The following is a 109977-nucleotide window of genomic DNA, read 5'->3' as shown; positions in this document are numbered from 1 at the left end:
TCTGGCCGGAACTACCAGAAATCACGGCAGAGCCCATCCAAAATATCTTTAATATTTTTGTGTGAAATAAAATTTACATGCAAGAAAGGAAAAAGGAAAAGACATAAAAGACATGAGGTTAGCAATTTAGCAAAACAACTTTGTTTAGGTTTCATAAAGGTATGTAGCTAAGCTACTTAAGGTGAAGCAACCAAAAAGGTATTAATTATACTGTACAGCAATAATACGACCAGACAAAGGAAAGCTAGAGATTGCTTAAATAGCCAGTAGGTGACTACTTCTGATTGATGCTACATATGTGCTGCTGAAAGTTTTCATCTATGTAAACTACAACAGATAAACCATCATAACAACTTCAGAATAGAGCGTGCAGCACACTGTGAGAAATAGTCCCAATTTATTGATATTCCATGTTCTGACCTTTGAGAGTAGCTTGCAGTCTGGTTGCTCTTTTCCACTGCATGAACTTTGAGGAAATGTTTTTCCAGAAACACGTTTCCATGAGATATTGGTAAAACCTTCAACTATAGTGTTGAAAAGGGCCAATTTAATTGCAGGCCGTTTCATGTGGCCATCAAAGATGGAAAAATGAAGGATTTCACAGTGGAATATAACAAATAATAAGCAACAAAGGTTGAAAAATATAGTTGGATATCATTCATTAAAAATTTATTCCCCAAAAAACTAATTTAGACTGTGTGGGTGGGCATTGATATTTAATGTGGCCGAATAATTGCTCCAACTTTGGCAAGATTCCATAAATTTAATAGGCTACCAACAATTTTAGGAACTCTTCTTAGAGGTGAAAATGTTCTTGTCAAATTGAAAAAGTGAAAGATAATTCATAATATGCATGTGAGAACTTGAGAGATTGAACAGTTCTTGTCTGTGAATTCATGAATTTTATATTAATATATGAAGATTGCCAACCTGTCAGGGTCGCTGTAGCCGTCCATCCATGGGACCCACTAACCTGCTTTTTCCCGCCACACAGTGTATTGCTGTCTGTCTCCTGAAATGAATAACGTTTCCTGATAAACAACAAAGACTGCCAGCATGCAGGATGGAAATATCCTGCTAGTGCATATCAACAGGGGTGAGAGGTGAGATTGATAAATAGCTGTGGCACGTTCAACCACTTCTTGGTGACCCTGCAGGTCAGGAGGGCGAGACTCTATTTAACGCTGACTGTATTTGGAAATATAACACTGTGGTGTGCCCTCCCCTTGGAATGAAATGGATAGCGAGGGCTGATTGAAATGGGAATATAGATTAGATACTTAAACAAAAAACCCTGGAAACTGGCAAAATCTGAATACTACATTGTATTAATGCTCATGTGGGAGCAGCAATTTCCAGTTTCCAGTCCTGTTGTAGTCAACATCCAAGACACAATTATGAACAGTTTTTCTCCACAAGCAGTGCTAAGTAGTAATTAAAGATACCCTGTGGACTTTTTAAACCACAAGTAGACCATGAGGACAGGGCTGGAGGGACAAGAGTGGGTCACAGTTTTCACTATGTACAAATAATACTGTATGTAGTCATGCCTCCACTGATTGATATTTGGCGTGCGTTTCTTCCATGCAAAAGGCAGAACAGAGCCACAACGTGGGCGTGACTTTTTACATAGGATACGCTGAACAGAGGTTTGTTTACGATAGGGATATTTCCATGATGCTGCTTCCTGATTTATCATTAGTTAAAGGCAGTGCACCTGTTAGTGTTGCCCTGTTCACCAGTGTGGAATGGCATGCTAGCATGTAACTTACAGCCTGCAGCATGGTTTCTAATGCATGCACCCTTCTTCTCACCCTTCCCATCTGGAAACTGCTTTTTGATCATTGCCGGTCCTGTTGGTGGTCTTCTCTTCTCTACCTCTTCCAACAAGACTGAACAATGCATGCTCTTATTTTGGTTTCACACAGACTTAAATACAGCTTTGCTTTGTCTCCTGGAATGAATTGAATTTCCTTGGGGAAACAGTTGAACAGCTGACAGACAGATGATGATGATGATGATGATGATGCTACTACTGGGGATTTGGTGCTTTAGTGTCTCCTCCGAGGACACCCTGACATGTGTCTAGGAGGAACTAGGAGTCACATTGGAGTTCATCAGTAACTGCTCTGTGATTACAAGTCAAAAACATTAAAATTTCCTTTTTCTATTCTATATTAAATCTATTATAATTTTGAAATTGTTGAAAATCTGCCTCCTTAAACTATTCTCCTTTGTGCAGTATGATGTTACTTCGGAGAAAAACTATATATAATGGCCACTGATGTGGAAATACAGTATATTGTCATCCATCTATATTTCATGATAGTTTCTGAAGTTAAAATGTGAAATTAACTGAGAGAGTATGATTCATTTAATGCAGCTTCGACTACTGACAGACTTGAATTAGTCACAGTATGAGAGCTGAGAGCTGACATCATGAGCTGACTCATCATTTTGGACCCTACAGTATTGGTTTCACTCTTGTATATTGACTGGTTGACAGTGTACTGTTACTAATTCAAATAAAAGCAGCAAATAAAAGCCATGTTGCAGTAAATTACCTCACTGCAGCATCCACCCATGTTGCTGGAATCCCGATAATGAAGTCATGGCTTAGATCAGCTTTAAAAAGAGTAACAGTATAACATGAAACCTTACATTGTCAATTAAACCGTATACATAAATATTTTCCATATACTAAATGAGTTTGACTTGCTGCTTGGCATATACTGTAGAGCACACATAAAAGCAAAAGTTGACTTGTTTTATGTAATAAACTGAATTCTAATAAGGACTTCCAACATGAAAACAGCATTTAAAAGCCTTAAAAGCTGTAAATACAACAGCTGGGACAATTTATATATGTTATTTCAGTACAGCTTAATTAAGGCAATTTCATAAACTCATTATGAAATCCTTTCCCATGCGTGAACTTCACACAAGCCGTTTTATTTGTGAACCACAATGACATGATGATAAATAAAAGACCACGCTGCCGTCCATTGCATGTGAACAACACACACACAAAAAATAAATAAATAAATAAATAAATGATGGGATATTCTTGTCCTTTCTGAGAACAAATGACATTAGAGGTTTCAGGAACTAATAGAAAAGCAGAATTAAATAGATAAATCTCTCATGTATGGGGAAACTGATCACAGGAGATACTGTGTAGTGTGCAGGTCAATAATTGAACTACTGCCCTGATACCACCGCTCTGTAGTTATTTTTGTCTCAGATAATCACAGTTGCAAGTTTTCTGAAAATTGCTGTGGTATTTATGAATGCATACTTTAATTTGTTTAACCTCCCTCTAAACCTCCATATTTGTAACATAATGCATAAGCTCTGTTTTCTTTCTCTGGAGCAATTATAATCTTAAAAAACACACACTACCCAACACATTTAGATTTTCTCTCCCGCTCTGGTTGTCCTCGTAGCTACAGTTCAGACATGTGGGTGGTTATTGTTGGAGCTAATTTGAATATGTGGCCGCTGTGCTTTTGGATTTATGCAATTTCTCCAAACAATAACTGGGACATTTGTTTGTGTCTGAGCCAGAATGACTTTGAGCAATACTGACAGGAGACTGTTTTTGTTTTATTTTGTGTCGCAGCAGATAATGAACATTCAAGCTGACAACAACAAAACCTGATTTAATGAATACTTGCTAATTATGTGCTTTGCCGTTCTTTTGTGTGGCATTTGAGGGATTGTTGAAGCACTGGACATTGTGGGTGTAACAGTAGATCTGCACTGTGCCATCCTGATTTACCACATATCAGAGGTTTAAAACCATTTGTTTATTCATACTCCATTAAACAATGCAATGACCTACTTTTTGAAGTTTTATTGTAAAGTGTTCCTTTTCTTTTGGACTCATACTCTCTCTGCTAGTGGAACAGGTAAGGTAAAACCTGTATTTTATTATTTGTTAACACCATTAACACCAGAGCATACATAGTGAATTAAAGTGTACATGCTCTTAATCATTAGACCCTAGTAAAAGCTTATCTGCATCTGATATTTAAACTTGATTTTAACTGTACTTTCATTGTACTGTACTGTGCGTTCAATTCTCATTCTGTAATTGTAAAGGGCACCGATTGCACTCATTAAAATGTGTTCACAGGTTCTGGGGAGTAGCACTGCATGTGTGGCCTTTTGCTCTAGAAGAAGCTGCATAAAATCTGATAATGTCTTCAAGTGATGTCACATGAGGTTGTGTTGACTGAGGTGAAACAGGGTTCATTCAGTTCTATTTAAGATTTTAAATCCGGATGATCAGTACTAAAATTATTATACTACATTTTTATTGCTTTTGTATGTCCAGAATGATGAAATGAATCCTTAGGGACATACATTTCATTATATCATTGAACAATTAATTGCTATTTCATGTTCAATCAACAATTATTTTAAGGCCACCAAAACAAAACCTAATTTAGATGAGTAATTATTCTAATCTTTTTTCAAGCAAACATGTAAAAATATTAATATTTTTAGTCATTTGTGAAGTGACAACATTAAATAGCTTTGGACTAATAGGTTTAACAAGAAAAAGAACATCTTAAGGTGAGAGAAAATATTTACGACTGAATCATGTTATATGATATATAGCTATATAAACTCTGGTGGGACTGACTGTGTTGCATTGTGGGTAACTCGTGCATCAGGTTTGGTCAAGAACAAAAAGGTTGCATTTCTGTCTTAGCTGTAGGATTTCAGAGTTTTCTGTAACAGCATTACAGGAGCTTTACGTGAAACTTCACAGATCTGCACAGTGCAGTGGTGTTATTCAGGCGAAATCTTGCTTCCTGTGTATTGACTCCTGACCTAAGACGTGTATTAGTGTGGCTCTGAAAACGGCCTGTGTATTGTAAAGATTGTTTTGATGCTGCTATTGTTCGTGTGCGGTGTGGATTTGTGTTTCATTTCAACAACACACAAAGACATCTGGTTGCCTGTATCAGTGTTTCTGTGTGTCAGCACTGTGTGCTAATTTGCTCATAGGTATGCAGCTGCAGTCACATGTGCCAGCCATGAAAAGGCTAAATGAGTGAAGGGTGCCTTTGAGAGCAGGCCAGCATGCATTTTTCCTGATTTTTAACCTGTGGCATATATTTATCACCTACATTACAAAGCTAATGAGGTGTCTGATAAGTGTTGCACAGAATAGGCATCACAGTGAATCCTGAAAATAATAACACTTCATATTATTTCTGATTATTTTCTATCACACACTGAAGGTTAGCCAAGGACCAGAAGCTATATGATGCTGTGCAGTAATTTTTTTTTTCAGGCTGGATACAAACACGTTGTCATGGAACAACGTGATAAACTTATGTTCATGTCACTGTGTTGACAGAGCTCAACAAATTAAATAAATTTATCTCTAAAAATCAGGCATCATCATATATATCTGTGGAGAGAATCTTTAGGTATGGACATGGGAACAGTGCCACTAAACTTTTGAAAAATACTATTCTACTAACTATTCCTCAAAGGCTAATAGAAAAATATATAAAATATACATACAATAGCACAAAAGAAAATTGATTTGTGTTGAGAATTATTTTAAAATCACCAGCAAGAGAAGCAGCTTTGACAGGCAGACAGCCCAAAATGTTTTTTAAATGGGCAGTGTTTAAGACCTTCCACATGTTTCCCCTTCAGCAGTTTCAGAAAAGATCATGTTTTTTCCTTCATAAATCCTCAATAAAAACAATAACTGTAGCAGAGAGACCATTTGTGCAGATTCCAGGCATCTTTGGTCAATGAATGTTGAAAGAAAAACAAATAAATAAAATAAAATATCATGTTAGAATAACACAGAATTCTAGCAACGGATCCGACATGTCTCTAATTAAGACAAAACTACAGCAGATGGAAAACAACAGGAAATGTGGTTTGAAAAAAAATAAAGAAGAAAAGAATGGTCTTTTCAATGTGAGTGCATGTGTGACAGCTCTAACCCCCAGCGCTGGAGGGGAAGGTCTACAGGACTAAATTGGCTGTCAAAGCTGTCACAAACGACCCTTCACACAAGCGGCACTCTCATATTTCTCTTGTAATATGAAATGGGGATGAGAAGGAGGGGAGGACAAGACTGCCATTACCACTCCCTTTTCGTGTGTCATCTCTGTCATGCATGAAGGAAAAACTGAGCAGCTCTTGTTAGAATCGTTCCCCTAAAACTCATTTTCCATATCCGCAACAGGCGCGGGGTGAGTGGGATCCCATTACCTGAGCAGCAAGATTGTCAAAACAGCTCTGCATTATGTTATTACTCTTTATTCTCCCTCTTTACAGGGCCCTGCAGCCATAGCTTGAATTACATCACGTCCCCTTGTCCATAGGTTTCAAGGGTTTTTGTACTTCCCTCAACAGTAATGCTAATAGTCTTAACCCCAGCTTGAAAGGAATCTAACAAAGCCAAGTCATACTCACCACCTGGCATCCTCATTACAGTAATTAAGTCCAAACAACAAAGAGTGACAGAAAGACATTCTATAGATGCCAAAAGGGCTGCCACGGGCCCCAAATTAGTCTTCATTAAGAGTAATGAGCATTAATTGAGCTATTACAATAAGTTCTATACCCTTTAGTTCATTGTCAGTCCTGAATAACATCTCATTTATTTTTATAAAAGTAAGACTAAAAGCTCCATGAACTAACCAGCACTAACAGTAAATGGATGCTACTAACAGTTATTGTCTGTGTAAAAGCCAGACCTTAACGTCTTCACCCACTGTGTACCCATTTTGATGAACATGGGCACTGTAGTTTATTTTGAGCCACATTCTGCTGCTGTAAATCTATGTACTAGTATTTAGTCCTGTTTTAGTGATTTACACTAAAATAAGTTGGAAATTATTGTGACATATTTTTGGTTTTGGTCTTTCCATGGGCTTTTGTTGACAGAGATGGGAATGCAGGCTTTTCTGCCTCCTGACTGTATTTCTGCCTGCAGCATTGCAGACATTCCCAGGTGCAGGTTCATCAGGCAGCAGCCACCCTTCACTGATATTTTAGTATTTAAGTGGTGGACCATCTCAAGCTGGTTAAGCGGGTGCAAAAATTAATTATCACCTGCGTTATTCATTAAAGAATGATTATGTTTGATTAAAAACCGGGTTAAAAAGTCAAGTTGATTGTGGGTTGTAAAAATTATTTAATGCTTTTTGATCACAACACAGTGATGTGTGTCCTTGCGAGTATACAGGTCATGCCAGAGTAGAACATAAGTCATGACATACATTTATCAAACTAAGCATTTACAAAGACCCCCCAAAAGAAAAAAAATGCACACCTTATTGCTCTAAAACAGGCTTTTACAGTCAAAGCTTCAATTTGAAACTGACAGCTACCCACAATGACAAACTACTGTTTCCACCCTTTGCCTTCCCAGATTTCCTCATTAAATATGTTGCTGCGACACAGCAGAGATGACTAATAGCACCGCACACTAGCTCATGTGCTCCAGACATGAGTTATCATACCCTTCTCTATATCCAAACTCCATAACAACACTTGTGTCTCATTTGTGCACATGCACTGGTTGGTTCGAATCAGGTGTCAGGAGACTTTTTTTGGTGGGTAAACATATTTGGAGAGGGAAAAGCTACAACTAAGAATATTCCCAGACATGACACCACCGTTGTGGTGACTCACTGTTGTGTTACAGAGCTCCATCGGACATTGTGACTCCACTATTGAAAAGACATTTCCACAAGTTCATAGAGAGACAGCTCATTCACAAATTAAATAGGAGTCTTTTTTTCTGGAGCACTTCCTTCCTTCTCCCTCAACACAAGGAGGTGATTCACAAACTCAAGGGGGTGGAATAGGCCCTGCTATCTATGACACATGAACTTATCGCACCATCATTACCCATGATCTATTATCAGCACCCTGTAGTTGCAGTGTTAAATCTTGACTGATGAGTGAGCACCATATGAATCACAATTAAACACTTCACCCCTTTCTCTTGTCACCACCATGGCAGCTATATCACAGTTATCAGTGCTACACAGTCCTGCATGTACATTACACACAGACAGAGACAGGATCCGTCAGTCACCATGTTCAGAGTGAGTGTTTCCATCTGCGTGTCCTCCACTGTGCCATGAAGGCACCGACATGCATCAGCCCATCAACATTTGGAAGGGTTCCCATTTCCCATCTTCTTTCTTCCTTTCCACTGTCTGATTATTATGTTCCTCATGAATAAATTTGTGAGTCACTGTGCTGCACACCCTTGTCCAAAAAAATACCATTAATAGGGAAACACGAATGCAGAATGCAAACACAGAACATGCTTTTCACCACTGGCAAAAAACTGCTGTTTTTCTTAAGCACAAAACATGTAATGTGTGCCAGGTGTGTATGCACACACACCCTCAGAAGCACAACTGCTATTGGGTTGCTTGTTGCATACGTCTTTTGGGTTTAATTAAATGCAGATGCCCTTTTGTGCTCTTTTCTGCTTTGTAGCATGCAATCACGGGATTATCGTGTACTGCACAGTGATTCTGATGCTTAGCTAAGAGGAGCGACAACATATGACAGAAACGTATGTAGTTTTATTATAAGGTGTGAGACAAAAAGCCAATTTTCACATCTCAGAAAAACTTTTTAAAAAACGTTATTCATTGCAATCTTTTCAGCCTCACTTAAATTGAGTTCTTATCTTTCCTTTTTTGGGCCAACTGACCGTTTTAAAAGTTGAACATTTAGCCTGATGTCAGTCACCCACAACCAAGTGGGTGCCCATTTGTTATTAAAAAAGGAGGATCCTTTAGAAAAAACTTTATTAGGCTACAACTTTATTCATCAAAGTTACTTTTATGGCACTTTAAGAGGATCCAGTGAGTGTTAAATGCTATTCCCTCATTAAACGTCACTAAGTTAAGCATATATGTGAATCATGCTGGGTGTTTCCATCATGTGGGAGATTTCAAGCCTTCTCGTGGTAAACACGTATATTTACAGTCTTAGCTCACTGCCATTAAAATTCATTAAAAGTCCTGTTCTTTTACAAGATAAAAGAAAATGAGGGATATTCTTTATTATTCAAACAGAGTCTGATAAAAGTCCTTTCACCTTTGGCACACGGCTCTTTTTGACACAAAAAAGGACTAACAGGATATTATTCTGCAGCTCTTTCTGCAACTAATTGGGATCTTGAAACTGGCACATTGTGGCATTGTGTTTGAATTTGCACTTCTATTCTTGACATATCTGCAATTAAAATTCACACAGGCCTCTGTTATTGGTGGTTTGTGTGGTTTGGTTGGAGTGTGGCTACAGGCATGCATGTGGGGGCTTTTCTCACTATACACCTTTATGCATTTGTGGTGGCAGCAGTGCAGTCACATAGCTTTTAGTTCACTCATGCAGAGTGTTCTTTAGAAAAGATAATAGATAAGCCAGTGTACTATTTCACAGTGTTCTCCACTTTACATCTTTCAGATGCTCAACAAGCTAGAATATAAAATCTGGCAGAACTCTACAGAAGCTGACGGTCCTGACCACAAGTTTGCACTTTTCTGATGTGGAGATTTTTAGTCCAAATGAATAATTATTCAAGATCCCACACTGTAAGCTTGCTCTCTGTCTTTAGGTTTTGTTGTGGCTTTTAACAATGACTAATTTCTCACACCTACTGTAACAGGGACCCTGAGATTTCTCACCATTTTTGGATCATATGAGCACCACTTGCTTCCTGTTATTTGTTCTTCTACTTCTAAAGCCAAAGCTCAGGTTGACTGTTTGTTGACCTACCTGCTGGAAAACAAACCAGCCTTTCTAAATTCTACTTTTTCCTGTTTTCTCTTTCTTTAGTCATTCTCTTCTCTTCTCATTCTTGTTGGCATACCAGTTCTCATAGAGCAGCGTGTGCAGATTCCTCAGTGGTATATGGTGATTTTGTGTTGACCACTTGTCCTCCACTGACTTAATGGCATACCACTTCTGCTCGACTGATTTCTGCCACCTCTTGATGGCTGATGACTTATCATTTTGGCTCAAGCCTGAGGAGAGAGTGGTTTTATGACACATACTGCTGTATATCTTTTTTCTCTTCTTTATTTCTTGTGTAACATGTAGCAGATGTACTTATAAATAAACATACATATGGTTTATATCCCATCTTGTGTTAGAATATGCGCAATGTTTTTGTGACACTGATGATTGTATTATAATGATATTATATATATATATATATATTATATATATATATATATATAATGGATGATGAAATATTATAATAGAACTAAGCTAACATCTTAGCCTAGCCATCATAATCAGACTTTCATTGAAGAGTAAATAAACTGATTACATAAATGACCCAGTTGATATTTCTACCATCTATTAGTCGAGACTGGTCATCATGGCTAGGCTAACATGCTAGCTTAAGTTAGTTTTAATATTTGCTGTGGTTCCATTGCTACAATCATGTAATTATTTTATAACTAGTGCCACACATATTCCCTAACCTAACACACTGGGATGGCATTAACCGTTCATTTTTGCCACGTTACCCTGAGCAAAAAGATAAAAATGTATATTATTAAATTTGATATAGCACTCAAAACCACATTTTCCCTGACTTATGTTGGTCACTATTAAGTTACAGGCATGTGGTGCTGAATGGATGCTATGTTTCTTCCCCCACAGAAACATTTATCAGAACAATAAAGTGAGTTTTATCCTGCAAAACATAATATTCCACCTATTTAAAAAAAAAAAAAAGCTATATTCCTTTAACGCCAAATAAACTTTTGTTATAATAGTACTAAATCATTTCATCCGGTAAGTGTTAATCAGTGTTAAAAAATAACATTAATAAACTATGTAAAGTCACAGAGCTACAAGATCAAGTACCATAATTATAGATATTAAAAAACTATAACTGATGTCAGTGAAATAGCTACAGCTATTTTTATTTTAATAGAATATGTTTGGATTATAGCTTCACAACACACAAACGATCAGTCATAAATAGCAGTATGAAGAACAAACTTCAAGCCTCAGTAATTTAGCTGAGGGGATGGAAATGCTAATACAGAAAGAAGGCTGTGATTTTAAAGCAATTGTTCTGTGATTGAAATGCTCCGATCCCATGCCCCAGGCTATCAAATAAAGTCTGATCCCTTTTCTCCTATATCCACCCAAAATCTTTTAATGAGACCAAATCCTTTCAACTCGTGCCCTAACTGCCAGAGTTATTGATATGACTGTATGTGTTTGTAAGTGTGTGTCTCTCTCAGGATGGAAAAGGAAGAGCAGCAGTTTCCTCTAGAGAAACCACATCAGAGACATCAAAAAGGCTGAAAACGTGGAACATCGATAACAGGCCGAACGTGTATGATTTCACAAGACCAGCCAGAGTTAGCATAACCCAAATATACTGCCTTAGAAATTATTAACACTGGACTGCAGCTCAACTAAATATCCATCTACACACACATAAAAATAATGTGCATGTCCAATAGATTGCACCTGACAGACGTCAAATAGGTGCCTGGGATTGCAAATGTAAAACTAGAGCCACACTGACCAGATTAAGCACCACCAGTGGTGAAAAGTATTCATTTGTTCAGTTAAATATCTCCATTTCTACTACTTCGACTGGAACAAACATTCACAGTTTGAACGATTCATTCCAATTATTTTACTGTAGCACAGTTTCTCATCTTTTGTTCATTGTGAATCTCATTGTGGGATGTTTTGCCATGAACAATGTTACTGACATTCATGTTTCCTATAGGATGAATCATATTGACGCTGGTTATCTCCTGACCTTTTCTCTGGCACCAAGAGGTTGACATTTTTGGTTTTTCAATGAAATATCTGAACAACTGTTTGATGTATTTTCATGACATTTGTTATTGACACACATGGTCTCCGGAGGATTAACAAGAAAAACTTTGCTCACCTGACCTTTCATCTTATGCTGCAATCATATCAAAAACTAACTTTGTCCACTCTGTACTTTTTTTTAAACAAATATTTTATATAATATTACCATATTAATGTGAAACTAAAAAGGTTGAACACAAGCATTTTACCAGCAAATCTACCTGTTTGCATGTAGAAGTTGAAGCTGTGCTGAGTTTTGTACACCATAAACTGATTACAGCATAGGTGTTATCTTCTACATTTGACAATGTGTTATATGTTTAAGCATGCAATGCATTCAAAAAAAACATAAATAGGTTCACACAAGTCAGTAATAGGTGTCTAACCTATTGAATCTGCTATGACCTAAATAAAGGCTGGTATAGGCCATAAAATCAACTCAAAGCTTTGTCACTGATCACAAAGCTGCTCAGCCTGTGACTGACAGCACACAACTGCTGAAAGCCATAATTGTCAGTTTGTTTTTGTGCATGGGTTGACGAAGGTGTGGACTGACCTTGGTTTCACCCATTTTAATGACTGGGTGTTCATCTAGGAAGGCCAGCACGCTATCTGCTCTAACAGTTGTCACCTCCGATGCAGGGAAGGACATTATCAAAGGGAAGCAGAGTGAAAGGCTGACATTAAAGAGCTCTCGGTCCACTGAGTAGAAAGGGCTACTCATTTAGAGAGCGAAGAAACAGTATATGCATTCAGATGAGCCAACTTAAATGATCAGTCCAGCTTAGTGAAACCCTAAGTTTTATTTTTGCAGGTTTAGCCCTCATTCTACTTTGCAATAACAACTATTAGCAACATATACACTGAAGGGAAAAATAAGGCTTACAGACCGACTTCCTGGTTTAACTTTGACCAACCTTATGCTGCACTCATCATAGTTCTACCAATTACAGGTTTAACTTGTCAGATTTGAGGAAAAAAAACATTTACAGTATATGGTTATGAAAGTATTACAACACCAAAAACTGTCTTAAGTTATTATATAAATACCTAAACATAAATATTTGTGTCTCTTTCCAAAACCACAGCTCTTTCTAATCAAGTGACTGAACATTGGTCATCTAAACACCAGTTTTACTTTGAAATATGTAATAATTATTTTTAAACACATAACCAAGTTATGAGTGTTCACATCTAATTGTTCTGTTTGTATGTACAACACATTCTGAGATTATCCAACTTCTATTCACAGTGACTAAACTTATAGCTTTGAATGCTTTCCACCTATCTATTACCTAATGCTTATACTGTCTCTTGCTCACACGCAAGACACATGGACACCTGACAGTCCCTTTTAATTTAGAAGGACAATGAGGAAAATGAGGGTCCTACTGTAGAGCAGAGTTTGAGTTAAGCAAATGACATGAGCCTATTGTTGAGGATTACCCTGCTGTCACGGTGCAAGATCACAGTGAAGAGCTCATAAACACCATTGCATGCATGTCACACACGCACACTCCTTAGAGATGTATCTGCATGCTTTGAAGACTGCCCAGCCCCTAACTGTGCAGAACCACCAAGACAGCAATTAAAGGAGGCATTTAAAAATGGCCACACACTGTCAGCATCACTATTAGAAAAACACTCTCCCTTTGTGGATCTTTCTTGAAAGGGCTGCGAGTTGCAGCAACGTCACAGAAACAACTGATGAGTATGGCACCGTGATGACAGGACGGCAGACAGAGAGTGAGCACACATCAAAACAAAGAACGTGTCTTGAAAAATGATACACCATTCATGGCAGAAACAGGTCCAACAAGTGGCAGGACAGATGCTGCATGTACTTATAGCTAAATAATATCCTCAAATGTATTTCTTCTTATTCACTTGATTCAATACAAAAGAAATAAAAGTAATAATACATAAAATTAATACATAAAAACAAGCATTTTATGGACAATGCCAACAGTATATGATAATATTCAAAGTTGGCAAGCGTCACTGCAGAAATGTAGTATTATCAATGGGCTGTGGCTCTATTTTTATACTGAATTGTGCAGTGGAAGGTGTTTGGAAGATATTTGAAGTCTACTAATGATCAATTCCAATTCTTAACATATCCATATGAACAATATTAATACATAATATTCTAATTTCAGCTGTGTTTATATTAAATTACTTCAGATGTGGCAAGTAAGTGCCTTGTCAATTTTTTAAAGCTAATTAGCCTATTAAAAATAAGGTTTGGTGATGAATGTACAGTACAGGATGAAGTTACTTGCATACATGTGAAAAAGAAGATTGCGATGAAAACACAGAACACAGGAAACCAACTGTGCTTCATGTAGGCTACTAAAACAGCCTTATAACAATGTTGGCAAGTCCATTAATGCTACATTGACGTCATGCGAAAGGAACATAAATATCATTTTCCAGCTTATAAAAATCAGCATCCAATTCATGAGTCTGACCAGCTAGTTTCCCAAAGCCCTGATATATATCCAGCTTGGCTTTACATAATATGGAAATGTCTAAAAAACAAACACAGATGGTTTGTGTCAAATAAAGTTAACCAATGAATCCTGCACATAAAACCTAATTTAAATCTATTTTAAGCTTCTTCTTTTTTTTAAACTTTAGACACAGTTGTGACTATTGCACTGTGGTTTATTGCTGGATAACTATCCATTTATATTTCTGGACTAATTTATCAGCCTCTTGACATTTTAATAGAGCAGCCGGCTTGTATAATTTTAGAGCCAAATGGAATTGCAAATCTGTATTTAACTCATTAATGTTCAAAGGCATAATGCATAACCTTTCTTACTATAATGAATAGAGAAGATATAAACACACTGTGTCTGACCTGTGTGGCATTGCTTTGCCGCTTGGACTTGTGGCTGTGACACTGATACTGTCTAAAGTGCTGTAATTACCATTTATTTTGGGGTAAACAGTAGTGCACTTGACACAAGTGCACTAATGTTCACTGTGGAGATGACTATGACTTTAAAGAGGATGTGATGAGTGAGACAAAATAAAACCAGGTTCAAAAGTAAAGATTACAGGATGTGTCACTTAAAATGTCACTTCAAAAATAACACTGCATTCTTTACAAAGACTGCATAGGCTTTAGAGACATACCATAAGGATTATTATTAGTCCCAGTAATAGAGGGTAAAAAAAAATAAAACCCAGCATTGTCTTGAAAAGGTATTCAAATCTATAATACGTTGTTAAAGTGTCACAGATTTCCTCCTCAAGGCACAGTTGTGTGAAGTCTGTATATAGCTTGTCACTATATTTCACTCAAGGAGAAATCAAATGATCTGTATATGTGCTGTATATTGTTCAGGTTTCTCATAAAGGCATTCCTCACTAGGATAAGCTTTAATGGCTGTTATTTACTGTATATTAGGATGGGCGGTTTATTCTGTGCCCCTACAGAAATCATTACATTTCCCCTTGGGAAAGAATGTAGCAACGCTCGCTTCAGCCTGGCAGATGACTCAGCGATAATATGTTTCCCCCTTATCGGTTTTTCCTTTGGTGTTATTGGTTACCTTCCTCAGAGGTTATTAAAAAACTACTAAGGGAGACAGACAGAGGCAGCTCACAGTACTGGGATTTCTTTCTACTTTGTAATGAGGAAGGAACAACTTTTGATTATTGAATCCACACAGACTGACGCAGAGGGAGTGGAGCACTAGCTGTGAAGTATTTGACACTTTTTCAGTTGAAATGTGCAGTGTGCATGGTTTACTGAAATAAAAGAAAAGTAAATCACTTAAGGATATTTAGGATACCTTTGTAAACATTATTAGAAAATGGGAAAAAAAAGCAGTGACTGTCAGCTGAACTGCTGCGTGTGTAACACCATCTGTCAAACACAAAAGAAACTGGTATTGACACAGTCATGACATGCATACAAAAGTTTGTAGTATAGTAAAAATTTCCTTTTACTGTGTCTTTCCACACCTTTGTACCACCTCACTTTGTCACACGAACATTTCACAAAATTACTTCCTTAGCTGTTCAGTGCTTTTGACTGGCTTCTTTCACCCGTGACTGTAAAAGCTGCAGAAGCACATAAAATACAGGTAGCATTGGAATAATACTACTAACTATATGGTCTATAAAATGATTGGCAAAAACTATTACTCCCTAAAGCATAGACTGATTAGGTGAAGTGTTCCACTAGGGGCTACAACAGAGTTGATGGAGGTGATAAGTATAAGGGATCCTTGAAATGTGGGTGGATCAAGCATTGGATGGATTGAATTGGGTGGATCATTATGAAAAGAAATAAGAATAAGAAATTAAAACTTAAATCATGTGACTATAAAAATAGAATATTAGCTTAAGTAATAAAAGTTATAGTGTGGTTACAGTGCAAAAATACTCCCATATTTAGTAGCAGTAAACAAAAAAAAACACTGATTTAGAAGGTTGCAGTTGGAGAAGTTCCCCTAGAGGTTTGTTCCAGATGTGTGGTGCAGGGAAACTAAAGGCTGCTAGATTATATTTTCTATTTCCAGACTATATGACCACAGAGACCTTGTAAATAAAGGATATGACCCCCTAAGCTGGAAGACTCCAACATATTCCAAGAAACAACATCACAACTCAAGGTCCTGCTGAGATAGGGACCCTCAAATTCCCAGACCAGAGGACCCAAAGGCACAGTTCCCAATTAAATGATGTGCAAGTATGAATACGTTGTAAGTCTACAGGGTCATCATATAGACGCCCCCACACTAAACACAACCCTCTACTATCAGCGGGCACCACAATGCTAACCAACCACAGCCAACCTGTCAAGTTAGATGCCACTGGCCCACTGAGCTAATTAGCCTGTTTATTAGCATGCTAACACAATGCTAAGTTATCAACATACTTCCACTTACTACAAGAAACAACAAGCTAGCTGCATGCCTTGCCAAGCTGCCTGTATTCATCAGATCATGATAATCCTTTAACCAACACCAACAAAGCATTTTCTGCTACGTCATCTTAGCAAGCAACTAGGCCAAACAACATGCTGGATGCTATGCTAGCCACCAAACATTTTCCACCTTGATAACAAATCAACCAATCCCCATCTGCTGCCTCAAGAAAGCAACATATCAGACATTTAAGTTAAAGCTCTGCAAGTTTAGCTCAGTTGAGACTTACCTGTCCCTGCACATCTCTTTTTTTTTCTAATGCACAGGTGGTACCAGGTGGTAGGTAGTCAAGCATCAGCCATGTTTCTTTTCATTGCCTGCTTTATGTTCCACCTTTTTTTTTTATACCCATCTCAGATAACAGGAAAAAAAAAGATTTGCCAGTGAAACCCTACAGCTCTTCTCTACTGGAGGAGCATTTACAGCTTACCAAGCAGGCTCATCTAATATCAAACCTACGCAGCTCTCTATATCTACGCTTTCCCTTCTCCTAAGCTTTGATACACATTAGTAGGATCTGGACACTGTTGGTTGAGGGATTTCCATCACAGAACATGAATATAAATTTACAGAATATGATCAGACTTAACAAAGGTGATGGACATTATGTGGAAAACAACCCAATGAAACAGATCCAAGTTGGATTCCTGCATAATTACGATCACAGATTTAGGGAATTCCATACTTTGGTTCACACAGATAAGTCTCTGTAAATGTGTCCGTAATCACCGCCTTTGGAGTTAATTAGATGAATAAAATCAAATTCATATTTGCTAATTAATGCATGAATTACCAGAGATTTCCCTGCAAATTAAACTTAATAGAGCAAAATTTAATAAGCTGGGGATTGTGGCCAACATGAACAAAGTGGGCGTTGATCTGCAGCACCTTGATGAAATAATAATATGTATATTTGGGGTAGAGCAAAGACCCTGTTGAGCTCAGGCATCTGCTCCTCTCTCTCTCAATAAAAAAAAGGGAAAGTGCAAGCAGGGAGACACAGGTAAAGCATATGAAATACATTACTGCTGTCAGGGAAAGCCTTGGAACACCAATTGAGGAGTCTCTTTCATTTGTAGCCTTAACTTGAGAATCAGGTTTTGTTATGCATCTTCATATCCATAAAATTGTTAATGTTTTCAGAATATTTTTAAAAATATAACACACTGCCAATTTAGTGGCAACCCCGTTTGTTGCTTCACTACTGAGCTCATGCAATACTGATTTTTGTGGTTGGTTTTTGTGACTGAAATATAGAGGCACGGTCAGACAAGAAATCACTGACATTCATGCACCTAGTCTAGCACCTGTCACTCCTGGCAGCTGAATGGACAGTTCACTCACACATCTGTTAGCACCGTTACAGATTCTTCTCATTTAAACGATGGAACCAAGGATCTGAAGTGACATTTGTAACCAAGCTGAACATCATGTTTGTGTTTCTTTGTAAACCCCCTCACAAAGCCAAGTTTTATTGCCTAAAGAAAAACAAAAAACTGTTTTAGTTCAATAAAAGTAATTTTATCAGTATAGCTGTGTCTGAATACATACCACAAAAGCACACAAGAAAACACCTGTTCATTGGTTTAAACAGCACGTAAGCACTTCTATGTACAATACAACCCTTCACCAAGCACTGTAAAACAAAACATTTTTGTACTGTAATAAATAAATAAATGCAGAGATATAAACATGACACCAAAATTACATCAAATACTGCCACTGTCTTATTGTTCCATTAGGAAACTATGACATTAATTAAACCAATTCTTCTTGTAACTTGTCTGTAAAAAAAAAAGAAAAGAAAAAGAAACAACACACAAGAGCATTGGCACAGGGACCTCTTCACATAGAAATGCCCATGAGAAATAGTAGGTAAATATACCATGTGTATATTCAACTGTAATATTCTCATGTTGAGCTCAAAAGTATCAATAAGGCAACTTCAAATTGTTCTGGGTGCTGGCAAATATAATTTCAGGACATCATCCACCTTTTACAGCTTGCATCAAGAAAACATGGAACAAATACTGACTAAAAAGCTATAAATGAAGTCTACAGTCAAACCAGCTGCAATGTGTGTTGTACTAAGCCACAGGTGTGAGTTAAATGCCTACGTGGATTTGTTAATATGCTGAAAATGTCAGTGCTCATATGGTGATGTACAGCAATATGCCAATATGAAGCCATCCAGGACTTGTCAGGGAAGGTTCACTTAAACTGACAAATGCCAAACTCATTGTGGCACAAGAGAAAAAGCCACCAAATCACCACAGTGACTAGAATTAACCCTCAGGGGACCCTTGAATTGGCAATCCATCCAACAATTTTTGAGACATTTCAGTTTGGACCCACTGGCCGAGAGATATGAAAAATCCCTCTAGTTATGCTGCTAGCATTGCTCAAAGTGAAAGCACAAATGAAAGCAAACAAAAATTGCATTCAGTGATTTAAGAGGAGAATTGTTTAAAGAATTACATTATTGCTTAAAACAGCATGAACCAGCATATTTCTTTTATGTTCATCTTCTTGTGCCGTGACTTCTTTTTATTTTTTGTATCAACAGATATGTTCAAAACATGTTTGCCCATGTTTTTGTGGGGAAAACTGACACATTAGCACAGCTGCAACATCTTTCTACTCCACATCTGCACTCACTTGACAAGAAAAAATGTCCTTAATAGATGTGTAAATAACAAGAAGTAGATGATGGCTACAGGCAGCAAGTCTGAAAATGCGGGTATGCTTTTTCTCCCTCTGTGGAAAATTTAATAAATATAGCGCTCGAGGGACGAGACATGTGGGACCTAAGAAAAGAAAGCAGTGAGGGATGGACAGTAGAAAGCATAGAGGGGAAAAGGTGTGTCTACAAGGGCTCAGGCAGCCAATAAAGACCTCACACGCTTAACACCCAATGGTGGCTCAAGCTAAGGTGCATGACATGTGTGAGATTGAATCTCGAACAGCCTCCATTTCTTTATTTCTGTTTCTCCCTTGCTGTCTCCAGTAACTCTCTACAAAAACATACAATAACAGACAAAAAAAGGCGTTTTTACAGAGAAAATGCTTTTTGAAGATGCCCTGATCCAGTCCTGGTCCTGGTCCTGATGCTTTATATATGTCTCTTTCTTGGTCCAAGTGCAGGATGTCTTTTTAAAGTCTAAAATATATCCACATTCAGAGGTACACAATGGTTTCCTCCCTGCCCTCTTCCCCGCCACTGTCAGTCTCCAAGGAAACCGGGGCACTGAGGTCCAGCTGAGAGTCACTGGGATGCGGGAGCACAGGATACGGGTCAGCTCTGCTTGCTGTGGACGACCAGGTCTCTCCAATGTAGCTATGGCTGTTATGATCTGTGTGGGTACATAAAAAACACAGTTACAGCATTCTGTGTTGAAGAACAGTAGCTGAAGACTCTAACGATGCATCGACCGCATTCAAAATAAGGTGGTTTTATCATTCAGTAACCATTGATAAATAATCACCAGAATGGGACATTTAGCCACTTGTTTAATGAGCTCAGTCTAATTGTTGTAATCACTAACGGCACGTGGATCAAACACAGCAGCTGCAGTTCTGCTGCTATCTCCTGCGTGAGACTTAGAATGAAAACAGGAAGATTTTCAAGCTATTCATCAGTTCCCCTTCTACGTAGATATATCACTTTTATCATTTTCTTCTGCCAATATAATCAATCGTCATGGTCGGGATTCAATGACACCTGCTTCTTCACACTTGATAGTTGATAAGATGAGGAAATGAAGAAGCTTTCAACCACATAAACGGACTCAAACACTTAGGTTGGTAAACATACAGTATACTGAAGTGTGTATGAGCAAAATGTTAAATCCTCAGCTTCAGGTATCTTGTTCATTCTCACAGTTGGAGTTATCTTTATGGTTTAATAGCAGTATTATTCAATTAGAGCAGCACTGAAAGACGGTGTGTTTTTGTGGGTAGTATCTAGTTGTTATTGTGCATATGTGTGCTTGCATTCTTACATTTTTGTGCATGGTGGGTGCTGTCTAGCATTAGTGCAGGTGTGCTGTCATGGTACCAGATGGCATGAACTATAAATTGCCTCATTGTGTCCCTGTAGGAAGGTGTCTATTTTTGATTAATTATATAAGAGTCTGTTAGATTAGCTCTGTTAGCCACCATATAGATATAGCTTTCTGACAGATGAATCAGCATGCAGCCTGATGACAAGAACACTCAATCCCTGTCTTAGAGCTTTATCCTTCAGGTAATATGATGTTAGTCTTATTAATATGGAGCCAGGACCTCCAGTATTTCGATAATGTAACTCATGAAAAAACATTTTAGATTAGGTAAGATGTTATTTTAATCTGTGGGATACATTTAATGAAGGTTTACTTCAGGTAAATATATGATTAGCTTCTATGTCACTGGTGTATGATACCTCATTGAAAACCAAGGTATAAAGGAACATATATTTACATACTGATCATCTAAACTCAAATAAATGCCCACCGGACAACATCTCATAAAATCTCTTTTAGCCTCTGTGATCAACATAATGACCAAATGCATTTGACCTGGTTATGTTCTGGTGCGACATATCAAGTTCTATTTCATTCTATACCAGATCTCGGTATTGAGCAAAATAACCATTAGTATCATCTAGCCATTACTGTGCAGCTCGTGTTTTGTTATAGTCACAAAGCACATTTGTGCATCATGCAGTATGTTATGCTAGGTATGAATGACTACACAGTGTGAGGAGCACTGGTTTCATTTGTCTTTTCTTCCTCAGCCAGCTCATGATGTTCTCATCCTTTGTATGAAAAGGTGAGCAACAAAAACCCGATACGATTAATCAGATGAGACGTCTTCATGACATTCCAACCAACTGGTTTCCCAAGAAGCCACTGTACAGGAACAAATTATGGAAGTCTTTTGGATGAAATAGGGTGTGTGTGTGTGTGTGTGTGTGTGTGTGTGTGTGTGTGTGTGTGTGTGTGTGTGTGTGTGTGTGTGTGTGTGCATGAGAAGATTTTTTCACATGCTCAGATGAGAATAAGAGGTGAGGTCATGGTGATTTTCAGCACAATGAAGGATTTACGTTTGATAGACTTTTTTACTTTTCACATGAAAAACATGACACCAAGTTCCTCTATATACCAGGAAGAATGTGATCAAATAAGTAGCTACAAAGGAGCTCTTAAAAATCTGAGACAAGTCCATAAATACATAAATGACTCCTAGTAGAACCCTAAATCTACTGGAAAATAATGATACGAGTATCAAAAATTTTATTCAGTGTAAGATTATTTCATTGGAGGCTCTCATGGGATCCGCTGAGGAATGCACTGTGGAGAGAAGTCAACAGGAACACACCCTGCGTTGTAGGTGGCAGCCAAGTATACGCCCCATGCTTGTTAACAAGTGACTCAGGTTTCACTGGGGCTTGTGTGTGCTCAATAACGAGGAAAGGTTAATAAGCTGATCAATGAGGAAGAGATTTTGCAGCCTGCTACAGCTGGTAAACAAAGTCCAATAGGTGCAGTTAACAATGACCCTATTTTCATAAGGGCTGAGAGACAAGTCATATGTAACCTGTAATTTTCCCCGCCTGGCCTGCATATTTGAATGAGTGTGTGCATGAATGGATTAGGAATGAAGGCTATCAAACGTGAGAATGTAGCCAACACCTCGCGAGTGAAACAGAGATTAATGTGTGTCTGCATATCTCATTCCTCTCATTTCACCTCCCCCTTCGCCTGATGCGATGACAAGTCATGCTGTAATGAGTTTTGTAAAGATTTTTTTAGATCAATGTCCCAATCAGTCAGCCATCGCCTCTGAACTGTGATTCACATGCTGTTGTCTGCCCTACCAGTCAATAGATAGAGAAACCATTGATTTTCTTTTCCTATGTCAGGCGGAGGCCAGGATTGCTGCTGGTGCAGCTGGAGGTGGTGGGGAGGAGAGGGTGGTTTCTTTGTCAGGAGACACTGATTAACCGTGAGGAAGGACAGACGAGGCCTCACCAGGGATACAGCCTTGACAGAGGTGCATCAGTGTGTGTGTGTGTGTGTGTGTGTGTGTGTGTGTGTGTGTGTGTGTGTGTGTGTGTGTGTGTGTGTGTGTGTGTGTGTACAGTATGGTCTCACATACATGGGTGAAACCAGTGCAAGCACAGGGTTTGTTTACATTCTCACAGGTACCAGATTTCTCAATTCTGCTGAGCAGCAGAGACTGTATGATTTTAGCGCACTACTACAAGCACTTCAGCTGTGTAATGTTGTGAAATTTTCTCTAAGACACATAATGAGATACTTTATATCTTCAGTAGCAGATGTTTCCACATCAAATGTATTATCACTAATGGAAACTGACGGCAAAGAAAACAGTTTAATGTAATAGTTTTACTCATTACGATTAAATTTAATGTACACATTTAAAAAAAAAAAAAAAAAAAAAAGGACCAGGGCATGTGTATCACTGTGTTGTATCACCTCCTCTTTAATAACACTTTGTGTTTGAGAACTGTGATGACCAATTAGCTGCCAAGCCAAAAATGTTGGGAGACTTATTTGATTGGGTTTTCGATAGATAGTGGGACAAAACACACTATTCAAAGATGTTTGTTTAGGTTTCAGCATACTGTGACATGCATTTTTCTGATATTTTACAGATGATAAAACATGAACTTGTAGGTATTTCTTACCAGTTGACAAGTGCTGCATTCCCAGCCGTCCTCCAGGGCTGAAGAGACATCCTGTTCCCATCACCCATCCCTGGGAGTGTGGAGCATTAGCTGTGGGGGACTGTCTGCTGTTGGATCTGGCCAGCAGCGTGTTGAGACAGTTGTGTGCACTAGGATCATTTCTTTTATGGTGGATGTGGCGGTTGTTGATGCTGGTGCTGACAAATGCAGCCTCGTTCACAAACACGGAGCCGTTACCCGCATGGTCTCTGGACTCATTCAGTTCAGAATCCTGAGGGAACAAGCAAACATCATGCCGATTAAAGGAGCTGTAAGATGAAAGAATGGGCATTGATGGTTGGATGGTTTCTACATCTGTGAAGTCCCTCAACAACAAACCTTTGCAATGCAGTGATGCATTTGCAAGTAGGTTCACAAATACATATTATACTTTACAGACCACACTTAAGGGCTCTGTGTAAATACCTTGCATTCACTTCTCTTAAGCTGCACAGCTAGATTTAATTTAAGCGGGTGCTCCAGCCTTTAAACAAGGTCTCTAACCCAAACGGCTCAGACTGTGGTTGTACTGCCAAAGCTTCCAGGTGTGAATGTGCCTGTAACAGTGTGAATGTGATCAGGACATTCCTGTAACAGAGAGGCTGCTTCTCAGTTAATCTATCCTAAAAACACGAAAGGACAAATCTATTTTGTATTTTGTCCTGTCTGTCGTTTGGATTTTGAGACATCCATCAGTATGGAATCATTTAATATATAGTGTTCACAGCACTAAAAAATGATTTCTTATTGGTTGTCATAAATTTTAAAGAAACCATTTCTTCTGTCCTCATAAATGTTACAGTGGGTACTGTAGATTACTCTGAGTAATGGACAGACTGCTATAATGCAAAACTAGATAAAACCAGCGGTTACGTGGAGAAATATGTGGTCGTTTGGGAGAACTGACCCTTTATTTTGTGAAAAATATCACATCCTCTCTCATGTTCTCTCCTAACACCTCTCTCTCATGCCACATCTTCACATCAACATCTTATGCTGAGCTGAGGCAGCACAGTTAATTAGAAAAGACCTGATAGCTGGTGTGTGCATGTGTATGTACGTCATTCAATCTGTCTCTGACCCTATGAACTGATGCCTCTGGCTAAAACATTAGCAGGGGAACATTAGGACCTCCACTGCCTCCACAACGCTTTGTCAGACCACTACTGTTAATGCAACCTACGCATGGATTGAAAAGAGAAAAAAAAAAGCCAGGAGAGTCTTATCACGTCTGTCCTGTGAAAGCCTAAGGTGGTGTGTAAATTAATGAGGGAGACAGGGAATATTGTAACACGAGTCTCCTCATTTGTCCGTCCATTCGAGTGCTCGCCGCGTCTTTTGAACAGTCACACCTGCTGAACTGAGCAGCACAAAGCAGAGGCTCACAGCGATGTATGTGCTATATTTGTTTCGCCACTGCTGCTTTTCCATGTGAGGTACACTGGGACTTAAAGGGCACAGTGAGAACAGGGCTCCCTTTATCTTCCATGCCTTCCAGCTGCAGGGGGGATTTTGCTGTAGTGCTTTTCAAACAAAGTGTCAATAATTTAAGCCCTTTTGGAGACTATTGATTGTTTTCTTAGGCTACGTGCCTCTGGTTTTAATTATTTTGTTAGAGCTTTTATTTGCAACGGTTTAATTATCATCAATCATTAAGATGTTTATTGGTGAGTGGAGCTGCTGGAGCACTAAGACAAATGATGCTGAAATTGCTCTCATTATCACAGGTCACATATCAAGAGGGGATTGGGCCCCTCTGTGTAAATGAGTGAACCAGCGTAACTCAGGCTGACAGCTGTCTGAGAAAAGCTTCTCATTAATGACTTTAGCAGAAATACTCCATAAACACAGCATAGCTATAGCACACTTGTGAACAGGACCATTACTGAGCCGCCAGCTTTAGACTTTAAAAATCCACAGACAGAAGAAAGAGGACGTTATCAGTTGTGTGCACGCAGCTACCTGCTGCCCATCTAGAGAGATGACCATGTGAGGAATCCCAGTCGCCAGGCTCTTTTGCTGGCCGTTCCTCCAGCTCTGCAGCACCTTTTGCTGGTTCTTTAGGTGCTCACGCTCCATCTCCACTTTCCTCTGACCCTCCCTCAGCCGCTCCAGGCTCTGCTGGTACTCCTCCAGCTGTTCGTCCAGCTCTTCCCTCTTCCGCCTGAGTCTCTCCGCCTCAAGGTGGCACTGCCTCTCCCGCTCCTCCAACTTGCTCTCCTGTTCCTCCTGTTGGCTCTCCCTGGCCTGGCACTCTTTCTCCCAGCGCTCCTTCTCTTGGTGCAGTCGCTCCTGGAGCTGCTGAGCCAGGTTCCGCTGCTTCTCCTGTTCTTGCAGGGTACTGCCCCGGAAGCTTGAAAGGTGCTGTCGAGGAGCGCTTTGGGAAGGGCGCCCTGTCTCTTGGAGGAGAAGCTTCTGGACCTCATAGCAGCTGTCCTGAATAGTCACAGCAGCCTGGCAGAGGGGTAGAAATGCACACATATAGGGTTCATGGAAATGCAAAGGGTCAACCGCCACTTTAACAACACATGCAGCCTCACAACAGTCAATAAGAGCATGTGATTTGAATGGCAAAATGTGACGGAAAGTATGGTCAGTGTTGGTGGGTCCTCTGACTTTTTATGTGTTGAGATAACAACATCTCTTTATATGGTGAAATGACCCCACCACCTAAGCTACAACAGCGTTTTTCAGATTCATGTGCAAGAAGGGCTGCAGACATTTGAATATGAAAATGATGTGAGAAAATGTGATGAGAACCCTCAAACTGACAAAGAGAAGCAGGAGTGTGTACACATGTGCCCTTATGCAAATACACACACTCACTCTGCTAAAATTTACATTTTACACCAAAGGGGAGTGTGTGCATAGTAAAACAAAAGACCCTTCTATGTCCCTTGGCAGCTAAAAGAGAAGAAGGTTCTTCCTTCCTATAGCTCGCTACCTTTAGCTTTAATCTGGAGTGTGGGTATTCTGTTTACTGGAGTGTGCAGACATACGAAAGTCTTTATCTCAACTGCATAGGACACTAACATAGCCTGTTCATTCTGGAAAGAGAGGAACTTTGTTGACTTGCTGAATAGATGATAATATATAAATGAGGGCTGTGAGGAAGGAAGAAAGTAGCTTGTGGCCATTTGTAAGTAATCCACTGACCTGCAGACTGTAGAGCAACTGGGTCAGGCTTTGGACACTTTGAGCAACCTGTTAATGGAAAAAAAACACACACAGCACATATATTAATGACTCTGTTATGTTTTCATATATACGTTTTTGAGAGTTCATTTTGTGCTTAAATTATACGTTACACTGGGAACTCAAAATATTTGTTGCATTCATGCACCATCTGCACCCCCTGGTGGAGGCATGGTCTCCGACTACATTTTTTAGAGCTGAACCACCACACAGCAGTTGATAGGAAAATTATTTTCTCTATCATAGTCCTTTACCTCACAGGTCACAAAAAGCTGAGTAGCACCACTGTGGCATGGTAATTGGAATAAGTCTCCATATCCATTTTTAATGGTGCAATGCCTTTGGGAACTAAATAGACTTCTTCCTTTATTATGAGCCTATAAATGATTCATCACATTGAGACTGAAATGTAATTCTAATAGACTGTGTTGAATTATTAAAACAACTGTTGGCAATCTTGAGCCACACATCTGTGAAGAAATGGAAAGAGGCGACGATCAGGTGCGGCCAGTAAAAGGCTATAATAACCTACAATACCTCTGTGGCACCACTCTATCACCACCATCACAACAATAGCACTGGGGAAACTATTACATTATATTGCTTTATTAATATTTAGCTAAAAAAAATTACTTAATGTATGATTTCAACTTGTATCATGAGGTTAAGCGAGCACTGCCATAAGCTAAATGCATCTTATATACCAGAATCTGTCCCGTACCTTGCAGTCAATGTCATTTGTGTCAGCTTTTTGTAAGTTAGTTGGGGATTGAAGTGCAAGGTTCTCAGTCCAACTGTTCTCATTGGCATCAGGGATTTCAGGTGAGGCCTCAGAAGAATTTGAGAGGGTATCTACAAGTGGAGCAGGACTGACGGGAAACACAGAGTCCGGAGTGTCGGTTTCCGGGCTGTCACTGGATGGTAAACAGGTCTTAGATGACAGTGTGGCTTTCAGGTTCTCAGCTGGGAAACAAAACAACACAAGAGTGAAATCACTTGCAAATCTGGGGTTAGTTCATGTTCTTATTAAAGTTCTGCACATACGTGGGTTTTCAATTTTGTGTGGTTTTAGATAAAAGAACTAATCGATGGCTGAGCATTTTATTTTTTGTAAGAAATATATTTAAAATCACCCTTTGTTTATTATTATTACTAAAGAACTCTACTGTAGCTGTATTCCAGAGTTTTTGTGTTTGTTCCTATACAGTTTTCATCATCATCATTTTACATCATCTCACCCTCTTGCAGAGCTGCAGCTAGCAACACGGCAGCCTGGGGCAGCTCTTCTGAGTCGGGTTGAACGAGCAGGCGCGGTTCTACCAACGAAGGATCCGTCCTCCCACTCAGACCAGAGAGCTCTGTGTAAATGTGCAGCTTCTCCTCCAGGCTGGAGCAGATCTGCTGATCCTGGCTCATCAGACTCTCTGATACACAAGTTCACATGGTTCAGGGAGTTAGCATGATAAAATGTTAACTCGGGGGTAATAAATATTCAAGAAAAAGATTGCAAATAACACGAATTAACGCTGAATTTTTCTAACACCTTGTAACTTATAAATCTTCTGAACACGAGCTTCAGCAGCACGCTTCTCCTCTTCAGATTCACTTGTATATTCTTCTTCTTCTTCTGGACAGCTAATCAGTGAAAGCAGTAAATGAAGGTTAGTCAAAAAAAATAAAAAGCTAGATGAAATGTCAGCATTTAATTTGAAAATCTTTCTTTTGCTCATTTGCACACCCACATATACAGATAAACCCACACACCTCTCAACTGCCTCTCTAATGAGCCTCATCCAGGTGTTCCTTTCCTCTTTGGATGACGTGTGGACCTCGTACATTTCTGGCCCTGCAGCTGATGCACTGATCAGAAACATTCCTCTCTCTTCATTTGCTACTTGACGCACTATTAACTTCTGCAGTGCGATGACTGGAGGCTTCTGATCCTGAAGTATATCCAAGTGTAAAGTATGTTATTTTACATCAGGTGATAATGGCCCAACATGAAATAATGTATTATCTCTAACAAGTAATAGGTTGTAAGATTGTAGATTACTTTTAAAGTGTGCATACCACTGTTGCAAATGTATACTTCTGGTCTTTTTCTTGTAGGAAGATGAGTGTGTCTGTGAGAAGGAGCGCCATGACATCTGTGGAAGAAAGAAAAAATATTTCCATGTCACCAGTTATTTTTATTTATTTTACTTATTTTTATTTCTGTCATGTTCAAAAGATGCAAAATCAACCCGTCTCACCTTTTAGTCGACCAGTGGCAGTCTTCCAGAGGAGCACGCCCTGGTACTTGAGTATTTGTCCTGGCCCCATCATGTCCTGCTTGCGGAAGGTGTGTCCGTTCTTCAGCTTGGCTGAGCTGCGGTTCTCCATGCGGTTCCACACTTCTTGTAACTTCTGGTGCTGCTCATTTTCACTGACCCTCAAGTCCACAGCTGCTATCACCTCCCGGATCTGAGTCAGTGATTTTGAAAGGTCGGCGTGCTCCTCTGTTTCCTCTAAGAATTCATGGAGGAGAAATACATAAAGACTGTATATTTTAACTGTACTGTATATTTTCATCTGAAATCCTAGATATTGTATTGTTGGCTATACAGCTGTATCACCAGCAGAGGGCAATAGATGACTTACCTTGAGTATATTGCAGGATCCGCTCCAGCAGAACTGGGTATTTTGTAATCCTTTGGGTTACCAGCAAAATGCACTCTGGGATCTCCCGCCGTCTCACCAAAGAATTATTGCCTTGTTGCTTAATGAAGTTCTGAAATCTTTTGTTATGTTGCTGAAGCTCTTTGAAAAAACTGACTGCTTCAGTGTGACGACTGCAAAAATCTCCATATACCTGCTTCATTTTCTCTCCATTCTCATCTGAAAACTTCATAAAAAAAAACACAAACTAAGTGATTTACACCCTCACCGTGTAAGGGTGCAATTACAACTCATAGAGAAAAGGAGTTCTAGAAGATCAGCCAACCTGATGCAGCAGGATGTCTCCTATTCTCTGGATAAGGTAGTTCCTGTGTCCCCGGGGCTCGGCTGAAGTCTGCCGCCGCTCCTTCATGGCAGTGAAGAAGGCGTGGTGGAAGAGAATCAGCTGGTCCAGACAGGGGAAGACCCGCTCCACTACTTCTGTATCAAGCTGCACTTCCTCCCTCATACCTCGCCGGAACACCTCAGCCATGATGTGCAGCGTTTGTAGATGGTGAAGCTCAGTCTGCATCAGCTCTGCATCAGGGATTCAACAAGATGTGTTGAATCAACACCTGATGCGTATTTCATATTAAAACGTGTCAGCACATTCAAATCTTCTTTCACAACTCTGACGTCTGCTTACCATAGATAACATCCTGCCTCTTGATCGTTTGTTTATCCTGCTTCTTGCAGAACTTGTGCTCTACTATGAGACTCCACGACTCAGCCTTGTAATCGTCCTCATCAGCTGAGACATCACTGTGGGTATATGTGTCCACACAGTCTGTGGAGAGAAATGTTCTTATTCGAAAATTGTTTGTCAGTGTTCATAAAACTTTGCTTAACATATAGTGAAAACATTCACTATAGCTTTTTATAATCCCATCTGGACTTGGTATTGGTGACTAATATCTATCTAATCTTGTTTTTGAATCAGATTTTTTGAATATAAAATACCATCAAACACTCCATCTCATACCTTCTCCAAAGGATGATTCAGTGGAGGTGGAGGATGTTGGAGTTGGCAGGAGCTCTTCTGATTGGCTGGTCACCTTCAGGGCATCAGACTCTGTCTCTGAAGTCTCACTGAGCCGACTGCACCGAGGAGAACAAGCAACTCATTATTCCTACCAATGTAAATATACTATATTTTGTAATTTCAAAAAAAGAGAAAGAGATTCTTCACCTGTCACTGTTGGGGAAACTTCGAGAAAGAGATGAGGACTGAGTCACGGCGTCCTTCTTCTCCTTTGGGGTCATGACCGGTAGGGAGGTAGAAATGGGGATCACTCTCTGAGGAGTACTGTCTCTCACTGTGAAATCTATGAACCAAGAACAAACTATTAACCTACACTTACACTAACATTTATACCCAGGCCACCCACAAAATGATATTACTAGCTAGAGATTTCATCCGCATCATGAAGAGTTTTGACAATGCAACAGTTGGTGATCATTGACCCTTGTCTTGTAAACTCACTCTGTGGGAGAGATGCTGTCTTGTTCTTCACCATGGTAACAGAGTATTTATCCTGAAGTTTCTAAGTAATACAAATGAGAGAAGCCAGTCAGAGGGTATAAACATGTACGGCCACAACAGACTCAAGTAGAGACGAGCAGTGAAGACAACACTCACCTTCAAACATGGGGGGATAGAGTCCTTACAGCCTTTATGGACGATGGTCGTACAAACTAGGAAAGAACAATTCTTTTGTTTTGTTTTTTTCACAAACAATATGAATGTAAGATTGTTAAAATAATTCCCTTACTTACCAGAACAATGCAGCAAGTCTTTTCCAGATGCTGGTTTGTCACACACCACACACATGGTGGGGCCTAAACAGGACCCTGTCAAAAATCGATGTCCATGCGGCGGCCTATCCTTGGATTCTCTGTCCTTCCCCTTCCCCTTTGAAAACCATGTCAGAGACATACGAATGAACAAAGAGCCCACATAGACAAGTAAAAAAAAAAAACAAGGAAAAGCGATTGACAACTGCAACTAAGATATCTGACCAAATCAAGAATTCATATTTCTCAGAACCGGGTTAAAGATCTTTGCCAACTTTCTATTTGCAGAGTAAACTAGCCCACGTGTAAGTACATAAATGAGCCTGGAAGGAAACCCCAGCTTTGTCCAAATCGTAAGAAAACCTACTGACGAGGAAATGAAGCGTGGCATAAACAACAGATGCAGGTCGGGGAGGGCTTCCAGTCTCTGTGCTGACTCAACAACAGGGGATTAATCATTAAAAGGAAAGAGGCTGGACACTGTGTTTGGTCTGTCACTCCGACCTTGAGTTATTCCCAGAAACATTTCCTGATTGTGTCTCCCAAAGAACACAAAGACAAAGTCTAGACCTGGGATACTGGCCCATATAAAAGTGTTGTACTACTCAGTACCACAAATACTTTTAATTGTACTTCAATTAATTGTAAAATGTTATAGCCAGCACACATCAGCAGGCACAGACAGTTAATGGTTTAGATTTACCTTGGCCTTGTTGCGCGTACTGGACATCCTGCTCTTGAGAAAACTGAAGGTACGAATGACTTTGTACTTCTCTGACTCCACCTTTGCTGGGATGTTGTAATTATTCAAGTCCTCTTCTTCAATTCTATAATAAAAGTTATGACAGAGATATGTTAGCCTGGGTTTTATAACTTACAGGACTAAAGAGGTGAGTTGTTGGTTTGCTGATGTGTTAGTCACGCCTTCCTGGCGTTCTTCTTGTTGAGACTACGGGAAAACAAAAGCAAGCATGACAGGTTGGGAAGGTGCAGGCAGAGAGTCTGTATCAGTAGGAAATGTACAGCTGCATATTCTTATATGCTTATACTATAAGCATATAACTTATATGACGTTGCTCTCTTTTGCATCTCTGAGCTGTAAAAGTACATTTTAATTAGTAATGTTAACAGCAAAGAACAGTAACAACATGATAAATGACAATGACGAGAGTTTTGGTTTGTTGTTTTACTGTTAGAGAAGATGAGATGCAGTGAAGTGGGAGGAAACAAGCACATAAGATGAAACGTGGAGAGAGGAAACGAGGAGCCAAAAATCAGGAAAGAGGAGAGAAGACCACACACGACAGATATGAAAAGACAGCAAACACAGAGACAAGAGGAAACGAGGTGACAGGAGACGAGAAGACAGGAAACAAGGGGAAGGAAAAGAGAGAAAAACAACGTAAAGAGGGGAAAGATGAGACATGAGGAGCAAACTGAAGAGATGCAAGAAGGAAAGGTTGTGGTCTGTTGTTTTTAGGTTAATGCAGCATAGTGTAAGTAGGGCTGTTCGGATTTTAGGGTTAGTTAGTTTATTTCAGACGATCGGGGAAGTTTAAACAAGCGGACAAAGTTTAACCCCCCACACATACTCTTTAAGGAACTCAGACAAGGTGAGATGTTGGAGGGACTCAGCCAGCTCCATGCTGCCCTCATCGTCAGCAGACTGGGCACGCTTACGGAACCTAATCTCCCTGAAAGAACAGCACACACACGGACACACACACTAATGTTTCTGTGCTGAAGAGGCCATTGAGACAGGCTGCGAGAAATATAAAAAGACGCTAATCCGGTTGTTCCCTTTACAAACGAAAAACAAGCACAAAGTTAAATTAATGGGATTTAACAAGAAATGACCATGAAGCCTTTTACACTTTGTCTGATGCCTGATTCTGTTTTGTATTTTCCACTAGGGGGAGCTACAGAAGTGCGGCACAATTAGAGTATTTAAACATGTTTGTGCAATGGTAGAGGAAATGTCAGCTGGCATTGTTCTTAATGGGACAGAAGACAAACAACGTCCTTGTTTTAAATCAGCGCCACTCCTTTAGGAGCCAACAGACGGCACGGAAAGTTTACATTACAATTTTCATTCATTCAAATCATGGCCCCTTAGCTGAACATACAGGGCGTCTCTTACGCACTGTGACGTGCATTTCATGATTGAGCTGCTCACATCTGAAAATGAACTCACGCAGGAGAGGGACAGTGTAGAGCCTCAGTTAAAAGCACAGAAAATACTTGAAAAAAAACAAAACAAACACTGGAAGGAGCTCAGGGTAACACTGATAACTGTGCATCACTTCTTCTGTAACAAACATAAAACCAGCTCTGCTTCACAAAGACAAAAAGAGCCTCATTAAAGACGACAGAAACTTCACCGAGCAGCCGTTACCAAGCAACCTTGCAGTCATAGTTACCCACATATGTTGCTCCTGGCACTAGAAATGACATATTTCATGAAACTGAAGACAATGAATAAGACTGAGTCATTTAGAATAAGGACAGAGAAAAACTGTAATTTATAAAGATGCATTCATTAAAAATGTATAATTCACTTACAATAGATAAATTCAATTTAAAGCATAAATACCTTTTCTCATGTGATTGCTCTGATATGCTGGAGGCTCTTTGCTCTGTGAACAAATACAAAATATAGAGGAAGTTATTGTTAAAGCAAGAACCTCTTAACACAGGTACAATCTTCACCTAAAGCACACATTGCAGTAATTACCCATGGTATGGCTTAGGGTCAGGTTTCACTGACACGACAGAGCAGCACTTCACCCTCTCAACATGTTTATATGAAAGCGTGTGACTACAACAATGGCTGATATGCAAAAATGACAGAGACGAGAAGGTAGGTGGTCACGAGAGAACGATACAAGTGAAAGCTGAAGCACCAAGGGACACAAAGTGAGATGCATCATATCTCCCACCAGTCTGCAAAGCAATCAGTCGACTTCTCATTTTATCACAGAAAATCAGTTTCCTTCTCGACTCCCACTCTACAGACAATCGTGCAAATACGCCAAGGTTATTACAGTGCCATGATTCTACTTTCACCAACTCAGTTTTAAATGTAGTTTAGCTCTTTTGTTTAGCACTTGAGCTCAGTTTAAGGCAGCAAAACAAGCTGTGGTGCAGCAAAGCTGTTGATTTGTGACATGAAACCAAAACAATGAGCTCCAAGAGGTGAGAGAAGCTGCAGAGTTGGGTGATAATTATCTGTGGGTTCATCCCTCAGTTTCAGTAATAACCTTGAACTCCAACCACACACACACAAGCACTGATGCTGACAGCGACATGCTGACTGTGCAGAGCCTTAGCGCGGTGTGACGGCTGCAGGTGTCCAGTACTTACTACCAGGGTGGAGCAGAGACAGAGATTTAGACAGAGAGAGGGCCTGAAGGAGAGATCGGCTGTGGCTGACACTGTGGAGTGCGGCATCTACAGGGCATATTAGCACAGAGGGCTGCTCACACATCAATTATAGAGGGTGAAACCTATCACCATGTACAGTCAATTCCAGTCTGAGAGCTGTTATTATCTCATGCTGTCCGTGCATGTGATGTCAATACATGGCCAATATCAAGCAAAACTAGAGTCATTTTCTGTTTGTCCCTCAGTTAAAGGAAATGTTCAACATTTTTGGACATGTTGGACTGTGTTTTTGTAGAGAGAGGAATGTGAAGATTGATATCAATTCCATGTCTGCCTTTCCAAAATTAAGCTGGAGTCACAAGCCAGTTATTGCAGCTTAACATAAAGACTTCAAGGTAATACAAGTGGCATAATGTAATGTCTCGAGCTCACCACATAATCATATTTCATCTCATTTATTTGATCCATATTAAAGCCACTGTTTGACAACAATAACTTGTGCTCTCTGGGTGTGATGTGCCAGCTATTTCTTGGCAAATCTATTGTGATTACAAAACTAACAAGTCACTGCTCCTGGCCAAGAAACAATCTCACACATCCCATATAACAGTAACTTGTAGTTTTTGCACTTCTTCAGTTGGATGGATTTTATAAATAAGATAAAATATAGTTATTGGTCAGCTTTAGTGCTGGTTGCACATTCAGACTTAACCAGTGTGGCTGTTAGCAACCTTTATGCAAACAACAGCTAAATGGCTGCTGGCTGCAGCTTCGTATTTACAGTACAGACATGAGAGTAATAGCTTCTTATCTAACTCTCTTCTAGACGCCAAATAAGAGTTTGTTTTATATTAGCAGAATGTGAAAATGAATAGCTAGCTCTTGCACCAACCGATCTTGTGAGTCTGCTTCATTAGTCATGCAAAAAATAAGAGAAGTTAGTTCATGTAAATGTTAGTTATGTGTCAGACTGAAATTCTAACTATGTGAGGGAAAACAAAATACCCGTGTTACTGACCAGGACTGATGTCTGAAGTATGATTGTCTCGGCCAAAGCGAGCAGGACGCAAACTGATTTTTGAGGAAGAGTAGGAATAGGAACGTAGTCGAATACCCTGGTCAGCCAAATCCTAGATAAAAGACAAAAAGATGACCCAAAACAAAATCATAAGACTTCAAACAGCACTTCTGGTACGATAAGAAGTGTGGTAACTGTGGTGGTGTTGTACTTTTGTGGTGGGTTCACATGCTGAGGAGGCAGACTGGCTGCGAGTGCAAGTGAGGTTAGGAGACACATGAAAGGCTTCTCTTATGGCTTCACTTTGCTCGTCTGACGAGAGTGGAGAAAGGGGAGACTTTGGCTCAGCGCCGTCCTCTTCGCTATCCACCTCCAGAGCCACTTGACTGGGACTGAGGTAATAAATGATAAGTTACACATGGAGCTGCAAAAGCAGCCACAGCACCACTTTCTGAAAACTTTGAAACATATATAGTACCTGAGGTCACAGGCGTCCATGGTTGGACTGTGTCTGTGATTGGTCGTTTCAAAGAAGTTGGGACAGTTCAGTCTGGCAAGGGACTGGTCAACAGGTGAGAGAGGGTGAGAGGGTACAGAAGGAAGGCAAAAGACGTCTGAACAGGGTGGAGGAGTGTCAGTTGCTTGTAGGAGATCTTCTGAGTCAACTGTGTCCCATAATCCACTGTCGGTCCCTGTGCTATCCCTCGTCACTCCGCTGATACTGTACTTGATGTCAACATCTTCCAGCTACGGCAAAAAGCACAAGAGAAGAAAATAAAGTACAATGGTAAAGTAACAAAATATCAAATGATAACAGCATATTTGAAGAGAGTGGACGATGCAAAACCTGCTGCGTGACTGTCTGATCACTGCTGCTGATCATGGAGAGCGGAGGATCTGGTGCACACTGGGTGATCGGACTCTGGAGACGTCCAGACTGCATGGGATGCCCATTTACTGTGATAAATATACAGGACAATCTCAGGATGGCTTAGTCTAGTTTATAATGAGTCAAACAGACTCATCTCTCCTCTTGGCTTTTTTAGATCTGTACTGTATTGTATCAAACACATGTCTAACAAGAATTTGTTTTTATCCTCCTGAATGTCACCAAACACAACGATAAGTCATTATTTGGTCGCCATTATTCATCCTGACATGAGCCAGATATATAATGTTCTGTCTGAACACAGAGCTCAGCTCTCAGAAATTTTACCTGAAGAGCAAAAACACATCAACAACCAGCAATTCAACAGGATCACTGTTACCATAATTCATTGATCTTTCATTACCGAAATGTCAAGACTTAGAGTTAAGAATGGAAAATATGACACACTGCATACCTACTCCCTGTTTGACCTTTAAAGGTTAGTTCTCGTAGAAACCTCCACATCTCTTTTTTCTGAAATATGTGAATTATTTACTTACACTGAGACATACTCTCTTTCAAGTTTTACATTCTCTAATGCAATACCTCATGAACAAAGCGAACAGATGTAATTTCCTTCAGCCTCTTTTATATTCTGTTTAGTGTTGAGCAGTAAATTTTAGCTATAAACATCAAGATTGGACACACTGATGGTCTCTATTCATAAATATCACATAGTGTAAGCACAATTAAGTAGAGCTAAATGTAGAACACACTGTGCCTAACAAGTGTTTATGTGAATTAAATGTGTACAGTATGTGTACAGTAGATAATTCATTTGTTCCACTGTGGACAAGCGTGTTTTCAAGAGGGGTGGACGGTTTGTCTGGTGGGAGATGGAAAATTACCACTCTTGATGAGATGCCATTTTCATGGCACACTCCACGTGCACTTTCCAACCCGACTTTGATGTCTAGACAAGCCATGCATGCACTAATGTAAGGGAAATCCTGGGCATCACAGAGGCATTTCCTCTGCTGCTCTCACACAGTGAAGTCATTAGCTTGGAGCTCAGACATACGATAACGTACGAGGTGAGCTTATTTTGTTTTTCTGCATAGATCTCTGTCTGTCAGCTTACATTATATCTGTTCAAACTCATACACACAGACATAAAAATCTGTGCTCTATTTAATCTAAATGGTGACAGACTGCAGCACTGGCCTCAGCTGGTAGAGCAATTGTCCCACTAGCCAGCTCCAACAAAAACTGACACTGATAAGTTATGTCAGGGAAACCAGAGAAACCTCTGCGATCATTTTGACAGATATGGAAAAAACAATAAGTCTGCATGACAACTACTGTGCCACAGTAGCCTTGACGCGCTGTCATAACAACAAAAGTATTCAGCTCAAGAGTGAGTTCGGAGACTTGAGCAATACAGAAGATATCTGCAGTATGTTTAAGTGGAAAACACTGGGATCAATGCCCCACTCATTAGTACTTAAAACAAATACACACACTTCATCTTATGGTCACAAAGTTTACAGGCTACTGTTAGCAGAAGCAGAATCTCTTCAGAGTTCACAACAAACTCTTCACTCTCCTTCAGCTACACACAGGAAATTAGCATCCACAGAAACCATGGCAACGCCACTAACACTGAAGCATCCTCCTCAATGTTTTTACTAGCTAGTGAGTGTTTGCGCTTGTTAAGCTCAAACAATCCGATGTGCACGCGTGTGTTTAAAGAGAATCCAAGGCTATTATCTGTGGCCCACCTAAAATGTCAGCTTTTGTAAGCCCAAGACATTTGAGCTTGTTAACATTACCCCTCTCGCTTCAAGTATAGAGCTCCACTGTCCGACCCAGGAGACCTGGGGGAGGGGATGGCAGGGCAACAAGGCAGATGGAGGCATCGCCCTGCTCAGAAAGACAGAAAGAGTTTGAGTGGGACAGGCCTGACCCCATTCCTGTCTTTGTCCCAATGACAGGGCAGATTCCTGGACCTGGACTGAGTCACTGTCCAGGAGTATAATGCATTTATTTGATCAAAGTAAACTGCATCTCAACCTCAGACAGTGCATCCCTCTGTGTCTGTGAAGCAGTAAGTGTATTGATTTCCTATGATGTGATTCAAAACATAGGTCTGCCTATTGTGCCAGTGTCACAGGAGAAAGGATTTCAGGCAGGGCTTGTCAAGCAGCTTATTATGCATTGTTCCCACACCCAGCTCTTTGGTACAGCCACAAATATGTTGTTGTGTTTTTTTATGGATTACCCATTCATCATTTAAGCCAGATGCCACAGTATTATTGCCATAATATTAAAATGGAAACAGTATTTTGGTCTGGAAAAGTTTCTATTGTGTTGGCCGAGCCAAAATGTTGAGGAGAGGAGAGGAGAGGAGAGGAGAGGAGAGGAGAGGAGAGGAGAGGAGAGGAGAGGAGAGGACGTTACCAGATAATGAAGATGGATAGTCTTCTTCATCGTCATCCAAAGAAAGAACAAGCTGTTCTTCAAAAACCTTTAAACAAACGAGCAAAAGACACAAAAAGGAAGAAGGTTCATGTACTGATAAGTGGAAAACAAGACAAACATGTGCACAGTTGCATGCAAGAACCAGCAATGAACTTGAGAGGCAAATCTATAAACATTTACAGCACACAACACACACTGTTCCACACACACATACTGTATATATAAGCAGCCTGTCTGTATGTATACTCACATTATCCACCAGCACTTGCTCTTCCACTCGCTCCTTGCTACGGCCTGTGAAAAATAAAAATATTTAACTAGAAGTTGATGCATGACACACGAATACTCTCCTCCTTCCAAGAAGAGTCATGTTGACGGCACGGCAGCAGGTTCCCTGGATATGACTCCACTATCCAGGAATGGAAGACTGGCCAGTGAAATGTTGTGCTCACCCAAAGCAGCACGTTCAGAGGAAGAGCACATGCTCCCTACCGCGAGGTTGTTATTTTGAGAAGATTAATGGATGAGGGCTGAAGACGGGACAGGGTCAATACTGAGGTACACTTCCTGCTTGCCTTTATGAGTCGATACCACCATCTGCTATCTCTATGGTTACCAAAAACAGTGGTCACAGGTTATGTGGAGCTACAGAATGTGTGTGTGTGTATATCAGATTGAGTGAGATGGGTTGTGGCTGCAGAGAAGATCTATAAGGACCCTTTTCTCTCTCTGTGTGTGGTTGCATGCCAGTCTGAGCATGTCACTCCAGGGAAGAAAAGTTTCCTCTGTACTCTCAGAGGAAGAACTAACACACATGGAATGGAGAGTGTGCCTTTTATGGTATCTGTTGGAGGTTAGTCTCTTTAGGTTGGAAATGATGGATGTCTGACCATACAAACGTTTGAGCACGTGAATGTGTGGTGGTCTGTTTTCTACCGCTCTTCACAAAAGTCTTCATGCTCACACACACACACACACACACACACACAGATGGAAAATATGGGCTGTTTGTGCAGGCAGAGACCATGTAGTGAGATGGCATTAGTTGTGCTGCAACTAATGGTTAGTTTTTTATTATTGTGTAATCAGTTGGTGGTTAATTTTAATGACTCAAATATAATTTAGTCTCTCCAGTTTCCAGTGTGACAGCTTTAAATTGCATGTTTCCTCTGACAAAGCCGTCCACATATATTCTAGTAGCACTTTCCTTATTGTCAGTTAATTCTCTGTTGTCACTGTGTGTGTGTGTGTGTGTGTGTGTGTGTGTGTGTGTGTGTGTGTGTGTGTGTGGGTGTGTATGTGCGCGCATGTTGACTTTTGTTTTTCGCAGCTCATGTTACACAGCTGTAACAACCATGTGCAGGGTAACATTAGCACATGACATGCTTACTATGTACAGTATGTGTACCATAGGTAGTCACACACATGATTACGACAGATTACAAGTACTTTGTTACAATTAGAGTAATTGTAGTTAATTACTTTATAGTTGGATGATAACACACTGATTCATCTGTGGCAGTATCACATGTGCAGTCAACATATACAGGAAATCTACACTTAATTCTGCTGATAGGTTATTTAAATAAATGACATTACCTTCATTACTGGAACCGACTTCATCTCTTCTCTTGTCACCATCAGAATCAGTTCTCAGCACACTGATCTGAAACAAAAGTGTATCTTGAGTCCACACAGTCATTTTAAAACTTTGTCAAAGAACCTACTAAACAATCAAGAGATCATGAATTTATTATATTATCAGATTATTTGGTCATTCATCCAGAATACTGCCTAAAATAGACCTACACCCAACCAGTCGAGATTGTAAATGCACAACTCTACAGTGTAATCAAACATTTGAAAACAATGACAAAGCATTACCCTGTCCTGTCCTCTGATTTACTGGCAGCAACAGCTAACAAGTTGTGTTTACAGTAACTTGACTAGCTCTTATCATGTCCACTGGCATGTCAAAGAGTGTGAGAGTCAAGGGCTTACTGTTTACACAAGTTCAAACAAAACCTGTGCAAATGTGCTTATCTCCACAACAACACCACATTACCTCGTGCACAGATGTACGGGAATATTTGTTGAACATTTTTGTCCAAAACCACAATAACCGTGTTGTCTGCTCTCACCAGTTTGAGGATGTTGTGGTCTCCCAGTCTGTCTCGAAGGACCATTATGGCGTCCTGAGGGCAGCTGCTGGAACCCTGCCGCACAGTGAGGCTCAGGGAGTCTGTGCAGGAACAAAACCTCAGCATGCAGCAGCTGTCAGACCACACACACCACACACCTGGAACAGGACCGACAACAGGACCTGGAGGACTGATGAGGAGAAAGAAAAAAGGCAAACACACCCTCAAATAAAATAGTAGAAGCTCATAGGAAGTAAACTAACGAGACTTATCTGAATGTCAGCATTAGTCATCATAGGTTCTCAGTGATAAAACAGTTGCATGTTTTCTCCCCATTAAAAAGTTATCAGTACAACTTTATCACTGCAAGTGGAAATGTCAACTATCACCTTAAACACACAATTCATACTGTAATGCCTGTGGCACAAAATGCTTGTGTACATTTTGTGTACATCCCAGTTCTACTGTTTTACATACGACTCTTTTAGCCCCTTAACAAGAGCTGTCAGTTTAAAAAATATCAACTTGCAGCCTAAGTAGATGTCAGATAATAATAATGCTTCAGATAATACAATACAGTGGCAAGAATGTGAATCCTTGGAATAATAACCTCCAAAAAGCCAATTGGAGTCAGGTGTTGGCATACCTGGAAGAAAATTATTTTGAAGGTGTGGACTAGAACTACTTTTGGCTAACAAAAACCACTCAAACATTTAGAGTTTGCGCTGCTCAAGAAGAACACCATGAGCTATGCCACCCCAAATGGGCTTCCAGAGGATCTAGGATCAAGAATTGTTAATTTACATAAAGCTTGAAAGGGTTACAAAGCGATGTCAAAGACTTTAAAGATTCACCAGTTCACAGTTAGGCAAACAATCTACAAATAAAGAAACATTGGGACTGTGGCTACTCTACCAAGAAGTGGGCGGCCAGTCAAAATGACCCCAACAGCACAACAAACACTCATTAATGAGGCGAAGAAAGCAGCTCAAGAGACAGCCAAAGATTTGAAGGCATCAGTGGAACTGGCTAACATCCTGCTTGCTGCTTACTAAAAAGAACATTCCTGCACCCCTGAAGTTTGCCAAAGAGTACATGGACACTACACAGCAGTATTAGTAAAATGTTTTGTGGACTGATGAAATTATATTGTACTATTTGGAAAGAACACACAGCACTACATCTGACATAAAAAGGTCACACTATATGATCATAAAAACATCACTCCAACTTTAAAGTATGGCGGAGGAAACGTCATGGTTTGGGCCTGATGTGGGAACCAGGGCCTGGTTCAGGGCCTGGCCAGCTTGCAGTGACAGGGGGGAAGATTAATGCCCAAGTGTATCAAACAATTATTCAGGAAAATGTGAGAATGTCTTTACGTCAGCTGAAACTCTGTAGAGGTTTAGAGATGCTACAGGACAATGACCCAAAACACCAAAGCAAGTCCACAACAGAATGGCTTCGGAAAAACAAAATCCGGCGTTTGGAGTGGCCAATTCAGAGCCTAGACCTCAACCCACTAGAGATGTTATGAAACAACTTTAAGAGAGCCACACACATGAGACATCCATATGATATGACAGAGCTAAAACAGTTCTGCAGGAAGAATGGGCTAAAATCTTTCCTGAATGATGTGCAAGTCTGATCCACCGCTACAGGAAGCGCCTGGTTAAAATTATTGCTGCCACGGGAGGAAGGAGGTCAACCATTAATTAATTCCAAGAGTTTACATACTTTTTTCCCCACTAGCACTATGAGGTTTCTATGGTTGTTCTCAATAAAGACAATAAAGATCAGAATGTTTTTGTCCTATTATTTTAGGCACATGATATTTGCTAATACTGTTGACTTAGATGAAGGTCAGATCACATTTTATGCACAAAACCATGAAATTTCAATATGTTCACATACTTTTTCTTGCCACTGTAAGTCTAGTGTTTTACTGGTGGAGTGGGCTTTTGTAGTATGTGGATCATTTTACATATGGAAAAAACGCAAATGTCCTTACTGCAGATATAGTGAGTAAATACATCTCAGTCGACAGATGTGTGTGATGTTTGCATGTGTGGTTTTCTAAATAGATGGCGGACTGACCCAGCTCTGACAATAATGTTTGAGTTAAGACTAACAAGGCCTTGGATGATGTACTATTTCTAACAGCTAATTAAGATTAAAGGGTTTAAAGAGCTTGACTTGTGATACAATAAAACGGCTCCAGAAAGCATTTCAACTCCTTAAATAGTTACTGAAACTACTCTGTGACTCAAGTGGTTGTATGAGAAACTGAACATGTCATTGTGTGGGTGTACCTGCATATTAGAGCAAAACTTTCACAAATAAGAGAACATTTTTTAATCACAGAAGAACAACTATTAGTAGTATTTTCAAAGAAAAATTCATAGCCTTACGCTGCCAGCACCCTGAACATGGCGTGCTGTCCGGCCTTCTGAGCCAGCTGGAGGGGTGTATCTCCCTCCTGATTGGGTAAGGTTAAAGCCCTTTGACCTCTTGGCTGGTGAATTAAGAATCGGGAGAGATGCACCAAACCCAAACGTACTGCCAGGTGAAGCAGGGTCTCTTTTGGATGTTGCTCAGCTGCTACAGAGATAGAAAAAATAGGAGTTAGGTTCACAGATGCAAAATGATGCAGTACTACCAAAACCTAATCAAAGTATTTGTTTCTATATGCAGAGCAAGATGTTTGTAAAAGTCAGAATACCAAACCTCAGAGCTGCTTAAAAATAAGTAAAGAAGTTTGTAATAGTCCGAATACCAAACCATTTTTCCCTGAGGTTAACTACGTAAAAGTAAACCTATCCATCAACATTACAGCATGGTGCATACTCTACACAGAGTTCACTCTTCACAGATGTACAGTATTCGATCACCTGCTGCATCCTGAATGTACGGTATGCATGACTATAACACCGTTTGCCAAAAGGGCTTTGCGTTACATAACATCTGGAGTATATGTAACAATAATATTACAACCTAGAAAAACTGGATTTTTCCCCTGCTGTCAAACAGTTTTGCATATTGTCAGGAGTAAGAGACGCCATAAATAATACGTATAGGGGTGTATAAACAATTTCGATGTGTTGTGTATGAATGATGCTTTAGCGTGTACTCGACAGCAGCACAGGGTGGCAACAGCACATTTGCTGTTTGATGCTGACTAATCACCTCTTAGGAAAATCCTCCATATACACACTTCTTGTTTTGTAAGCACAGGATCAAAGCATGTTTCAAAAAGGACTAGAGGTACTCTATCTTTGGGCCCTCACTCTAAGTGTGGGTAACTGGCTGAAAGTTGCCATTGTGCTATCTGTCAAAACTAGAAATAATGTGTGCAAGAATTCTACTTATTTTCTGTTTCCCCTTCAAAGGGCTGGATCCCTAAGATGAACTGAAACGTCCTGTCATTTCCACACTGGTGTCGCTAATTGTGACCCAGTTTTGAGTAACTGCAAAGACCAAATACTGAACATGCTCTTCATATGAAGTTCAACAAACAAGAATGTCATTGTCAAACTGACCAGAAAAATAAAGCACTGAGAGTCGAAGGCTAGACTGCAACTTTGCATTTGCACCACACCCATGTTTTGCATGGATATTTGCGTTTTTCTCAGCAAGTCATATTGAAATGGACTGTTTAGGTAGAGTAGTTGCAGCTGCAACACAGTGCAGGTCAATATGGATCAAGGGGTTTTGTAATTAATAAACATACACTAGTCAGTCACATCAATGGTCAGCTCTGAAAACACTCTTTCTGCTCTGAAACTACTTGGTCAATCATTATAATGCATGGCAACGACAGCTCACAGTATTAGCAGCCAGACGTGAAACTTATTGTCAACAGATGCACAGAATCTAACATCTCCTATCCCACAGAATTCAGGGTCTGATGTGTGCTGTATTTTTTTTTTTACCACCAAAGTAGTGTTTTACAGATCTTCTCTCACCTGTGCATCATGCCATCTACACATACCACACATGTATGCAAAGCAGGCTGTAAAGACTGCACTAGTGCTAAACAGGAGATGTATTTGTTGCAGTCTGCCTCAGGCCTTAGTTTCTTTTTCTTCTCATTGCGAATATTAACAGTTTTGCAGTGAACTATATTTACCCAGCATATGAGCTCCACTGTGTAGGAGAGACTTCATTGGTTTAAAACAGTGAAACACTGATGAAAAATATGAGGCCAGGTGCCAGAAACAACTCTCACACAGCTGTGGTGTAAAGGAGTTGGAGTGAGGTGCAGAGGAGGGTGATTTAATAGACACTGAGGTCTACAGGACCAGTCTAATCTGACTGGATAGGAATAATGGCAGTAATTGCTCCCTCTTTGGAGCACACCACTCTCTCCTTGGCCGGCAAGTCCTGCACATCATGTGAGGACAGATTTGGGTTTTACAATAAGAATCGATGTTGGGTTTAAAATGTACTGAACACCACAAAGAATATTTACCTGAAGGACCTGATTGTTTGTAAAGCTGCAAGAAAGAATTTTATCCATCATAAACCAACTTTACAATGTACATTTTCAATACTGCCATCCATTAATATCCATATACTGTACATACTCACACTGCTACATATACTGTACTTACATGTATATATTTTTTATTTATTACTGTACTGTTTGTACTATCAGGTTTCATAGTCTATTTATCTCGGACTGTGCCAGTTTAGTCTTTCGTCTCCTTTGGTCAGACTATCTTTCTGACAGTGTTTAAGCTGTTGTAAAAATGCAATTTCCCCATTGTGGGACTAATAAAGGTTTTCTTATCGTATCTTATCTTATCTTAAACAAAAAACCACTAATGAATAATATAATGAATGTTGTTAATCTTTAAAAAAAATATTTAAATTGTTTTATTTACACATTAGTTACATAAATAGCAAATTAGTGCGGTCTTCCCTATGGGTTAACCACTGATGTGGATTGTAGAAACATCTCAGGGACATACAAAACTGCAGTAAGAGCAAAACATGTAAAAAAAATTCAATGAATGAACTAAAGAAAAAAAAAAGAGTTGCAGTCTTTTCAGCAACTCATCCAAAAGGTTTCCTCATAATTGCTGGGCACAGCAGAATCCCTGGCATTTGACCTCTGGGGATGATCCAGGAAATACTGCGGAACAAACTAAGACATGCAAGTTAAGACCTGCTGTGGTCCTTTGGAATTAAGGTTTAATGTCCTTCATTCTACTGGGACATTGACATTAATCTGCACAGAAATAGATCTCCTGAATAAGCTTTGTTTGATGTGGACTGCTTTGGGTTTTTGAAGGTGAATTGATTCATGCAACATCTTTGCTTTAGAACAGGCAAGCACTACTGAACTGTCTATACAATTACTATTAGACTACAGCTTGTGACTTACATGCTCATTTCCTTTTTCTTTTTACCTTCTCTTGACTGACTGTCTGTGTTCTTCCACTGCTGAGGGTGATCCATGTTGGCCATGGCCTGCGTAATCTTCTCATCCAGCTGCTTGAGACGAGCTTCACCAGAACTTTGTCCGATACACACATCCTGCTCGATGTGGTTTAGCTCTCCGGCAGACACCTCCTCATCACCTTGTGTCCAAATCGGAAACCTCTTCAGAACTTCTTGGTAGCTCTGGGGGCCAAGCTGGTCCCTGCGTGCACTCATGTACTCTGCTGCTTCCTGAGCAACATCCTTAATGTATTTAAGACATGTTTCACCCTCACATGGCTTGACTTGATCCTCTGCGTAAAAGTAGGGTGTGACACTGACAACTTCTGCAAGGTCATGGCCTACAGGAGATAGAGGAAACCAAGACAGATCTTAGCAGGAAGTAAGGCAATAACAAGGAAAGGGGGAAATCATAATGAAAGACCTACCGGGTACTGTGAAACAAAGGTTGAGCCCATCATCTCCTATTTTAGCTGCAGTCACATGTGTAAGTCTAGTGCCCTGCACAAGAACATAAAACTCAGCGTCTTCTGGAGCAGTGGCTTGTAATCGTACGAGGGCCTCCACCTGTCCCTGAGAGAAGAAAACAAAAATCCATCAACGTAATCTCCTTTACAAGACAACCAAAGTAAATGATTGATTACAAAACTAAGGCATCTTTCAATCATCATCTTTCATTGTCAAAGTAAAAATGATGTCATCCTGTGCTGATTTATGATTTAGGAGATTGAACTACTTTGTCAGTTTCACAAAATTCTCTGTACTTGTAATGAATGGATGGAGGAAAATGGGGCAGCAGGGAAAAAAGAAGAAAAAAGAAAACACCAGCCATTTTCTCACAATGAGAGTCGCTACCCACTGAGCGTCTACTCCATGATCCATCTTCATAATGAGATTCATTATTTCCGTTACATCATTGACCTTGTTTTTTATTGACCTTATGTAAACTCTGATTTTCCTGCATCACCCCAAAGACCCATATCTCTTATGAGAGTCTGTCGGCTACCAAGGACATGAGGGCAAGCCAAGTAGATCATGTTGTGTGCATACAAAGACACGTGAACCCAAATCTAATATGTGGCATTATATAACCACAGATGTAGGATTTAGGTTACCAATACAACATGAGGAGAGAGAGAGTCGTTCCTCTTATTCACTAGCCAAAAAAAACAACAAAAAAAAACAATGTTATTGTGCTCAAAATTAATAGTTATTACCAAACACTGGAAGCCGCTAGATTTAATTATCTGTATTATAAAAGACTGACTTTTACAACAGGGTGAGTGCTATCTGTCAGTTCAACAGGGATTGCATGCTTGAGGTTCCAGGCTTATGCAATATGCCCATGTTTTGTTTTGTTGTGCTCAGCTTGGGGTTGTTTGCACAGGGGGTTTATTTTGCGATTATTCTTGTTGTTATTAATTTAGGAGTAAATGCGTTGTACTTTTAGGGCCTGCAGCAGACACCATGTGTCCTAATTCCTGTAACATTTTAGTAGGACAGACCTGAAACACAGTGACAGAAGCATAAACAGATCACAATTACAGTTTATACTGTATCTGGATTTAATATAATGCAGCTAGTTATCTTTAAAAATCAAAACTATATCCACTCACGCACATACTTGCGCAGCACTTTGGGCTAAATGTTAATAACCACATGTGCACACGTTCAACAGGTATGTTTACCATGTGCACCAGATGGTTTAGTTTGTTCATGCTAACATTTGCAAATCAAAACTAAACATTAAATATTACCAGCGTTGCTGGGAATGTCACTATTTTTCCTGGCATTTTCTTTTGAGCTACTAGCCAGGACAAAAAGAAAGCATGAGGTATGCTACATGCTAGAACATTAGGTTTTACTGAACTACTTTATATTTGGGGCTTCAGTTCCTTCAAAAGTGCAAAGTGAAGCTCAATGATGTTGTTTTCAAAATGCATCTTGTCTATGTAATTATAGGTGAAACCATGAGTCTAACAAAAATAGACCTGGTATAAAGTCTGTAATTAAACTGATATCAGTGCCTCTTTTATTCAATTTGCCACTAAACTCTTGTAGCTTTCAATTGAGTCCAATGCTTCAGAGATAGAAATGTATCTGACCCCTTCGTTTCTGTGGTTGCCACTGAACATACACTTATGATTGTTCGTTGTTTTTCCATATAACAAAAAGATAAGATGTTTGCCTGTGGTTTGTGTGGCCGCCTGATTCCTTACAAGCCCAGCTAGATTCAATCGCTTTAAAAGAAGGTACTGATTCCAGTGGAAGGACCTTCCTCTGCTAAGTATATTCTCACACTCTTCTCATTTAACAACTCATACAATCAAATATTAATATTAAGGATCTTCATTAAGGGTTTTTGCTGTTTTTTGTTTTGTCCTACTCCTCTATAAAAGTCAAAGGAACATATGGGAGCAGTTTTGATTTGCCATGTGATCTGGTTTCCACTCCTCCATTGAGGCACTTGCTTGTCCAAACAATCTGCAGCAGCCTCAGATAATATTGCTTTACACAGGCACAATCTAATAGACAGAATTTGTTTGCTCTCCTTCCTCTGCCTTGGGGAAGAGGAAAAAGGATGGCAGGGCTGTGACCAGACCACTGTGATCTATAGTCTGTTTTTATCCAGGGCGTGATCATCTGATCCAGTAACAATGAAATATTCAACACCTTGTTGCTTTACCTCATGCCTGCCATATGGCCAGTTTTCACTTCATGCATATTGTTTTAATTATGGAACATATACATGAGCAGCTTTATCACATACAGCCTGTAAAAGCAACTAAAAGGCTTTGGTGACTTATAACATTATGTTAATATAGTCTAACATAAAGGCTGGTGGGAATTTTGTGTTACATTTGTTTTCATTAAAATACAAAATACTGTGATACATCAGAGACAGTGGTTAATGTTGTCCAGTCAGTGGGGACAGACATCAGATCTGGTGCCTGTGGTCTCCAGGAAACCAGCAGTCATCAGCTCTAGAGTTCTTTGCCATGATCTCCTGAGTGCAACACATGTGACGTCAGGGGAGCAAGATCACTGGCACTACAACAACAAAAACAGCTCAAGTAACAGTCACTTCTCTTGTTGAAGAGACATCCTGATGTTGTCAAGGACACCATTTTTCATAATGTAACGCAAGACACTGACACAAATGATGTTCTGTCTCCATTAGGAACAAAGTGTACTGGATTACTCATAATACACAACATAAAATATTTTTATTATTAATATTTGAAATATTTCTAAGCACAGTACTGCAGTGGCATGTACGCTGCTCATATAAGACCTAAATGAGCATAAGGTGAAAACCAGCAGTACTATAGATCAGCTGAGATACACACCTCTGATTCCCACCTGCTGTGCAAATGATACTAATTAGCTAGCACATCTCAGGAATGACTGTCTGTAAAAGTGATGCCATTAGTGTTCGAAGGACAGGAACAATGCCAAGTATAAAATCATTGTTATATAATGAAACATATACATGGATTTTCTGCAAAACTAAATTTATATTTTATATGCATTTATGTCAAATTTGTCTTGACTCTGATTGGCTGGCTCATCAATGAAGGACTGACAGAGTGAGGCAAATACAACTGCCACAGCATCACTGAATGGAGAAAACAATCAAAAATCTCATCAACGCTAAGGATAATAAGGACATACAGTCACAAGAAAAAGTAATGGAAATGTTTGCAATAGTGTGGTTTTCTGCATATATGGGTCATTAAACGTGATTTGCAATAGTAAACTCGCATGACTCAAAGTCATCAAGATGCATCCTCTTGAAAAACATGAATATTTGTGTCACATTTTGTGATGCATCGTCACCCTAGGGGAAATACTGCTCGACATGCAGCCGCATTTAAGGCGCCAAGGGTTCAGGATTCAGTATCTTGTCCAGGGACACTTCAACAAGTGGCCAGGAGGAATTGGGATTGAACCACCAATGCTGTGGCTCATGGATGACCGCCCTACCAACTGAGCCACAGTTACTTATTTCATTGAGTAAGTAAATATTTTGACCTGGAGGAAAAGTCAGGGGATCCAGAAACTCAGTAGAATTCATCCTCTAGTAACAATAGAAGCTAGTACAACATTTCATGTCAATTTATCCAATAATCTGGTTTTCAAATAAAAGACCACAAAACCTCATTGTGGTTGTAGGAATCACAAAAATCTCCTTTTGTATTGTTCTTTCTCACTGCAGATTTGGACGTCTCACATTTCAGTTCACCAACATGAGCACAGACTTCTTAAAAAAGGGGATCGGTTTTAGCCACACATACACACCTGGACCAACAAAATGACTTTGACATGAAGTCCTGAACTGGAGTTCAATAAAACCTTCTCAAACGCAGGAACTCCCACACTTGATGCCTGCAATTCAATGCAGCCATTTATCCCTTGACCTGGCCCAATGGTTTCTGCTATGGGTCTGACACTATGTTGTATGTGTGGAGGTGTGCAATAAAACTTTACAAGGCATGTTACAATAACAGCCTTTATATCACAGCACTGTGCCGTGGCTCGCCTACACAAAGCCTGGCATTGAGATCTGGATCTCATTCAGCAGTGAGAGTTGCTCCTGTTGAGCTGTGACCTTAAAGGGTGGAGACGCCACTTCCTCTTAATGGAGAGTGTAAGTGCTGGAGCCTGTAATGACTCTGAGGCCAGGGTTTCAGACGGGTCCTCAATCAGCTTCTATGAGCAAGTGAAGGCAAAATGTTACAGAGCAAGCCCCCTCCCTCCCGTCTGGAACTGGTGACACGGCAAAACAGAAATCTGGCAACGCTTCAGTGGCTGGCCCACCCAGGCTTCCACACAAATGCAGAATAGGGCTGAGAAGGAAGCAGAGCGGGAGACAGAGGGAGATGGTGGATGTATAGGACTGAAGGGGGAAACAGAGACAGATGGAAAAAATGAAAGTGGCAGGCAGAAACAATGTTCTACCATGTCAAAAAAGGTTTTGAAACAACAATTTAAACACGCCTGCACAGCCTGCATTCCATCACGCTTTTCAGCAGGAGGATGTCTATTTATTTAACTCATAAAAGAGGACATGAATCGTTACAATAAAAAGCCAAGAACCAAATATTATTCTCTTGTTCTGGCTCACGTTTACTGTGCTTTCAGAGAGCCTTGTCGTTTGGTGAACAGGCTCTGTAAAACCCGGCTTCCCCAGGGACTGAACCCCTCCTGGCTTGAGTTTCACCTGCAAAACAAGGCTCGCCAGTCACACACTGCATAGACGGAGAGTCAGAGAGGAGAGAGAGAGGAAAGGGATGGGTAGAGGGAAGGATTAAAGTGCTCTAATTCTGGTCAGAAGAAATCTGTGGGAAACTTATCCAGGGGCGCCTTCACAGTTAATGTATTCACCCAACCACTCCCCAGAATACCCGAACAGACCCTACGACAAGACCACAAGCACATCTGAAAATCAAAACATGCAGGCACTTACATATAGAGGCACTTCTCTTCTGTTCACTTCCATTTTCTCCCCATTCACCAGATGCCTGCAGAGGAAATACTCATGTTACCATAATGCCTGGATTAGAATAACCAAAACCTTCTGAATTGTATGTTTATATTTATGACTGTGTCTAGAAAACTAATATCATAGAAGCAAGAGTGGATGCTATAGGCAAATGTTCACGTCGTAATAATATTGACACCTGAGCAGGTGCATGGTTTGTACACTTGTAGGCGTCAAGATCAACCACCGGTATGGAAGACACCACCGTGGCCACGGACAGTGTCACACTCTTCAACAGAGGGAAGAGTAACTGTATCATCTGTACACACCTGATCCTCTGTGACTTCACTCTCAGCTGTGAATAGTGCATGACTTCCAAGCTGGTGTCAGCTCTTTGTCTAGACATTCATCTGCATGAGTTGCTGCTGCGCCACCATGCCAGTGTTTGTGTTTTTGTATATACAAAGCAGATATGTGGAGTAAGCAGTTGTTCATTCAAAATGTGTCTATTTATTTTTTTCTGCTTGACCTTTAATCTAAAACTTAATAAAAGTATTTAATTTACAATCATTTAAAACTCTATTCTAATGGCTGGAGGCACGGTCCTATGAAGATAAGTCAACATTTTCTTCTGTTACCTTCTGAAAACAATCTGTAAGGTGACACAGACAAGAGCAGAATTTAAAAAGTAGAGCATTTACACTGCAGCACATTACCTGATGTCCTTAAGGGTTTATCTAACAATAATATCACTATCGACTTTGTGTTCTGTAATATTTGGTTCAAAGACTTGTTACCGGCTCATATGAATTGAGCTGTTGTAATGTGGAAACAGAGAAGGTTTGTGTGCCATATACTTCAGAATAAACATTTCCTCAGGTTAGCTGGTTGCACCCCATTAGGTCAACAAATGCTTTTGTTCAACTTCGGTTTATGAACATAATCTGAATACAAACAAAGAATGGATCGAGATAAATGTGTTTCCTGAATGTAAAAACTAATTTTGAACCATCCGTCAGCAAAACTAACCGTAATGTGATCAGGTTACCATCATAGGATCCATTGTTTAAGGTGTAGTCTTACTGGTCTGCACTGAATTTGTGTCATTCATTGTCCTCAGCTTGACTTTAGCCTCTGATAAGTTCATTGTGAATACGAAACCTGAGCTGGCCGGTGGCCATGCATTCAGAACAGAGTGTGAGAAAAGAGATTACACATAACAAGAGAAGGCGCGCTGTCAAGAAGAATTTGGGAAACTCATTTTGACATCTATACATGTGATGGAAATATTTGGAGTTGATGCATGATTGAATAATCTAATTCCTTTCACATGACAAACTGCAATCAGTTACCTGGTTGTACAGAAAGCTGCATGTTTTTTTACTTTTAAATGCACTTTAACTTCCTACTCTTATTTGCTACTTGCAAATTAATGTAAGATCATTGTTAAGAAGTACTGTATATGTTCAGTGCAATGATAAAACCAACACATATTCCATAATAAGCACCATATCACATCCACGCCGAGCAGGGAGCATTGTGACTTTGTGTGATTCAGACATAAAGGACATAAATACTGGATAAATGCGCACGTCTGTGGAGCCTGAAAGCAATAACCTACATCATCTTTCCTATGGACTAACCTGAGAATCAGACCTCGCTGCTAAAGCCGCACACAAAGAAGTGAAAACAGGTTTTTTGTGAATTGCTGCACCGCGCTCAAACGTATCCTTTGGGAACAATAAATGACCTCTGCTGCTTTCACCGAGAAGTGAAACCGCTCCATCCAACCGTCAGTGAATGCATCACAGCAAAAACCAGTTCCGAAGCAGTGAGAGTGGAAAAGTTTGGATCAACAACACCGACTCCTTCAGGCTTCACCTGGGCAGCCACCAGCATGTTGGTGGAGTAGAAATGATGGCACAGCAGCCAAAATAAACACTCCTCACCTCAATCCCCTCGTTGCAGTTTCTACCAGCATCTCTGCATGTGAGGAACTTTCCTTTTCTTACCTTTACCTGCTGTCGTCTCTCGGCTTTCAGCTCCAGGTCCGAGCTGTCGGGAACTCAGATGCACATCTATCTACTTAGAAAACCTCCTCCTGTTGCTTCCGCTTCAACTTAAATTTCTTTTCCACACGGTTCTTGTGCGTTTGTGCCCGTTTGGCTGCGCGTCATCCGCGTCCTCGCTCCTGGAGAGAGAGTCTGGGAGTTTGTTTGCAGGTGTCGCCAGAGTTTCTCCTCTGTGCAGCTGATCTCTGGTCCAACCCCCTCATCACCGGGCTGTGCGACTCAGTAGGAGGCATGAAGACAGAAGAAGGCTGATATATGTGTGTATTTTACCTATAACGTCAGATCCCATCTCCTAAAGTCAACTTATAGTTGCGCTTTTTGCACTTACTGTGTCAGTATGTGCCACTTGTAACGCGAGTCAGCTGTAATTTGTAGAAAAGGTTTTATAATAGACAACACAGTTTAATGCATTTTAAGTTAAGTTGTGTATTTCTGCTTCAGAAGACACAGACATATTAATATAGTAGTGTTAGTGTGTTACATACAAAACTGAATCGTGTATCAGGGAGAATTATATCTTTATATCTGCTGTGATTATTATCTTCTGTGTATTTAAGCTGTCGCCGTGAAAAGATTTAGTATCTGGACTGAAAGATAATAAGATTTGCTTGTGTCGTAAATGCTGTGTAATGTAGTAGTGAACAAAAAACAGAAGAGAGACACCGATGTCTACTGTGTTGAGTAGGTCAAGCTCCAAAAATGCTGAATCCTACATTTCCCAGAATGCAACGCTGCACCTCAAAGGTTTTTCATGAAACTTCCTGTTTTCAAACTACCTATTTATTTCTAACTTTGTAATTTTCAAGCTCAAACTATGACGAACAGTATTACTGTTTTTTTATTTATTGCTTTTTGTTGTCGTTGTATTTTTGTAACTTTGGAAATTTCACTTCTCAACTACAGAAGACATCAAACACTTGGCTACTCATCATCATACCCACACTCTACATCATAGATTGCATGTAAAGATATATACAATCTAGTTTATAATCATCCAAATGCCGTTTATCGACTGCAGACTTTTGCGAAGTCCATATTTAAATGTATTATATAACTAACATTAATTAATATTAGCAAATTGTTGCAAACCTTGTGCCCCTGCTTGAGTTGTGTACTGTATGTTTTAGCAATTTAGCATTTACTATTATCCTGCAGACTATATAACTGTTTGACTATTCATTTACTGATGCATCACTATAATATTAATTGACTGCAGCACTATGCAGTGACATTCATCTGTCTCATCTGTCTCAAGTATTTGCATGATTTAATTGCCTAAAATATTTGAAGACTATGAAATTATGGCTTGTTATGGAACCAGAACTGGACAGAAAAAAGTGAAGTGGGGAAAAACAGTGCTGGTTTATACCGCTGCTCACTTTACATGGGATACTTCCTAATGCTCCTACGTTAGATAAAAATCTTCCATGTTTCAGTTGGATTTTCACCATAATGTCCCACAGAAGACACACGTTCACACATACACGTGACATTAACAGGAAACAACAAGAAGACGTTCCCACCCTTCCTGCTCCCATTTTTATCCCACTAACTGATAATGAGTAACAGATTAGACGTCTCAAATGATGACAGACTACAGCCTTTCATATACAGGCTTACTTATAACCCAGGTGACAATCTGAGTTCACTCTACACTTTCCAGACAAGAGTCTTGCTTAATTAGGGAGATGAGAAGATAACAGGTCATTTGGGAAAGAAACAAGGACCAAACAATCACAGCACTTTTATTCATAACATATGAAACTGTGGTGCCATCTGTTGGCAGAACTATGAAGGGAAATGTTTAAGTAAGTGAATTTACAATGGTGCCATCTTATGGAAGGTTTCCAGATAGCAGTCCACATTTATCACGTTAAATCACACATTTGATTTTCTACACAATGTCGTGTAGTAGTGATATAGTAGTGGTGATGCCCACACAAAATTAAGATACAGCATGAGGTGTAATCTTGTATATATTGTCTGTTTATCCTATTTGACTGAATGTGGTCCATGTGTCCTGTAGATGGCGGGAGCAGCACACCGTGGACTCCATCCTGTACACTGCAGTTCACATGCTGTCACAACGAGGCAGCCAAGACTGAGCCCAGAGTTGCGTGTGATCTTTATGTTGACAGAACGAGGCAACTTCCTCAATGCAACTGACCTGGAAGCTTTTTATTCCCAAGACCCCCTGGTGTCATCAGAGCGGCATGGACGAGCCATGGCCCTTGACCTCCTTATTAGAAACAAACAATCAAACAAGTAAACAGCAACAACAACTGCACATAAAGCGCCCTCGGGACAAATACCCTTGTCTCTTTTTTGCGGTGCCTTGTGATGAAGAATCAAACAGCACGAAACAAAACAAGACATGAGGGAAGCACAAAACATTATTGCCCAGAAAACAAAAAGGTCCTTATCCCACAACTGCAAACAAGCTGTTTCAATTGGCCCATTTTCTGAAAAGACATTCCACGTACAGGCCAAGAATAACAGCTTATGAATCACTGTGTGGTGATTTTCACTAGAACAAGCTCAACCTGCAAAGCTCCTCTTGACCTCTCAAACACATAATTAAAAAATCAGTCTTTGAGTTAAGAGATTTGAGTTTTGCTAAACAGACCTTCAGTCAAGTGGGTTTTGTTTCCTAAAATGCTCATGTTGTTATTGTTTACTCGCAAAGTGCACAAAGTTCCTCACAGTGACTTGTGTAAAAATGATAAGAAGTTCATTTCTCAGTTAAACATGATTAAACAATATACATATACTAAACACAAGCAGCGTAGAGCCATCATCATTAGAAAATCTCTACTTTGCTGCTTTCCAGCCTCAGTCAGTCACATCACAAGTATCTTGAAATGGTAAAACAAAAGAGAATTCATAACTCTTTTGTTTGTTTAGTGAAATGTGACCCTCCTAAATCTACGGATATAAATCCAAATTCAGAACAATAGACCAGAAAGACTAATGCCATTTTTATGACTCTCATTGAAGGGATTTGACATTTTTCAAGCAAATATTTGCGGTAACCTCTAAATCAGATTAATACGGTGTAATTGTGACTGCACAATGAAGATAATAAGCACTGTTCTAAAAAATGTGGAACTCTCCTTCAATGAAATGGCAAACTGATCTAAAAGAATATTAAACAAGTTCAAATTCTTTAAGCTTTCTGACAGTTTTCTTACGTAAGCCCTTTACGGAGAACAATGAGTTATTATTTGATTATTATTTGAAACATATGGCCATTAGCACAAGATTCAGGTACAGTCAGTCAATTGTTCACACACACACATATTTAGCTGTAATTAACAATAATAGCACAAAGTTGGCGTGCCAGATAAAGCAGGATCAATAATAAAGTCTGTTAATGACACAAAAGAGACTTTATGAGATACTGACTGTTTCACAGTGTTTTGAAGAATGATGAAGAAACAGGTTCTGTGAACAATGAACACTCAGACATGGCTTGAAAAGTAATAAAGTGAATTGTACTGTATGGCAGTACATACAGTAACATAGCTTTTTTTGGTATGTACATCAGCATGTGATGCTCTCATGCAGCTGGCAGCTCGTCTCTCCTACTACATAACAGAAAGGAAATAGCCACCTTCTTATCTGATAGGGAGCTTGAGCTGGCATCTGCAGTAAAGAAGATATCTGCAGGAAGAAAGATGAAGCAGATCCTTTATCTCACAACATACTGTAAGCCACACAAGTATTGAGGGTGAATATTTGAATCTACACATCATTGTGTAAAGTGGCGCACATGTATAATGTAGATAAACTGAGCAGAGGTAGGGTGCGTGGTGATGTTTAACAATGAAGTAATCTCACATGTTGAATTAATAAGCTTACAATTCTCATATCATAGACCAGAGCATGTTGTCAAGCATCATATCATGAAAGATTTATTAGCTTAACTTGTTTTTCTTCCAAGTACATTCAATTTCTCAGCACTTTTCTTTTAGGGGATATTAATGCCTGAATCTTGTACTATGTGAAATCTCAGGATGGCAGCAACCAGATCATTTATTTTGTATAAAATTAACCAAAGGCCTTTGTACACATTAAAATTTAAAAGGTGGTGTCCTATAGTTGAACCATGTGATTAGCACAGAGACTGAGAACAACAAAGCCTCTCAAACCACATCATATGTCCCCCTGAGGTGCACTGAGACCAGTCATGTGCTGTAGGGAAATAAATACTGAGTGCAGCAAATGGACTTGAAGCAGAAACCTGGTGTACAGATGTACAGATTCTTGTCCTAAATTAAAAAAAAACTGCTGTTCTAGAGGAAGGTTACTTCAAACTACAATAAATGACACTGGTCCTTAAGCAGCTTAGGAAGAATTGCTATTTCATAAGGAATCTTAGGTCTCAGGATAAAATTACATCCACTCTAACAATGAATAATGATACTCATGCTGCTTAGTCTCCCATTCAGTAAAACTTCTATAGATGTGAAAATTATTTTAAAATGATCAAGTATATCCCCTGTAAGAATTTTAATAATCTGGTTCTGAAATCATTGCTTGTTGGTAATAACATTATTTGAAAATGTCTCTAGGTATGTCAACCAAGGGAGACCCAAGAGTAATAGAAAAACTCTGTGGGTCTATGTTGATTGGGAGCTCTGTGCTTATACCTATTTCAGACTCAAGTGCTGAATAATATTTTAATTTTATTTCACCCAACAGCTCCATAGGAGGTTTACCCGACTGTGTCAAGAACCATGCTGACATTATTAGAAAAGAAAAGTGTGTTTTCAGGAATATCAATAGTGGTATCAAAATTATACATGTGGGAATTTGGTTGCAATCATTAAAATAGAATAATGACACTCCTAGAGCTTCTGACCAACAGGACTAAATAAGATAGGCGGCACAACCAAATAGGTGAAATTATTAATAACAACATTCATGATCACCAGTGTTTAGGTGCAAGTAACATAGTTTAATCTGCATTATTTGATTAAACATTTTGTGGATAAAAGGTCAGAAAACTTTGAATATAAATTGTGAATTTATTCAAAAGTAATTGAATAAGTACATCTGTGTAGGGTCAGCATTTATTTAGAGGTCCCGGAACTAAAAACAAAAAAGGGGGAGGATAATAGTTGGTGCACCCCGTTGTGAACGCGACCTACTGCGCATGCACAAATCTATCAAAACACCGCAAGGAGAGCGATGAACATAGAAATTACTGTTCGAGCTAACTCAAGCTAAACAATGACTTAACGAGTAAGAAGTGTTTTTATTAGGATGATTGTGCTTTGGTGCTGATGTATACGTTTATTGTGTTTATATTTTCCGTCTTATTAACCATAGTAATATGCTCTGACTGTCGGAAGGTTACGATAACAATAGTTAGCATGCTAACTGATAGCTGACATTAACAGTGTTTAGCATTATGAACTGTATTTAGCTTAACTCTAGTGTGTGACTAGCTAATACACAGTAAAGGCTAAGTGAAGCTAAGTCTGAGACAAATGTTTTACATGACATATATTCTCGCTGTTCACTCGTTGCAGGTGTGTAGTGGCTTCAGATTAATCTCAGTGTGACAGGTCAGTGAGAGGTCAGAAGATGGACAACGTTACCATGTCCGCCTCGGATGGCACAGCAGAGTGTCCTCTGGTCTCTGAAAACATGAAGGGGATCTGTGTAATGCCAGATTTAAGTGCCATCAAGACTGAGCAGTCTGTAGGCGCAAGCCCCGATGACACCGGTGCCCAAAATGTGGCCATGGGCATCAAGTTCATCCTGCCCAACCGCTTTGACATGAATGTGTGCTCAAGATTTGTCAAGTCTCTCAACGAAGAGGACAGCAAGAACATCCAGGACCAGGTGAACTCTGATCTGGAGGTGGCTTCTGTTTTATTTAAAGGTAAGAACTTTACAGAAGATTACAGCAGCATGATGCCAGTGTTATAAGCAAATGAGGTTATATTGTGATAATATCTGCTGCTGTAACTAATGAACGACTACTTAACACAAATGTTTTACGTCTCTTACAGCTGAGTGCAATATCCAGACCTCACCCTCCCCGGGCATACAAGTGCGTCATGTTTACACACCATCCACCACCAAACATTTCTCCCCTATCAAACAGTCCACCACACTCACTAATAAACACCGTGGCAATGAGGTTTCTTCTACACCTCTTCTGGTGCATTGTAAGTACTGTGGTTATTCCAACCTACATTTTTATAAAACAGAAACTTGGGATGGCAATTTAACAATTGAATATTTTTCCTTTCAGCTTTATCCATTCATCAACTAGCAGCCCAAGGAGAAATGGTGTTTCTGGCCAGCAGGATTGAACAAGGTAGGCTGCCCAGCAAATTATCCCAGAGCCCAAGGTGACACAATCTGAGCAAATGCAGCATTATGTAATTATACAGCTGTTGTTCTGTCTAAATATTTTGAAGACACCCATTAATAAACATTAAGAGAAGTGTCCACTTCATTGTGTGTGGATGATGGATGGCGGATGATGTTTTTATCATTTTATATGTTATTTTAACAGAGACTGTCATCAATCTTCAAGACGAGGAAGGTTTTACCCCCCTGATGTGGGCAGCTGCACATGGACAAATCGCTGTTGTTGAGTTTCTGCTCCAAAATGTATTTAACAAATCCACTTTATTTATTATTCAGTTTTCACTGTTGTATCATATTAGAGCAGCTCTTCTATTTCTCTTCTCATTTAATTACTGGTTGTAATTCTGAATCATTTCTTACTGTAGGGTGCTGACCCCAACCTACTGGCCAAAGGGAGGGAAAGTGCATTGTCCTTGGCCTGCAGTAAGGGATACACAGATATTGTGAAGATGCTCATCGACTGTGGAGTTGATGTTAACGAATATGATTGGGTAAGAGCACTATTTTTTATTTCATGTTTGCTGAAATTCATTAGGTAAAGTTTGATCACAAAGAATGATAGAAGGCATTTGATACCATATGAAGGTTCAGTCTGTGTGGTTTGTGATTTTGCCTCTGTGGGTCTTAGAATGGAGGAGCTCCTCTGCTGTATGCTGTCCATGGGAACCACGTGCGCTGTGTTGAAATCTTGCTAGGTGAGGACTAGGCTTTTACTGAAAGTCCTACTTGTGCATAGATGCTGTATATACTAATGTTTCTTGTGAGATATGCATCCCAATGCTTTGGTGTTTCAGAAATATTATGTGTTGCATTGAACATAAACATGAACAAAAGTCTTTCTTTGGATGTTTTCCAGAGAGTGGTGCTGATCCAACCATAGAGTCAGACTCTGGATTCAATGCAATGGACATGGCTGTGGCTATGGGCCACCGGAATGGTATGTAAAAACTAAGCAGATAGTGTAAATCGACATTTACAGCTAAAGGACATAAAGGTTGAGAAATTTGTGTTTGTTTCATTTGGACAAAGAAAAACAAAGGAAATTACATTTTGACCCTTAAACTAATAGAATTGTTTGTTAGTTGTTGGAAAGCAGAAGTATTCATTTTTCTCTGATTCACTGCTCTATTCAGTAAAATACACCATGTTTCTTGGTTTAGTTCAACAGGTGATGGAGGCACACTTACTGAAGTTACTGATGGGAATCAGAGAATGAACTGTGACACAAATACTTGAGAGACATCACTGGGTTCCGGACAATCATGTAGCACTCACAGGCTGCCAGCCAACACGGACATTTCGTCTCATTTACTTATTTTTTCAACAGCATTATATCATCATTGCATCATATCAACACCTCGGGGGCATGATCCACATGAAGGTTTGTGCTGTGCGAATTTTAACTTTTACCAGTGTTTCAAACTATTTTACTTGTTGAATGTGGAGTTTAAGATTTTATTAGGATACACACATTTAAAAAAAGCAAACTATGGGTTCTTCACTACAGCTCCATGTGCAGAATAGCTTTTTTTAAAGCTCAGTTTTTACTTTTTTCTTGCATTACGTACTGTCATTTCCCATCATTTAAAGTGTGCTTTAAACTAACTTATTAACCATAATAATAAACTGTTTTAAGAGTAAAATAATGTTACTGTAATATGTTGAATTGCTTCATGTTAATGTTGTCAGGTCTTTATAGCGAGCACATTTTGCTCCACTGAAGATGACAGTGGATGGATTAAAAATACATTATTGCAGACTGAAACGCACATGGTACAGACTGTGTGCTTTATTTTGCTGCCAAGTCTTTTGTTGACTGAAAATCTGTTAGTTGTCAGTTTATTTATTTAATTTAGACATTGTTTTGTAAAGTGATTCTATTCTTATATTGTTACTCCGTTTTTGTTTCCATGTGCTAATGTCCAGATGTGCTGTTTGTTTTAAAAACCTGACACCTCATTTTAAATGTCCCGCAAGGTCATTGTGGTGCTGTTTGCCACTGTATGACGATGCTCGTGTTTTATAACCGTCATAAGTGGTGTATCAAGAAAAAAGTCATCATTCTGTACAGATATTTATGATTACAAGTCAAAAAGTTCAAACCACTGTTTATAGTCACTGAAATGAAGCGGTTATTAAATTAAAATATCATTTTAAACTGCATAAAACAGAGTCGGAGTCCTTGAGAGAATTTAAACAGTTCAAACCAGTGCTCACTGCACCCTGAAGAACTTAAATTGTATGCTGAAATAAATTGTTAAAACAGAACATAGAAATGCTATTTTTAAAGTGATTATGAAATGTAAATGTACTTTTCATCAAAATTTACTGCCAAACTGTTTATTTCAAGATGTGTCCAAAGACCAACACCAATCAAATCCTCTTTTTCTTGACTGACAAAAGATTTTGTGTTTGTATTATTACATAGGACACTGGGATGGGTCACTGGGGAAAATAAAACGTTGAAATAAAAGCTACTGAAGTAAAATAAAAATGACCAGCAATAACGTACCAGTCATTTGATTTTTTTTTTTATTAGTAATATATGGCTGGATAGCATCTCCATATGGGAGACAGGTTCAAATCCTGGCTGTGGTCTACCTCCAGTAGGGGTCAAGACCTCCCTATACTTACCCTTGACCTTTTCCTTGCACCTTGTAAGTTGCTTTGGATGAAAGCATCTGCCAAAAGACTAAATGTTTAAATGTAAATGTAATATTAGCATGACATCAAGCAGATTTTGATCTAAGCTTCACTGTCTTATTACATCTCTGCATGCCATCGCAGACATCGCTGCCTGGATGAAAGAGGCATCTTAAGCTTAACCTCGCCAAGATGGAACATCTTGTCTTCCCAGCCGGACCTTCAATAAAACACGACAGCATCAACATAGGGTCCACAGTGATTGTCTGGAAGTCTGGGTGGTCATTGATGATCAACTGAGCTTTACTGACCACATCTCTGTAGACATGCAGATTCGCCCTTTTCAACATTACAAAGATCAGACCCTACCTTTCAGACTATACAACACAACTCACTGTGCAGGCTCTGTTCATATCTTACTTGCATAGCTTACCGACGGGGTTACCAGCATGTGCCATCAAACCCCTCCTGATGAGTCAAAATTTAGCAGCATGTCTCATGTTTGATCAGCCAAAGACACATTACACCACTTTTCAGATCTCTGCCCTGGCTTCATGTAGCTGCCCGCTTCAGGTACAAAGCCCTGACCTTTGCCTACAAAGTGGTCAACTCAACAGCACCTGCCTACAATCCCTCTTGCCCACTGTGCTCCCACTTTTCAGCTCTGTGGTTACCACCTTTGCACGCTCAGCTGCCTCACTCTAAAGTTTCAAAAATCTTGCACTTTAACCCCCAGATACTTTCTAGAGCACTTCACTTTAAAGTTCTTCTCCTTGGTTTAGATATTTTGCTTCTATGTTCACGCCTTAACAGTCTTAAAGAGCCAACATTAGTTAATGTGCCATAAACAAAGTGGCAATAGGAATGTCACCGGTGTTAACATTTGCAAACTCAAGTATTTTAACCCAGATATTTGGAAAATGAATTGTTTGTACAAATTGTCAGTGAAGCCTAACTAATATTCAGACATTTTTGTCTGGACCAAGGTGGCATACATTGTGTCAAATGGCCAATATTGTAAAATTTCACAATCTTCTGGTATTCACCGGATTATTTCATAATATCAAATGTCAACTCTTGTGTTTCAGCTGTAGAAATTACACTTTCAAGGTAAAAATAAGACAGAAATGGTGGCTATTTTTTGACAGTAGCAAAGGTTTATTCCAGATATGATGGTTTTAGCGAGGCCACATAGAATTGCGGTTCAGTAACATGGAGTAAACAGATGTACACAAGCCCTAAACACGTTTTAGACAATCTCTCACTAACTGGACATACAGACCACAGAGCACAACAAACCTTTGAAGAGTCTGGTGACAAAGAAGAGGTGGAATGAGTACTAAAATACCTTATGTTTCAATACCACTACCCCAGTTTTAATACTTACGAGTACTAGTCTAGTAGAAAATTACTCAAAAATAATTCACATAAGAGTATGCAAGTACTTTGTTCAGGTGTTGCACATATTACAGAATGCTCACAGATGAAAGTTGATAGATTATCCATCATCTCATATACTTTGACTATTAAATTTCCACCTCTCAAAATAGACATTAAAACACCTTGTGCACATGGTCCTGTCAAGTTTTGACACTCCAGGGAGTCCCATTTCCTCTAGTTGGCCTCATCCTTGGATGCTTCATCAAAATTCTCCACCAGATCTGAAACAACAAAAGATTCAGTGGTAAATTGTCTAAGTTGGGGAGAAAGGAATGTCCATCTGCCCAAATGACTCTCAGAGGTGCCGAGCACTATTCAGGAAAAGTGTGTTTATCTGAAACATAATACCACATGTAATGCTATCCCAATTCTTTGCTCATCTTTCCCACTTCTATAGTCTACAATGTGCTCAGCATATGAGGCCCTCATAACTACTGAAAGCAGCTGTAAAAATTTATAGCGTAAAGCATCAAAAAGTTGGCTTCAATTATTCTGTGAAATATGAGAAATCTGCCGTTCCAAGTTTTGGCTCAAAGGGTCGAGGGTTAAAATGGAAACAATTCAAAAGGTCTGAGTAAACATGTAGCTTCAGTGGGAGAACAAAAAGGAAACTTAACTCCAATAATAACATGATGGCAATGGCTGTTAACCCTGCGCCATGAGGCTTCAACTACTCCTAGTGCTGAATACATGTGTAATCGTTTGTTACATTAGTGAGAACTTTGGCTAAAAGGGAGATAAGTCCTGGGAAAAGCTGAGATTATTGTAATGACAACCTCATGTGTTTGGTCCATTTTCTTGACAAAGAAAAGCAAACTGAATCTTAAGATCTTATAAACAATGAACACGAGATTCAAACAGAAAACCCTGCATTGCACCATCATGTAAGTAACTGATGAATCCCCTCTGTATGACCCCTTTCACAAGCCTAAAGAAAAACAAACCTGCAATGGTTATTTAACAGAGAAAGTAAGAAACCTGCTGCAATAATAGACAAGTGTGAAGGAACATTTCCAAATAAAAGTACAATGCAGCAGAAGACAACCAGATTTTTACCAGAAACGCTGAAGTAATATTTTTATTTTAATGGTGGAACTTTGCATGGACACCTAATGTGCAATTAGACATCGTAGCACTCACCTGGAACATCATCATCTTCTTCTTCTACTGCTGCAATTGGTGCTTTTCCATCTGCAGCTGTGGAAATGGAAAAGATCTATAAGAAGCTTGAAGTGCAGTTTAAATGGTGAAATGGTGCCAGAAATAATCATGGTCAAGCCCTGAGGGAAACTCTCTCTAAACAATTTGGTTAAACAGAAAATACAACTACAGTGTGATGGATGTATATTCTACATTCAACCTGTTAATCAAGTGTTAGCATTATAGGTTACCGACCCTGTTTGGGCAGAGCCTCAGCAAGTCTCCTGAGGCTCGTCAGGCTGTCGGCTCCCAGCTGGTTCAGGATGCCTGGCAGCATCTCCGTCAGCTGTTTGGTCTCAGCGTGGCCAGTGATGGTGAAGGTGTTCGCTGCGAGAGAGGCCTGAACTTTGGGGTTGTTGAAGTGGATGACTGTTCCTTGATTTGTAAACATGTTAACCTGTAACAGAACAAATTCTAATGCTATTAGCAACAAAACGATAGGTAGTGCCGACACATTTTCGCATTAACTTAACAAACTCAGCTCAGTGGAAGATTTATTTACCTCCTCAATACCAGAAATGTTGTTGACTCCAAGTTTCTTTAAGGAGAACTGGAGCTTCTTGTCATCTGCAGTTGCTGTTCTGTGTACGACCTTCTTCTTTCTGCGAGCACTACCCTATGTGGACATTTGTACAGACATGTTTCTGTGTAAATCTCCACTCTCTTAATGATCTATAATGTCAGCATAAGTTGTTATGGTAAACACAAAACTCCAGACAGTTACCTTTCCGCCGATGCGGACTTGTGCCTGTAGTTTAGCAAGTTTTTCTTGATTCATAATTGCTTCTTTCATCTGAAAATGGAAAACAAAAGAAAAACAAACATTTAATTTATACATCTTCACACTTCCAGCCCAAATTGCTGGTATACATTTTATCATTATCTTTCATACCACTGCAAAACTGTACTTAAAAAAACACTACAAACAACTGATGAAATCAAGTGAAATGCCTGCATGTCAGGACAGCAAGATACTTTCGGTGTAATTTCACGTGATTAACGAAAATACACTACAAAACATGCCTCGACACAAAGCACACCATACAAATAAGGAGGCGAAACTGTCAAGGTTGCAATAAATGGACAATTATCTACTTGTGTTAGTGTATTTAGTGACTGTGGTGTGATCTGGTTCATTCATGTGTTGATTCAGGACTCTGATCCTATTGAGCACAGCTAACACACATGTTTATTTCTTGTCTAGCGGCTGTGTATCTGACCTAACATTAAAGATTGGTTTTTGTTTTTTCAATGAGCCCTTTGAAATGCACTAAATAACACAATTTCAAAAAATAATTTCCACAAGAAATAGGAGAGTATCATTATTTTGTTTTTATACATGTGTGCACACTTAAATATTTAAAGTACAGTATACAAAGGAGTGTTCTGGTTATACCTGCAAGAATCTTTTTTTGCTTTAGTGTATCATTACTACAGTACATGTACACATATTATATTACCATTTTGGTATATTAAGCATTTTGCATTCATTTCATTTCATTTTGCCAAGTTTATCTTGTGAATTTAGAGAGCAAAGAATGAGGATGCACTTGAACACAACTATGCTGTAGACCACAGCTGCTGCATGTTACACAGGAAATTATGAATGACCCTCAATATGTGCACATTACCATGTGACTAGTCAACTTTGTAATATCAGCTCACAAATACTGACATCAAGACTTCCCTATTAGCCTGTAATTTGGATGATACCTCGCATTATGTTGCTGTATGTCTAAGAAACAAGGCAACCTGATCCCACACACCGATTAAACAAATGAGTAGATATTAGGCAAATGCTACTTGAACGACACACATGTAAACACACACACACACACAGGGAGTAAACGCTTTGGTGTGGGTGTGGTAACGTTAGTCAGAGATAAGAACCGTATTCAAAGCGGCAAGCAGACTTTAAAAAGACAGTTTGAGTTGTTTTAATGTCAAATGCAAATGCGTTGAGTTACGTTGATTAGCAACATAAAGCTAATGGTTCCCCCGTACTTGTCTGTATTAGGCTATGTGTGACAAGCTACAACAACCAAATAACAAAAGGCTGAAGAAGGCCAAACTAAACAAGCCAAAAGCACCGCAAGTACCGTCATTGTGGTTTGAGCTAACGTTAGCTGAGTAATTCGGCCGAGACAAGGTGTGGTTTAGCTTTTGTGCGAGAACTTGTAGGCTAACTTTAGCTAGCTGCTAAGCTAACTGGAACACTGTGGAGTGGACGGCCTGTCATTCACAGCCTCTCACACAGCCCCACGCCGTCAGTAACGTTAGCTCCAAACCCCGGCAGATTTCAGCCATCTGGTCAGAAAAGGCTTTCGTTTACCTCTTGCCTTCGAGTCGGGAGAAAACAGTGCAGAGAAGAAGGTATTTAAAGCGCCTGACTGACCTGTAAACTAACAGCAGACACATGCGGGGAGCAAGATGGAAGCGAGAGAGGAGGGAGGAAGTGACGTAGTAGTGACGTAGAAAAGTCCTCTGGAGCTGTGGGTCCTTCCTGCCCCGAGTGAGGCTTTGAAGGCAGAGCTGGGACACCTTCAACCAGCTTCACCAATTAAGTGTAAAAATTAATATTAGTGTTGGAGCAAAAATAGTTTAAAACTTCATTTGGTGCTCTAATTCATTAAATCAAACTGCATGTTATCTTTGTTTGACCTCACACGTACAAAGTCTATTCATGATATCAGTGTTTTATTAGCAAAGGTATTGAAGTTAGTTAGTTACATTTGGCACTTTTATTACATTCAATTCACTATATGATGTTTCTTGATCACCCAATGACTACACAGCAATGACCCTATTACCCAAAGGCTTGACCTGTGCTACAGTTTATTTAACCAGTTCTATGTGAAAGTGTTTGGAGGATGAAACGAAAAATCACCTCTCATCATCTTTCCTCTGCTAATTAAACATTTTACCATTTTCAGATGATGTGTTGTTATTTAGTTGGAGTGCGTAAGCGTCTAACTCAGCCAGCTTTGTTTGGCCTCCAGGTAGTAACTGGATGTCCCTGCATCACTTGCAACAACACACTGATGATGTTTGTGAACTTGTTGCATTGAGGACAAAGATGGGAAAAAGTGTAAAACGTGATCCACAAACACAACCTGCCTCGTGACTGAATTACATTAAGGATGCTAAAACTAGAGCGTCTCAGATTTGTTCCTGGTGTTGAGAACCACAGACACCAGTAGATAGAAAGAAGCATTTCTCTTTGTTTTTGATCAGAAATATCTCTGATGTCTGTTTTTCAGATTTTGTCCTCATAAGGTAACCTCATAAAATCTATGCAAATTTTACTTTACATAGTTAAATACCAATAATTAAAATAACATGCATTTGCTGCACATAAAGTCCTACTTCATTTTCTAAAGGCATTATGTTAAAAATCAATACAATCAATACTTTAAAATCAGTTTTTCTTTCCCTTTTGAAACTCAACAAATAAACTAAATTTACAAGTGAAGCATATTCAGTCATGATAAACCTTTAGAAAAAGATGTGCAACCTCTACAATATATCAGAGAAACATTAACAATTCCTCAATAAAAACTGCATGTAGGATAATAACTGATAACAGAAATAAATAATTCATATATTAGTTTCTTTTTCTATTGTGCACTCCCATGATAATTTTATGCCTTCTCCGTCCTGAACAGGGTTCCTAGGGTGCATAAGGAACTTTTAGATGTAATTAATTAAACATGCAGAGGGCTTAAATGATCATAAAAATACATCCAGGTTGACTAACTAGCTATAATTAATAGAATCCAGCAGAAATTTGAAAACAGCCTAAAAGAAGAATAGCAATAACATGAACGATGGACTCTGGAAGCGATAACAGGCATAAAACGCTTTTAAACATACTTCTCCTACATTTTGGACATATTGAGACCAGACCACCATCAAATAATATGATGCATGGAGACAAGCTGCAACACATGTTGGCGCTTTACTACCGCGGGGAGATGCTTGTTGCAGTAGCAACATATTCCAGAATATGTCGCCTCATTGAGCCAAACGCCGCTTGAATCGGATGTTCCGCGCACCGAGACGCACACTTTTCTTGGTACCCTGTTTCGCCTTTTCCCACTTGTGGTAGACATTGACCACATGTCCCATGTCTGTCTGAGACCTCTCCCTCTCACACAGACCGGTCTGGTGGCAGTCAGAGCCGGCAGCATGCAGCCACGGATGGAAAGCACAGAAGAGGGAATTAGAAACACTTCAGAGGTGGTGTGGAGACGCACATGGCAACGAAAGAAAAAAGAAAGACATATCTTTACAAATGCATAATCACCAAGACATCAGTCCGTTATTTCTGCACTCACAAAGGATAATAACTCACCATGCTGTTAAATAAAAGCGTTTGAATGTCTCTTCAATCAAGGCTGGCGTGTTTGACCTACTACTAAATATCAGTGTGAAAATCAAAGGCTAAAACTGGTCAGAAAAAAACTGTTCCAACAAATTTCCAACACACGTCTTAGCTTTGATGAGGTTTATTAAATAAAAAAAGCTGTAATTTATTTAATTAATTTTAAATAACTGATAAACATAAGGGACTGTGTGTGTGTGTGTGTGTGTGTGTGTGTGTGTGTGGCTTTTAAAAAAATCTAGTTTGTCCATAAATTCAAATGTAATAATCTTTAGGCTAAATCTTTTTTTTTTTTTTTTAATATTTCAATTTGTGATAGAAAATAACAAAAAAAACAAACAAAACAAAACAAACAAACAGAAAAACTTTAATGAATACACACGATCACTAGTGCAACCAGAAAGTGTAAAAGAAATGCTGTTTGTTTTTGTTTTGTTTGTTTGTTTGTTTTTTTGCTTAGAGGACGTCCTAATTAATTTTTCATCTTTATTTGTAAATAGAAATAATTAATTAGGCTTTAAGTTGGAGGCTATGACACACCAAAAACTTTTAGATACCAGTATGATAAATTCAAAACATGATTTGCAATAAAACTCTACATTAAAACGTATAAGTTGAAGAGAAGTTTGTTCTTAATGTGTCAAAGATAAACTTTTATCGTTTACGGGCCAGAAACGTTTGGTTGATTAAGTCCTGTTCACCGCTAGATGGCGCTGGTCCAAAGCGAACCCCTGTTGCCACACAGCTGCTCCAGTTTAAAATAAAGTCACTGTGAGTATAGAAAAAGTGAATTTTTAATAGATTAGAATGGGTCTGAATGTTTTTAGGGTTAAATGCATTCATGTAAACTGACAGTTAATGTTTGATTCTCTGACATTAATAGAAGAAATAAGATGCGTAAAGTTTGGGAAAGTCATTATTTTTTCATGATTTGATCAAACTCAGCAGTGTGCACTATTTTAGTAACCGTGCTCACTTTGTTTAATTTGTTTATCTACAATTCAGGACGGTGTTTGTTGTTGTTCCTGACAAAAAAGAGTGATAAAATCATTTTCAGTCTCATATCCAGGAGCCACGCTGAGCCGCAGCGAGACGTTCGTCCAGGATACAACACACTGCTGTGTGTATTCACACTGCTTCACCTCCTCGCTCTTACTCAACGTGTTATTTAATTATTACTGCAAAACAAAAGGTGTAGCAGGGCCGCTCCATACAAATCCAGGTGTGAACCAAACAAACAATGGGTCGATTTTAATAAAGGCCTTCAAATGATCGTATCGACTTGTTTATAGTATGTTTTAATCGATTAAACACACGTTGGCGTGATTGCTGCACCCAACTTTATATATTTAATATAGTGTTTGGTTGTTAAAGATAAACAAACCCAATAAGAATAATTGATCTGAATTTTAAAAAAGCAAATAAAATAATATAGTGTGATAATAATAATAATATTACTACTATTATTGAACACACACACACACACACACACACAGACAGACAGCAGTACCATACTCCAGACGCACGGTAGAGGCCTTATATCTGGGGCTTGCATGCTCTGCATGACCCGTGACTGATTCGAGTTAACAGCTGACTCTTTTCCATTACAAATGGCTCGCGGATAATCTAGATAACTACCGGATCACGCAAACCGGGCTGCCTGGATATGGTGCGCCAGTCTCTGGCACCGTCAGAGCATTCAAATTAAATATCATACGGTTCGGGTTACTCGGTAGAAGACAGTTACTGCACAGTGTCTATTAGCCTATTTTTGGTCATGACCTTCCGTTTTATCCCTATTTTGAGGTATGATTTCTTCAAATAAAAATGGAAATGTGCATAGTAACTAAATCTAAACAAATCAAAACGCTGTCAAAATATCAGCTTGGATCTTAGCAGTGACCACACCTGTAATTAGCCAAGACTAAAGATGTTTTTTATCTTCCAACTTCCAGTCTATTTTTACGCAAAACACTGGGGAGGAATAAAAGCTTCAGATTAGTCATATGTGGACTATAGGCCACCATGAATGACCACTAAAAGGGATGCAGGCCACACCAAACCTTTTTTTAAAAAAGCCACTCACAGTTAATTTTCAAAGAGCTTTTTTGTTAGTTATTTTTCCTCTCTCCTTTTTTTTTTTCTTTCGCCCCGGTGACGTTTCCTCACCATGTGATCGAGGCGGCGGTATAAAGGCGCAGAGAAGATCCGCCCCCTCTGAGATTCAGGTTTGGTCCTTTTGCAGGTTTCCATGCACATTTGTCAGCCTGGCATCGACGGGACCGTTCGTTAGTCGGTGATAAAAACCTTAAAACATATGGAAACAGCGAGACAACAAGGGGGCATCTACCACTGGCGGCGACACGTGCTCCTCTCCTCTCCCCCTCCTCATATGAGTTTTTGAAGAGGGAGGGCAGGGCAGCTTGTGCATCTCATCGTCTTCCTCATCTGGCGTCGGAGGGCACAGCCGTAGCCTGTGTGAGCCATGACTCTGAGCTCAGAGATGTCGGATGCCTCCATCCTTTCGGAAGAGACCGACATAGACGTGGTCGGCGAAGGGGAGGATGGGGATAACCAGACGCGCTCCTACGTGGACGATGTGGCGCAGATGCACGACGGCATCCTCCTGGCCGGCTCTCCTCCTCCGTGCCTGGACAGCTCCACCTCCTCAAGGGATACCTACAAGCCGGCGGGCAAGAACACCCTGGTGAAGCCCCCTTATTCCTACATCGCCTTAATCACCATGGCCATCCTGCAGAGCCCCAAAAAGAGGCTCACTCTCAGCGAGATCTGCGACTTCATCAGCAACCGCTTCCCGTACTACAGGGAGAAGTTCCCGGCCTGGCAGAACTCCATCAGACACAACTTATCCCTCAATGACTGCTTCGTTAAGATACCGAGGGAGCCTGGGAACCCCGGTAAGGGCAACTACTGGACCTTGGACCCGGAGTCGGCTGACATGTTTGACAACGGAAGCTTTCTGAGGCGGAGGAAACGCTTTAAGCGGCAGCAGACGCAGGATTTGCTGCGGGAACACAACAGCTTTATCCCCGCCGGTGCTGCGTATGGCTACGGACCGTATGGCTGCGGAGGATACGGCATCCAACTCCAGTCCTACCACACACACTCTGCGCTTTTTGCTTTTCAGCAGCAGCAACAGCAGCACTCCAGGCATTCGCACACGGGAACCATTATCCCTGCACCGTCTTTGATGCCCACCACCACGGACTTAGCCAGGAGTAGATTTTATCCCCAGCTCAGCTCCAGTCTGGGCTCAGCCACCGTGCAGGCTGCAGCCCCGGTGCAGAAGTCCAGCTCTCCGGTGCAGCGGTCTCCGTTCTCCATAGAGAGTATCATCGGAGGGTCAATGAGCCCCTCCAGGACTTCTCCGGTCGTTGTCCCGGTCTTACCGTCCTCTCTGGGGCCTCCAGTGGGCAGCCAGCCGCAAACCGTACTTTCGGGAGCAGTCTTACACCCGGTTGAAAACTTCCCGAACAGACTTGTCAGCGGTACTAGCGGCTGTTAAATGTCTTAACTACAAACTTTTCAAGAAACTAAAAAAACAGAAACAGCATCAAAAACAAAATAACGCCCCTCTTTGAAGGTAGGATTATTTTTGTATGTTTATTTGATAGCACGCAGCTGAATGATGGACGTAAAGACAAACACGACCTGTGCCTATTCATGCTGTTTTTAAAAAGTTATATTTATGTTTCTTTTGCTTTTTCTTTTTTTTTTTTTTTTTGGTGTGAATCAGACTTTTGACACGAACTTTCTTTTTATTTCCCATGAAGTGATTCGTTTCAGTCACCGTTTAGGGCGTCTCAGGATAACTACTTAATGAACAGGTTATAAATGATCACATGTTTAAAATAGGCTAATAATGTATTTGTGTCCAACACATCCTTGTTTTTTATTAGTTTGGCAAATCAGAACATTTTGAGGTTTTGATTTGAACTTTGTATCAAGAGACACAGAGCGCAAAGTCCTACATTTATAATAATAATAATATACAGTGTGTGTTTCTTTCAGTAATAAAACATTGTACATTTTTGGCAAGTATTGTGTAATTGAAGTGTGGTATTTTTACACAGTTTGTTTTTCAACCAGAATAAATTTCGTTTTGCAAAAAAAAAGTAATATGTTTGGAAATACATTTATTAAATATTATTCATGCGTCATGGCCTTAGTGCGACATCCAGGGGTTTAGAGCCTACTTCAACAGAAATTAGGCCAAACAGTGATGCCAAAAAACATTAAGATGAAGCTGTTTATGGGTTTGTTGGCTGTGTGTATTATAAAGCTAATAGTAAATAACTGGCTGTGAGTGAGGGATAAAAAGTGTTTCCTTCATTTCAGAAAGCGTGTGTGCGCAAGTCATGGGCCACAAAAACGACTCGTCTGCATTTTAATGTATGGATTTTGTTGATAAACGCAGGCTACAGCTTGTTCAGATGTTGCACTCTCTCTAATGCCAGTGCTGCACACTTTGGAACATGCGCACATGGGCTCTGCTCGTCCATCTGACCTCTCTCACACTCATCCTCGTAATTACGGTGAGCGGACAGAAAGGTGTCAGCGGGGTGAGACAGGGGCTGTATTTTGCCTGCTTCAGGTCGGTGATTATACCGGTGCTGGTGTCGACAGCTGGCCAGCTCTTGAGAAAACACTCCCCATTCAATATTTCATTATCTCCTCTTATTTGACATAGTTTTCCCAGAGAAAATGAAACGTTGCTACTGAAGTCTGGCTCCGTGTGTGCCACGGGGCCAGCGGGGATGTTTTAGAGGTTAAAACCACCTTAATCCAATCGCCATTTGTGGTGTTTACTCACTTTTATTTTGGCTTTTACTCGTCCCACACAGCTTGGAGCGTGCCCTCTGTAACTCACAGGTATAGTGGCTGACACAAAAAGCCAAAAAGAGGGGTTTTTACGCAGACGCTCGGAGAAATGGGAGAGAATTGAGAGCTGTGTTGAGTCCTGAGGTAAAGTAAAAGCTGCAAGTAGATCTGTTAAGATGTTTCAACAATCTACAAACTCTATTCACCTCCAAACCACACATCAGCGTGAAGTAGGTGCCACAGCTCTGGACTACAACACCTGAATGTGTCCGACTCCTGTCCGCCTTCTTAATTTTTCATGAGCTCTGTACGCGGCGTATATTACGCAGCCCCGCTGCTTCCGTGACTGGATGTGTGCGCACGTCGACTGCGTGTGTCTGCCTCCCCTGATGCAAAGCAACGTGTGTGTGTGTGTGTGTGTGTGTGTAGTAGATGGCTAAATTGGTGCAGCGCTTAGAGCCAGTTCACTAGGCCACGGGAGGACAGCTATTGCGTGATGATGTAACACGCAACGAGAGACACACAGGCACATACACACGCGCAAACACACACAGGGTGAAGAGAGAGGCAGAGCAGCAGGGAAGGAGGTCAGTTGTAGCCTACTGTATGAACGTGTTTACAAAGAGAGAGATGACTAAACAGGGAAAAGAAGAATTAATACAAGACAAGTGGAGCTGGAATCACCTGGTTTGACCAATAGCTGCGTTTCCACAAGTCGAGTCCGGTGACCTTTGTGACTGTCGTGATTTATGTATTTATTTGTGGTATTTTATGGTATTTATCTAAATTAAAAATCAGGTCATTCCACATATTATAGTCTGATATAACATGAGTGTAACTACTGTCACAGCGCTTCTCGTTAGTAGTATATGTTTGTATATAAGGGGTGTATCTGTGTCCACTTCTGTGACTGTTTAAACGGTCCCGTGGGTCAAACTCGGTCATTTTATGCCTCATGAACTCTGGTAATAGCCAGATTATAAATAATAGTTGCTAATAGTTGTGGTTTGTTAATGCTAATGTGTACACATGTATCCAGACTGTGGGCCTTCAATAATTTACAAACTTCATTTGGAAACTGCGTCTTCTCACGCCACGCTGAAAACACAGCTCATCATGAATGGAACTCCTCTGCTTCTCAGGCCTTCTGTCAGTGTGTCCTACATGCTAGAGTTTTAAATAATAATAACAATAATAATAATAATTACTAGTACGCTACAGTAAAAGATCATGTCAAGAGTGAAATAAAGATTAAACCCGACGTAAAGCAAAGAAAATAAAAATAAACATGGACTCTGGTGCGCAGCTGACAACTAATTATCTATCTATCTATCCATCTATCTATCTATCTATCTATCTATCTATCTATCTATCTATCTATCTAATAAATATCTGGGCCTCTGCAGACGCACGTATTCCAACAGTAAACTGGATTTATTTACGTCTAGCTATGTTCTTCTTCTTCCTATTTTTATTATTATTATTAAATTGTAATTGTGAAATAAATGTACATGTGTAAAATAATGTATCATTAGAAGTGTTTAAAATGAAGTAGGAAATATTTAATTAGATTTTTTAAACACAAAACAATTAGGGATCCTTATTTTAAAACATCTGTAATGGTCAAGTTTAACAATCTGGTGTATTATTTATATAATACACCAGATTATTATATTATATATCTAATTTGTAGTACCACAGTGAAAAAAAATGGGGCTTTTCTTGAAATGCCATGGATCATGTGGGCATCAGCCTCCTTGAGCATGACTGACTCTGAGTTCGCAGTTTATCATGGAGGGTCACAGGTCCTGAGGAGAGGGGATAAAGCACAACACTCAGGCCGTAAAAGACAGTGGGCCTTGGGTGAAATGTGCTGGGGGGATTCATGACTGAGAATAAACTATATTTCAAAGAAAGTCATAAACACCTGCTACTTTAAGTTGAGCTGCAGAGCAGCAGCTTGGCCTCCTCTGGCTGATCTTATGCTTTATATACTGTAGGCCCTGCTGAAAAATAACCTCCATATGTTTCATTTATTATTTGACAGCAGCAGAGGTGTGTTTTAAAAGGGAAACTACCAGCAACTACTTAGAATAAATTTAATGTGGAATTGGTGACGGTGGTTTAAAGTGTAAAAACACAAATCTAAGAAACAGGATTTAGAATCATTCTGTGGCTTAAAATATGTTTTCCTCCAAAATAAAATTTACCAAATGTTTACAGGTGTTTACGTCTTATGCTTGTTATATATAAATGTTTGTTTTTTTCAGGTTTGGGCACTCTAACCTCTTTTTGACTCCATTCTGTAAAATAAAATTTATTTTTTTAAGTTTATTTTCTAAATAATTTAAAGTTAAGAATGTAAAAACAACAACAACTGCACCTTTTAAAGTTATTTTACTTATAAATAGTAACGGCAGAGTCACCTGTGAGTGTGTTGAAGCTAATTTAATTTGTTCTCGAGACGACTTTAGGAGTTAAAATAAAATGTTTAGCCTGATAATGCTTTTTTAAAACTCTTTTCACACCCGTCCTGCTGCACAACTTGAAGTGCAACCGTTATTCCATGAACAGTAACAGTGTTTTGCTCTGCATAATAATAAACTAAAATAACAGCCTTTACTGCATAATAATCAATATTAATTTTGAGTAATGAAGTGCAACTTTTAATTCAACTTTAATGTGACCTATCAAATTTGAATTGTTTTTTAAAATGCAAACATACCAAAAAATAAGGAAACAATAGAAAAGACATAGAAAGAGCCTGTAGATTAAATTGGAAGTTTTATTTATACTAAAAAGTTTCTTTGGCCACAGGGGAATTTTCTCTTTTAATTTTGAGTCACACTTAATAACAAATTAAAAAATAAATCAACTAATAATAATAATAACTCTAATCTATTAATCGATTAATTTGATTTATTACACGGATAATTCACATTAATTAACAGCACTGAAAATGTCCCATTTCTACCACACAAGGCAAAAATTTAACTGTTGTTTCTTGAATCGTTTTGTTTGAGTTAAAAAATATAAAATTCTGTGTCTGAACCGTAGAACATCAGATGAGGTTTGTAGAAAACACCGGAGAATCATAACAAAAAGAGAGCAATTGGAAATAGGGAGAGCACCAGGAATGAAAGATTTGAAAAAACGTGTAAAAAGGGAATGAATAGCTCCCAGGGAGGTGCAGAATCGCTCCATCTGCTATTCAGTGTATGGAACCATTGCTACACTTATCCCCTCTCTCTAAAAGGAGCTCCGCTTTCCACCCCATTAAAAAGTTTGGGAACTAATGCCACCCCTGAATACTAGCCTAATTAGAGGCTGCTCAGAACTGCAAGGACCTGCTACACAAGAGTGGCTTTGGGATGGATTCTGCTTTTTTGTAATGCTATAGTTTTGCTCTCTCTTTTTCTGACCCACTACTTCTTTCTTTCTTTCTTTCTTTCTTTCTTTCTTTCTTTCTTTCTTTCTTTCTTTCTTTCTTTCTTTCTTTCTTTCTTTCTTTCTATCAGAACTCAGCGTAGGAGCAGAACAAAGCTTTCATCGTTTTTTTTTTTTTTTTTAGCACTTTTGATCCAACTCTGCTGAGACACAGAGCTGGTGAATGTACCGTGCCTAAGCAGTGATGACTACACACGATGAGCCTTACAGTTACAGTAACAGCTGTAGAGATACATGAAGTGCTGTTTGACAGAGGAATTAAAGACGCTGGCTCCAGGCCACCTCGCTCCAGACAGGCCAGGGGAGAAACACCGAGCTTTCACCACTTCATGAAGTGCAAGCTTACACGTACTTGCACATAATTTATTTAGCTGAAGACTTTCAGGGGTGTTTTTATTTGTCCTACGTTTTGCCTGTCTCACCTTAGTGTGAACCCACAGATCCGGGATCTGCTGCAGAATTATGTTGCTGCCTCTCGCTGCATTTATCACTTTTTTAGCCCTGCACGTGTTTGCTTTGGCATGCTATCCACTCATACAAACAACTGGGGCCCGTAGCTTATCCATCACGCTTGTGCAGAATGTGATGATAAAATAACAGGCGGCTTGAAACAAACCATTTGTTACAGCAGAATTTATTATTCTGTCCACTTGAAACAAAGTACAGAGGTCACCTACATCTCCTACTTAGGTTACAACAATAAATAGAACAGAAATTGGCTGCACATAGCTTCGACATCACAGCCGGTTGGAAAGTCCCACCAAGTGCTGCACGGCCACTCCAAAGACTTCTGGGTCCAGCAGCTGCGTGATGTCACCGCAACATCCGCTGACCGTTTGCATCCTACACATCATTTAGCATCATCACATTACTGTTCAGAGGGGTTCTGCCAAGGAAGCACTGCTTGTGACTACCAGCTTCAGGCCTGATTAGTTACATGCAACAACGCCTTTTGGTCATAAACACATCATCGAGCTCCAGCAGCCCGTTCATCATCGTGACACCCACAGGTAATCTACACCAACGGCTGCAGCTGACACAAGGCAGAACCCAAACAGTTCCTCTGAGCAGGACCCACTTCTAAACACAGACTGGCAGCAATCTACACAGCAAACACAGATCACTACACACCATAAAATGTATCCAAAACCCAGTAAAGCAGATAGACAAACATCTCCTGTGTGTATATGTGTGGTGGTTGTGTGTGAATAGGTGAGGAGGAGAGGGGAGCAGCTTAAATTTGGCTTCCTCTGACAGCATTTTAAGTCTGGATCCTCTGCGTTATGTCACTGACTTTTCAGTGATGATTGCCTTGTCACCCAAAAAAACAAAAAACAAAAACAAAACAAAACATAAAAACTGGAAACCACCCATGTAGGCCCATTCACTCTTCATTTTTCCTTCCTTAAATATCCTTCCCCTCGCCTCCCCCCGAACATTCCCTTCTATTTGTATATTTCTTTCCTTCTATCCTCCTCTTTCTCCAGCTCTCCGCCTCATTGACTCGACCACAAAGTGTCTATGGCAGATGACTCGGATCTCTAAAAGGAACTGGGAGAGACTCTAGAGCTGAGCATTTAAGTGGTTGGATCGAACCACCCCACCTCTTTCCATGTCACAGTGCCTTCTCGGGCTTTTGGACGTTCGCCCAAATGTGTCTTGATATTTGACAGACGTGCTCTTCTCACACAGAAACAGCTCGACCCCACAATTAGATCCAGAGATTTTAGGATACGCACACGAGCACCCCCAGCTAGTGGCTATAGCCTTTGCCAAAATGTGAGCCACATAAAAGACGAAACCATGACCCTCTGCATCATATTAAGGCTCTGAGCTTTGATTTCCTGATCAGACACTGCATGGTTATGTATGACATTGTCGAGGTGAGGAACACCCGTAGAAAGACACATTCTTAAATTGTCAACTGCCCCCTGAACCATGACTCTGTAACGCCTGGAAAAAAATAGATTCGTGAATTTGTGAGAGCAAAAGAGTGCGAAGAAATACAGTGGGTGAGTATTTAGGGTATGTATGTGTCTGCATGTACAGCTCACAGAGGCCTGCAGTCAATCTTCTGTCTCCTCTTAGAGGAATTTTTTAGAGATTGACAGAAGTTGAGGATGTGCTTTCAGCAAATCTTTCTCCATTCCTTTCTTTTTCCTCCACAGGTTTAATAAAATAACAAAAGAAAACATACGCACAGTGTGCAACAACTGATTCTCTCAAAGGGAGGGGGGAAACTGGAACGCTGAAAGCCTCCTTTTGTGCCGGAGTGCCAGTGTTAAAACTCACTGCAGAAAATGTCTAAATGGCAACGTCTCACCAAAGTAGAAAAAAAGACACTGTTTTATTTGATACTTCCTCCCATGGCAGTAGGCACTTCCTGCTCCCCGTCGCAACATTTTCAGGGGCCTCTATCAAAGTATAAGTTCACCGTGGGGGGTGTCCAGTGGCCCCTGTGTTTCAGGGTGGCCAGGCCCGCCATTTCTGAGCCCATCTCTGTTGGATATGTGAAGTGGCTCCACTGGCAGGTAACTGGATCCATATTCAGGGTCACAGCAGGGTGCAGCAGACCTCCTGAAATGTAGCCCAACTCCAATGTTAGCAAAGACTCAATTTACCCGGCTCGTTCTAATGTAATTCCACTGCTAACGTAAGCTAAATACATCTGAACAGAACCGAAAAGCTGCACTCAATTCACACAATTTGCAACAGTTCACAAAGCGGTAAAGAGGTCCATCTTGTGTGTTTACTGAATTACCATAATCTGAACTCGCTCCATGCACCCCAGTTAAATCTGCCATCACTCTGGTTATGGGTGGTTTTTCACGTTTTACTCCGATGCTTAGAGTGCCTCACTTATGCTTCCATTTTGCCCTCTCGTACATGGCAAAGCTGGAAAAGTGGCTTTTACACACCCACATACCCTCAGTGCACACACACTCTTAAATGTGAACACCAAGACTAATTACCACCATCCAATAGTGGTAATTCAGTGCAATCATTATGCAAGCAGACTTGTCCAAACAGCAAAATATCTGTTTTATCAGGAAGCAGTATACTAACTCTGACTCCCAGATACAGCCAGCTGTACAACTCATATTTACAATGGTTAAAGAATTAAATATTAACATTTAAATAACTAAGCTATACTTGGTATGTGTTGGAGGATGATTCAAATATCTGTTTAGACTAAATATCTTTACATTTGCTTTATTTTTTATACCTTATGGCTACCGTTTACATCTAAAAAGAGACATTTTGCAACTTGCAAAAAAGAGATTATTCGTGAAAACAAGTTTACCTTTGAAGTGGACATGTGCAAGTACTTTAATAAACGATCCCTTACAGACATAGAAAACGTCTCTAAAGCAAGAAATCCTACAACATCCAACATGCATTTCAGAGCTCCACTCCTTTTATGGATTCTTTCCATGGGGCTTCCACAGGATGTGGACTGGACTCAGGAGTCCAGTAGTATCACATGAGGAGATATTTTAATACATATGAGGTAAATTATCCCAGAATTACATGATTGTGTGACTGTATGGTGTGAAATGTTTTTCACATTTTTCCTCCCAAAAGGTTTTGAAACATTTATGGAGATTAAATAAAATAAATAATAAATAAAATGAAAACAAAATGATGAAATAAACAGAATGAAAAACATTCAGGGATGGGTTCACACCAGGGGAATGTAAATGATTTGTGACTGTGCAGTATTTCTAAAAACTTGGCTACAGCCCTGATAGAGTCTTTTACAATCGGTCTGCTCTGGTATCTTTTTAAGAGACAGGTCAGCTTTGGCCTTTTATATGCAGTGTTTTGTCAGATTGTACACAAAGCTCTCTGCATTTTCAACATAAAAAACAAAATAAAAAATGCAAAATTATGACATCCTCAACTTCCATTAACAGAAATCTGACTAGGTTAAGTTGAACACATGCAGTGCTTCCTTAATTGTGGTTTGCTGTATGTGAATCCTAGGCTAATGGTGTCTTAATGTATTTAAAGCCTGCGTTTGTTTCTTTAGCCTTGGACGTTTATCAAACAATGCCCCCGATGGCCTTCAGCGGCTGCTTCGTGTACAGCGCTGCAGCCTGTGCAGCCAACTCAAACATGGTAGAATAATACATTTGGAAACGTTCAACAAAACCGGATTAAAAAGGGTGAGTTATTGTTATAAAAGCAAAGATATTAGGTGTCAGATAAACACAATTGAGAATTCTGACAAAAGACTCATAAACCCAACAACAAATCCTAACTCCAACATGAAGATGTGTGAAAACAGCTTGGGCAGCTGGGACCTCTCTGTCCGCCTGTGTGGCTCGTTGTTTTTACAGTAGCTTAATTGATTCACTGTCCACGCCGGTCTCGTTTTCGTGTGCTCTCCTCATCCTCTCTTGTCACTCTTCACTCAGGTTGAATGAGGTGGTAGGGGGATCCAGGACCAGTGTGGTGGTCTCCGTCCTGTGTGAGCACATATGCTGCACAGATCAGTGTGTTTGCCTTTCTCTGCCCATCGTCAGAGGGGATAGGATTACTGTGTGCCGGTGAGGGAAGACCAGTGAAATGCACTGCTGGTTGAATGGTGATAGGATGTCACAGGACAAACACATAAATCTGTGCATCTGAACGCTGGTCATTTGTTAGCTGTGGAACTTTTCCTCCCTCATATATGCACCTCATACCTCGCACAGCGATTGAATAGAATAGGTCACTTTTTAGGGGGAATTTCACAAGTCAGACAAATTCATCAATGCCTTTCTTGTGGCTCTTTTTGCAGTTCAAAAGTACAGTAATAAAAGCTGTGCCTAGTTTAATTTATGGAGTCTATGAGATCAAGAGGCAGTTCCCAGTAGATGTCTAAAAAATGATTGCTCACACGTTTGAACTTTTTGTGGAGTAGAAATAAAAACGGTCACGCCAAAGTGTCTTAAATGCACATATGCATATCACTGTATGAAAATGGATTGTTTCTCTAAAAAACAATTATGAATACATTTAAAGCATGTTTCGGTATAGTTCAATCACACTGGAGAAATGTGGTGGTGCAGCAAACGACTTAAATCCACTTGCTCTTAAACCAATGGATTGACATTTTGGAGAATATGATTATTTTCCTTCTTGCCGGGAGTTGGACCAGACGTTCCTTGTGCTCTCATGTCTGTGTGGTAAATGTGTGGCTGGATCCAGCAGGCAATTAATAATAATAATAATCATCATCATCAATAATAGCTATTGCTTTTCATATGTTGGGCTAAGCGTGGCTCAGCATCAGCATTGGAAGGAAATACAGTTTGCTCTTGTGGTGTGCGTCGTTATTGTTTAATAGACATAATCTTATCCTTACAGCACTGTTGCAGTTCTCACCTGATTTCCAGCTCAGAGCAGCTCAAGCTTGCAGCTGAGCAGCCTGACAGATTGATGCTCTCTCGTTAATACTTAATGACTTTCCCAGTCTAAACAAATAATCAGTCTCTCAGTAGCAGAGCAGGGGGATTCACTGGGCTACAAACTCGCTCTTTGGGGATTCAGAAAGGAGGGATGGAGGGATGAAGGAGTAATGGCAGCTGAGAAGTGGAGAAGGGTTTTACCAAAGGGTTTTTCATCCTTGTCTGGTGCTGCTATGAGGGCAGCCAGTGTGGTGACCTCTCCCCGGTAGGAGGGGTCTGCTAGTGACCCCTGTATTCCCCTGCATCCCCTTCCAGCCCCGGCTCAATGCAGGCCATTCATGAGTGTGTGTTTATCCTAGTGATGCTCCACAGGGACAAACTGCTATCCACTGCCATTTTATGGAGCCTGAGGGGGCAGAGGGAGAGAGAAAGAGAGAGCAATGGAAGCATTTAACTACTCTATTCACACTCACAATAACATTTCTATTCACCCCTTTGCTGCTTGTTTGTTTTTTCTTCTCCTTGCTCCAAAATGCCATCATAATCCACCTGATTCCTGATATTCTTTGTTTCAGCAAGACACCTTTTGGCTGCATAAATGCAGAAGGATTGATATGCACTGAAGAATAACACAAACTTTCACTCTCTCACACTGCCTTAGACAAACATACAGTGGAGGCGCACCCACCGGGAGAGAGAGGGAGAGAGTGAAGAAAGTGTTGAAGTATGTCTTACAGCGCTTAACCATGTGAACCTTGAAGTTATTTAGCTTCCTTCGAACCAAGCATCTGGATCCTCCAAAATCCAACTCCCGCAAGCTCCCCCTCGCCAACATCGGCCTCCAGGGATCTCCCGTAGGATAGGGTCAGAGGAGGAGATGCGTACACTTTGTTTTCACAGCTGAGATCATTAAAGTTCTAAGTGCAGGATTAAACAAAGAGCTAAACGGGATCGATGATGTCTTACGACACAGTCACCTTCCTAGGAATGAATTTGCAAACTCATGCCATGTCCCACCAGTGAACAACAACTCAGCAACGTGTTCTGAGTACTGCACTTTGTCTCGTCTATTTTCAGTCTTGTTGCAGGGTGTTAATCTGACTGAGGTGTGGCATACAGGCGACCACCCACAAATCAATAGCATAATACTGGAGCAGTACTTGGGTCAGAGGAGATTTCAGTATGTCTTCTTTATTTCCTCTTTTGGTCTGCGTAAAACATGGTGTCTCTGACTTTCCTTATTTAGTAGCACTGCAGAATATAAGCTTAAGGATGGACAAGAGTGATTAATCAGAATTTATGAGGATACATCCCTACTTTTATTCACTGGTTTTCATGGGGATCATAGTGCCAATGCAGATAGCAGTATAAGCAGTATACTTTAATTTGAATTAAGTTAAATCTGCATAATATTTAAGGGGATCTACAGTGATTTTAAAATAAAATGTGTTTACAGGTCTTGGAGAGTGCAAAAAAAGCTTTTTGTCGCTCCAAAGATAGAAATCTTTGAAACAGCTTTAAATGGTGTAACCTGAGGCAAAACTGGAGCTGAACACTACTTACTTGAAATACTGGGAGTGCAGAGAAACGAGTGAGCTTAACAGATCTTTGTAGCGTGCTCTTCATCGCTGCTTGAGGCTACATTAGCCAACGCTAGCACAACACATCTAAACCACTGAATGAACTGTTAACTACGGGTGTAGATAATGTAGGCGCCAGGTTTGACAAGAAGAGAAGATTGCACAAAACAAAAGAAATACCTCTGGTTCTGCTGAATAGATTTTTACTCATTCAGTTTATTTGGCACTAAGAAAATCACACTTCACATAATAGTTATACTTTCACACATAGAATTCATGCAGCTTAAAGAGAGGCCACCTTCAAACCATAATGCACTGCAATCAATAATTATGTGCTTTTATTTTGTATTGCAGACTAAAACAAATCATTCTGTCATTTATGTCTAACACTACTTTTTCAACATTTCTAAAAAACTATTTAGAATGAAGTAAATGATGCATAAGGTGATTCTCATGTATGTGTAAAATCGACAAACGAGCTTTAGGATAAGTGCACTGTTTCCTGATACACTCCATATATTCTTACATTTACAGTACAGAACAGTATGATTGTGTTATGCGGTCATGTGCAATATAACAATGCTTCACTTGAAAACCGCTATAGTAACCATAAATTTTGTCAGTTTCTTTTACAGTTATAAACGTCTTTGCCCGCTAACCAATTCCTGCTCTGCAGTGCGTTTATATCCACAACACAAGTCCAGATGTCAGTAAGAATATATTGTTTCTCATTCTTCTACATCAATATTCCAGCATGTTGGTAATATTATAAGATCAGAGGATCGTTGGCTTCAGGTTCTGAAGTCCCAGCAGGTCAAAGTTACCATTAGGTTCTCACATATGGTTTCACATTTCAGGACCAAAATGTCATTAAAGTTTTAATCATGGGGATTTCAGTCCTTGATTTGATTAATTTCACAACACAAACATTCTCTGAGGAGCTACCTTGAAGTAGTACAGTCACAGGAGATGCACAGGAACAGGAGTGTGTTACCTTGGAAGAGTTGGAAGAGTGCAGCCCGTCAGCTGACACATCACCGCCAGTGGTTGCTCCTTCTAAAAAAAAACACAGAAATGATCATTGTCTTGTTTTCCACGTTCACATTTGAAGAGCAGTTGTGGTCGGCACTGACCACGGTGCGCAGCTTCTCAATCAAAGCCACCCTGTGTTTCGCCTGTTGAGTGCTTTTACAGTAATGTGAAGCAGCAGAAGAAAAAGCAGCGAGGCCGTCTACTGTCTCACTGTTTACAGTTTCCCTTCTGCATCAATTAGATAACACTGCATACATCTTATTAAGTGAGGGCAGCATGGGAATGGTAGACTTCACCTCAACCAGTAAAATCCAGTACAGGACACCAACTTATCTACTTCAGTTGTAGTAGCTGTTAAAAACTGTAAACCCCCTTCACTGAGCGTGTAGTATTTTGCTATTTCCAGCTAACGTCGTGCCTGTTACTGGTTTTAGACGGGTCCATTACCGTGTGAGCGCTACTGAATTAAAACAAAATGTTGTAATGGATTTTTTGGTTTCATCGCCGATGGTGGCTGTTTGTCCTGCATGTGTACTGGAGACCACTGCAAACTCCAAACCCAAGGCGTGCAAACAACAAACATTACTCAGCCCCATTACACTGGCAACAACCTCAAATTAAAATCCATTTTTTAATTATTTTAATTACCATTTACCAGCAAAGCCTTGAGGTATATTTTTCCTGTGGTCACCTGACTAAGAACTGTCTTGACAACCAAATTTAAACATGAAGGAACTCATCTTCTGCCTGCTTTATTGTGATGTGTCTGCTTTATTTTAATGCACTTCATTCAGTGTTCAAAGCAATGTTTAAACTAGTAGTTATGTGTCATAATAAAATATTATTGTGATTATTTTTCTCAGTACCAGTTGTAGTTATTGTTGTTGTAGAAGGTATATTGCAATGTTGATACTGCTACATGAAAAAAAAAAAACACATTTACCACCCAGCAGTGGGTCAGCTCTGTGGGAGTCATAGTGACAAACAACTGATGAGTCACAATCTTCCTCACAGCCCAGGAAAAACAGTGTGTGTTTCTGTTGTTAGGAAGATACACAAGATGAACCAACAGCAGTAGCTGTTTGATACTAGCTGTTCAAATCATACAAACACAACTGGACTGTGTGTCTCTGCTCAGAGAGAGCGGGTGCTGCAGATGAAGGTGCAGTGGTTAAAATGATGCCGCGGGACGTTTGTTTTAAAAGCCTCATGAGTGAAGCCGTTGGACGAAGTTGAACCACAAGCAAAGCAAAGGAACCTGTAGTTTGAGGATGTTAAAAACCAAACGCAGCCCGATGAAAATACACAACTTCCCACCAGCATACGCTGCTGTCATAACCAGCCCAGTGTAAAGTTTGGACTTTCCTTGTAATGTCCTACACCGATTTGAAAACAGTGATGATTTTCTTCTTCATCTCTGGTGTTTTCTGCTCACTGTCGTCTTCACAATATACAATTTATGCAACACCGCAACCATTTCGCAAGATCACATAATTAGAAGGCGAGCAGCTGCGATTGTAAAAACAATGCAGCAGATCTGATATTTTAGGTACCTATCTGAACAAACTTGAAGCTTGTGAAGCACTATATGTGTGTATGTCTTTGTTGCACACAAGCATTCATGTGTACTTTACAGGCCTGCTATCTTTAGCTCCTTGGGAATATCACAAGAATGCTGAAACCGGCCTTTTCCATAAAACTCCTGCTATAGTCCTCCCACTTTGAGGTTTCTGGCTTTAACGTGCTCTGACATACTTCAGTAAATATAATTTACTTCATTTTTTATTATTATTTCTATACCAAACTAGGCTCTTCAAAGGTTTGAAATCTTTTTGCTAACCCCCGTTTTTCTCAGTTGCTGAGTTCATTGCCAAAGAGCCATGACCTCATGCTGTAATTTTAGTCTAATTCCAGTTGGGGGGGGACTCAGCTGAGCAGGCCCTTGATTTCAGACCAAAGAGGTTAAGAAACTGCCACTGGCTAATAGCAGAGGTAGAGATGCTTAAGAAAATAAAGATCACTTTTTGACCTTCTTTACTTCCTCTTTCAGTTGCTGCTCTCAATCATTTTTCTCACTTAAGGGGCTGCCTGCATGTGTTTTCATTTATGAATGATCATTTCGAGAAGAAATCTGCTGCAATTCTGGTGCTTTAAAGTGAAATTTGCACATATATGATCCATCCACACGATGCACACCTTACAGGAATAGTTCAATATTTTTGCCAGTATGCTTCTGTGTGAGATTTAGCTGAGATAATTAACCTGACTCGGAGCAAACAACAAAAACACAAATTGTAAAAAATACAGTTTAACATTTTATAAGGTAAACTACTCTCCAACAAACTACTGGTTAAACTCTTCATTTAAATCTCAGCAAGCTAGCGAACAAGTTCATTTTCCACATGTCAAACCGTTAGTTTAAGAGCAGACTGATTTAAGTAGCTTGCTGCACGACAGCGTCTGCAAAATGATAAAACACTGGTTCTGTTCGGAAATTGAGTACAGTGTCAAACAAAAACCTCCATTTCCATGATTCCATGTTTTTTTGTTCACATAAATATACATATTGGGATTCAGCCACTTTGGCAATTCACCATAACTGTGTGTGCTAATTGGGCTGTTTTTATTTCTACATGAAGCTCGGTGTACTTTAAGTTCTGGTTCATTTCATGACTTATTACGACTTACTGCCTATTAATCATACAGACTCCATAAACTAAGCTAAACTCAACTCTTATTATATTGGATATTGATGCATTTGTCTCACTCTGGGTAAGAAAAGAAAACTGGACAAGCAACATTTACAAAGGTAGAAGGAAGGGACATAAGCGTGCAGTGAATGGGGGAGACAGGAAACAAATATGCATATGTCCCAAACTGCGGAGCTTTTGCTTTAACAAAGTTAGCACACTGATAAACCTACAAAAATAGTGCACTTTTAGAATGAGTAACATGCTTTTAAGTGTGTTTTGCCAGCTTCATAGGCCACAGTGTAAGCTGCTTGAATCACAAAGAGGAGGTCTCTTACTATCTTGGCACAGAAGCGGAGGAGGGTGGTCTTTCATCAGTGTTGTGAGGTGTGTGAGTAGAAGTCTGGTGTAACTGATTCAGTGGTAATGAACCCGCTGTGTGGGCAAAGTGCCAGCGAGCAGAGAGTCACCAACAAATCATCCACTCTGAGCCTCTAACCTGTTGTCACACGGTGCCAAAAAAGGAGACATTTGCTTATTTCCATGACATATTCTCTATGAAATATTTCACGTTCCTGTTGCCTGTGCCCTCAGGAATCTGTTGACTGTATTGTTTGACGTGCGCCGTTGCCCTCTGAGCTTTGTTGTTGCAGAGGTGTGACACACCTTCAGGGTTAGTCAGAGCCCCCACTCTCTCCTCGCTCCAACACAACCACGTCTTCTAACCTTCCCTTAGCACAAAATCACATCTGTAATCCCATAATGTGTCTCCGTGTCTGTTTCCATCTCAAACACATGCACACACAGCCCTCCTCCCTCTGCTTCTTTAGACTGTGAGTCCTCCTCTCCCAAGTCCATTCATCTCAATCCTTTGTCACTGCTATTTCTCATACTGTCCATTCCCTCATCCTGGATTTCACAAAAGGCACACGGCAGATGATGATGTTAAAAATCTAAATGCTGTTGAGGAGGCGTGTTACAGCTAGAGCGATGTTTGTGTACGCATGTGGACAGCGTGATTCGTCTGTGTGGGTTTACGGTGATCCCCATATGAGGCATCTCATGCGTAGAACATTAAGGGACACTAACGCCACACACAGCGTTTGTGAGAGATTATTAGAGCGAAAGATATTGAGTCTGTCGCTGTGGGAGGAGGTTCCTCGAAAGACTCAACCAATGGATGGAGAGCCAGTGTGTCTATGTGCACCATAGTGCTGAAGTGTGCATAGACATGTGTGTTTGCATAAGGGGGGGGAGGGGATCTAGTGATAAAATTACTGGCATTGAGACATATAACAGTAACAACACATGTTTGCATTGTGACAATACTGTGGCATTGATAGATTCAGTGCCATTATACAATCTAAACATACAGCTGATGTCCTAATAAATCATTTAAGAGCAGAGCAGCGCCTGCTCAACTTCATTCTAGAAAATAATCAGTGCAGAATAGTATTTTCCCTTCAAGAGGTTTTTACTTTTTAGTTTTGGTAAGAAATGATGTATTGATTGAGATAAGCGTGACATGAAGCTGATGTTTACATGTAAAATACTGAGGTTAATTCATACATGTCCTTAGAATAAAGTATAAAAACATGAATGTTTAAATTATGTTTTGAAACTACGTAAAAATTCTTGAAAAGTAATATAAATATTTGCATAATCACACGTTCTTTTTCTTTTGTGGGATGGAGTAGGTGAAAGATGGCAAAAAAAATATATTTAAGATAATTAAATGTTTTTGTGGACAAACATGTTAATCACAAATAATTAATCCAAGTACTTTTATATGTCTTCAAATAGGTCTGGAGGAGATCTGTGAGTACACTGCTGCTAAACTGCTTTATTTTGAAGGCACACAAACCAACTAACTGACTAATAACTATACTAATCACATCAGGGGAGTAAAAGTACAGACGTCATGCCTGAAATGTAGTGGTGAAGAAATAAAGCAAGTATTTAAATACAGTGTTGATTTACTTCCAAATATACTTAATTCGAGTGAATTTCTACCTGCTGCTGAAGAAACACCATGGTCAGATTTTTGATTCAAAATAGTGGCTCAGCAGTCAGTTGATATTCCAGCTGGGAGACTGAAAAAGCAACACTGGCAAGACCAAGGGAAAAGCACATCAATAACACAGCTAAACATACAAAAAACAGCCTTTGTCTCTCACACACACAAACACAGACGGACCGAGACAACACATGCAGCACAGTTCTGTCTGCACTCTTCTGTTAATGTAAACCTGCAAAATGTTTGCTTCTCTTGTTATTCATAAAAAATCGGGGGCGGATTGGAAGTGGAAATGCAACTTAGAGAGACTTAAAAGAGAGAAAACTCGGAGACCAGAGCGAGATAAACGTGCAGGAGGAGGATTGGCTGAAGGTGGATGGGTGGGGTTGTATGAGTGAAGGTAAAAGACATTGGAAAGCTCAGTCTGAGTCCAAGTGCTTCTAGCTTGGAAGTTTGCGTGAGGCAGCTTAACGGAACATCGGGTTGTTTTTCCGCTCCACTGCTTTCTGGACTGAACTATAAACTCAAGACGACATCCTCTCATTAGTCTGCCCTCTGTAGCAAAGCCAGGCCATTTAGTGTACCCAAAATCCCATTGTTTAATTGTGCGGGCCAAGTCAAAGGTCAACCAAAATATTGATGAACTTTTTTAAGGAAGGAGGGGGAGTCAGTGAGGCTTGAAGCGGCGGGGAGGCAGATGAGGGCAGAGGTGCAAGGGCCACAAACACAGCTGTACTGAAGCACACACAGAGCCGGCCGGACTGTGCACTGGGAAAACAGAAAGACGGCGTTTCACGGTCACATTTTCACATTGAACTCATAATGTGATGTGGTGTGATTTGCAGGGGAATGACACGAGCAGCACCCTCACAGACACACATCACTCGTTCCCATTTAAACTGCGTGTTATACTGCAGGGAATGATCGGGGAAGTCGCTCCTGCTGCCTAAGGACAATAAAGCTCGTGAGACAAATCACCCACTCAAAGCAAACGCAGTCATAACAGCAGCAGGGCTCATAACCTGGAGGAGATGGTGCGCAACAGCTGAGTGTTATGGATTACACTGTTTGTTTAAATCCATGTTAGGTGGATTATGCTGCTTCACTAAAGAGGGCCGGCTGGGGTCAAAGGCCAGTAAGGCAAAGGCTGTTAAGAAGGTCCTCAAAATACAGCTTTCTCTCTGACCTGGGGGAATTCGTGCACACGCTGCTCTTTGACTTCAGTTTGTTTCAACTGATCTTAAAGAGGTGTCTATCCAACATAAGGAATTTAATTCACAACCAGGAGTTCATCAAAACTGGCTGACAGTCAAAATCTGAGAGGAACTACTGCTAGAGTCACAACACAGCAGGTCCAACACCATGAAAAACCTAAAAACGTGGAGCTGCAAATGAAGATTTTAGATCAATATCTAAAAATGCTGATAATATTCGAGCTTGTGGTCGTGACCTTTTGACATTGTAGTGAGAAAAGGCCAAATCTTCTGACCACATTTACATTGTTATGATCCATTTTAACATTTTGAGCAAAGAAGAAAAGAGCACATTCATGACGTTTTGATGTTATAAAGTGACACAGTGGAGACAAACATCAGATTCAGCACCTCTGTGACTGTCTAAACTGCAGTTTGACGATATTGATTCGTCTTCTCTGCACCATACTGACTCTGGTTTGACCCAAACGCCCGGGCTCTGCTGTGATATCACAAACGCTGTGACTGGGAGAGATTTAAGCACACAAAACAAAAACAAAGTGGTCACTTTATGCCCCAGGCGCGTTTCTGGTGACATTTAACAGCGAGCACAGCTATTTCCTTTACCATTCAAAGCCAAACGCTCTTAATTGCTCAAGAAGTCTGCTGCAGTTTGGAAAACACTTTGTGATATTCCTTGAGTTTGATCTCTGCGGTTCACTTGAGTCTGTGTTTATTCCTGTGTGGAGAAAATTGGTTTACTCGCGTTGTAATTTTGATATGACACTAAAATATGCCCTTGAACGCGCACCATTTGGAAACCTTTGTAGTCCTAATGGCCATTCATTATGGTTTTCAAGATAAGTTTATGTTGTCATTAAATCTGACTAAACACAGAAACAAACATTTCCCAAACGCACCTTATCTGTTCAGTGGAGTAGCCGGCTGCGTTGCCATTTGGCTGCAGGAACGCAGCCTATCAGATGGCCTGAAGTCATCTGTTCGCCAGGACTGCACCGACTGGATCATTTCACCGATAAAAATCTTGGGAATGTTTCTTCGTCCAAACTACAGCAGCTCGCTTCTGTGAGCAGGCACCCGTGGGCTCCCACAGGGAAAAAGGAATTTCCTTAATGCTTTGTCACAGCCTTCAGTCCAACATCAGCGTGCACGTCCTGAAAAACTGCGTAAAAGGAAAAAAGAAATCCCTCCAGTGAATTTCTGTGATTGCGCACAGCGCTCGCTTTACTTTACAAGTTCTTTTACCGTCGCAGCCACCTCTAAAGGTTTTATTTTTTTAGTCAGGACAAATAAAAAAATCCACCAAACGATCGTTGCTGTTGTCATTTTATGTTAAACAAGTGTCTGACAAATGAGTCAAAAACAGACACATCGCTGCCTTCTGTCACAAACACCTGGTGACACTTGATGAAAACTCTTAAAACGACTGCACCGTGCAATTAAAGAAAACCTTTCACTTTTAAGACTCTTCTAAACTGAACTGCCTCGAAATAAAAACAGTCCTTGTTTTATTCTAAGGGTAACTGTTTCATTTCTGCAGCAGCACAAACACGAGTGATTCTTCTCGGACTTTAAATTAAAACGATTTAGGAGACAGAGCCTCTGTGAATCATATTTTATAAAACATTTTACATGTTTTCAGTGTCTCCAAAGGTAAAACAGTCACAGAACTGGAGCCTCAAGCTCTTTTAGTTCAACTGAGGTAAACCTGCTGACTGGAGCTGTTCCAGTTCAAACTCTGCAAACGGGCCTGATTAGAAGGAGTTTAGCAGCTCTTATGGGAGTGAAGCCAGAGGAGCTGTGATACCGTTTCCCTTTTTTCTCCTCCTTTTCTTTTTTTAATTTAAATAAAGCGCAAAGTTAGTTGGAGAAGGTGGAAGGAGATCAGGTTGCGTGCACAAATATCCATCCTTCTATGTCTCCTTTTTTTTTTTATTGTTGTGTCCTTTAATAAAAACAGTTAAAATAAAAGTGTTTTCAATTCCAGCCAAAGACTTTTCAGAACTTTAATCAGGCTCATTTATAATGTCATCAGACTTCTACAAAAACAAATGAAAGTTCAGAGTTTATTCTTTTTATTTAAAGTGTCACAGCTTTGTTTTACTGCACCAGTAATTTATCATGTTTCTTCAGATGAGTGTTGCATTTTTATTAATTAGTCCAGTGATAATTTAAAAATACGCATACAGGCCTCGTCTTGCTGCACCCAGAACATTTAGTTTATTAGATTCTGTAAATAACAACATTTGGTCGATAAGGTGTCATTTTATTTTGGTAACTTTTTCCTTGTGTGCAGTTTTTGCACCTGTAATTGTCTGTTTCACCTCAGTAAAGTATCTGAACACTTTCTCCACTCTCCTTAATAAACGATTATTCAGCCAGAGGAGGCTTCATCCCAAGAACTCGAGTCAACGTCGCCCATGCGCGACCGGTATTTATTAATAATTGATCGCTCACAGCTGCTTATGGTTTATGGTTTGGCGCAGCAGCAGCGCGCAGAGCAGGTCTTTCCTAGTGTCCTTCAAGCAGCATGGTGTGTTTGGTCTCTAATTGTTCATAATGCCCTGTGAAAAACAAACCAAACAATGCTTTCCGTGCAAGAGGATTGGAGAAACGCTGCGTTTTAATACGGTGCCGAAAGTCGCCACCTGGAGTGATTGAACCGATTTATTTTGATTCAGGCTCATATGCTCAGAAGCAAACAGATCTGACTCACTGGTCTAAACTGTGTTGCTTGGCTTTAGCATCACAAGTAAAATATTAATGCCGAACAGTCAAGCTGATGAAAAATCTGTTTAAAAATGGATGTTTTGTTTTCCCATGAACTGAACTAAATATGTTTTGAGGGAAACTCCATGTGCGGCTGAGTCGTGGTGGGAGGTAGGCTAATTGATGAAAGAGACGAGTGTGTTTTGCCCCAAAGCGAAGGAAACTGGTCCCCTTCACTTCACCGCCAAACACAGTTTGTAAGAGTCACTTTTTTTTTTTTTTTTTATCAGATCAAAGTCGCACAAAACGAGCACGAACTCAAAAAAGCTGCAGGTCTGCAGGATTTAAGGAGCATAAATGATGAGTTTAAGGCCAATGTTATTATATTATTACAGCATAGTTAATGTAGAAGCTGTGTGTAATCAACCTAAAGGAACTGTTTGCATTTATTTATGTGTTTTAGGAACAAATCTGTTTTATTTGTGATGTGTGCAACGTTTTGACAAACATTATCTCAACTCAAGTTCAGACAATAAAACAACGAGGCCTAAACTGGCTGAAACATACAACAGCAGAATAACTTTTAATGTTAAATGTTTAATTTGAGTTGGGGTTGCAGGTGTAAGTGTTGACGACCAGGACGAGCTGGTTGGCGCAGTAGGAAACGCGAAATTAAAAAAAGACTGTCTGTTACTGTCTTCTTATTTATAATCAGAACCTTTTTAATAAGCAGCGTGGTGACCCGGCTAAGAAAAGACCTTTCAACAACTTATCAACATCTAATTCATCACCACAGGATTTTACTGTTAACTGCACGAAAAGAAGAAGCTGCATCACAAGTTTGTGCGTCAGGTTCCAGGCAACAAATAAATAGTTTATTATATTCAGGAAGTGCTGAACAGCAACAATGAGCGTCTTCATTTGGACCAGACATTAAATTAAAAGTAGAAATAATGTGCAGAGAGTTTGAACATCGATCTGCTGAAGGCAGAAAGTTTCTCTGTCACTTAGTTCACCGAGTTTAACGCGCACTCGTGAGCATGATTTCGTTTGGAAGCCAGTTGTGGTTCAATGTGCAACTTGCACAAGTGTGATGTGGAAACCTCCCGCGCACATAAAAGGACTTTTAAGTGGAGACATCTTGCTTCTAGTTGTTAGACTTTTCGAAAGGAACAATATTTTGGCCTGTATTTTCATAGACTGTGTGGACGAGAGAAGAATTGACATTTAACTTATATCTTATATTGTTATTATACTAACAGCACTTGGTGGATTGGCCTTGTGTGATAATTAAATATTACTGTAAAACCTGAGCAGGTTTTGTGTTATTTTGATATATGTCTGTGTAGTAAGTTCATTAGAGTGCATAATAGTCTATATTATATATTAAATAACATTAAAAGGAGGTAGTGCGCCTCTGTTGTGACTAATAAACCACGACAAATGTAAATCCGTGGTGCAGCTCATCACGGTGCATTGACACTTTCATTGACTGAGGACTAAACGCGATGGTTTTGTGTGGTTGCAGCCAGTTGTTGTTTCGTCTCCTAATTGACTGGTCAGGTTCACATACTGCAGCTCAGCGGCCGCAGGGAGGCTGGAAATGTGGGCCACGACTCCCCTGAGGGGCGGAGGGAGGAACTGAGAAATATCTGCTCCGTACCGAGAGATGTTGGGACCTTAAAGGTTCCTAACAATTAAATAAAGACACGACACGTGTGGAGAAATCATTCAAGGAGACAGACTAGTGGAGCTACATGTGTAGGAAACATCAAATCAAGAAGTGTGAACTTAAAAATGTCACTAACAACAATTTCACTCCCTTCTTCTGAACTCACATTTTTTAACTACATAAATAAAATAGTTTTCTGCAACACAGCAGTTTTCGTTTGCCATGACAGTAGTGTGGGTACCTGCGCATTTATTGGCTTTAATAACAGATGGATGTGCACTTATCCAACTGGAGAATGCATTTGTAATAATGCACATGCATTTCTTATTGCTGGTGGAAGTCTACTAAGCCTCTGCATTCCCTTTATTGCACTAGCTGTCAGTAAATTATGCTGGGAAGAGTATGAGGGCTTCACAAGTTCATTCAAGTTCTATTACGTCATAGAGGGAAACCAAGTTTATAGGACTGATTTACTGCAGATTACAACAACCATTCCAGATCAAAATGTATATTACACAACGCTGTTCAAAATAACACAGTTAAGTGCAGTTGTCTTGTGTGGTCTCTCACGGTGGTAAAATGGTCGAAATTCTCTGTGCACAAAACAAAAAAAGAGGGGAAATGCTTCTTTAACCTCCTGAATGAGATTGGAAACTTAATGTCAGACTTCTCCACATCCAAATTAACCTCCAGCCGTGGGCATTGATTTGCAAATGACTGCCACGTAAACCTTCAGTGACTCCTTGTGCTATTCAGTGCATCTAAGTTCAAGAAGCGCTGGTGCTCACCTGCTACTGCTTTGGCTGCTGCCAGCTGCCAATTAACACCTATGGCATGTTAATGAGGCAGCAGAGTCTACCACTTCAGGAGACTTTTCAGACCCTTCACCACAAGTGCCTTTATTTTCACAAGAGCTCATGTGCAATCTGCATATGCATCTTGCATGGGGAATCAGGAGGAAGCCACAGTGGGACCAAGAGCTCAGATTGAGTCTTGTAGCTGCAACATGCGCTGAAGCTACGTGGACATCATGTCTAGTTCAATTCATTTGAACTAGTCTGAAAAGATTTAAATGCACATCACAACCCCAAAATAAGAAAATGTCAAAATTCTTTTACTTCAAACTATAACAAATTGAGGTATTGTACAAAATACACAGCGGCCTCACACTCAAGCACACATGGATGAGTAAGACAAACAAACCTTGAAAGAAATTAACAAACTGCCTGCTCTTCTCACGCACAACCTACCGTGATTCATCTTCAGAAATCTGGAACCAGTCAGCTCAGAGTAACGTACAGAACCTGCCGGAGCAACTGCACGAGTCCAGAGGCAAAAGAATGTTACAGAAGATTAGACAAATGCACAACATGGCATCATTAGTGCCAAAGGGGACCCTGGAGGTGAAGTGGGTGTTTGGGAGGGCAGCAGGGATAGGTTGGTGTGTGTGTGCGCGTAGGGGGTTGTTCATAAAATGTTACTCAGAAGAGAAGAAAACCACCTAAAAGGCTGGAGAAACACAATGACACATCAAAAGGGAAAACCTGAAAACCTTGGTATAATAAGACTCATGAATAAGCTCAGATCCCAAAGGAACAATGTGTGTTTAAGTGTGTGTGAAAGAGCAAAAGAGAGAGAGAGCGAGAATGAGTGTGTGCATGTAAACATTTGAGCGTAAACGTTTGTGTGTGTGCACGTTCGACCGTGCACGTGTTTGAAGCTGTTCATCTGTCTCTTCTTTTTATAAAAGGCCCCAATTCCCTATAGAAACTCGGATGTGTGTGCGCTCACGTATGTGCACAAACGCTCTGTGCACGATCACAGAACTGTTCTAAAAATCATTGACACAGCAGGAGAATGTCCTTTCGCCACATTAATGACTCCCATGCTCAACATAATTATTTCAGTCCTTGTTTCTGGGCGCAGTTCAAAGATGAGAAATGTTTAATTTCTGTGACGCACAACAACAGAGCGGGAACACAGTGAAATCTGATAATAACAAAAAAATGTGTGCCGCTTTTTAAAGAGGCTAAATCTTTGCAAAGTGCTGACTGGCTGTGAATTCAGGCACAAATCGGATGAAAAACAGTCCAATGGTCCATTTATGTGAATCTGACTCAGGCAATTTGTGGAAAAAGTCCCAATATTTACAGTCTACATTTGGCATTAGTCCAATTACACACAATTTCTGAAGATGAAACCCACTAATCCAAGTAAAAAAAGAAATCTAATTGAATGGAATTATTCACCTCTGCCAAAAGATGACCTGCAAAACCTTTGGTGGGCAATAGACACTTGCATAGTTCCATGATGTGGTTGAATTTTGTTTAGCATTAACAGTCTCAACAACTGTGGAATGAATTGCTAAGATATTTAGCTCCCAAGTTGGAACTTGGAAGAGAAGATTAAACACGAGTCCACTCCTCTCTGTCCTGTCCTCAGTCTCCATGCTCGGCTACACTCGTTCATCCTTCAGTGAAATTACAATAAATATAGATGCTACAAAAATTACTAGTCAAGCAGAAATAAAAGAAAAACTTGATAAAAAAAAAAAAAAAAAGGTGAAGGGAATATATCTGCCCTGCTGTCAGGCTGGTCAATGAGCCTGGGTCAGACACCTACTGTGCATGAGTGCATCTTCACAGCGTTGCCATCCTGGCTGTGCAGAATACCAACTCTAAGCTTTGTTAAATAGCATTTCCTACAGTCAGGTACACATTTAATAAATCTGTCACAGTATCTTTTTTTATTTTGCAGCGCACTGCTAAAAAAAGTGAACCAAAGCACAGACGCGTAGACGTATTGGTTTACATGTCTGTGCTTTGCCCAAACACTTTTGATTAAACTTCCGTGCACCAGATGCTGTTGTGAAGTAAACGCAAAGCACAAGAGCACAACCATGGGAGAGAATCAGAGTCATCTGGGTTGTGTATTCTCACACAACGTCGGGCTTTGGGAGGTAATGCCTTTCTGCTTTTTTCTTCTGTTTCATGGTTTGTCAACAAATAAATTGCTCAGAATGACCCCTTCTTTTGAGCGGATCCCCTCTCTGTGTGTAGCATGACATCATTTCCCTATTGTAAGGCAATTTCTGCTTTGAATCCAAAGTAAAGTGATACTGTGCCAGAAGTCGAGGGATCCAGCTTCACTCCCTCCTGTAAACAATGAGAGGCCAGGCTACCATGAGCAGAGACTGTGGGCATGTTAGGTGGGAAAAGGTTCTTTTTTTGTGTGCATGTAGAAAATCAAACAAATTGCTCTGAGTGACAAACCTTTGACTGTGTTATTGTATGTGTGAGTGGTGTGGTTTGATAGAAGTGCATTAAGTTATAAAATATCGCCAGAGAGCGCAGGAGCAGTGAGATACTGATCGTGATTTATTGTTTTTAGAATAAGAGCCTTTAGGCTTCATCAGTCAAGTGCACCAGAGTGATGCAGCTCTGTCTGTATTTATACTAACAAGAACTTGGTGGTCAGCTACCAACTTTTTAGTTTTTCATCGTCGGTCAAGTGAAGTTAGTTCATGGTTTGTGTGAATAAGCGATTAAATATCTCAAGTAAAGCCGAGTGAGAGAGTAGTGCATTGTAGAATTGCATCAATAAAACCTTAAAGTGGTGAAGAGTTACCATATATCTAGTCGAACTACTGTACTTCAGGGAACACACTTTAAACAAAGGTGTCTATGCCATCTCCACGGAGGGCCTCGACTCAAAGTTAGGTGCAGAAAAGTGAATATACCAAAGAATGTAGTCTTGTACACAAGTTGGTGGGTGAAACTGCCTCTCAGGCGGGTTTTGTCAAACCCAGGAGTCCAGACGGTACAGTTCTTATTCATCAGGACCCTTTTTCCCCAGAGGCTGCAACAAACAGTCCAACTCTCCAAGGGATAAAACATCTGAGCGGGACCAGGAAACCAAGTCTGGCTGAGCTTTAGGAGACATCGTTTTAAAATCAAATATAAAGATATAACTACAAACTAATTGAGTAATTACCACTGCAATAAAATCCAAATGGGACTTTAGTAATTCTATACGTCTAGATGTGCTGCATCTTTTCATCATTCCATGTGTGCCAGACTGATTTCACCTTATTTGATCCTGGAATTATAAATCTCCCTTTCTCTTAAATTGTTGTTATCATTACTTAACACGATTAAAGGAGAAACACGGTTGAAAATTGGCTTATGTTACGCTCTGAGCTCTGACAGGATGCATGGTGTGCAGTTTTCTGTGCCTACACACACACACACACACACACACACACACACACACACCTCAAAAGCACAGGACTGGGAACTTAAGTGGCAAACACTCTGCAGGCCTGCCCAATTTTCAAGGCGATTTCCTAACTTGAGAAAGAGCGGGCTGTGAATAATTGTGGTGCTCTTCATGCTTGTGATAATAATGTTATTCTAAAGGGGTGAAAGTGGTACCAATGGTGGAAAAAAACACTTAAAAGAAAAAAAAAAAACAGAAGGTAGAACATGTAAAAAACCACACAGTCTAACTTGCTGCCAAATTAGTCATTTATCAGCTTTCATTTAGTCTGACAATTAAAGCAAAGCAAGCGTTTTCTCACCATTTCTCGTTCTTTAACACACATGAGCCCTGTGGTGATCGAGTCAAAAGTTGCTTCTTTCTTTATAACGAAAGGATGTTTTAGGACCAAAACATCCTTTCGTTCACTTTTTGCATCCATCTTTTAATTTTTCTATGCTGCATGAGTTGCAGCATTAACTATTAAGTAATCTGGCATTCACTAAGCCCCTCCCTCAAATAACAGTTGTCCAATCCAAGCTCAGTAACGCTAACTAACTAAGACATGTCTGTCAAGCTTTGGATTTGTCCACATGTGGACCCAGTGGACACGGATCTGCAGTAATACACTGTCAAATCACACCAACATTTACCAAAATTTAAATCCAAATTCTAAATCAGACATCATAACATATATTTAATGTAATAATATCAAAGGCATTTTTTAAAATAAAATAAATTACTGGATGTGCAAGTTGGTGAATTATGGATTTGTGTGTTTTTGCTGAATAATGCACAGTAAAAACAAACGATGGGCAAATTAAATCAAATGAGAAAATAAATGCATTAAAGTTGTTGTTGTCATTTGTGGGAGAAGGAGAGACGGGTGTGCTTTCCGTGTTTTGTCTATGGTTTGAGTGCCCAGGCCATTCTCTAGTTGTATGTCTGTGTGTGTGTGTGTGTGTGTGTGTGTGTGTGTGTGTGTTATACCTCAGAGGGCTCTACTGACTGTACGAACTGAATAATGCATCAGGAGTTTCCCCTTTCTCGCTCCCTCTTATCTCATTTCTCATCCTCGTCTCCTTCACTCATCCTAACCCCAAATCTCTCAATCACTCTGTTGTTTTTCTAATTCTCACCTAGTTAAATGACCTTTGTTCTGTGTCTCATTCTGCGCCATCAATCCACAGCATCACCCCTCTCCTGCCCCCTCTGCTTTCCTCCCTTCCTTCTATCACTCAGCCCCTCCCAAGCCTACTCATGCGTAAGGTAGTGGGGTGAAAATGCTGTGCTCTCAGCGCAGCCTCTGCACGCAATCGTGCTGGGATCATGTGAGAAGGTCGGCAGACATGATGCAGCCCCACATAGCTGTGGCGTGGAGCCATAGAGGAGATGAGAGATGCAGAGAGGAGGGGTGTTAAAAATAAAAAAAAGAATCCTTACAGTCCCTGTTAGGGGGTCTCAGCTCATTTGAAACCATGGCAACGTTTCACAATGATGAGGGATTTTTTCCACTGTCATCACCAGGGTCAATCAGACGGGTCAAGGTGAAATGGCTGCCACTCACGCAATGCCACTCTTAACACGGGGAAGAGGGGAAGGAAAGCTGAGTGACAGAACACACCAAGAAATCCAAACAAAGCTGAGCGACTTTCCATTCATTTGGGGTTTGGGGGGTGTGTGGGGGGGGGTCCTAATGAAATGTGTAGCTCTAAAATCCCTGGGCATATTTCTTCTAAACACATCGATTCAAAGTGGTGATTACTGTGAAAGCTCAGGGTGGAGGAGTGGGTTCAAATCACACCCATCACTCATTCGCGTTTGATTTTCAGGGCTCAATCCTCAAAGGCCGTCCAGCTTGCTCCTTTGACTCCTTCTTTCCCCCGCGGGTCCCCCACAGCCACTCTCCACACCTCTGCTGATGTCAGCCTCATTTCAGGGGCGGGTTGTAATGAAGTCCTCGCCCTCTGATGTATGTTCCTCCGAGGCAGCGGGCCGTGTGGGCCAGAAGGCTGAGCAAGTGAAGGTCTCTCCATTACAGATGGGTTAACGTCTTGTGTCAAGCTTTGGGCAGCGTGGCTGCAGTTGTGATAACAACATAATGACTTTCTACCTCTGATTACCAGAGAGTCAGAAACATGCAGGATCAAAGTAAATAAAACAGAGTAGCACCTTCAGCTAAAATAATAAACCTCTTCAGAAGTGGTGCATGCTGGGAGGATTACTCATATTTTTTCACCTAATTAGGACAATACATCATTTACATTTCACATGGTGGAATGGGGCCAAGTGGAGAGGCCCAGGTTACTCAACATGGGGTAAGTTAAAGCTCTTGAGGAGCCAAGTAAAATGAATCAGATACGTGAAATATACACAGTTCGTTCAGTTATTTTAACAAAAACATGACCATATTCTGTTCATTTGTGTAATTGCAGTTGTAGCTTATATCTTGGGTAATAAAAGACAGGAAATCATTCAAGATCTATAGCAAATACACGGAATAGGGGCTGCGTGCTGTGCTGTTCGAATATAGGTTTCCTAAATTTGAGTGTGTCTTTGTGCACGAGTGCGTCTTAGATGGCTGCAGGTGTCTGTGTGTGTGTGGTCCCATAGCGGAGGTGCTAGCAGCATGTGGGGGTGGGGGGCTTTGAGTGAGGAGGCCTCTTGGAGAACCATCACTCGCAGGGTTAATATCTGTTTTCCATCTTTTCTAAGTGGCTCTTGAGAGACTGTGGGTTTCCCCATTTCATTTTCAAAAAAGGGGAAAAGAGGAAAAAAGCGCTCTCTTATGAAATTACAAGTGCTTTAAAAGATCTAATGTGGTCTTAATTGTCTCACTGCGTTTGACAATGGGTGTGGAGGGAAGCAATGAGATTTTTTTGAGGTGGTGGTGGGGGGGGTTCTCAAGTATGTTTCAAATTACAATAGGGCGCTCTACAGAAAATGTGCTTGGCTATAGTGTGGCTTTGTTATTTTGAACAGGATAAGGAGGTGCAAGAGTTTGGTGAAGTGCATTCTCAGAAAAAAGCAAAAATGAATGACAAGCTTGAATCCGGAGCCGGTTCTGATTGCACCACGCTCACACACACACAAACACACTGCAACGTATGATGAATGAATGTTTTCTTGCAGCCCAGCTTATAAACATCTGAAATGGTTATTGTCAAAAAAAAAAAAAAAACAACAGCATTTGTCACTGGTTAAAATGTCACAGGCACCTGACAAGGACCTCTAGTGGTCATTTGATTTGTGTTATCTGGAACTAAAGCAGCATAAACTGAAATTTGCCCCCAAAAAATCTCACAGTGCAGGAGTAGGTCGGGGTCGGTGGATGGTTCAAACACAGGAGGCAGTTTTTAAATCCTACCAAGTCCAACTCTTTGTTTTTTAAATGATAAAATATTATATCATAAAACTGTAACTGCCTCCTTGCACCTCGAACACCAACAAGTGATTTTTGTCTATGCACGCCTGTGGTACCCACAGTATCTAATCCGGATTGACCTGCTCATATATGTACGGCCACCCCTGTTGCCAGGTTTCTCCGTTGCCAGCTGCTGTAGCCTAATTAGCCATTTCAAGAATCACCCTGCCAGAAGAGATGTGTTTCCATGTATGTGAATTTCCCTCACCAGTCATTCACTTCAACATGTTTCCCACCCTCCATGACTACAAATCTGCATATGGCGCACATCTGGGCTTTCATTCAGGGCACTGAGGTGGTTATCTGATGAGAGGAACACACAAGGAAATCTGGCAGGCCTTTTTGCTTACTGTGTGACAGACTTGATGTTGACAGAGAAACGGTTTGAGAAATAAATGTGTCTCAGATCCCACAGAGCTCAATCGGGTTGGTATACACAAGTGATTTTGTTATTTTCCTGTTTAACTGGGAAAACTGCCTTTACTATTGCATCTTGTAGGACACGCTGAAACGATGGGAACAGTTTTATAGCGTTTGATATTTTTTAAAATGGAATAAAAAAAAAACCTGCATCTAGGGTTCAAGGCATTTGCAACTTACAAAAATAAAGAGATAGAGACACAAACACGTGGACACACACACAAATTCAAATGAAATCATCTCTAATTGGATCAGGGCAGCTTTTCAAGCTGATTCACTGACCATGGAGGCCTTGTCCTCTGATAAGCAGGGATCTAACCAGCACTGCTCGTCTGTGTAATGACCTCGGCAGTCTCTGAGCGTCCACTGACACCTGACACAGCCAACTTATTCTCCTCACTGGAGCCTAATGTCTGCTGATAGTAGAGACCACCATCCCCTCTTTAGTTTGGGTGCAGTGAGCCACGTACACACAGGGCCAAGCAAGGCTGTCACCTACTACCCACTCATTAGGACGAGACAACCTGTTTCTGTGCAAATGACTCTTGCTCTATTCAATGCGGGTGGTGGTACGAGGGTTTCCCACTCACTGCGTCTCCCAGGCTGATACATCATAATTAGGCCCAGGGCTAAAACACCCTCAGAGTCTGGTTCTAGTTGGATTTATACAAGCATTTAACATTATGTGGCTTTTAGAACAATTTAGAAAAATTATACCCCACTGATAGTAGTCTTATGTTGTGGTTTCCCCATTACATAGAGCATGTGCATGGCAAGAGCATGTAGCAGCATGAGACCTGCACGATATTAATAGTATACACTGCAGCAAATTTGGCAAGGAAGGGGCTACCGCATTGATGCCACCAGCACTGCAGTTTTTCCATATTTTATACACAGTACATCAACTTCAATGAATTATTGTACATAATCACACTAGCATGAAGAAACTATTAGGTGGCAGCTTATTTATACATTATCAGCTATTTACCAATATATTTTAGACACTTATAATAATATAAGGATTTTAAAGCCACCCTTTATATTTGTAACACTCAGGGAAATATCTTAAAACAGTTGCCCAGATTGCTGTAAAGCTTTTTAGAGTCATTTTTATATTAGCAATCCTATCCTCTAATTCATCTTGCAGCACCATTAGAAAATTCACAGTGCTGGATGAACATGTTACTGTGAGGATGTTAGCATGCTAATTTTTAGGTCCTTAAAGTAGCACACTTCAACCTTTGGAGTCTATTTAAGACTATTTCAATTGTTAATTCATGCATTGCAGAGGTTTGGGAAGCTGGTTTTAATACATTTGTATGTTGAGGAACGTAACTGCACAAAACATGGGCTGCATAGATAAACATGTTAAGTGGACTGTCTTTAAGGATTCAACACAAAAAACTGGCCTTGAGCATGTTAATTTATCACTTAATAGTGATCTCAACCATACAGCCCACCTTGATTAGCATCTAGTCAAATAATCACCTAATAAATACCTCACAAAACTAGAACAAACCTAATGCAACACTGGTCTAAGTTTCCTGAGGCAGAGTCCATCACTCCTTACAGCTCTGGATCAAGCCCAGAAACCAGATGTGCAGGACTTAGTGCTGTGTTGGGTCATTCCTGCTAAGTGAGACTAGTCACAATGAGAACTCCTCTTCGCTAATGGTTCAGTGTCATGACTTGAAACATGAAAACAAATAGGAAATGGATGTTGTGCAATACAACGTTAACCAGCTTTAATGTTTATCAGCTGCCTTGTGTTTGCCTCACACATTGGTACAAATAAAAATTCATCAAGTGTAATCGGGTGCAACAAGATGATGGTATGAAACCAAATCAATAGCAGGGTCTGGAAGCACAGTACACCCCATTCAAATCCAGGAAGAGGACACCATCACTTGGATGAGTGGTAACAAAGAATCAGCCAAACGTCACAGAGTGGGCGCTCTGTCCTGAAATATGCAAATCAACATCAAATGTGAAGAGCATTTGTTTTTAGAAAAGGAAATTAATCATTTTTGCTTTTCCTCCATGCACACAGTTCACAGTGATGTGTTAAATGTGATCAGTCTCACTTCTGCACATGCTTATCTGACATGAGTTCCATCCAATTATGGTTAGCGAAGTGGGGGGATGATGCTCATTACGATGGGTGGAGAAGCTTTTTCTTTTCCTCTCCTTCACTTTTTGACAGATGCTATAATTCATAATGTGAGAGGAAGATTGGTGCATGTTAAATACCAAGCATAGCCTACACTCTCATTTGACTTAGCTGGTGGTCCGCCTGAATTATGGTTAAAGAAATGTTTTGTGCGTGTGTGTGTTTTTAACTTTTAAAAGGACAGAAAGAACCGCTCTCGACAAAGCTATCCTAAAAGCTTCCATTATGTCCTGCCTCATGTGCTGTCTATGAACACCACATGTTGCTGGTCAACGGCAAGAAAAATATGACTTTCTAAATCACTTGTGGCAAGTTTACAGTACACTTCCCCCTCTGCGTGTCTGTCCTGCTCTCTGTGTGTCTGTTCTTGCACAAACACACACATAAACACACGTATAAAACCACACATACGTTGAGCATGCAGAGGCCAATAGGAAACTACCATCATTCAAGTATTCAAGTAGGATGAACCAACTGGAGAGGGCGGAGGACAACACTGAGGATCGTGAATGTGTTTACATGCACGCACAGAGACAACTTAAACTGTCTGTATGCCATATATAATGCCGACATCTGCAGAGATGCTGACAAATTTAAAATGAGCTTATATTTGTCAGATGACGTTGGTGAGTGCACGATAAAATGTAAGATCTACTGAATTATAGGATTTCTGTGTGAACAGGTGCCAACTATCAAGATTCACTCCCTAGACTGGAGAGTTGCGAAAAAATTCCCGAATCAAGTGACACTAAATACCTGTATTGACTTAAATCTCACTCACAAAATTCCTACCACTGAACATTCATGACTCAAAAGCTAAATAAATTGTTGGTGACCACTTAGGTCCACAATAGGCTCCAAGCTGACAGCTGTATCTAAGCCAGTTCATGCTGCAGATCACTTTTTATTTTTTTTTACTGTAAATTGCCAACAGGATTCCTGAGTACATGCAAGCAGACAAGGTGCACCATGGGTCACCGTCTGTGACTCACATTGTGTCCCTCAGATACCAGATGCTGAAAACAAAAGTCAATGTTTTTTAGCTGGACTGAGTAATGTCTTGTTTTATCCACTTCTTCCATGTGTGTTTCCATGCGGTCTGTTCAAATTCGATGAATGTACACAGCAATCTGTATCGCATTGCCTGATTTGCCAAAACACAAACTTAAATCAGTCTCATTCTAACCGTAAAAAAAGACACACTGTATGTTGAGTTGCACTATGGTTGCAGCTTTCATGAATTCTGCAGCCAAAAGATTAAGCAGGCTTGGCTGTTCTTCCCAGATAAAAGTTTCTCCTCCCCGCAGAATAATTCAACATTTTTATGTTAAGTGTGTGCAACCTCAAAATGGGAGCCAGCCCTGCTCATTAAACCGAAGAATAAAGGTTCAGTAAAAACTGATAATTGTTTAGTTCAGTTTTCCAACTAAACAATGTTTTGAATCAATCATATCAAACAGAATATGTCCCCAAGAATCTCTTTGATTGGCCTCTGTTGAAAGAGTCAAAGTCCACCACTTCCACAGACTAATATGAGATTTAAATCTATGTTGCCATGTGTTGAAACACTCAATCAGGACTACTGACCCAGAAAAGCCAGCATCTTTGAATTCAGGACAACATTAGGTTATAGCAAGATGTCTCCGACCACCTCCAGTCATTCTGGGCTCTGTTGGTGATTCTGACTTGTGTCTTGCCAAGATGTATCACCCCTGACTGAAGACATGTCAACAACCTCGTTCAAACCAATACTGAGGTTGCAGTAACAAACTGAGATGCAACAGATTACAGTCAATTACAGTCATTCACTGACACTCACTGCATGCGCAAGTCTGACAATATACCGCTGGGGTATGTACAAGAAGTCGACTGAAGCTCAAACAAACAACAAAACAAAAACAAAGAAGGAGAGGTAGTTACCAGAAAACGTGGCAGGTAGGAGCAGCAATGATCCAAGAAGAAACCACAGGAGCACAGAACTTCAAAAACCTGTAATTGGCAAAATGGAGATTGTACATAGAGTGATAGCTTACATAGTGCCCCTGATGAGCTGGTGCAGAGCAGGTGAGTGAGTGGGTGGAGCTAGGTGAACATGGTGTGTGTGTGTGTGTGTGTGTGTGTGTGTGTGTGTGTGTGTGTGTGTGTGTGAGGCAGGTGGCAGGCTGAGGGTCGAGCTGTGACAACAAAGGGGAGAAAACAGGAGCAAGGAATAAACATGATGCACTTACAGCCACTGAAATAGTTCTATTTAGATTAAAAGGTGTTGATCTGATGCACCTGTCACTGCAGGAACATTTTAATATTAGTAACAATCACTGCAGCTTTAAATTTTAAATGTTAGGGGGGAGAAATCCATTTTGCATCTTCCCGATTTATCTTTGCATGAATCATTAATAAAAGATTTGTTTGGATCATTTATTGTTGTTACAAGTTTTTAAACACTTTTCACTTATCAACTTAAAATAATGTTTCATTGAATGTTTAACTCTCATTCCCAGAAACACAAAAAGTAAAACATATTTAGAATATTAAGAGGAAAAAAAGGAGGAGATGAACCCAACTTAACGCAGCATTGTGACATCATAAAACACTTTTATTCTTCAAAAGTGACGAAATAATTTTACGTGTTTTGTCACTACATTATTTTAGGCGACTCTGTTTTAATGACTTATATTTTCTTGTGAATCCTTTAGTACAGAGGCTGTCATCAGTGTAATAAATACATTCACTGAGCTCTTTCAGTGACGTGTGTGATGATTTAAGCTGAAAAATGAGTTGAAAGACTAGATTTGCATTTAAGAAAACATAAACATCTAAGGCTCTTATGGTGAAACATTGAAAAGTTTGTTAATTTGATTATGAGTGTAGGGGTACACATGGATGGAGACTAAACGTGTTCACATACCACACAACACAGTGC

The 109977-nt window shown here is 40.1% G+C and overlaps 4 protein-coding genes and 2 long non-coding RNA genes across 11 annotated transcripts; 3 read left to right on the top strand and 3 right to left on the bottom strand.

Moving 5' to 3' along the window:
• Window positions 1-19397: 19397 nt before the first annotated feature.
• On the bottom strand, window positions 19398-54291 carry arhgef28a (Rho guanine nucleotide exchange factor (GEF) 28a). Of its 5 annotated transcripts, none has more exons than XM_026354450.1 (35): window positions 54071-54291; window positions 52044-52098; window positions 47002-47146; window positions 46543-46914; window positions 43540-43729; window positions 41129-41318; window positions 40587-40653; window positions 39238-39281; window positions 38967-39033; window positions 36486-36595; window positions 36117-36385; window positions 35850-36030; window positions 35639-35750; window positions 34600-34686; window positions 33830-33872; window positions 32829-32930; window positions 31940-32063; window positions 31219-31354; window positions 31082-31137; window positions 30926-30986; window positions 30632-30767; window positions 30425-30540; window positions 30089-30229; window positions 29729-29979; window positions 29386-29629; window positions 28998-29252; window positions 28816-28892; window positions 28510-28688; window positions 28289-28380; window positions 27984-28169; window positions 27467-27708; window positions 26707-26754; window positions 25513-26004; window positions 23512-23782; window positions 19398-20170 (listed from the first exon to the last, which is right to left on the bottom strand). In XM_026354450.1, exons 2-35 carry the CDS (start codon window positions 52074-52076, stop codon window positions 19995-19997), a joined length of 5295 nt encoding a protein of 1764 aa, XP_026210235.1. In that variant the 5' UTR covers window positions 52077-52098; window positions 54071-54291; the 3' UTR covers window positions 19398-19994. The 5 variants fall into 5 exon arrangements, with proteins under 5 accessions (XP_026210235.1, XP_026210236.1, XP_026210238.1 ...); XM_026354451.1 differs by lacking the exon at window positions 54071-54291 and adding an exon at window positions 53702-53838; XM_026354453.1 differs by lacking the exon at window positions 32829-32930 and having other exon boundaries at window positions 54071-54290.
• A 10-nt stretch (window positions 54292-54301) lies between these two features.
• LOC117152939 lies at window positions 54302-57295 on the top strand. The gene is made up of 2 exons (XR_004463404.1): window positions 54302-54387; window positions 56157-57295. It is a non-coding gene; the product is annotated as an uncharacterized LOC117152939 (long non-coding RNA).
• A 1993-nt stretch (window positions 57296-59288) lies between these two features.
• ankra2 (ankyrin repeat, family A (RFXANK-like), 2) lies at window positions 59289-63016 on the top strand. The gene is made up of 9 exons (XM_026353729.1): window positions 59289-59377; window positions 59668-60023; window positions 60154-60312; window positions 60399-60464; window positions 60666-60763; window positions 60886-61011; window positions 61149-61215; window positions 61377-61457; window positions 61681-63016. The coding sequence occupies exons 2-9, from the start codon at window positions 59723-59725 to the stop codon at window positions 61734-61736; spliced, it is 954 nt and encodes a 317-aa protein (XP_026209514.1). The 5' UTR covers window positions 59289-59377; window positions 59668-59722; the 3' UTR covers window positions 61737-63016.
• Window positions 63017-64298: 1282 nt separating this feature from the next.
• On the bottom strand, window positions 64299-68298 carry btf3 (basic transcription factor 3). Of its 2 annotated transcripts, none has more exons than XM_026356634.1 (6): window positions 68199-68298; window positions 66528-66596; window positions 66306-66419; window positions 65999-66200; window positions 65744-65800; window positions 64299-64824 (listed from the first exon to the last, which is right to left on the bottom strand). In XM_026356634.1, the coding sequence occupies exons 2-6, from the start codon at window positions 66594-66596 to the stop codon at window positions 64778-64780; spliced, it is 489 nt and encodes a 162-aa protein (XP_026212419.1). In that variant the 5' UTR covers window positions 68199-68298; the 3' UTR covers window positions 64299-64777. The 2 variants fall into 2 exon arrangements, with proteins under 2 accessions (XP_026212419.1, XP_026212421.1); XM_026356636.1 differs by having other exon boundaries at window positions 68136-68243.
• Window positions 68299-72391: 4093 nt separating this feature from the next.
• Window positions 72392-74288, top strand: foxd1 (forkhead box D1). Its single transcript, XM_026353992.1, has one exon. It carries the CDS (start codon window positions 72673-72675, stop codon window positions 73711-73713), a length of 1041 nt encoding a protein of 346 aa, XP_026209777.1. The 5' UTR covers window positions 72392-72672; the 3' UTR covers window positions 73714-74288.
• An 11983-nt stretch (window positions 74289-86271) lies between these two features.
• LOC113159668 lies at window positions 86272-109046 on the bottom strand. The gene is made up of 3 exons (XR_003298634.1): window positions 108978-109046; window positions 93305-93567; window positions 86272-86508 (listed from the first exon to the last, which is right to left on the bottom strand). It is a non-coding gene; the product is annotated as an uncharacterized LOC113159668 (long non-coding RNA).
• Between the last annotated feature and the right edge of the window lie 931 nt (window positions 109047-109977).

The sequence above is a fragment of the Anabas testudineus genome, chromosome 12 (assembly GCF_900324465.2).
Source record: "Anabas testudineus chromosome 12, fAnaTes1.2, whole genome shotgun sequence".
Lineage (NCBI taxonomy): Eukaryota > Metazoa > Chordata > Actinopteri > Anabantiformes > Anabantidae > Anabas > Anabas testudineus.
The sequence above is the reverse complement of the archived record's forward strand: the minus strand, read 5'-3'. Positions and strand labels throughout refer to the sequence as shown.

Bases quoted from the DNA above. Each gene is read 5' to 3' on its own strand.
- arhgef28a (XM_026354450.1), bottom strand. From the start codon at position 52,076: ATGGAAGTGAACAGAAGAGAAGTGCCTCTATAT. The intron at 31,138-31,218 runs GTAAGTAAGGGA...GTTCTTTCCTAG, and splicing joins AGACTTGCTGCATTGTTCTG to TTTGTACGACCATCGTCCAT. The intron at 30,230-30,424 runs GTATGAGATGGA...TTCTCTCCACAG, and splicing joins TGAATCATCCTTTGGAGAAG to ACTGTGTGGACACATATACC.
- btf3 (XM_026356634.1), bottom strand. From the start codon at position 66,596: ATGAAAGAAGCAATTATGAATCAAGAAAAACTTGCTAAACTACAGGCA. The intron at 66,420-66,527 runs GTAACTGTCTGG...ATGTCCACATAG, and splicing joins AAGTCCGCATCGGCGGAAAG to GGTAGTGCTCGCAGAAAGAA. The intron at 66,201-66,305 runs GTAAATAAATCT...GTTCTGTTACAG, and splicing joins ACATTTCTGGTATTGAGGAG to GTTAACATGTTTACAAATCA.
- ankra2 (XM_026353729.1), top strand. From the start codon at position 59,723: ATGGACAACGTTACCATGTCCGCCTCGGATGGCACAGCAGAGTGTCCT. The intron at 60,313-60,398 runs GTAAGTACTGTG...TTTTCCTTTCAG, and splicing joins TACACCTCTTCTGGTGCATT to CTTTATCCATTCATCAACTA. The intron at 60,764-60,885 runs GTATTTAACAAA...TTCTTACTGTAG, and splicing joins TTGAGTTTCTGCTCCAAAAT to GGTGCTGACCCCAACCTACT.
- foxd1 (XM_026353992.1), top strand. From the start codon at position 72,673: ATGACTCTGAGCTCAGAGATGTCGGATGCCTCCATCCTTTCGGAAGAG.